The following is a 142,298-nucleotide window of genomic DNA, read 5'->3' as shown; positions in this document are numbered from 1 at the left end:
TCATTGGTGTCCAAGAAAAGTGTAAATACTTCATTTATAATGATGTGCTGCCCAAAATCTTAGCGAAGTATCTAAAATTTGCTTACTGTAAGTAATTCATGCAAATGATTGTAAAGCTGCCGCCCAGTTGGGTGGGTGTGGAGCACATGACTGTTAAGCTGCCGCCCAGTTGGGTGGGTGTTGAGCACATGACTGTAAAGCTGCCGCCCAGTTGGGTGGGTGTGGAGCACATGACTGTTAAGCTGCCGCCCAGTTGGGTGGGTGTTGAGCACATGACTGTAAAGCTGCCGCCCAGTTGGGTGGGTGTTGAGCACATGACTGTAAAGCTGCCGCCCAGTTGGGTGGGTGTGGAGCACATGACTGTTAAGCTGCCGCCCAGTTGGGTGGGTGTGGAGCACATGACTGTTAAGCTGCCGCCCAGTTGGGTGGGTGTGGAGCAAGACTAGTAATTGGACGACTCATCATAGCACTGCCAAAGGATACCTGATCAACCATGCTGTGACTCATACGTCAAGCTGCGAGCAGCGCGTCCAACAGCCTGGTTGATCAGTCCAGCAACCAGGAGGCCTGGTCGACGACCGGGCCGCGGGGACGCTAAGCCCCGGAAGCACCTCAAGGTAATCAAGGTAGATGTAAAGTGCCTAGTATAGTGACTTGTGAGCCTCTTGTTGAATCACTTGTGATACAAAGATTATTGATGTGTGTATTTGTGTGGGTGATTGAATATGTATGTGAATGTATATGTATGTATATCAATACAATACAATACAATTTTATTTAGGTAAGGTACATACATACAATAAATATTTACAAGGATTGTTTAACTTATAGGTATAGCTAGTACATACAATGCCTAAAGCCACTATTACGCAAAGCGCTTCGGGCATGATAAACTTAAATGACAAGCTTAATACTAATTGAGCATAATGAGTAGAATGAAAACAAGAAATGAAAACATAGATGAAAAAGCAGCACAAATACAATTATGTCGACAAACAGCGCTCTTTAAAGAAAAAAACAGACATTGGTTGACAATAGAAGGGTAAGGTAGGTTACAGGGAATTTATTAGGTATAGCTTCACTTTTAACTTAAACTGGTTGAGAGAGGTACAGTCTTTAACATGGTTGGGAAGGTCATTCCACATTCTGGGCCCCTTGATTTGTAGAGCATTTCTAGTTTGATTAAGTCGTACTCTAGGAATATCAAAACTGTATTTATTTCTGGTGTGATGCTCATGGGTTCTGATACAACCTTCTATGAAGCTTTTGAGATCAGGATTGACATTATAGTTTAGCGTTTTATATATGTATAATACACATGAGAGAATGTGCAGTGACTTAATGTCTAACATATTCAGAGATTTAAGTAGGGGTACCGAGTGATGTCTGGGGCCAGAATTGGATATTGTCCTAATAGCAGCTTTGTGTTGAGTAATTAGAGGATGTAAGTGATTTTGGGTAGTAGAGCCCCAAGCACAAATACCATAGTTGAGATATGGATAGATAAGGGAGTAATAGAGAGTCACCAGGGCAGGGCGTGGTACATAATATCTGATCTTAGAAAGAATGCCCACAGTTTTTGAAACTTTTTTTGATATGTTTAGAATGTGTCCCTGGAAATTAAGCTTGTGGTCAATGAGAATGCCAAGGAATTTGCCATCTAATTTGTTACAAATTTGGGTATTGTTTATTTTGAGATTTATTTGATTAGAGGATTTATTGCCAAACAGAATATAAAAGGTTTTGTCAATGTTAAGGGTGAGTTTGTTGGCAGTTAGCCACAGATATCAAATCAAATCAAATCAAATTAAATGTTTATTTAGGTAAGGTACATACATACAAGAGATTTTACAAAGAGTGATGGATTTATAGATAGGACTAGTACATACAATGCCTAAAGCCACTATTACGCAAAGCGTTTCGGGCAGGAAAAACTTAAATGACTAAAGCTTAATACTAATTGAGCATAAAGAGTAAAATGAAAACATGGAATGAAAACATAGCTGAAAAAGCAGCTCAAATACAATTCTGTCGACAAACAGCGCTCTTTAAAAAAAAACAGACATTGGTTGACAATAGAGGGGTAAGGTAGGTTACAGGGAATTTATTAGGTATAGCTTCGTTTTTATCTTAAACTGGTTGAGAGAGGTACAGTCTTTAACATGGTTGGGAAGGTCATTCCACAATCTGGGTCCCTTGATTTGTAGAGCATTTCTAGTTTGATTAAGTCGTACTCTAGGAATATCAAAACTGTATTTATTTCTGGTGTGGTGCTCATGGGTTCTGTTACAACCTTCTATGAAGCTTTTGAGGTCAGGATTGGCATTACAGTTTAGCGTTTTATATATGTATAATACACATGAGAGAATGTGCAGTGACTTAATGTCAAACATATTTAGAGATTTGAGTAGGGGAACCGAGTGATGTCTGGGGCCAGAGTGGGTTATTGTCCTAGTAGCAGCTTTGTGTTGAGTAATTAGAGGACGTAAATGATTTTGGGTAGTAGAGCCCCAAGCACAAATACCATAGTTGAGATATGGATAGATAAGGGAGTAATAGAGTCACCAGGGCAGGGCGGGGTACATAATATCTGACCTTAGAAAGAATGCCAACAGTTTTTGAAACTTTTTTTTATATATTTAGAATGTGTCCCTGGAAATTCAGCTTGTGGTCGATGAGAATGCCAAGGAATTTGCCATCTAATTTGTTACAAATTTGGGTATTGTTTATTTTGAGATTTATTTGATTAGAGGATTTATTGCCAAACAGAATATAGAAAGTTTTGTCAATGTTAAGGGTGAGTTTGTTGGCAGTTAGCCAAAGATGGACTTTATTTAGCTCAGTATTTACTGTGGCATTTAGAGCAAGGGGGTCAGGACTGGAGTAAATGAAGGTTGTGTCGTCAGCAAATAGAATTGGTTTGAATATATATATATTGCATATATGTATATATGCAATTGACGATCACGAAACAATAATCATTTGTATGCGGAAAATTCCATATTTCATTTCTCTGGATTTTCCTCATATGTGCATATATGTACATGTATGTATGATTATGTGTACATATATATATAACATTAATAATTGTGAAGATTGTTATTTGTCTAAAGATTGTTATTTGCTTAGCTAAACGAACTAGAGAGTTCAGTTCCTGAATCGATTATGTGCCTCCCTAACCCTTTACACCACCGCCCACGGGATGGGTATGGGGTGCATAATAAAGAACAAAAAATTAAAATATTAAGAATTTAATTATAAACCACAATATGTTCTATATCATCAGAAATTCTGAAACATACCATATATTTTCAAATATTTGCAATTAAAGTATTTATTTAGGAAATAAGTATTTTAGTTACCCTAGTTAGCTCTGAGAACACACATTCTTGCAGCAAGAATTTCTTCCCACTAATTTGAGATATGCTAATGAGACCAGTCGCGACCCACTGGACAGGTCATGAACAACAATCAACTACAGCACCATCTATGTCAGAAGATATTCAAAATGTTCTTGATATAATTGAAAATGTCAATACGAAAACAGAATACATAAGTTGAGTGATGTCAAAGGAATCATATTGACTGACCGAGCCCCACTGTAAATATGAAGGCCTTGGCATGCTGTGGAAAAGGAGTGGGAGTCCCTGTGCTACGAATGATATACTTGAGTACTGTAAGATCTCTTATTGATTATGCTGCACCTGTCATTTCTTGTTTTGGTAAAGGTAGGATGGGCAAGTTGGAGAAGGTACAAAATGAAGCCATGAGAATTATCTTAGGATGCCCAAGAAATGCTATGATTGAGATGATGAGGATGGAGTTGAATCTGCAGAGTATTGGGGATAGAATTGCAGAGATAAATGTAGCGTCTGCCATTAGATTAATGAGAGTTGTGGGAGCTAATGAATTAATCCTTTCGGTTCAAAAGGTGGGAAGTAATGAACAATGTATGATGAAGAAAAGAGCATATATGAATACCTTATGTTCTAATGTTATTAATTATGATGTTATTACAGAGTGTATTGCTGTGCCCAAGAGAAAATTCACACCACCATGGGAGGATTGTAATGTAGATGTAGTAATTTCTCCCTTGCAAAAGAAAAAAGTATGTATGAAATAGGAGAGCTGAGGGCAACATATGATTGTAAGACGGGATCGAGACATCTCCCGTCACGTAGGGTGCAGTCGCACCTCCACAGATCTCCAGTATCAGTTCTTGATACTGATAATGGCTTAAAAGGGCCACCACTTACGGGCTATTCATGCCCGTACCACCTTTTGAGTGGCTTAATCTCCATCAATATGATTGTATAATTAGGAAATTGCCTAGAGAAAACACTCTACATGTATATTGTGATGGATCAGTAGCTAGGGATGGGAAGGCAGGATGTGGAGTCTTGATCAGGGAGTACACTGACAACGGCACTGTAGATACTGTTATTGGACGCCCCTTAACTGACAATGTCTCTTCAACGCAGGCTGAACTCCAAGGAGTATTAGCAGGATTACAGGAAGTAGTCAAATGTGGTAAAAATGCCAGCTTCTTTATTGACAGCAGAGGAGCGTTAGAGGTGGACCTCGATATACACCTAACGAATAGACATGCACAAGCTACCTGTCCTCAGTGTATATTTTACACACACACACACACACACACACACACACACACACACACACACACACACACACACACGTGAGTGTGTGATTATGCGAGACTGGCTAACATCAGAACAGCCTTCAGGAACCTGTGTAAGAAATAGGTACAGATTTCTGTACCTTCTGTAAGGTACAGAAAAGACTGTACCTCTCTCAACCAGTTTAAGATAAAAACTAAACACTACCTAATAAATTCCCTGTAATCTACCTCACTCCTCTATTGTCAACCCATGTCTGTTATTTTTTTTTTTTTTTTTTTTTTTTTTTTTTTTTTTTTTTTTTTTTTTTTTTTTTTTTTTTTTTTTTAATCAACACTGTTTGTCAACCTATTGTATTTGTGCTGCTTTTTCAGTCATGTTCCCCTTTTTTTTATCTTTATTTGTATTTGTTCTCAACACCTTTTATTCTTTATGCTCAATTAGTATTAAGTTCTAGATATTAATGTTTTTCTTGCCCGAAACGCATTGCGTAATAGTGGCTTTAGGCATTGTATGTACTAGCTCTATCTATATATCAATCCATTAATGTAACATCACTTGTATGTATATACCTTACCTGAATAAACATCTGAATCTGAAATCATTCAGAACCTTATATACCACATATGTAAGAACAATCCTGGAGTATGTGGCCCCAGCATGGAGTCCGTACCTTGTCAAGCACAAGGCGAAGCTTGAAAAAGTTCAGAGAAATGGCACTAGGCTAGTCCCAGAACTAAGAGGCATGAGCTACGAAGAAAGGCTGCGAGAAAAGCACCTCACGACACTAGAAGGCAGAAGAGTAAGGGAGACATGATCACTACCTACAAAATTCTCAGAGGAATTGACAAGGTAGATAAAGATAAACTGTTTAACACGGGTGGTATGCAAACAAGGGGACACAGGTGGAAAGTGAGTACCCAAATGAGCCAGAGGGACGTTAGAAAGAACTTTTTCAGTGTCAAAGTAGTTAACAGATGTAATGCATTTGGCAGTAATGTGGTGGAGGCTGACTCCATACACAGGTTCAAATGTAGATATGATAGACCCCATTAGGCTCAAGAATCTGTACATCAGTTGATTGACAGTTGATAGGCAGGACCAAAGAGCCAGAGCTCAACCCCCGCAAGCAAAATTAGGTGAGTACACATACACACACACACACACGCACATTCACTCTCTCCCTCTCATAAAGGATCCCCAGCAAACACAGAACGTTTGTGGACGTTTTTAAATGGTGCCACAAAGGTAATACTGTAACTTTTGACATAAATACGTATATCTGACGTTCTTAAAATCAAAGGATATAACTAAAAACATATATTCTTGAGACACAGTTTTTTAAGATTTATGTAAAAATTTAAAAATAATAGTGAATGCTATGGTATTATAATGTTTTCATGCTTTATATTTAAGAATAAATAATTTTCAGTCAACATTTAGTTTTTTTTGTTTACTTTCTGTAAAGCTATCCAATTTACGTTCTTATAACATAAATATAACATTTATATGACGTCAGTATAACGTTATTTACACGACATCATTACGTTATTATGATGTTATATTAACGTATAATTCCTGTGTGAAAACCAGAATATATATTGAACTTTATGTTTTAATCCTTGTAAAGTTATCATAAAACTTGGAATAAGACGGTAAGCATGCTTTACTTATGAAAATATACAAACAAATCAACAAAAACATTTTAACATAAAAAACATGAACATAACATAAATTAACAGCATGCATGGGAGTTAATTGGAACTCTGTAATATTGCATACATGAACCTTGAGGTACAAACCCAGTGTATTTACCCATGCAGTTCTTTCCTAAATCTAAATTTTTCCAATTTTTACACTTTGTTTCGAGTTCTGTCTTGTGTTGCTACTTTTAATACCCCATTAATGTCCCCTTTGTTATGTCCATTCATCCCATTGTGCACCTCTACCATATGTCACTCCTAATTCTTTGCTTTTCTAGAGAATGTAATATAAGCTTTGACAGTCTTTCTTCATATGACAGGTTAACAGGTAGAACAAAGATTACCATTTATATATGGATAACTATTATAAGTCGGTTTGAATGAGTGAATTGCTGCTTGAAGATAGGTATATACACGTGTGGTACTATCAGATTGCATCGTGGTGAGCCTAAAACCCTTCAGATCCAAGCAAAGGGTAAAATGCCAGCAGATACAATTGCGAACACATTGATACCAAAATGAGACATACGACGAGAATTGAGGTAACCAAAGTGAAAAGAGTGTTCACATTACATTGCACTAGAGTGCTCCCGGGTTACTTTCTCTCACTTTCTCTGTTTTGTGCGGATGGTCCGCCGTGCTTTCATCACGTCAGCGGGTGGAGCACGCTGCTGTTTTTGACATTTCATGCATATATTCCGGTTGGAAATTCTATTGCGAACACATTGATACCAAAATGAAAGACCTAGGATGACAATTGAGGTGACCAGAATGAAAAGAGTGTATACATTTTATCGCTCTTGTGCGCTCCCTGGTAACACGCTCTCGCTTTCTCTGTTTGTTGCGGATGGTAAGCCGGGCTTTTGGAGTTTATATGCCTTTAGTCCTGTAGAGAATTCTATTGCGAACACATTGATGCTAAATTGAAAAACCTAGGATGAGAATTGAGGTAACAAAGTTGAAAAGGGTATATACTTTTCAGTATTACCACGCTCTCTAATGTAATGAGAGTTGCCTAAGGGTGGCTCAGCTTTCTTTTTCTGGTACCCTTGGCCTACATTCATCTTGTCGGCGGGTGGAGCGCGCTGCTGTCTTTGACATTATATGCACATAGTTCTGTTGGGAATTCTATTGCGAACGCATTGATACCAAAATGAAAGACATAGGACGAGAATTAAGGTGACAAAGTTGAAAAGAGTATACACTTTTCCGTATTTCCGCACACTACCAGGGAATGTCCAAAAAAAAATGAAGAGAGTGGAGGGGTAACTTGCCCAAAACGCGAAAGTGTTTGGGGAGATTAACTTTCGTTCAATACTATTATGCAAGAGGAGCGACACATCTATGGTTCATCCAATAAAATCAGCAGACTTCTAGATGTTACTACTGCTCGGCTTAGACTCGGTTACAAGTATTTCTGGGAATTCTCATTATCTGCCGATGTAGACCTGACCAAATGTTAACTGTCAACAAAATTATTTGCACACCCTCCGTCACTATGTGATAGTGAATTCAGAGACAATTCTATAACCAATGTACCAACGATGTGTCAATATTTCATTCAAAATGATCTGGTACCAGAAATTTTAGCCAAATATCCCCAGTTTGCTAACTGTAAGTAGTAACAAAGTGATTGTAACCTATCCACCGCTGCCCACTGGATGGGGGGCGGTGTGCAGGACAAACATATCAATTGTGACACTATATAGCTCTCCACATATGTCAGTTGCTTAATTTAGAAACTGTACTTGTGATCGATCTCGAACCCATTGTTGATGTGACGACTTATACTGAATTTTGTAACTAGCTCATCAAGATTGTAACTTGCTTAGCTAAATGAATTGTGGGGTTCAGTCCCTGAGCCCATTATGTGCCTCTGCAACCCTTTCCACTACCGCCCACAAGATGGGTATGGGGTGCATAATAAATGAACTAAACTAACTTTAAGGCATCCTGAAAGAAAGCTTGGAGGGCTTGAAAAATTGCAGAACGAAGCCGTGAGGATAATCCTTGGGTGCCTTCGTACCACAAAGATACTTAATATGAGAAAGGAACTTAATATTCCGAGCGTTGTTTATCGTGTTACTGAAAATAACTGTCAAATTGGTATAAAAATGCTTAGGCTAGCTCATCCTAACCCTTGCACAGAAGCCCTCCAGAATTTCTTTATTGAATGTTGAAAACAACCCTCAAGTTGACTATTTCCGTAACAGCATGCACTCCTGTATGCTAATCCCCACAATCACCAAGCCCACCCGAGTCACTCAAACATCTGCCACTACCCTGGATCACCTTTGGACTAATATAACAGCTCCCCTTACATCTGGGGTAATTTATGACAGAACAACTGACCACTATCCTACTTTCCTCATAGCAAACATTGACACATCCCCACCAGAAACCAAAAAACTTTCATTCAGGCTACATAGTGAATCAGCTTTAGGCAATCTCTCTAATGCACTTCACAATATTAACTGGGAATCTGAATTTAATAATTCACAGGATATAAACTCATCAACTAACCTCTTTCTCTCCAAAACTCTAAGCCTCTACAACACTCACTGTCCCCTCCTTACCAAACAAGTAACTGATAAAAGAAAAAATAACCCGTGGCTCACAAGTGGCATAATTAAATCAATCAACAAAAAACATGAATACGAAAAGAAATTTAGGAGTGGCCTAATTCCAATGGAAGTAGTTAAAAGGTACTCATCAGTGCTTACCAGTATCATAAGAAAAGCAAAACTTTCATACTATGAGACTAGATTCAAAGAAGCAAAAGGCAACATGAAAAGCACATGGAATACCATCTCTAACATCCTAGGAACTAAACAACACTCCCACAACCAAATAACACTCTCTAAGGATGGCCTTACACTGTCATCTGACTTAGAAATGGCGAATGAATTTAATAGCTTCTTTTCATCGATTGGTGCTAACCTTGCAAGTAAAATCCCCCAGACTCAGACACATATCAACACATATCTCTCAGGCAGCTATCCAAACTCTCTTCTCCTCTCACCAGTCAGCCCGTCAGATGTTGTGTCCATCATACACTCACTAAAAACCAAAGCTGGGAACATCAGTGAAATCCCATCCATTGTATACAAGAGCGCCTCCCATGCCCTTGCACCTCCTATAGCTCTGCTGTTCAACAAATCCCTTGAGTGTCATACCTTCCCTGATATCCTTAAAAACGCAAGAGTAACGCCAGTTCATAAAGGAGGTAATCCGTCAGACATAAACAACTACAGACCAATATCGAACCTACCCATACTATCAAAAATATTTGAAAAAATTATCTACAAACAGCTCTACTCCTATCTCGTAAAATTCGACATTCTTAGCCCCTGTCAGTTAGGCTTCCGCTCTCAAAAGGGTACCAACGATGCAATTATTAGTCTCCTTGATATAATTTACTCTGCCCTTGACAAAAATTAGTTTAGTCATATCTCAGCAGAGGAAACAAAGATACTAAACGGGTGTCCACCCAGGCAGGGAGGAGCTGTTCGCAAGATGCAACTGTATGATGGCTCCCAGCTTGACTATGTTAACAGATTCAAATACCTTGGTCTTGTATTGTCCTGTTGTATTCAGACTCTGTCGTCAGTATAATGAGAGGCTCCATAAGCCCTCTTGGAGATGTTGCAGGTTATCACTCAGGCTATGGTGCCAATGTCACAATTGTCAAAATGATGTACCTTGCATACATCAGATCTTTAGTGGATTATGTTGCATCTCTGCTTGCATTGATGACTGAAAGAAAGCTTAAAGGGCTTGAAAACTTGCAGAACGAAGCCTTGAAGATAATCCTTGGATGTCCCTAGTACCACAAAGATACTTAACATGAGGAAGGAACTTAATATTAACTTAATAATAGAATATGAGTGCATATTCTACTGCATTACTATTTGTAATGATCCTCATATTGTGCTTCAGTAATCCAATGTATAACCCTGAGATGTTTTCCTAATTGTACTTAGGATTCCTTGTTCATTATTGTGTATTGTTATTATTGTGTATTGTTCTGATCTGCTTTTGTGTCGAAAATTCTTGCATCGTACCTGTAAACAATTTTTTGACAATTTTACTGTAATTATCCTACTTAAAATCATCTGTACTTGTAAAGTAAAGCTGTAATGTACCTGTTAAACACTTTTTATCAATTTTACATTTAATTATTTCTTTAAAACTTTGTTTAAGAATTTGCTCAAAGATTAGTTTAAGGACTTGCCCGAAACGCTATATGCAAGCTAGTGGTTTTACAAGATTATAATTCTAACTTAAGCTCTATATGTTGTCTCTTAACCCCCAATGTACGTTCTTGTATATATATAAATAAATAAATAACGAGGGATCGAGGCATTAATGCGCAGTACGTGCTTCCCTCATCTGTGACGTCACAGCGCCATCTGACGACAGCATAAACAAAGGCGGCCATTTTATGTTCCACCAAGATTAAAAAAAAAAAAAATTTGCCCCGAGGGGCGAGTTTATTGGGCAGCGCCCAATGTGTTCGCAATAGAATGTTCTACAAGAACATGTATAAAATAAGTGACACAGAGATTATTGATGTGTGTATTTGTGTGGGTGATTATAAATATGTATGTGTATGTATATATGTATACATGTATATATATATATATATATATATATATATATATATATATATATATATATATATATATATATATATATATATATATATGTACATGTATGTATGAGAGTGTGTACATGTATATATAACATTAATAATTTTGTAACTAGCGTCAAAAATTGTTATTTGCTTAGCTAAACAAACTAGAGAGTTCAGTTCCTGAACCCATTATGTGCCTCTGTAATCCTTTACACCACCGCCCACGGGATGGGTATGGGGTGCATAATAAAGAAAGAAATTGAAATAATAAGGATATGAAATGTATCAACATAAAACATTAATGTTAGTGGCCATCAGGTAAAATCAGGTTATTATCTGTAAAGAATTTAAATGAGTTAAACTAAATACGAACTTAATATGTTTCGCTAACGCAAAAATATATTCCCGAGGTATTGTAATTGCAAATAAATATTTAATACAATTATTTGTATCATTTTTTTTATTTTAGATTTCCGTATTGCTTGATAATATATAATAGCGTTTAGATAATGCTAGCGCTGGACATTCTTTAGGCTCGTTGCATGTTGTGGTAGTCGCCGCCATTTTAAAACCGTGTCGAGAGGGACGGCTGCTGGCTTATCCACAAACTCCTGCTGCATCTTCAATAGTTAAGGTAACTGTTTTCTTTTATTTGCTCTTAGACATGTGTAGTATATATATAAGCTTGTGGTGGTAGGCTGGATGGTGTGTTGATGGTGGTGTTGTGTTGATGGCCCTGGCTGGAGGTGTGTTGATGGCCCTGGCTGGAGGTGTGTTGATGGTGGTGTTGTGTTGATGGCCCTGGAGGTGTGTTGGTGGCCCTGGCTGGAGGTGTGTTGATGGTGGTGTTGTGTTGATGGCCCTGGCTGGAGGTGTGTTGATGGCCCTGGCTGGAGGTGTGTTAATGGTGGTGTTGTGTTGATGGCCCTGGAGGCGTGTTGATGGCCCTGGAGGTGTGTTGATGGCCCTGGAGGTGTGTTGGTGGCCCTGGAGGTGTGTTGATGGCCCTGGAGGTGTGTTGGTGGCCCTGGAGGTGTGTTGGTGGCCCTGAAGGTGTGTTGATGGCCCTGGAGGTGTGTTGGTGGCCCTGGAGGTGTGTTGATGGCCATATATATATATATATATATATATATATATATATATATATATATATATATATATATATTATTAAATATGACCGAAAAAGTAAGATTAATAATTCTAACACGAATTTTCTCAATCTTTCGTACATTACGCTTCACTGTTGGAGGTAAATCAAAAATCACTTCTCCAAAATTCATTTTTATTTCTAGTCTGACGCGACACGGGCGCGTTTCGTAAAACTTATTACATTTTCAAAGACTTCACAAATACACAACTGATTAGAACTTGCGTTTCCCTGATTTTATATCTACATTTGAGTGAGGTGGGAAGGGTGATGTGGCATTAACACAAGACAGAACACTAGGGGATATTAATAGGGTATTAAAAGTATCAACACAAGACAGAACAGAAACAATGGGTATTGAATAGAAGTGTTTGTAGAAAGCCTATTGGTCCATATTTCTTGATGCTTCTATATTGGAGCGGAGTCTTGAGGTGGGTAGAATATAGTTGTGCAAGACTCCGCTCCAATATAGAAGCATCAAGAAATATGGACCAATAGGCTTTCTACAAACACTTCTATTCAATACCCATTGTTTCTGTTCTGTCTTGTGTTGATACTTTTAATACCCTATTAATATCCCCTAGTGTTCTGTCTTGTGTTAATGCCACATCACCCTTCCCACCTCACTCAAATGTAGATATAAAATCAGGGAAACGCAAGTTCTAATCAGTTATGTATTTGTGAAGTCTTTGAAAATGTAATAAGTTTTACGAACCGCGCCCGTGTCGCGTCAGACTAGAAATAAAAATGAATTTTAGAGAAGTGATTTTTGATTTACCTCCAACAGTGAAGCGTAATGTACGAAAGATTGAGAAAATTCGTGTTAGAATTATTAATCTTACTTTTTCGGTCATATTTAATAATATATGTCTACAGGAAAGACTGCTACCAAAATATACTAATATATATATATATATATATATATATATATATATATATATATATATATATATATATATATATATATATATATTTATATATATATATTTATATATATATATATATATATATATATATATATATATATATATATATATATATAAATATACAACTTTAGAACACTTTCCCACCAGGAGACTCGAACCCTAGCCAGCACAGAAGCCTTCCAGCAACTGGCATAACAGGTACGCCTTAACCCACTCCACCACCCACTCAGACTCTTAAAAGAGATGGTAATTTCGGAGTATTTAAATACACCAAAGATCATCACCTCCCAAGAGCACCAGAGCAAGTGAGGGGTCATTTAGACGTTAATTTCATCAAGTCCCTGTTAATATGGGAAGACACAGTGTCTATGCTTAAGGCACAACTCTTCTAAACACGAGAGTGAAGTATACAACTTTAGAACACTTTCCCACCAGGAGACTCGAACCCTAGCCAGCACAGAAGCCTTCCAGCAACTGGCATAACAGGTACGCCTTAACCCACTCCACCACCCACTCAGACTCTTAAAAGAGATGGTAATTTCGGAGTATTTAAATACACCAAAGATCATCACCTCCCAAGAGCACCAGAGCAAGTGAGGGGTCATTTAGACGTTAATTTCATCAAGTCCCTGTTAATATGGGAAGACACAGTGTCTATGCTTAAGGCACAACTCTTCTAAACACGAGAGTGAAGTATACAACTTTAGAACACTTTCCCACCAGGAGACTCGAACCCTAGCCAGCACAGAAGCCTTCCAGCAACTGGCATAACAGGTACGCCTTAACCCACTCCACCACCCACTCAGACTCTTAAAAGAGATGGTAATTTCGGAGTATTTAAATACACCAAAGATCATCACCTCCCAAGAGCACCAGAGCAAGTGAGGGGTCATTTAGACGTTAATTTCATCAAGTCCCTGTTAATATGGGAAGACACAGTGTCTATGCTTAAGGCACAACTCTTCTAAACACGAGAGTGAAGTATACAACTTTAGAACACTTTCCCACCAGGAGACTCGAACCCTAGCCAGCACAGAAGCCTTCCAGCAACTGGCATAACAGGTACGCCTTAACCCACTCCACCACCCACTCAGACTCTTAAAAGAGATGGTAATTTCGGAGTATTTAAATACACCAAAGATCATCACCTCCCAAGAGCACCAGAGCAAGTGAGGGGTCATTTAGACGTTAATTTCATCAAGTCCCTGTTAATATGGGAAGACACAGTGTCTATGCTTAAGGCACAACTCTTCTAAACACGAGAGTGAAGTATACAACTTTAGAACACTTTCCCACCAGGAGACTCGAACCCTAGCCAGCACAGAAGCCTTCCAGCAACTGGCATAACAGGTACGCCTTAACCCACTCCACCACCCACTCAGACTCTTAAAAGAGATGGTAATTTCGGAGTATTTAAATACACCAAAGATCATCACCTCCCAAGAGCACCAGAGCAAGTGAGGGGTCATTTAGACGTTAATTTCATCAAGTCCCTGTTAATATGGGAAGACACAGTGTCTATGCTTAAGGCACAACTCTTCTAAACACGAGAGTGAAGTATACAACTTTAGAACACTTTCCCACCAGGAGACTCGAACCCTAGCCAGCACAGAAGCCTTCCAGCAACTGGCATAACAGGTACGCCTTAACCCACTCCACCACCCACTCAGACTCTTAAAAGAGATGGTAATTTCGGAGTATTTAAATACACCAAAGATCATCACCTCCCAAGAGCACCAGAGCAAGTGAGGGGTCATTTAGACGTTAATTTCATCAAGTCCCTGTTAATATGGGAAGACACAGTGTCTATGCTTAAGGCACAACTCTTCTAAACACGAGAGTGAAGTATACAACTTTAGAACACTTTCCCACCAGGAGACTCGAACCCTAGCCAGCACAGAAGCCTTCCAGCAACTGGCATAACAGGTACGCCTTAACCCACTCCACCACCCACTCAGACTCTTAAAAGAGATGGTAATTTCGGAGTATTTAAATACACCAAAGATCATCACCTCCCAAGAGCACCAGAGCAAGTGAGGGGTCATTTAGACGTTAATTTCATCAAGTCCCTGTTAATATGGGAAGACACAGTGTCTATGCTTAAGGCACAACTCTTCTAAACACGAGAGTGAAGTATACAACTTTAGAACACTTTCCCACCAGGAGACTCGAACCCTAGCCAGCACAGAAGCCTTCCAGCAACTGGCATAACAGGTACGCCTTAACCCACTCCACCACCCACTCAGACTCTTAAAAGAGATGGTAATTTCGGAGTATTTAAATACACCAAAGATCATCACCTCCCAAGAGCACCAGAGCAAGTGAGGGGTCATTTAGACGTTAATTTCATCAAGTCCCTGTTAATATGGGAAGACACAGTGTCTATGCTTAAGGCACAACTCTTCTAAACACGAGAGTGAAGTATACAACTTTAGAACACTTTCCCACCAGGAGACTCGAACCCTAGCCAGCACAGAAGCCTTCCAGCAACTGGCATAACAGGTACGCCTTAACCCACTCCACCACCCACTCAGACTCTTAAAAGAGATGGTAATTTCGGAGTATTTAAATACACCAAAGATCATCACCTCCCAAGAGCACCAGAGCAAGTGAGGGGTCATTTAGACGTTAATTTCATCAAGTCCCTGTTAATATGGGAAGACACAGTGTCTATGCTTAAGGCACAACTCTTCTAAACACGAGAGTGAAGTATACAACTTTAGAACACTTTCCCACCAGGAGACTCGAACCCTAGCCAGCACAGAAGCCTTCCAGCAACTGGCATAACAGGTACGCCTTAACCCACTCCACCACCCACTCAGACTCTTAAAAGAGATGGTAATTTCGGAGTATTTAAATACACCAAAGATCATCACCTCCCAAGAGCACCAGAGCAAGTGAGGGGTCATTTAGACGTTAATTTCATCAAGTCCCTGTTAATATGGGAAGACACAGTGTCTATGCTTAAGGCACAACTCTTCTAAACACGAGAGTGAAGTATACAACTTTAGAACACTTTCCCACCAGGAGACTCGAACCCTAGCCAGCACAGAAGCCTTCCAGCAACTGGCATAACAGGTACGCCTTAACCCACTCCACCACCCACTCAGACTCTTAAAAGAGATGGTAATTTCGGAGTATTTAAATACACCAAAGATCATCACCTCCCAAGAGCACCAGAGCAAGTGAGGGGTCATTTAGACGTTAATTTCATCAAGTCCCTGTTAATATGGGAAGACACAGTGTCTATGCTTAAGGCACAACTCTTCTAAACACGAGAGTGAAGTATACAACTTTAGAACACTTTCCCACCAGGAGACTCGAACCCTAGCCAGCACAGAAGCCTTCCAGCAACTGGCATAACAGGTACGCCTTAACCCACTCCACCACCCACTCAGACTCTTAAAAGAGATGGTAATTTCGGAGTATTTAAATACACCAAAGATCATCACCTCCCAAGAGCACCAGAGCAAGTGAGGGGTCATTTAGACGTTAATTTCATCAAGTCCCTGTTAATATGGGAAGACACAGTGTCTATGCTTAAGGCACAACTCTTCTAAACACGAGAGTGAAGTATACAACTTTAGAACACTTTCCCACCAGGAGACTCGAACCCTAGCCAGCACAGAAGCCTTCCAGCAACTGGCATAACAGGTACGCCTTAACCCACTCCACCACCCACTCAGACTCTTAAAAGAGATGGTAATTTCGGAGTATTTAAATACACCAAAGATCATCACCTCCCAAGAGCACCAGAGCAAGTGAGGGGTCATTTAGACGTTAATTTCATCAAGTCCCTGTTAATATGGGAAGACACAGTGTCTATGCTTAAGGCACAACTCTTCTAAACACGAGAGTGAAGTATACAACTTTAGAACACTTTCCCACCAGGAGACTCGAACCCTAGCCAGCACAGAAGCCTTCCAGCAACTGGCATAACAGGTACGCCTTAACCCACTCCACCACCCACTCAGACTCTTAAAAGAGATGGTAATTTCGGAGTATTTAAATACACCAAAGATCATCACCTCCCAAGAGCACCAGAGCAAGTGAGGGGTCATTTAGACGTTAATTTCATCAAGTCCCTGTTAATATGGGAAGACACAGTGTCTATGCTTAAGGCACAACTCTTCTAAACACGAGAGTGAAGTATACAACTTTAGAACACTTTCCCACCAGGAGACTCGAACCCTAGCCAGCACAGAAGCCTTCCAGCAACTGGCATAACAGGTACGCCTTAACCCACTCCACCACCCACTCAGACTCTTAAAAGAGATGGTAATTTCGGAGTATTTAAATACACCAAAGATCATCACCTCCCAAGAGCACCAGAGCAAGTGAGGGGTCATTTAGACGTTAATTTCATCAAGTCCCTGTTAATATGGGAAGACACAGTGTCTATGCTTAAGGCACAACTCTTCTAAACACGAGAGTGAAGTATACAACTTTAGAACACTTTCCCACCAGGAGACTCGAACCCTAGCCAGCACAGAAGCCTTCCAGCAACTGGCATAACAGGTACGCCTTAACCCACTCCACCACCCACTCAGACTCTTAAAAGAGATGGTAATTTCGGAGTATTTAAATACACCAAAGATCATCACCTCCCAAGAGCACCAGAGCAAGTGAGGGGTCATTTAGACGTTAATTTCATCAAGTCCCTGTTAATATGGGAAGACACAGTGTCTATGCTTAAGGCACAACTCTTCTAAACACGAGAGTGAAGTATACAACTTTAGAACACTTTCCCACCAGGAGACTCGAACCCTAGCCAGCACAGAAGCCTTCCAGCAACTGGCATAACAGGTACGCCTTAACCCACTCCACCACCCACTCAGACTCTTAAAAGAGATGGTAATTTCGGAGTATTTAAATACACCAAAGATCATCACCTCCCAAGAGCACCAGAGCAAGTGAGGGGTCATTTAGACGTTAATTTCATCAAGTCCCTGTTAATATGGGAAGACACAGTGTCTATGCTTAAGGCACAACTCTTCTAAACACGAGAGTGAAGTATACAACTTTAGAACACTTTCCCACCAGGAGACTCGAACCCTAGCCAGCACAGAAGCCTTCCAGCAACTGGCATAACAGGTACGCCTTAACCCACTCCACCACCCACTCAGACTCTTAAAAGAGATGGTAATTTCGGAGTATTTAAATACACCAAAGATCATCACCTCCCAAGAGCACCAGAGCAAGTGAGGGGTCATTTAGACGTTAATTTCATCAAGTCCCTGTTAATATGGGAAGACACAGTGTCTATGCTTAAGGCACAACTCTTCTAAACACGAGAGTGAAGTATACAACTTTAGAACACTTTCCCACCAGGAGACTCGAACCCTAGCCAGCACAGAAGCCTTCCAGCAACTGGCATAACAGGTACGCCTTAACCCACTCCACCACCCACTCAGACTCTTAAAAGAGATGGTAATTTCGGAGTATTTAAATACACCAAAGATCATCACCTCCCAAGAGCACCAGAGCAAGTGAGGGGTCATTTAGACGTTAATTTCATCAAGTCCCTGTTAATATGGGAAGACACAGTGTCTATGCTTAAGGCACAACTCTTCTAAACACGAGAGTGAAGTATACAACTTTAGAACACTTTCCCACCAGGAGACTCGAACCCTAGCCAGCACAGAAGCCTTCCAGCAACTGGCATAACAGGTACGCCTTAACCCACTCCACCACCCACTCAGACTCTTAAAAGAGATGGTAATTTCGGAGTATTTAAATACACCAAAGATCATCACCTCCCAAGAGCACCAGAGCAAGTGAGGGGTCATTTAGACGTTAATTTCATCAAGTCCCTGTTAATATGGGAAGACACAGTGTCTATGCTTAAGGCACAACTCTTCTAAACACGAGAGTGAAGTATACAACTTTAGAACACTTTCCCACCAGGAGACTCGAACCCTAGCCAGCACAGAAGCCTTCCAGCAACTGGCATAACAGGTACGCCTTAACCCACTCCACCACCCACTCAGACTCTTAAAAGAGATGGTAATTTCGGAGTATTTAAATACACCAAAGATCATCACCTCCCAAGAGCACCAGAGCAAGTGAGGGGTCATTTAGACGTTAATTTCATCAAGTCCCTGTTAATATGGGAAGACACAGTGTCTATGCTTAAGGCACAACTCTTCTAAACACGAGAGTGAAGTATACAACTTTAGAACACTTTCCCACCAGGAGACTCGAACCCTAGCCAGCACAGAAGCCTTCCAGCAACTGGCATAACAGGTACGCCTTAACCCACTCCACCACCCACTCAGACTCTTAAAAGAGATGGTAATTTCGGAGTATTTAAATACACCAAAGATCATCACCTCCCAAGAGCACCAGAGCAAGTGAGGGGTCATTTAGACGTTAATTTCATCAAGTCCCTGTTAATATGGGAAGACACAGTGTCTATGCTTAAGGCACAACTCTTCTAAACACGAGAGTGAAGTATACAACTTTAGAACACTTTCCCACCAGGAGACTCGAACCCTAGCCAGCACAGAAGCCTTCCAGCAACTGGCATAACAGGTACGCCTTAACCCACTCCACCACCCACTCAGACTCTTAAAAGAGATGGTAATTTCGGAGTATTTAAATACACCAAAGATCATCACCTCCCAAGAGCACCAGAGCAAGTGAGGGGTCATTTAGACGTTAATTTCATCAAGTCCCTGTTAATATGGGAAGACACAGTGTCTATGCTTAAGGCACAACTCTTCTAAACACGAGAGTGAAGTATACAACTTTAGAACACTTTCCCACCAGGAGACTCGAACCCTAGCCAGCACAGAAGCCTTCCAGCAACTGGCATAACAGGTACGCCTTAACCCACTCCACCACCCACTCAGACTCTTAAAAGAGATGGTAATTTCGGAGTATTTAAATACACCAAAGATCATCACCTCCCAAGAGCACCAGAGCAAGTGAGGGGTCATTTAGACGTTAATTTCATCAAGTCCCTGTTAATATGGGAAGACACAGTGTCTATGCTTAAGGCACAACTCTTCTAAACACGAGAGTGAAGTATACAACTTTAGAACACTTTCCCACCAGGAGACTCGAACCCTAGCCAGCACAGAAGCCTTCCAGCAACTGGCATAACAGGTACGCCTTAACCCACTCCACCACCCACTCAGACTCTTAAAAGAGATGGTAATTTCGGAGTATTTAAATACACCAAAGATCATCACCTCCCAAGAGCACCAGAGCAAGTGAGGGGTCATTTAGACGTTAATTTCATCAAGTCCCTGTTAATATGGGAAGACACAGTGTCTATGCTTAAGGCACAACTCTTCTAAACACGAGAGTGAAGTATACAACTTTAGAACACTTTCCCACCAGGAGACTCGAACCCTAGCCAGCACAGAAGCCTTCCAGCAACTGGCATAACAGGTACGCCTTAACCCACTCCACCACCCACTCAGACTCTTAAAAGAGATGGTAATTTCGGAGTATTTAAATACACCAAAGATCATCACCTCCCAAGAGCACCAGAGCAAGTGAGGGGTCATTTAGACGTTAATTTCATCAAGTCCCTGTTAATATGGGAAGACACAGTGTCTATGCTTAAGGCACAACTCTTCTAAACACGAGAGTGAAGTATACAACTTTAGAACACTTTCCCACCAGGAGACTCGAACCCTAGCCAGCACAGAAGCCTTCCAGCAACTGGCATAACAGGTACGCCTTAACCCACTCCACCACCCACTCAGACTCTTAAAAGAGATGGTAATTTCGGAGTATTTAAATACACCAAAGATCATCACCTCCCAAGAGCACCAGAGCAAGTGAGGGGTCATTTAGACGTTAATTTCATCAAGTCCCTGTTAATATGGGAAGACACAGTGTCTATGCTTAAGGCACAACTCTTCTAAACACGAGAGTGAAGTATACAACTTTAGAACACTTTCCCACCAGGAGACTCGAACCCTAGCCAGCACAGAAGCCTTCCAGCAACTGGCATAACAGGTACGCCTTAACCCACTCCACCACCCACTCAGACTCTTAAAAGAGATGGTAATTTCGGAGTATTTAAATACACCAAAGATCATCACCTCCCAAGAGCACCAGAGCAAGTGAGGGGTCATTTAGACGTTAATTTCATCAAGTCCCTGTTAATATGGGAAGACACAGTGTCTATGCTTAAGGCACAACTCTTCTAAACACGAGAGTGAAGTATACAACTTTAGAACACTTTCCCACCAGGAGACTCGAACCCTAGCCAGCACAGAAGCCTTCCAGCAACTGGCATAACAGGTACGCCTTAACCCACTCCACCACCCACTCAGACTCTTAAAAGAGATGGTAATTTCGGAGTATTTAAATACACCAAAGATCATCACCTCCCAAGAGCACCAGAGCAAGTGAGGGGTCATTTAGACGTTAATTTCATCAAGTCCCTGTTAATATGGGAAGACACAGTGTCTATGCTTAAGGCACAACTCTTCTAAACACGAGAGTGAAGTATACAACTTTAGAACACTTTCCCACCAGGAGACTCGAACCCTAGCCAGCACAGAAGCCTTCCAGCAACTGGCATAACAGGTACGCCTTAACCCACTCCACCACCCACTCAGACTCTTAAAAGAGATGGTAATTTCGGAGTATTTAAATACACCAAAGATCATCACCTCCCAAGAGCACCAGAGCAAGTGAGGGGTCATTTAGACGTTAATTTCATCAAGTCCCTGTTAATATGGGAAGACACAGTGTCTATGCTTAAGGCACAACTCTTCTAAACACGAGAGTGAAGTATACAACTTTAGAACACTTTCCCACCAGGAGACTCGAACCCTAGCCAGCACAGAAGCCTTCCAGCAACTGGCATAACAGGTACGCCTTAACCCACTCCACCACCCACTCAGACTCTTAAAAGAGATGGTAATTTCGGAGTATTTAAATACACCAAAGATCATCACCTCCCAAGAGCACCAGAGCAAGTGAGGGGTCATTTAGACGTTAATTTCATCAAGTCCCTGTTAATATGGGAAGACACAGTGTCTATGCTTAAGGCACAACTCTTCTAAACACGAGAGTGAAGTATACAACTTTAGAACACTTTCCCACCAGGAGACTCGAACCCTAGCCAGCACAGAAGCCTTCCAGCAACTGGCATAACAGGTACGCCTTAACCCACTCCACCACCCACTCAGACTCTTAAAAGAGATGGTAATTTCGGAGTATTTAAATACACCAAAGATCATCACCTCCCAAGAGCACCAGAGCAAGTGAGGGGTCATTTAGACGTTAATTTCATCAAGTCCCTGTTAATATGGGAAGACACAGTGTCTATGCTTAAGGCACAACTCTTCTAAACACGAGAGTGAAGTATACAACTTTAGAACACTTTCCCACCAGGAGACTCGAACCCTAGCCAGCACAGAAGCCTTCCAGCAACTGGCATAACAGGTACGCCTTAACCCACTCCACCACCCACTCAGACTCTTAAAAGAGATGGTAATTTCGGAGTATTTAAATACACCAAAGATCATCACCTCCCAAGAGCACCAGAGCAAGTGAGGGGTCATTTAGACGTTAATTTCATCAAGTCCCTGTTAATATGGGAAGACACAGTGTCTATGCTTAAGGCACAACTCTTCTAAACACGAGAGTGAAGTATACAACTTTAGAACACTTTCCCACCAGGAGACTCGAACCCTAGCCAGCACAGAAGCCTTCCAGCAACTGGCATAACAGGTACGCCTTAACCCACTCCACCACCCACTCAGACTCTTAAAAGAGATGGTAATTTCGGAGTATTTAAATACACCAAAGATCATCACCTCCCAAGAGCACCAGAGCAAGTGAGGGGTCATTTAGACGTTAATTTCATCAAGTCCCTGTTAATATGGGAAGACACAGTGTCTATGCTTAAGGCACAACTCTTCTAAACACGAGAGTGAAGTATACAACTTTAGAACACTTTCCCACCAGGAGACTCGAACCCTAGCCAGCACAGAAGCCTTCCAGCAACTGGCATAACAGGTACGCCTTAACCCACTCCACCACCCACTCAGACTCTTAAAAGAGATGGTAATTTCGGAGTATTTAAATACACCAAAGATCATCACCTCCCAAGAGCACCAGAGCAAGTGAGGGGTCATTTAGACGTTAATTTCATCAAGTCCCTGTTAATATGGGAAGACACAGTGTCTATGCTTAAGGCACAACTCTTCTAAACACGAGAGTGAAGTATACAACTTTAGAACACTTTCCCACCAGGAGACTCGAACCCTAGCCAGCACAGAAGCCTTCCAGCAACTGGCATAACAGGTACGCCTTAAACAGTTGCCAGTTGCTGGAAGGCTGAAAAGGCTGGCTGTTGCTGAAACGCCTTATGCCAGTTGCTGGAAGGCTTCTGTGCTGGCTAGGGTTCGAGTCTCCTGGTGGGAAAGTGTTCTAAAGTTGTATACTTCACTCTCGTGTTTAGAAGAGTTGTGCCTTAAGCATAGACACTGTGTCTTCCCATATTAACAGGGACTTGATGAAATTAACGTCTAAATGACCCCTCACTTGCTCTGGTGCTCTTGGGAGGTGATGATCTTTGGTGTATTTAAATACTCCGAAATTACCATCTCTTTTAAGAGTCTGAGTGGGTGGTGGAGTGGGTTAAGGCGTACCTGTTATGCCAGTTGCTGGAAGGCTTCTGTGCTGGCTAGGGTTCGAGTCTCCTGGTGGGAAAGTGTTCTAAAGTTGTATACTTCACTCTCGTGTTTAGAAGAGTTGTGCCTTAAGCATAGACACTGTGTCTTCCCATATTAACAGGGACTTGATGAAATTAACGTCTAAATGACCCCTCACTTGCTCTGGTGCTCTTGGGAGGTGATGATCTTTGGTGTATTTAAATACTCCGAAATTACCATCTCTTTTAAGAGTCTGAGTGGGTGGTGGAGTGGGTTAAGGCGTACCTGTTATGCCAGTTGCTGGAAGGCTTCTGTGCTGGCTAGGGTTCGAGTCTCCTGGTGGGAAAGTGTTCTAAAGTTGTATACTTCACTCTCGTGTTTAGAAGAGTTGTGCCTTAAGCATAGACACTGTGTCTTCCCATATTAACAGGGACTTGATGAAATTAACGTCTAAATGACCCCTCACTTGCTCTGGTGCTCTTGGGAGGTGATGATCTTTGGTGTATTTAAATACTCCGAAATTACCATCTCTTTTAAGAGTCTGAGTGGGTGGTGGAGTGGGTTAAGGCGTACCTGTTATGCCAGTTGCTGGAAGGCTTCTGTGCTGGCTAGGGTTCGAGTCTCCTGGTGGGAAAGTGTTCTAAAGTTGTATACTTCACTCTCGTGTTTAGAAGAGTTGTGCCTTAAGCATAGACACTGTGTCTTCCCATATTAACAGGGACTTGATGAAATTAACGTCTAAATGACCCCTCACTTGCTCTGGTGCTCTTGGGAGGTGATGATCTTTGGTGTATTTAAATACTCCGAAATTACCATCTCTTTTAAGAGTCTGAGTGGGTGGTGGAGTGGGTTAAGGCGTACCTGTTATGCCAGTTGCTGGAAGGCTTCTGTGCTGGCTAGGGTTCGAGTCTCCTGGTGGGAAAGTGTTCTAAAGTTGTATACTTCACTCTCGTGTTTAGAAGAGTTGTGCCTTAAGCATAGACACTGTGTCTTCCCATATTAACAGGGACTTGATGAAATTAACGTCTAAATGACCCCTCACTTGCTCTGGTGCTCTTGGGAGGTGATGATCTTTGGTGTATTTAAATACTCCGAAATTACCATCTCTTTTAAGAGTCTGAGTGGGTGGTGGAGTGGGTTAAGGCGTACCTGTTATGCCAGTTGCTGGAAGGCTTCTGTGCTGGCTAGGGTTCGAGTCTCCTGGTGGGAAAGTGTTCTAAAGTTGTATACTTCACTCTCGTGTTTAGAAGAGTTGTGCCTTAAGCATAGACACTGTGTCTTCCCATATTAACAGGGACTTGATGAAATTAACGTCTAAATGACCCCTCACTTGCTCTGGTGCTCTTGGGAGGTGATGATCTTTGGTGTATTTAAATACTCCGAAATTACCATCTCTTTTAAGAGTCTGAGTGGGTGGTGGAGTGGGTTAAGGCGTACCTGTTATGCCAGTTGCTGGAAGGCTTCTGTGCTGGCTAGGGTTCGAGTCTCCTGGTGGGAAAGTGTTCTAAAGTTGTATACTTCACTCTCGTGTTTAGAAGAGTTGTGCCTTAAGCATAGACACTGTGTCTTCCCATATTAACAGGGACTTGATGAAATTAACGTCTAAATGACCCCTCACTTGCTCTGGTGCTCTTGGGAGGTGATGATCTTTGGTGTATTTAAATACTCCGAAATTACCATCTCTTTTAAGAGTCTGAGTGGGTGGTGGAGTGGGTTAAGGCGTACCTGTTATGCCAGTTGCTGGAAGGCTTCTGTGCTGGCTAGGGTTCGAGTCTCCTGGTGGGAAAGTGTTCTAAAGTTGTATACTTCACTCTCGTGTTTAGAAGAGTTGTGCCTTAAGCATAGACACTGTGTCTTCCCATATTAACAGGGACTTGATGAAATTAACGTCTAAATGACCCCTCACTTGCTCTGGTGCTCTTGGGAGGTGATGATCTTTGGTGTATTTAAATACTCCGAAATTACCATCTCTTTTAAGAGTCTGAGTGGGTGGTGGAGTGGGTTAAGGCGTACCTGTTATGCCAGTTGCTGGAAGGCTTCTGTGCTGGCTAGGGTTCGAGTCTCCTGGTGGGAAAGTGTTCTAAAGTTGTATACTTCACTCTCGTGTTTAGAAGAGTTGTGCCTTAAGCATAGACACTGTGTCTTCCCATATTAACAGGGACTTGATGAAATTAACGTCTAAATGACCCCTCACTTGCTCTGGTGCTCTTGGGAGGTGATGATCTTTGGTGTATTTAAATACTCCGAAATTACCATCTCTTTTAAGAGTCTGAGTGGGTGGTGGAGTGGGTTAAGGCGTACCTGTTATGCCAGTTGCTGGAAGGCTTCTGTGCTGGCTAGGGTTCGAGTCTCCTGGTGGGAAAGTGTTCTAAAGTTGTATACTTCACTCTCGTGTTTAGAAGAGTTGTGCCTTAAGCATAGACACTGTGTCTTCCCATATTAACAGGGACTTGATGAAATTAACGTCTAAATGACCCCTCACTTGCTCTGGTGCTCTTGGGAGGTGATGATCTTTGGTGTATTTAAATACTCCGAAATTACCATCTCTTTTAAGAGTCTGAGTGGGTGGTGGAGTGGGTTAAGGCGTACCTGTTATGCCAGTTGCTGGAAGGCTTCTGTGCTGGCTAGGGTTCGAGTCTCCTGGTGGGAAAGTGTTCTAAAGTTGTATACTTCACTCTCGTGTTTAGAAGAGTTGTGCCTTAAGCATAGACACTGTGTCTTCCCATATTAACAGGGACTTGATGAAATTAACGTCTAAATGACCCCTCACTTGCTCTGGTGCTCTTGGGAGGTGATGATCTTTGGTGTATTTAAATACTCCGAAATTACCATCTCTTTTAAGAGTCTGAGTGGGTGGTGGAGTGGGTTAAGGCGTACCTGTTATGCCAGTTGCTGGAAGGCTTCTGTGCTGGCTAGGGTTCGAGTCTCCTGGTGGGAAAGTGTTCTAAAGTTGTATACTTCACTCTCGTGTTTAGAAGAGTTGTGCCTTAAGCATAGACACTGTGTCTTCCCATATTAACAGGGACTTGATGAAATTAACGTCTAAATGACCCCTCACTTGCTCTGGTGCTCTTGGGAGGTGATGATCTTTGGTGTATTTAAATACTCCGAAATTACCATCTCTTTTAAGAGTCTGAGTGGGTGGTGGAGTGGGTTAAGGCGTACCTGTTATGCCAGTTGCTGGAAGGCTTCTGTGCTGGCTAGGGTTCGAGTCTCCTGGTGGGAAAGTGTTCTAAAGTTGTATACTTCACTCTCGTGTTTAGAAGAGTTGTGCCTTAAGCATAGACACTGTGTCTTCCCATATTAACAGGGACTTGATGAAATTAACGTCTAAATGACCCCTCACTTGCTCTGGTGCTCTTGGGAGGTGATGATCTTTGGTGTATTTAAATACTCCGAAATTACCATCTCTTTTAAGAGTCTGAGTGGGTGGTGGAGTGGGTTAAGGCGTACCTGTTATGCCAGTTGCTGGAAGGCTTCTGTGCTGGCTAGGGTTCGAGTCTCCTGGTGGGAAAGTGTTCTAAAGTTGTATACTTCACTCTCGTGTTTAGAAGAGTTGTGCCTTAAGCATAGACACTGTGTCTTCCCATATTAACAGGGACTTGATGAAATTAACGTCTAAATGACCCCTCACTTGCTCTGGTGCTCTTGGGAGGTGATGATCTTTGGTGTATTTAAATACTCCGAAATTACCATCTCTTTTAAGAGTCTGAGTGGGTGGTGGAGTGGGTTAAGGCGTACCTGTTATGCCAGTTGCTGGAAGGCTTCTGTGCTGGCTAGGGTTCGAGTCTCCTGGTGGGAAAGTGTTCTAAAGTTGTATACTTCACTCTCGTGTTTAGAAGAGTTGTGCCTTAAGCATAGACACTGTGTCTTCCCATATTAACAGGGACTTGATGAAATTAACGTCTAAATGACCCCTCACTTGCTCTGGTGCTCTTGGGAGGTGATGATCTTTGGTGTATTTAAATACTCCGAAATTACCATCTCTTTTAAGAGTCTGAGTGGGTGGTGGAGTGGGTTAAGGCGTACCTGTTATGCCAGTTGCTGGAAGGCTTCTGTGCTGGCTAGGGTTCGAGTCTCCTGGTGGGAAAGTGTTCTAAAGTTGTATACTTCACTCTCGTGTTTAGAAGAGTTGTGCCTTAAGCATAGACACTGTGTCTTCCCATATTAACAGGGACTTGATGAAATTAACGTCTAAATGACCCCTCACTTGCTCTGGTGCTCTTGGGAGGTGATGATCTTTGGTGTATTTAAATACTCCGAAATTACCATCTCTTTTAAGAGTCTGAGTGGGTGGTGGAGTGGGTTAAGGCGTACCTGTTATGCCAGTTGCTGGAAGGCTTCTGTGCTGGCTAGGGTTCGAGTCTCCTGGTGGGAAAGTGTTCTAAAGTTGTATACTTCACTCTCGTGTTTAGAAGAGTTGTGCCTTAAGCATAGACACTGTGTCTTCCCATATTAACAGGGACTTGATGAAATTAACGTCTAAATGACCCCTCACTTGCTCTGGTGCTCTTGGGAGGTGATGATCTTTGGTGTATTTAAATACTCCGAAATTACCATCTCTTTTAAGAGTCTGAGTGGGTGGTGGAGTGGGTTAAGGCGTACCTGTTATGCCAGTTGCTGGAAGGCTTCTGTGCTGGCTAGGGTTCGAGTCTCCTGGTGGGAAAGTGTTCTAAAGTTGTATACTTCACTCTCGTGTTTAGAAGAGTTGTGCCTTAAGCATAGACACTGTGTCTTCCCATATTAACAGGGACTTGATGAAATTAACGTCTAAATGACCCCTCACTTGCTCTGGTGCTCTTGGGAGGTGATGATCTTTGGTGTATTTAAATACTCCGAAATTACCATCTCTTTTAAGAGTCTGAGTGGGTGGTGGAGTGGGTTAAGGCGTACCTGTTATGCCAGTTGCTGGAAGGCTTCTGTGCTGGCTAGGGTTCGAGTCTCCTGGTGGGAAAGTGTTCTAAAGTTGTATACTTCACTCTCGTGTTTAGAAGAGTTGTGCCTTAAGCATAGACACTGTGTCTTCCCATATTAACAGGGACTTGATGAAATTAACGTCTAAATGACCCCTCACTTGCTCTGGTGCTCTTGGGAGGTGATGATCTTTGGTGTATTTAAATACTCCGAAATTACCATCTCTTTTAAGAGTCTGAGTGGGTGGTGGAGTGGGTTAAGGCGTACCTGTTATGCCAGTTGCTGGAAGGCTTCTGTGCTGGCTAGGGTTCGAGTCTCCTGGTGGGAAAGTGTTCTAAAGTTGTATACTTCACTCTCGTGTTTAGAAGAGTTGTGCCTTAAGCATAGACACTGTGTCTTCCCATATTAACAGGGACTTGATGAAATTAACGTCTAAATGACCCCTCACTTGCTCTGGTGCTCTTGGGAGGTGATGATCTTTGGTGTATTTAAATACTCCGAAATTACCATCTCTTTTAAGAGTCTGAGTGGGTGGTGGAGTGGGTTAAGGCGTACCTGTTATGCCAGTTGCTGGAAGGCTTCTGTGCTGGCTAGGGTTCGAGTCTCCTGGTGGGAAAGTGTTCTAAAGTTGTATACTTCACTCTCGTGTTTAGAAGAGTTGTGCCTTAAGCATAGACACTGTGTCTTCCCATATTAACAGGGACTTGATGAAATTAACGTCTAAATGACCCCTCACTTGCTCTGGTGCTCTTGGGAGGTGATGATCTTTGGTGTATTTAAATACTCCGAAATTACCATCTCTTTTAAGAGTCTGAGTGGGTGGTGGAGTGGGTTAAGGCGTACCTGTTATGCCAGTTGCTGGAAGGCTTCTGTGCTGGCTAGGGTTCGAGTCTCCTGGTGGGAAAGTGTTCTAAAGTTGTATACTTCACTCTCGTGTTTAGAAGAGTTGTGCCTTAAGCATAGACACTGTGTCTTCCCATATTAACAGGGACTTGATGAAATTAACGTCTAAATGACCCCTCACTTGCTCTGGTGCTCTTGGGAGGTGATGATCTTTGGTGTATTTAAATACTCCGAAATTACCATCTCTTTTAAGAGTCTGAGTGGGTGGTGGAGTGGGTTAAGGCGTACCTGTTATGCCAGTTGCTGGAAGGCTTCTGTGCTGGCTAGGGTTCGAGTCTCCTGGTGGGAAAGTGTTCTAAAGTTGTATACTTCACTCTCGTGTTTAGAAGAGTTGTGCCTTAAGCATAGACACTGTGTCTTCCCATATTAACAGGGACTTGATGAAATTAACGTCTAAATGACCCCTCACTTGCTCTGGTGCTCTTGGGAGGTGATGATCTTTGGTGTATTTAAATACTCCGAAATTACCATCTCTTTTAAGAGTCTGAGTGGGTGGTGGAGTGGGTTAAGGCGTACCTGTTATGCCAGTTGCTGGAAGGCTTCTGTGCTGGCTAGGGTTCGAGTCTCCTGGTGGGAAAGTGTTCTAAAGTTGTATACTTCACTCTCGTGTTTAGAAGAGTTGTGCCTTAAGCATAGACACTGTGTCTTCCCATATTAACAGGGACTTGATGAAATTAACGTCTAAATGACCCCTCACTTGCTCTGGTGCTCTTGGGAGGTGATGATCTTTGGTGTATTTAAATACTCCGAAATTACCATCTCTTTTAAGAGTCTGAGTGGGTGGTGGAGTGGGTTAAGGCGTACCTGTTATGCCAGTTGCTGGAAGGCTTCTGTGCTGGCTAGGGTTCGAGTCTCCTGGTGGGAAAGTGTTCTAAAGTTGTATACTTCACTCTCGTGTTTAGAAGAGTTGTGCCTTAAGCATAGACACTGTGTCTTCCCATATTAACAGGGACTTGATGAAATTAACGTCTAAATGACCCCTCACTTGCTCTGGTGCTCTTGGGAGGTGATGATCTTTGGTGTATTTAAATACTCCGAAATTACCATCTCTTTTAAGAGTCTGAGTGGGTGGTGGAGTGGGTTAAGGCGTACCTGTTATGCCAGTTGCTGGAAGGCTTCTGTGCTGGCTAGGGTTCGAGTCTCCTGGTGGGAAAGTGTTCTAAAGTTGTATACTTCACTCTCGTGTTTAGAAGAGTTGTGCCTTAAGCATAGACACTGTGTCTTCCCATATTAACAGGGACTTGATGAAATTAACGTCTAAATGACCCCTCACTTGCTCTGGTGCTCTTGGGAGGTGATGATCTTTGGTGTATTTAAATACTCCGAAATTACCATCTCTTTTAAGAGTCTGAGTGGGTGGTGGAGTGGGTTAAGGCGTACCTGTTATGCCAGTTGCTGGAAGGCTTCTGTGCTGGCTAGGGTTCGAGTCTCCTGGTGGGAAAGTGTTCTAAAGTTGTATACTTCACTCTCGTGTTTAGAAGAGTTGTGCCTTAAGCATAGACACTGTGTCTTCCCATATTAACAGGGACTTGATGAAATTAACGTCTAAATGACCCCTCACTTGCTCTGGTGCTCTTGGGAGGTGATGATCTTTGGTGTATTTAAATACTCCGAAATTACCATCTCTTTTAAGAGTCTGAGTGGGTGGTGGAGTGGGTTAAGGCGTACCTGTTATGCCAGTTGCTGGAAGGCTTCTGTGCTGGCTAGGGTTCGAGTCTCCTGGTGGGAAAGTGTTCTAAAGTTGTATACTTCACTCTCGTGTTTAGAAGAGTTGTGCCTTAAGCATAGACACTGTGTCTTCCCATATTAACAGGGACTTGATGAAATTAACGTCTAAATGACCCCTCACTTGCTCTGGTGCTCTTGGGAGGTGATGATCTTTGGTGTATTTAAATACTCCGAAATTACCATCTCTTTTAAGAGTCTGAGTGGGTGGTGGAGTGGGTTAAGGCGTACCTGTTATGCCAGTTGCTGGAAGGCTTCTGTGCTGGCTAGGGTTCGAGTCTCCTGGTGGGAAAGTGTTCTAAAGTTGTATACTTCACTCTCGTGTTTAGAAGAGTTGTGCCTTAAGCATAGACACTGTGTCTTCCCATATTAACAGGGACTTGATGAAATTAACGTCTAAATGACCCCTCACTTGCTCTGGTGCTCTTGGGAGGTGATGATCTTTGGTGTATTTAAATACTCCGAAATTACCATCTCTTTTAAGAGTCTGAGTGGGTGGTGGAGTGGGTTAAGGCGTACCTGTTATGCCAGTTGCTGGAAGGCTTCTGTGCTGGCTAGGGTTCGAGTCTCCTGGTGGGAAAGTGTTCTAAAGTTGTATACTTCACTCTCGTGTTTAGAAGAGTTGTGCCTTAAGCATAGACACTGTGTCTTCCCATATTAACAGGGACTTGATGAAATTAACGTCTAAATGACCCCTCACTTGCTCTGGTGCTCTTGGGAGGTGATGATCTTTGGTGTATTTAAATACTCCGAAATTACCATCTCTTTTAAGAGTCTGAGTGGGTGGTGGAGTGGGTTAAGGCGTACCTGTTATGCCAGTTGCTGGAAGGCTTCTGTGCTGGCTAGGGTTCGAGTCTCCTGGTGGGAAAGTGTTCTAAAGTTGTATACTTCACTCTCGTGTTTAGAAGAGTTGTGCCTTAAGCATAGACACTGTGTCTTCCCATATTAACAGGGACTTGATGAAATTAACGTCTAAATGACCCCTCACTTGCTCTGGTGCTCTTGGGAGGTGATGATCTTTGGTGTATTTAAATACTCCGAAATTACCATCTCTTTTAAGAGTCTGAGTGGGTGGTGGAGTGGGTTAAGGCGTACCTGTTATGCCAGTTGCTGGAAGGCTTCTGTGCTGGCTAGGGTTCGAGTCTCCTGGTGGGAAAGTGTTCTAAAGTTGTATACTTCACTCTCGTGTTTAGAAGAGTTGTGCCTTAAGCATAGACACTGTGTCTTCCCATATTAACAGGGACTTGATGAAATTAACGTCTAAATGACCCCTCACTTGCTCTGGTGCTCTTGGGAGGTGATGATCTTTGGTGTATTTAAATACTCCGAAATTACCATCTCTTTTAAGAGTCTGAGTGGGTGGTGGAGTGGGTTAAGGCGTACCTGTTATGCCAGTTGCTGGAAGGCTTCTGTGCTGGCTAGGGTTCGAGTCTCCTGGTGGGAAAGTGTTCTAAAGTTGTATACTTCACTCTCGTGTTTAGAAGAGTTGTGCCTTAAGCATAGACACTGTGTCTTCCCATATTAACAGGGACTTGATGAAATTAACGTCTAAATGACCCCTCACTTGCTCTGGTGCTCTTGGGAGGTGATGATCTTTGGTGTATTTAAATACTCCGAAATTACCATCTCTTTTAAGAGTCTGAGTGGGTGGTGGAGTGGGTTAAGGCGTACCTGTTATGCCAGTTGCTGGAAGGCTTCTGTGCTGGCTAGGGTTCGAGTCTCCTGGTGGGAAAGTGTTCTAAAGTTGTATACTTCACTCTCGTGTTTAGAAGAGTTGTGCCTTAAGCATAGACACTGTGTCTTCCCATATTAACAGGGACTTGATGAAATTAACGTCTAAATGACCCCTCACTTGCTCTGGTGCTCTTGGGAGGTGATGATCTTTGGTGTATTTAAATACTCCGAAATTACCATCTCTTTTAAGAGTCTGAGTGGGTGGTGGAGTGGGTTAAGGCGTACCTGTTATGCCAGTTGCTGGAAGGCTTCTGTGCTGGCTAGGGTTCGAGTCTCCTGGTGGGAAAGTGTTCTAAAGTTGTATACTTCACTCTCGTGTTTAGAAGAGTTGTGCCTTAAGCATAGACACTGTGTCTTCCCATATTAACAGGGACTTGATGAAATTAACGTCTAAATGACCCCTCACTTGCTCTGGTGCTCTTGGGAGGTGATGATCTTTGGTGTATTTAAATACTCCGAAATTACCATCTCTTTTAAGAGTCTGAGTGGGTGGTGGAGTGGGTTAAGGCGTACCTGTTATGCCAGTTGCTGGAAGGCTTCTGTGCTGGCTAGGGTTCGAGTCTCCTGGTGGGAAAGTGTTCTAAAGTTGTATACTTCACTCTCGTGTTTAGAAGAGTTGTGCCTTAAGCATAGACACTGTGTCTTCCCATATTAACAGGGACTTGATGAAATTAACGTCTAAATGACCCCTCACTTGCTCTGGTGCTCTTGGGAGGTGATGATCTTTGGTGTATTTAAATACTCCGAAATTACCATCTCTTTTAAGAGTCTGAGTGGGTGGTGGAGTGGGTTAAGGCGTACCTGTTATGCCAGTTGCTGGAAGGCTTCTGTGCTGGCTAGGGTTCGAGTCTCCTGGTGGGAAAGTGTTCTAAAGTTGTATACTTCACTCTCGTGTTTAGAAGAGTTGTGCCTTAAGCATAGACACTGTGTCTTCCCATATTAACAGGGACTTGATGAAATTAACGTCTAAATGACCCCTCACTTGCTCTGGTGCTCTTGGGAGGTGATGATCTTTGGTGTATTTAAATACTCCGAAATTACCATCTCTTTTAAGAGTCTGAGTGGGTGGTGGAGTGGGTTAAGGCGTACCTGTTATGCCAGTTGCTGGAAGGCTTCTGTGCTGGCTAGGGTTCGAGTCTCCTGGTGGGAAAGTGTTCTAAAGTTGTATACTTCACTCTCGTGTTTAGAAGAGTTGTGCCTTAAGCATAGACACTGTGTCTTCCCATATTAACAGGGACTTGATGAAATTAACGTCTAAATGACCCCTCACTTGCTCTGGTGCTCTTGGGAGGTGATGATCTTTGGTGTATTTAAATACTCCGAAATTACCATCTCTTTTAAGAGTCTGAGTGGGTGGTGGAGTGGGTTAAGGCGTACCTGTTATGCCAGTTGCTGGAAGGCTTCTGTGCTGGCTAGGGTTCGAGTCTCCTGGTGGGAAAGTGTTCTAAAGTTGTATACTTCACTCTCGTGTTTAGAAGAGTTGTGCCTTATATATAAATATATATATATATATATATATATATATATTTATATATATATATATATATATATATATATATATATATATATATATATATATATATATATTTATATATATATATATATATATATATATATATATATATATATATATATATATATATATATATTATGAATATCAGAGGTCCCAGGACATTGGACCCAGGACAATTATTGTGCATGTGTAGTATGTATATTTATGTAGTATATTTGGCATATTTAATGGCATTTAGTTAATGCCACTTAGTGGCATGTCTCTGCACCGTTTCCAGTTTGTTGATATGCTTTCTAAGATATGGGCACCATACAACTGCTGCATACTCCAACTTTGGTGTAACAAAAATTGTGAACAATTTCAAAATTTCTGTTGAAGAAATCCTGTTTCCTAGTTCTACATCTGTTTTGGTATAACACCTCCTTTTTTACTAGGCCTGCAATTATGAATGCCTTTATAACCAGCTAAGTTGTAGAGTTGGGTATAGTCTTTACTTAGCCAAGTTTCTGTTAAAATGAGGGTCCGTCTAATTACCACAAGCTACCACAAGCTACACAAGCTTCACAAAGCTTCCTGGCAATACGTTAGTAATGAATAAATATGATATGTTAGGTTAGGTTGACCTAACTTAACCTAACCGACGCTTGGATCGTCGACTTGATTTGGCGTCACCAGCTCTTTATTGTCGTCTAATTTCTTTATAAAAAGATACTTTTTCAGATTAAAATTATGTTTTTTCGTGTTGTACATTCAGCACCAACATTATAATGAGTAAATATATCATATTTATTCATTACTAACGTATTGCCAGGAAGCTGAGTGGTTAGGTCTCGATAAATTTCCTGGTATAATATTATTGTTTGCTATTCTCCATCTTAGACTAGGCAAGTTGAAGTCACCTAGGAAGATAATATGAGGTATCGAGTTCTCCATTTTGTTTATCTGTTCTGTGAATTCCTCGGCCGTTGCATCTGGCGGTTTGTATATTAGAATAATCACTAAATTTATTTTCTCTATTTTTAATCCCAATACCTCTACCACCTCATTTGTAATGTTAAGGAGCTCCGAGCATACAAGGTCTTCCATAGTATACAGACCCACTCCTCCATGTGACCTAATATTCCTATTACAGTTGTGTACTTTTCGAGACTACATTTCAAATATTCCCTAACATACATGGCTTCTCCCCCCTCTTTGTGTAAAATAGTTTAAATCCATTTATGGGACATTCAGCAAATAGTTCTCTATTTTTTACATTCATCAATGTTTCGGTACTTGCAATAGTATGTATTGTTTCATTGCAGATAACAGCATTTAAATTTTTTTTGTTTCTTAGACTTAGACTCGTACTACCAAGTTGCTGTTGGCAATTGGATAATTTTTTTATGAAGTCATTTGTTATTTTTTCCCCTACTTTAGTAATTTATGCTTTTGATCTCAATTAGTTTTATATCCTAGCTTTTTAATTTTTTCCCCTTATATATTGCCATCTTATCTGTCTGCTTTACATGGCTTAAGCAGAGTCATGTCTGCTTAAGCCTTTGTTATTTTACTAATTTACCTGTTTTAATTATTATTTGTTTTCAAAGTTTAGTTTACCCCATTTTATTTGCTTTTTGCAGTACAATACTTTACTAATAATCTTGTAATAGTAATTGGTAATGTAGCACTTGGCCTTTCTCCTTCAGAATGTATGCACACATTATAGAAAGAAGAAGAGAATACCACACAAGATGGCAGCGTATGTCACGGGCCAAAAAGCGACGCCTAAAAGAACAGGTAAACCTCGAAGTCTTTCAGAGGTTGATAGATGGAAAGCGACTGAATACAGGCAACTCCTTCTCTACACCGGTAAGATTGTACTGAAGGGAATCTTACCCAAAGAATTGTATGACCATTTCCTGACTCTTGAGTGTAGCCATTTCTATTCTTGTATCACCTAAATTGATTCAGTTAAATTACAGCCAATATGCACATGATCTTTTGCTGTACTTTGTGTTAAAGGCTCGTGAGCTGTATGGTAAGGATTTTTTAGTGTACAATGTACACTGCCTAACACACATATCCTCTGATGCCAAAGAGTTTGGTAGTTTGGACAGATGTTCAGCATTTCCATTTGAAAATTACCTGCAGCAGGTTAAGAATATGGTTCGATCAAGTAAAAACCCTCTTGTTCAAGGAGGATTTAAGGGATTTACTGGAAAACTTGGCAAAGGTATATTCACAATAGTCGTCTCTATTACTAATGACACTATTGCAGATGAAGGTATCTTTGTAAGATATTGCTATGCCACCTCCTTTTTTTATTAGGCCTGCAGTTGTGAATGGCTTTATTATCAGCCAAGTTGTAGCATACAACATAGCATATATATGTACTGTATATGGCATATATATATATATATATATATATATATATATATATATATATATATATATATATATATATATATATATATATGTATATATATATATGTGTATATATATATATATATATATATATATATATATATATATATATATATATATATATATATATATATATATATATATATATATATATTTATTTATTTATTCAAAATTCGTCAGTGTACTACATTTTTGTTGTTGCTTTTAGGTGATGCTTTTAACCAGTGTACGTGGGTCTGATTGTGCAACCATGGTTCGAAGAATAATGAAGATATGAACAAACGGCCTGTGGTCACTATACAGTCTGGAAGGGCAAAAGAAGAAATTGGCATTTCTACAAAAACAAGAACTATATAATGTTATTTTAAGTAAGTAACCAAAAAATTAAATAATTTTTTTAAAGTTTAAAATTCACTTAAAAATTTAAATTTTAAGTTAAAAAATTTTAACCAAAAAACTTAATATTTTTCATATTTGGAACCATTCCATAATATTTTCCCAAGCATAAATGATTATATTTCTATCACTTGCTCTTAAGATTGTTTCATTTAATAGAGGTTGGGCATAATTGTTCTCTGCTGCTAATAGAACTGACTGACTTAGCTATAGGAAAATGTAAACTTAATTGGTTTATCCATTACAGTATTTTGCAGTTTATTTCATGATCCTGTGCTTAATACTTGCATAAATAGTAGATTACAAAATGCATTTTTATATCATTAGTATTGAATAATAATAATGCAAATAATTGACTTATAAATGATGTACAATTAATTGGTAGGTGATATTATATTATTAATATTTTTTTCATTCTTGCAAAGCCTTAACAAAGCCATTAACATGTTAATATAAACTTGATCACCTTCCACTTATTTTCTCATGTGCTACCTACATGTACAAAACCTTATTCCTAAATGCATATTTTGTTCTGAAACTTGTCCTTTATATGTTGTGTATCACCATCTCTGGAGAGTTTTATCTGATGTATAAATTACTTTTAATTTTACAGAATATTATTGTTATACTGAATTTATTATTATATAAATAACTTAATTTTACAGAATCATCTATCAACGCACATCCACAAGTTGAGGAGGAGGATGTGACCTTCCAGATTTCTGAAGTACTGAAACGTGCACCAAACAGGCCTGGTGGATCTAGGTACAAGGTAAAATAATTTAAATTTTTTTTTTTTTTTTTTTTTTTTACTAATTGTCCGATATATATATATATATATATATATATATATATATATATATATATATATATATATATATATATATATATATATATATATATATATATATATATATATATTTGTCGTACCTAGTAGCCAGAACGCACTTCTCAGCCTACTATGCAAGGCCCGATTTGCCTAATAAGCCAAGTTTTCCTGGATTAATATATTTTCTCTAATTTTTTTCTTATGAAATGATAAAGATACCCATTTCATTATGTATGAGGTCAATTTTTTTTTATTGGAGTTAAAATTAACGTAGATATATGACCGAACCTAACCAACCCTACCTAACCTAACATAACCTATCTTTATAGGTTAGGTTAGGTTAGGTTAGGTAGCCGAAAATGTTAGGTTAGGTTAGGTAGTCGAAAAACAATTAATTCATGAAAACTTGGCTTATTAGGCAAATCGGGCCTTGCATAGTAGGCTGAGAAGTGCGTTCTGGCTACTAGGTACGACACACACACATATATATATATATATATATATATATATATATATATATATATATATATATATATATATATATATATATATATATATATATATATATATTAGTATATTTTGGTAGCAGTCTTTCCTGTAGACATATATTATTAAATATGACCGAAAAAGTAAGATTAATAATTCTAACACGAATTTTCTCAATCTTTCGTACATTACGCTTCACTGTTGGAGGTAAATCAAAAATCACTTCTCCAAAATTCATTTTTATTTCTAGTCTGACGCGACACGGGCGCGTTTCGTAAAACTTATTACATTTTCAAAGACTTCACAAATACACAACTGATTAGAACTTACGTCTCTCTGATATTATATCTACATTTGAGTGAGGTGGGAAGGATGATGTGGCATTAACACAAGACAGAACAGGGGATATTAATAGGGTATTAAAAGTATCAACACAAGACAGAACAGAAAACAATGGGTATTGAATAGAAGTGTTTGTAGAAAGCCTATTGGTCCATATTTCTTGATGCTTCTATATTGGAGCGGAGTCTTGAGGTGGGTAGAATATAGTTGTGCAATAATTGGCTGTTGATTGCTGGTGTTGACTTCTTGATGTGTAGTGCCTCGCAAACGTCAAGCCGCCTGCTATCGCTGTATCTATCGATGATTTCTTTGTTGTTTACTAGGATTTCTCTGGCGATGGTTTGGTTATGGGAAGAGATTATATGTTCCTTAATGGAGCCCTGTTGCTTATGCATCGTTAAACGCCTAGAAAGAGATGTTGTTGTCTTGCCTATATACTGGGTTTTTTGGAGCTTACAGTCCCCAAGTGGGCATTTGAAGGCATAGACGACGTTAGTCTCTTTTAAAGCGTTCTGTTTTGTGTCTGGAGAGTTTCTCATGAGTAGGCTGGCCGTTTTTCTGGTTTTATAGTAAATCGTCAGTTGTATCCTCTGATTTTTGTCTGTAGGGATAACGTTTCTATTAACAATATCTTTCAGGACCCTTTCCGCCGTTTTATGAGCTGTGGAAAAGAAGTTCCTGTAAAATAGTCTAATAGGGGGTATAGGTGTTGTGTTAGTTGTCTCTTCAGAGGTTGCATGGCTTTTCACTTTCCTTCTTATGATGTCTTCGATGAAACCATTGGAGAAGCCGTTATTGACTAGAACCTGCCTTACCCTACAGAGTTCTTCGTCGACTTGCTTCCATTCTGAGCTGTGGCTGAGAGCACGGTCGACGTATGCGTTAACAACACTCCTCTTGTACCTGTCGGGGCAGTCGCTGTTGGCATTTAGGCACATTCCTATGTTTGTTTCCTTAGTGTAGACTGCAGTGTGGAAACCTCCGCCCTTTTCCATGACTGTTACATCTAGAAAAGGCAGCTTCCCATCAGTTTAGATCAGTTTAACAAACTGATCGAAACTGTGAACGCCAAGAAATCCGGACTCCACCTGCCAAAGATCATTGGGGAATATAAACCTGGATATGCGTATGGAAATGTCAAGACGCACAAGCCTGGAAACCCACTTCGGCCAATCATTAGCCAGATACCCACACCCACGTACAGACTGGCGAAGCGACTCAACGGCCTGCTGACTCCTTATGTTCCTTGCGCCTTCAGCCTGAAGTCTCCAAAGGAATTTGTGGACTTACTGCGGGGCGCACGGGCCACAGGGATAAGAGCCTCGTTGGACGTAGAATCGCTGTTTACCAACGTACCTGTGGACGAGACAATCGGAATGAAAGCCGACAGAGTGTATCGTGATCCAGCCTGTACTCCTCTTGACATGCCAGAAAGTATTCTGAGGAAACTACTCCAAGCTTGTACTAAAGAGGCACCCTTCTTGAGCCCGGATGGGCATATGTATAAGCAAGTAGATGGGGTCGCCATGGGTTCTCCCCTAGGTGTCCTGTTTGCAAACTTCTACATGGGTACCATCGAGCAAAAAGTCTTAGTCGACATGAACTTGAAACCGGCCATATACTGCAGGTATGTTGACGACATTTTTACACAGGTACCTGATGTCAGACATCTGCAGGAGCTGAAGGAGGCATTTGAGCAGAGTTCCGTGCTGCGTTTCACTTACGAGACGGAAAAGGATGGGAAGCTGCCTTTTCTAGATGTAACAGTCTTGGAAAAGGGCGGAGGTTTCCACACTGCAGTCTACACTAAGGAAACAAACATAGGAATGTGCCTAAATGCCAACAGCGACTGCCCTGACAGGTACAAGAGGAGTGTTGTTAACGCATACGTCGACCGTGCTCTCAGCCACAGCTCAGAATGGAAGCAAGTCGACGTAGAACTCTGTAGGGTAAGGCAGGTCCTAGTCAATAACGGCTTCTCCAATGGTTTCATCGAAGACATCATAAGAAGGAAAGTGAAAAGCCATGCAACCTCCGAAGAGACAACTAACACAACACCTATACCCCCTATTAGACTATTTTACAGGAACTTCTTTTCCACAGCTCATAAAACGGAGGAAAGGGTCCTGAAAGATATTGTTAATAGAAACGTTATCCCTACAGACAAAAATCAGAGGATACAACTGACGATTTACTATAAAACCAGAAAAACGGCCAGCCTACTCATGAGAAACTCTCCAGACACAAAACAGAACGCTTTAAAAGAGACTAACGTCGTCTATGCCTTCAAATGCCCACTTGGGGACTGTAAGCTCCAAAAAACCCAGTATATAGGCAAGACAACAACATCTCTTTCTAGGCGTTTAACGATGCATAAGCAACAGGGCTCCATTAAGGAACATATAATCTCTTCCCATAACCAAACCATCGCCAGAGAAATCCTAGTAAACAACACAGAAATCATCGATAGATACAGCGATAGCAGGCGGCTTGACGTTTGCGAGGCACTACACATCAAGAAGTCAACACCAGCAATCAACAGCCAATTATTGCACAACTATATTCTACCCACCTCAAGACTCCGCTCCAATATAGAAGCATCAAGAAATATGGACCAATAGGCTTTCTACAAACACTTCTATTCAATACCCATTGTTTTCTGTTCTGTCTTGTGTTGATACTTTTAATACCCTATTAATATCCCCTGTTCTGTCTTGTGTTAATGCCACATCATCCTTCCCACCTCACTCAAATGTAGATATAATATCAGAGAGACGTAAGTTCTAATCAGTTGTGTATTTGTGAAGTCTTTGAAAATGTAATAAGTTTTACGAAACGCGCCCGTGTCGCGTCAGACTAGAAATAAAAATGAATTTTGGAGAAGTGATTTTTGATTTACCTCCAACAGTGAAGCGTAATGTACGAAAGATTGAGAAAATTCGTGTTAGAATTATTAATCTTACTTTTTCGGTCATATTTAATAATATATATATATATATATATATATATATATATATATATATATAAATATATATATATATATATGCGAACAAGCCTGAATGGTCCCCAGGACTATATGCGAATGAAAACTCACACCCCAGAAGTGACTCGAACCCATACTCCCAGAAGCAACGCAACTGGTAACTACAGGGCGCCTTAATCCGCTTGACCATCACGGCCGTCAAAAGGAAGTGATAGCCGAGGCTATTTGAGCCACTTCCCCGACGGGAACTCGGATGGTAATCTTGGGCATAGCATTTCACCAAATCACCTCATTCTTTGGGGCACACGTGAGGAACACAAATGCGAACAAGCCTGAATGGTCCCCAGGACTATATGCGAATGAAAACTCACACCCCAGAAGTGACTCGAACCCATACTCCCAGAAGCAACGCAACTGGTAACTACAGGGCGCCTTAATCCGCTTGACCATCAGGTGAAATGCTATGCCCAAGATTACCATCCGAGTTGCCGTCGGGGAAGTGGCTCAAATAGCCTCGGCTATCACTTCCTTTTGACGGCCGTGATGGTCAAGCGGATTAAGGCGCCCTGTAGTTACCAGTTGCGTTGCTTCTGGGAGTATGGGTTCGAGTCACTTCTGGGGTGTGAGTTTTCATTCGCATATAGTCCTGGGGACCATTCAGGCTTGTTCGCATTTGTGTTCCTCACGTGTGCCCCAAAGAATGAGGTGATTTGGTGAAATGCTATGCCCAAGATTACCATCCGAGTTGCCGTCGGGGAAGTGGCTCAAATAGCCTCGGCTATCACTTCCTTTTGACGGCCGTGATGGTCAAGCGGATTAAGGCGCCCTGTAGTTACCAGTTGCGTTGCTTCTGGGAGTATGGGTTCGAGTCACTTCTGGGGTGTGAGTTTTCATTCATATATATATATATATATATATAAATATATATATATATATATATATATATATATATATATATAATATATATATATAATATATATATATATATATATATATATATATATAAATAAATAAATATATATAAATATATATATAATGTGTCGTACCTAGTAGCCAGAACGCACATCTCAGCCTACTATGCAAGGCCCGATTTGCCTAATAAGCCAAGTTTTCATGAATTAATGTTTTTTCGACTACCTAACCTAACATTTTCAGCTACCTAACCTAACCTATAAAGATAGGTTAGGTTCGGTCATATATCTATATTAATTTTAACTCCAATAAAAAAAGAATTGACCTCCTACATAATGAAATGGATAGCTTTGTCATTTCATAAGAAAAAAAATAGAGAAAATATATTAATTCATGAAAACTTGGCTTATTAGGCAAATCAAATCGGGCCTTGCATAGTAGGCTGAAAAGTGCGTTCTGGCTACTAGGTACGACATACATATATATATATATATATATATATATATATATATATATATATATATATATATATATATATATATATATATATATATATATATATATATATAGTGTGTGTGTGTAATTACCTAAGTGTAGTTACAGGATGAGACAGTCTTCCCAGCACTCTTTGTCATATAACGCTTTGAAACTACTGACAGTCTTGGCCTCCACCACCTTCTCACCTAACTTGTTCCAACCGTCTACCACTCTATTTGCGAAAGTGAATTTTCTTATATTTCTTTAGCATCTGTGTTAAGCTAGTTTCAATCTATGACCTCCTGTTCTTGAAGTTCCAGGTCTCAGGAAATCTTCCCTGTCGATTTTATCAATTCCTGTTACTATTTTGTATGTAGTGATCATATCACCTCTTTCTTCTGTCTTTTAGTTTTGGCATATTTAATGCCTCTAACCTCTCCTCGTAGCTCTTGCCCTTCGGTTCTGGGAGCCACTTAGTAGCATGTCTTTGCACCTTTTCCAGTTTGTTGATGTGCTTCTTAAGATATGGGCCAACTTCTGTTGTTGGGCACCACACAACAGCTGCATATTCTAGCTTTGGCGTAACAAAAGTCATGAACAATTTCTTTAGTATATCACCATCCATGTATTTAAACGCAATTCTAAAGTTAGAAAGCGTAGCATAGGCTCCTCGCACAATATTCTTTATGTGGTCCTCAGGTGATAGTTTTCTATCTAGAACCACCCCTAGATCTCTTTCTTTATCAGAATTCTTTAAAGATTTCTCACATAATGTATAGGTTGTGTGGGGTCTATGTTCTCCTGTTCCACATTCCATAACATGGCATTTATTAACATTAAATTCCATTTGCCAAGTGGTGCTCCATATACTTATTTTATCCAGGTTTTCTTGAAGGGCATGACAATCATCTAAATTTCTTATCCTTCCTATTATCTTAGCATCATCAGCAAACATGTTCATGTAATTCTGTATACCAACTGGTAGATCATTTATGTAGACAATAAACATCACTGGTGCAAGAACTGAACCCTGTGGTACTCCACTTGTGACATTTCTCCAGTCCGATACATTGCCTCTGATTACTGCCCTCATTTTTCTATCAGTCAGAAAATTTTTCATCCATGTTAGAAACTTACCTGTCACCCCTCTAATATTTTCCAGTTTCCAGAACAACCTCTCTATGTGGAACTCTGTCGAATGCCTTTTTTAGGTCCAGATAGATGCAGTCAACCCAACCATCTCTTTCCTGTAATATATCTGTTGCTCAATCATAGAAACTGAGTAAATTCGATACACAGGATCTTCCAAATCGAAAACCATACTGTCTGTCTGAAATTATATCATTTCTCTCCAGGTGTTCTACCCATTTAGTTGTAATTATTTTTTCCAATATTCCAATTCCAATTTTTTCCAATAATGTGTGTGTGTGTGTATGTATATTTGTGTTGTTGAATATGACCGAAAGTCATAGTCTTTCTGCCCCTCTCCTTACTGCTATTGTTGTTTCTCGCATCTTTGTATTGCTTGTATGTTTGGGCAATTTTTCCCTTTTTCCTAGTTCTGCATCTCTGCTTTAGTATAAATTTTGTTGTGCCATTATCATATATTTCACAAAACTTGACATACATCTCATTTACTTCATGTCCTAACAGCAAGTGTTTGTCAAATTCCTTAAGGAAATATCTAAGTTCCCCATAATGACCTCTCCACAAGTCAGGTTTTTCAACTGCTTCAAGCTCATTTTCTTCCAGATTATAATGCATTGCATACTTTATTCCCAAAAAGACATGGTCACTTTTACCCAAGTGACAATGTCACTTGGGTAAAAGGAGGGAGGTACTGAAAGGAGGAAAAGGGAGGTACCAAAGGAGGGAGGTACCGAATGATAAATATATCTTTCTCTTTCCTGGTAAATATAATATCCAGCATGGAGGGAACATCCCCTTCCTCATCCTCGTAGCTTGTTTAACATGTAGAAACATGAATGTTTACAGGGTGAGGTTTACGAAATTATATAATATATATATATATATATATATATATATATATATATATATATATATATATATATATATATATATATATATATATATATATATATATATATATATATATATATAAAGTTTGTGTGTGTAATTTATATAAATAAATAATTAAATATTAATTTTGTTAATATCTTTTCAGGGAAAACTTGCAAGTACAATTCGTATACAAGAGGGGCAACAAGAGCCAGAGGATGTCTACTAAGAAAATATATAAGTCTTTATCCTCACACTCTTGATATATAGTCTTCTCTGGTCTCTTTATTTTCTCTCCTCACAAATGTCCCTTTTTTTTATTTCTTTTACGTTTCTCTCCTGTTTTTCTTGTCTTTTAATCTCTCCTTTCCTCCTCTCTTCCTTTACTTTTTATATTTGTGGTATTCACTTATGTCATTTTTATCTTGTATATTTTTCTTGTATCTTTTTCTTATCTTGTGTTTCTCTTCCCCTTCTCTTCAATGATTTCTCATTTCTCTCTCTCTGTTGTTTCTGTTCTGTCTTCTCTCTCCTTGCCTTAATTTTGTTCTGTCTCCTCTTTTGTTGTGTGTGTGTGTCTTTCTGTCTCTGTCTGTCTGTCTCTCTCTTTCTCTCTCTTTCTCTTTCTCCTCTGTCTGTCTGTTTCTCTCTTTCTCTCTCTTTCTCTTTCTCTTTCTCTCTCTCTCTCTCTCTCTTTCTCTTTCTCTCTTTCTCTCGCTCTCTCTCTGGCTCTCTTGCTCTCTCTCTCTCTCTCTGGCTATCTCTCTCTCTCTCTCTCTCTCTGGCTCTCTTGCTCTCTCTCTCTCTCTCTGGCTCTCTCTCTCTCTGGCTCTGGCTCTCTCTCTCTCTCTGGCTCTCTCTCTCTCTCTCTCTGGCTCTCTCTCTCTGGCTCTGGCTCTCTCTCTCTGGCTCTCTCTCTCTTTCTGGCTCTCTCTCTCTGGCTCTCTCTCTCTTTCTGGCTCTCTCTTTCTGGCTCTCTCTTTCTCTCTGGCTCTCTCTCTCTCTGGCTCTGGCTCTCTCTCTCTCTCTGGCTCTCTCTCTCTCTCTGGCTCTGGCTCTCTGGCTCTGGCTCTCTCTCTCTTTCTGGCTCTCTCTCTCTTTCTGGCTCTCTCTCTCTTTCTGGCTCTCTCTCTCTTTCTGGCTCTCTCTTTCTCTCTGGCTCTCTCTCTCTCTGGCTCTCTGGCTCTCTCTCTCTCTCTCTCTCTTTCTCTGGCTCTCGCTCTCTCTGGCTCTCGCTCTCTCTGGCTCTCTCTCTCTCTCTCTTTCTCTCTCTCTCTCTGGCTCTCTCTCTCTGGCTCTGACTCTCTCTCTGGCTCTGGCTCATGCTCTCTCTCTGGCTCTCATATTTCATTTGATTTAAAAATGTCTGAGATTTTTACTTAATCTAAGTTATATTGCATGGTGCTAATATGAATATTATACATGACTGTTTTTTCTTTTCTTTCTCTCTCTCTCTTTCTCCCTTTCTTTCTCTTTCTTTCCTTCTCTTCTCTCTCTCTCTTTCCTTCTCTCTGCATCCACTGAAGCTGGATGCAGCTTAGGGTAGTGAGACCATGTGGTACCCTAATACAAAACACAACACTTAGGGTAAACAAAACACTGGCAAATACTAACCCCAGGTCTCACCAATAGTTACTACCAGAGTAGGTACACTCACTACTGCCCCGTACTTAGCTTAAGGATACAGGAACTTCAGGTAAGGGAAATAAGTAAGAGGAGAAGGGAGGAGAGTAGGGGTGCAGCCACAGAGTAGGTCTTATCCGCACGACACAGCCAGAGAGAAGAAGCGAGCTAGCCACCAGCTGCCTCCCTCATGTCGTGGTGCCGGAAGGAGCCTAATTGATCGTGCAGCTAAGCACATTAAAGATCTTCCCCTATGCAACGTATTGTTACTTTATGAATGATTAGAAAGTATTAGTAAGCAAAGTTGGTGCCTATGTTATTATTTAATAATCAACCCCCAGCTCAGTCTTTAAATGCTCTTTGAGAAACAATAATAGTCTTACGTCTGGCAGGGAAGATACAAACAATTGCCATTCGTAATGCGCCAACTGTACTACTAGGAAGTGTAATAGCTCAATTTTGACCTCTGGTTTCCACTGGAGAACCCAGGGTCGTAACACTCCTCCCCCCTTCAGAGAAAAAAAAAATGTGACTACTAGAATAGTAGTCATATTTTTTTGTAAGAGTATACAGAGAACAAAAAGAAAAACATATGACAAAAACAAAAAATCAATCAAAAGCAATTTCTCTGCAAAAAAAAAAAATACAAAGGAGTTCTCTGAAAGAAAAAAAAAAACATACACAAAAAAAAAATAAAAGAACAGGGAAGTAAATAAATTGGACACGGAATATTTAATGTCACAGGAGAACCTAAAAAAAATTAACTAAAGCATGACGGTTGGTAAATGGCTTTCTGTGGCTCAGATGAATGTTATTCAGGCAACCGGGACAGAGCGTCGGCTATCACGTTGAGTCTGCCCGGTAGGTGGGTAATGGAAAGATTGAAGTCCTGTAGGTACAACGCCCACCTGAGGATGCGTTTATTCTTACCCTTCATCTGAGTCAGGAAGACTAGTGGGTTATGGTCCGTGTACACTTCCACTATATTACCTGTGAGGTAAACTTCGAACTTTTTACATGTTAACACTAGCGCCAACGCCTCTTTTTCTACCACTGAATAATTGCGTTGCGCCTTGTCGAATTTCACAGAGTAATAATATACTGGGTGTTCCACCTGATCATCCCCAGTTTGCAACAACACTGCACCAGCACCCGAGTCAGACGCGTCAACATGAATTTTAAACGGTCGGTCGAACCTTGGACTAGCAAGCACTGGGGCGGAAGCTAAGAACAATTTCAAATTTTTAAATGCCTCTGCACAGTCTGATGACCACTTAAATTTAACGGCTTTCCGCAACAAGTCTGTGAGAGGAGTGGCAACACTGGAAAAGTTCTGACAAAAACGTCGATAGTACGCACACATACCGATAAATCTTTGAACGTCCTTTTTAGACTTTAGTACTGGATACTCCAGAATGGCATTGATTTTATCTTGCCGAGGTAACACTTTTCCTTGGTCCACTTCATAACCGAGGTACGTCACTGTGCCTTGGCCAAAATGACACTTTAGCATTTAAGGTAAGATTTGCCCTTTTCAAGATGGCAAACAACTGGCGTAACCTAGCTATGTGGTCAGCCCAATTACTGTCAAACAGCACGATATCATCTAAATACGCCCGACAATTTGGCACCTTAGCGAGTAGAGAGTTCATGAGTCTCTGGAACGTGGCAGGGGCATTACGCAAGCCGAACGGTAACACTTGATACTCAAAAACACCCTCGGGTGTCACGAATGCAGTGAGCTGTTTAGCACGTTCAGTGAGTGGATTTGATAATACCCCCTCGAGAGGTCGAATTTCGAAACGTACTTGGCATTTCCCAACTCGTCGATGCAGTCCTCGAGGAGGGGCAGCGGATAGGCATCCACAATGGTCACCTTGTTGAGCTGTCGATAGTCGGTGCATAATCACCAGGAGCCGTCTGGTTTGGGGACCAAAAGGCAGGGCGAGCACCAAGAGCCCTGGCTCGGCCGGATGAGGCCGTGCTGGAGCAAGAAGTCGACCTCCTTCCGTACTATGGCCTTCTTTTCTGGACTCATCCGATAGGGTTGAAGGCGAATGGGAGTGTAGTCCGTCAACTCGACATCATGGCAAATGGCATCAGTCTGGGTCGGGACCTCCCCGAACAGACTGGAGAATTCATCAACCAACGACTGCACCTCTTCACGTTGGGCCATCTGCAAATGGGACAGTTCCTCCACAGCATTCACAGAACTAGAATTATTGAAAATGAGATTAGTTGGGTCCCCAGAGCAATCATCCCCTCTCTCACTGGAAATGGAAACATTGGTTAGTGCAATGGGCCTGGGGCCCTGGAACTTCTTCAGTCGATTTACATGTATGAGCATTACCTGGTTACGTTTGTCAGAGTGCCTCACTTTGTACGTGAGGTCCCCAGTCTTTTCTGTCACAATGTAGGGGCCTTCGTACTTGTGGGACATAGTGTTCCCTAGTCGAGGCTTTAATACCAGGACAGGGTCGCCAGGCTGAAATACCCGTAACTTAGATTTAGCATCGTTACGTTCTTTCATCTTTTCTTGGGCCTTGCCAAGATACTTTAATGCAGCCGCCTTGCAGTCCTTGAGTCTCTGGTGGTGTTGCGCAAAGAAAGCCGAACCTTCGGTTAACGTTACGTTCCCTAACAGATTCTCCTGTAACATTTGCAAGGGTCCACGAACTTTATGGCCAAAGACTAACTCAAAAGGAGAACAGCCCAGTGAACTTTGCAATCCCTCTCTAGCCGCAAACAAAACATACGGTAAATTCTCATCCCAGAAGGTGTGGGAACTCTCGCACGATGTCTTCAACATCTGCTTCAGAGTTAGATGGAAACGTTCAATTACCCCCTGACTCTGTGGATGGTATGGGCTGGAAACCTTATGAGTTATTCCATGTTCCTTACAAAATTGCTCGAAAACATCAGACTTAAAATTAGTACCATTGTCAGTTTGCACGACCCGAGGCAGTCCAAAAGCGGAAAAAAATTGCAACATACGAGCAACAACAGTTTTTGCTCTGATGTTCCTTACAGCAAAAGCCTCTGGGTAACGAGTAGTGATACACATCATCGTGATTAGGTAAATATTACCAGACTTAGTTCTAGGTAATGGTCCAACACAGTCCATTACCACATGAGAAAATGGTTCCTCTGGCACGACAATAGGCCTTAGAGGAGCTTTAGGTGGAGTCTGGTTTGGTTTCCCAACCAGTTGACAAACAATACACGCATTACAAAATTTTGCCACATCGTTTTTCAGCTTGGGCCAGAAAAAATACTTTAAAATTTTGTGATACGTAATATTAATACCTTGATGTCCCCCCATAGGATCATCATGAGCAGCTGCCAAAACTCTTTCTCTATAGCAGGTCGGCAACATAACCTGGTGGACTACCTCCCACTCATTTGACAAGGGAGCACTCTGTGGTCTCCATTTTCTCATCAAAATCCGATCATTGTAGTAGTACCCAGTTGCTGCGTCTACAATTTCCTCCATAGAGACGGCTGTTTCATGACAATCTGCAAGAGTGGGGTCAGCTTTCTGTAACTCACTCAAGGAGGCATCTAGGCCTTGGTCAGATGCCATTGGCCGAGGCTCAACAGTGTTCTCCTCCACCTCCCCACTACTCTCTGTAGATGGCGGTGGCAGGCTCTCCACAAGGTCCTCGGCCACGTCATCGAGTCGGGCCATGAATGTGTCCGCGAGGTCCACTTGGTTTTCACCACTCGGAAAGCTCCTCGTGACCTCGGGATTTACCACCTTGGCAAGCACAGGGCTGCCCTTACATTTAAGTCCCATAGACCTGGTCACCGCGCACGCAGGGTACACAACATTATCCTTTGCGGCGGGTGGATCCAGGCAAACCTTAGGGGTAGGCAACATAATAGGCAGTCTGGAGTCCCCTACCTTATCCCCTGCTAAATCATTACCAACTATTATATCAACATTAGGGAAAGGTAGGTATGAAGTGACTCCGACTGTACAAACACCCTTGTGGAAATCAGATTCCAGGGTAACCTTATGGAGGGGTACTGCCCGAGTATCACTAGTGACACCCTCGACCAGTACCACCTCTCCAGTGTCGAGAGTGTTGGCACCTTGCAACGCACTCTCTAAAATTAAAGTCTGGATGGCACCGGTGTCTCGGAAGATCACCACGTCCTTCCAGGAAGAACCCTCAGACAAAAGTAGTCTCCCTTTCGATAAGAATGGGGTAAGCAAGTCCAACCACTGTGGGTTGGAGGTCTTACTCCCTAACCCTTCTGAAAGCCTCAAGCCCTGTGTCACAACTAGAGCACTGGGTCTTTTTTCAGGGTGCAGTTGCCAACAACGGCTAATAGTGTGGTTTGGACGATTACAGTGACCACAAAAACGTCGGGGAGAAGAGACATTACTAACAGAATTACCCTTCGGTTCACCTTTAGGTGCCGTTGGGCTAGACACTTTAACAGGGTTAGTTATGTCTGAAACAGAAGGTGCATTAGGTAAAGGGTTAGAATGAGCTGCTCTGGACTGGCTGTGGGTATAAGGTTTGCTACTCTGTGGGGTATAATTATTTTTATTGGGCCTTTTGCCCGCCAATTGGTAGTTTTCTGCCAACTTGGCCAAATCCCCTATTTTAGAATTTAACTCTATCCTTCCTTTAATGTACTGTGATACGTTCTCTGGCATAACATCTATAAAATGCTCCATTAAAATTAAGTTCCTGAGAGCCTCATATGTTTCGGCTTTCGCCGAGCGAATCCATCTATCAAATAATCAAATTTGATCATTCACAAATTCAGTGAGCGGTTGGTTGTGAGTAGGCCTAAGGTTACGATAAACTTGGCGGTGAGCTTCAGGAGTAATTTCATATGCCCGCAAAATACATTCCCTGACTTTATCATATTCGAAACACTCGTCATCAGGCATGTTTATAAAAATATCTTGTGCTTTACCCCTAAATCTTCCCTGTAGGATTTTCACCCACTCTTCCTTTGGCCAGTTCATGGACGTGGCCACTCTCTGAAAATGGTTGAAAAACCTTTCAGGGTCAGACTCGGAAAATTCAGGCAAATTATGCTTTTTCTCATAATGCCTGGGGTTTGAATCCCCGGCAGGTGGAGTTCCAGTGGCATTCGCTCTAATTTTAGCCTCCTCGGTTTTGAGTCTTTGCTCCTCTAATTTTATTTTTGCTAACTCTAAAGCTAATTCACTTTCCCTATGAGTTGCACTTTCTGCTTTGCTAGGCTGGCATAAAGGTGTATCACTTGCCAATAGTTGTTCATCAATACAATGTTGTAATATTTCATTCACCAAAGTCCACTTTTTATCTGCGACATTTAATTCTAGGCCAAATTCCTGGCCTAACAATACTAAATTATACTTTTTAAGTTTCTTTATCTCTACAAAAGAGTACCAATGATGCAATCATTAGTCTCCTTGACATTATCTACTCAGCCCTTGACAAAAATGAGTTTCCGATTGGACTCTTCATTGACCTAAGAAAAGCCTTTGATACTGTTAATCACAACTACCTCTTATTTAAACTCCAGCATTATGGAATCCGAGGCCTTGCCCTTGACTACGTCCGATCCTATCTTAGTGACAGACACCAATATGTAACCATCAATGATACAACTTCTTCCACTCTACCAATTACCGTTGGAGTGCCATAGGGCAGCATCTTAGGACCTCTTCTATTTCTTATATATATAAACGATCTGCCTAATGTCTCTAATATTCTCAAACCTATATTGTTTGCTGACGATACTACCCTTATCTACTCAAACCTCAACCCACATACACTAAATAATGTTGTGAATAATGAATTAAAAAAAGTCCACTTATGGATGTCAACGAACAAACTAACATTAAACATCGAAAAGACTTACTACATCTTATTTGGAAGCAAATCATCAAATGCAATTCAGCTACAGATAGACAACATTAACATCAGTAATAAAAATGATGGCAAGTTTCTTGGCCTATTCCTAGACAAGAGACTCAACTTCAGCACCCACATTCAACACATAACTAAGAAAGTCTCTAAGACAGTTGGTATACTCTCCAAAATCAGATATTATGTTCCTAACTCTGCTCTCCTCTCACTATATTATGCACTAATCTACCCCTATCTTAATTATGGTATCTGTGCATGGGGGTCTACCACTGCAAACCACCTTAAGCCCATCATCACACAGCAAAAATCTGCTATCAGAATAATAACTAACTCTGCTTTCAGACAACACTCAGCTCCCTTGTTTAAATCTCTAAACTTGCTAAATATTAACTCCCTCCACACATTCTCTTGTGTCAACTACATTTACAAAACCCTGTTCTTAAATGCAAACCATGCTCTGAAACTCTCCCTGGACAGATGTAATAGGACCCATTATCACCACACCAGAAATAAATATCTCTTTGATATCCCCAGGGTCAAACTTAATCTGTGTAAACACTCTATGCAAATTAAGGGACCTAGTCTATGGAACTCACTCCCTAGTGAATTGAAAAACTGTAAAACTTTTGCCTTATTTAAAAGCAAAACCAAAAAGTACCTAACTTCATCTATTTAGTTTCCTACACTGAGCTTTAAATTTGCTCTGTACCTAGTGGTACCCAATCTCCTAATTTTTATGTAATATCAAACAACCTTATCATTGTGTTCATTGCTGTCTTCTTTTATGTGCTAGCCATATGCTGTATTGTGACTACCAATTTTTGTCAACTACCATTCAAGCTGTCATTGCAATCAATCTTATATTGTTTCTGCTGTATTGTGCCTACCAATTTGTTGTCAACTACCATTTTAAGCTGCCATTGCAATCAATTATAGCTACCTATGTGCTTTATTATACTGTACCTATAATTTTCTCTCATCTTTTTTTTTTCATTCCATGTAATCTGTTATCATTTTTTTGTCTATAAATTTTGCAAGTATTTACCTCCTTAAAATTTTCTTAGATTAAGGACCTGCCCGAAACGCTGCGCGTGCTAGTGGCTTTACAAGACTGTAATTACCATAATTGTATCCTCACATTCCTTATGTACATTCTTGTATATGCATAAATAAATAAATAAATAAATAAATAAATACCACTGAAGGCTCCCTTCCCAGGTTCTGCATTTCAGAAGACATCACTAATAATTTTAGCTCCCAGCCAAAGAAAAAATTAAAAAATAAAAATTGGAAAAAAAACAAAAATTTGCACGGCCCCTAACACAAGGCCACACTAACCTTAATCGTGAAGGGATCCAGCTGGGTGTCCAGTCAGTGCAAGAATGTCCTTTGCTAGATGAGCTGGACCCTAGGCTAGCACACAACCGTTCTGCGGAAATAAAAAATTTTAATTTTGGCACTCAAGAATCTAATTTTTTACACTTATAATGTTCCTCCCGGACTGGCCAACCACTTGTTACAACTGATATGAGTGGGGCTTCTATGGGGTACTGGTACTATTAAGGGGTATAGGTAGTTAGAAGACAAGAGTATCAAATATGGGAGAGCTAAAAGGCCCGGCCCCCAAAATAAACTATCCACAGTAGTAATAACTTGCTACAAGACCATATATGTTAGTCTAAGGGTTGATCACTGCGCTCCCACCTTGGAAGAAGAGATACTCTGTAATTCATGTACTTATTTATTAACCCCTTAACAACCCCCCATATACACTCACACCAATAACAATAATAATAATAACTTTACCACACTATCTTACGTTAAAAGCCTTGGTCCACATAGACAGGATACAAGGTTTACACTAATAACAAGCTAGGGTAAAGTACTACTGGATAAGCACTGAAGCTGGATGCAGCTTAGGGTAGTGAGACCATGTGGTACCCTAATACAAAACACAACACTTAGGGTAAACAAAACACTGGCAAATACTAACCCCAGGTCTCACCAATAGTTACTACCAGAGTAGGTACACTCACTACTGCCCCGTACTTAGCTTAAGGATACAGGAACTTCAGGTAAGGGAAATAAGTAAGAGGAGAAGGGAGGAGAGTAGGGGTGCAGCCACAGAGTAGGTCTTATCCGCACGACACAGCCAGAGAGAAGAAGCGAGCTAGCCACCAGCTGCCTCCCTCATGTCGTGGTGCCGGAAGGAGCCTAATTGATCGTGCAGCTAAGCACATTAAAGATCTTCCCCTATGCAACGTATTGTTACTTTATGAATGATTAGAAAGTATTAGTAAGCAAAGTTGGTGCCTATGTTATTATTTAATAATCAACCCCCAGCTCAGTCTTTAAATGCTCTCTGAGAAACAATAATAGTCTTACGTCTGGCAGGGAAGATACAAACAATTGCCATTCGCAATGCGCCAACTGTACTACTAGGAAGTGTAATAGCTCAATTTTGACCTCTGGTTTCCACTGGAGAACCCAGGGTCGTAACACAGACCTATATCAATCCTGCCAAACTTGTCAAAAATTTTTGAAAAACTAATCTATAAGCAGCTTTACTCATATCTAGCCAAACTCAATATACTTAGCCCTTGCCAATATGGCTTCAGGCCCAAAAAAAGCACTAACGATGCACTTATTAGTATGCTTAACTCGATTCATACAGCTCTTGATAAAAATGAGTTCCCTGTTGGGTTATTTGTGGACCTGCATAAAGCTTTCGATACTGTCAACCACCAAAACCTTCTTCTTAAATTACATCATTATGGTGTCAGAGGACACTCCCTACAATACCTCAAATCCTACCTTACTGACAGGCTCCAATGTGTTTCTGTGAATAATACAATTTCGCCCACCCTACCCATCAACATTGGTGTTCCCCAGGGCAGCATACTTGGCCCTCTCCTCTTTCTCATCTACATTAATGACCTTCCAAATGCCTCCCAACACCTCAAACCAATCCTATTTGCTGACGACACAACCTTCATTTACTCCAGTCCTGATCCCCTTGCTCTAAATGCCACAGTAAATACTGAGCTAAATAAAGTCCATCTGTGGCTAATTGCCAACAAACTCACCCTTAACATTGACAAAACTTTCTATATTCTGTTTGGCAATAAATCCTCTAATCAAATAAATCTCAAAATAAACAATACCCAAATTTGTAACAAATTAGATGGCAAATTCCTTGGCATTCTCATTGACCACAAGCTGAATTTCCAGGGACACATTCTAAACATATCAAAAAAAGTTTCAAAAACTGTGGGCATTCTTTCTAAGATCAGATATTATGTACCACGCCCTGCCCTGGTGACTCTCTATTTCTCCCTTATCTATCCATATCTCAACTATGGTATTTGTGCTTGGGGCTCTACTACCCAAAATCACTTACGTCCTCTAATTACTCAACACAAAGCTGCTATTAGGACAATATCCAATTCTGGCCCCAGACATCACTCGGTACCCCTATTCAAATCCCTGAATATGTTAGACATTAAGTCACTGCACATTCTCTCATGTGTACTGTACATATACAAAACGCTAAATTGTAATGCCAATCCTGATCTCAAAAGCTTCATAGAAGGTTGTAACAGAACCCATGAGCACCACACCAGAAATAAATACAGTTTTGATATTCCTAGAGTACGACTTAATCAAACCAGAAATGCTCTACAAATCAAGGGGCCCAGGATGTGGAATGACCTTCCCAACCATGTTAAAGACAGTACCTCTCTCAACCAGTTTAAGTTAAAAACGAAGCTATACCTAATAAATTCCCTGTAACCTACCTTACCTCTCTATTGTCAACCCATGTATGTTTTTTGTTTTTTTTTTTGTTTTGCAAATCAACGCTGTTTTAATGTAATTTTCTGTAATAATTTGTAATTGTATTTGTGCTGTTTTTTCAACAATGTTCCCCCCTCTTTTACCTCTATTTTTATTTGTACTCAACGCATTTTTTTCTTTTTACCCATTAGTTTTAAGCTTTAGTCAGTAGTGTTTTTTCCTGCCCGAAACGCTTTGCGTAATAGTGGCTTTAGGCATTGTATGTACTAGCTCTTATCTATAAAGCCAACAAACATTGTAAAATCTCTTTATGTATGTACCTTTGCCTAAATAAAAATTATTATTATTATTATTATTATTATTATTATTATTATATATATATATATATATATATATATATATATATATATATATATATATATATATATATATATATATATATATGTCGTACCTAATAGCCAGAACGCACTTGTCAGCCTAATATGCAAGGCCCGATTTGCCTAATAAGCCAAGTTTTCCTGAATTAATAAATTTTCTCTAATTTTTTTCTTATGAAATGATAAAGCTACCCATTTCATTATGTATGAGGTCAATTTTTTTTATTGGAGTTAAAATTAACGTAGATATATGACCGAACCTAACCATCCCTACCTAACCTAACCTAACCTATCTTTATAGGTTAGGTTACGTTAGGTAGCCGAAAAAGCTAGGTTAGGTTAGGTTAGGTAGGTTAGGTAGTCGAAAAAACATTAATTCATAAAAACTTGGCTTATTAGGCAAATCGGGCCTTGCATAGTAGGCTGAGAAGTGCATTCTGGCTACTAGGTACGACATATATATATATATATATATATATATATATATGTCGTACCTAGTAGCCAGAACGCACTTCTCAGCCTACTATACAAGGCCCGATTTGCCTAATAAGCCAAGTTTTCATGAATTAATTGTTTTTCGACTACCTAACCTACCTAACCTAACCTAACATAACTTTTTTGGCTACCTAACCTAACCTAACCTATAAAGATAGGTTAGGTTAGGTTAGGTAGGGTTGGTTAGGTTCGGTCATATATCTACGTTAATTTTAACTCCAATAAAAAAAATTGACCTCATACATAATGAAATGGGTAGCTTTATCATTTGATAAGAAAAAAATTAGAGAAAATATATTAATTCAGGAAAATTTGGCTTATTAGGCAAATCGGGCCTTGCATAGTAGGCTGAGAAGTGCGTTCTGGCTACTAGGTACGACATATATATATATATATATATATATATATATATATATATATATATATATATATATATATATATATATATATATATGTTATATATATATATATATATTGTTATATATATATATTGTTCGCATTTGTGTTCCTCACAGTGTGCCCCAAAGAATGAGGTGATTTGGTAAAATGCTATGCCCAAGATTACTATCCGAGTGCCGGCGGTGGGGTGGTTCAAATAGCCTCGGCTATCACCTCATTATGTCCGGTCGTGATGGTCAAGTGGATTAAGGCGTCTTGTACATACCAGTTGCGTTGCTCCTGGGAGTATGGGTTCGAGTCACTTCTGGGGTGTGAGTTTTCAGTTGCATATTGTCCTGGGGACCATTCAGGCTTGTTCGCATATATATATATATATATATATATATATATATATATATATATATATATATATATATATATATATATTGTCGGGGGTCTACAGCTTGTGAGGGGGGCGAGTAACAGTATATAAGATATCCTAGTACATTATCCTGGAGCGAACTGCGGCCCGGACGGCAATCCTCAGGTCGCTAACCTCCCTTTCTGGAGGACCCAATCTGCAAATCCTTCGCACATACTATGTATAGGCAGTCAGATCAGTGATCGATTGTGCCGCACCTGCACTCACAAATCTATCACACCAACAGTGGAAAAAGCTTGAAGTTGCCCAAAACAATGCTATGAGAGCCGCACTGGGAGCCCCCATGTGGACCAGGCTTAAAACTCTTAGACTGGAGACGGGTTTGCCCTCTCTACAAGAAAGAATATCACAAAGGACAGCTACAATTGTCAGTAAGATAATTATTTCTTCTGATCCAATCCCAGTACGGCAGGCCTTGGTGGTTGGACTAGGCCAAAACAATGGAAACTCTTGGGTTGCAAGAGCAGGAAAAGTCGTAAACAGACTATATTAAAAAACATGATTCTTGATAGAGAGGGTGATCATCCACACCCAAATTACACTCCTTCCGCACCGTGGGAAGAGCCTACTTTCAAAATAGTAATAGAAAGTCTCCCAATGAAAAAGGCTGCCTATGATCCGACAATCCTAAGGCGCATAATAGAAGAGCAAATGTATAGCATAGCAGTAGCAGGAGCCACTCACATCTTCACAGACGGATCGGTGGACACAGAATATGAGAGTGCTGGCGCTGCTCTTTGCACGACCAGCGTACAGGCATATTGGAGACTGGGAGGACTAGTATCATCAACCCAAGCTGAGCTGTTTGCCATACAACAGGCATTCGCATATGTGATTGCACAAAACACTCAAAATGCAATCATACACAAAGACTCAAAACCTGCACTTCAAATACTAGGACAAAAACAGTGGAAAGATAATGTGGAAATAATTACCACCATTTTGTATCTTAGAGCAGTCGCTAAAGGCAATTAAAGGACTCAACATAACCTTAAACTGGATCCCATCCCATATTGGAATCTTATTAAATGAAAAAGCTGATGAAATTGCTAAATTGGCAACTTATCATCCAATGATACATAAAACAATTCAACCCAGCCTAGAGAACATAAAAAACATCATCACCAAAAAACTCACATCTCAACAAAGCCTACCTACCCAAATGAATTTTTTCATGGATATGATACCAACATCAAATCATATATCAGACGTCACCGGTACCCTACCCCCACTGGATTTTGAAAAATCCATAAACAGTATGCCTATGCACTCTGCACCAGGCCTGGATTCTTGGAACTCCATATTCATAAAGAATTGTAAAAAAACACTATCGCAGGCCCTCCACATTCTGTGGAGACAAAGCCTAGATACTGGCATTATTCCTGATATACTAAAAACAGCAGAAATAGCACCACTTCATAAAGGAGGAAATAAGGCAGAGGCAAAAAATTACAGACCGATAGCACTAACATCGCACGTCATAAAAATTTTTGAGAGAGTGCTAAGAAGTAAGATCACAAAATACATGGAATCACAGCATCTCCATAACCCCGGACAACATGGTTTCAGAACAGGGCGCTCTTGCCTGTCGCAGTTGCTGGACCACTATGATATGGCATTAGATGCTATGGAAGACAAACAAAACGCTGATGTAATTTACACAGCTTTCGCAAAAGCTTTTGATAAATGTGACCATGGTGTTATTGCACATAAAATGCGTTCAAAAGGAATTACCGGAAAAATAGGCAGATGGATCTACAATTTCCTGACCAACAGAACCCAATGTGTAATAGTCAACAAAATAAAATCCAGCCCATCAACCGTGAAGAGCTCAGTCCCCCAGGGTACTGTGCTTGCTCCAGTACTTTTTCTCATCCTCATATCGGACATAGACAAGAACACAACCTATAGCACTGTATCATCCTTTGCGGATGACACTAGGATCTTCATGAGAGTAGGCAACATAGAGGACACGGCGAACCTCCAGTCAGATGTAGATCAGGTCTTTCTATGGGCTACAGAAAATAATATGGTGTTTAACGAAGATAAGTTCCAGCTCATGCGCTATGGAAAAAATGAAAATATAAAAACGGAAACCACGTACAAAACTCAGGCAAATCATAACATAGAACGAAAAGGCAATGTAAAGGATCTGGGTGTACTCATGTCGGAAGACCTTACCTTTAAAGAACACAATAAAGTAGCCGTCACAACTGCAAGAAAAATGACAGGTTGGATAACAAGAACTTTTCATACTAGAGATGCTATACCGATGATGATACTTTTCAAAACACTTGTGCTCTCTAGAGTGGAGTACTGCTGCACAATGACAGCACCTTTCAAAGCTGGAGAAATTGCTGACCTGGAGAGCGTGCAGAGATCCTTTACTGCTAGAATCCACTCAGTAAAACATCTAAACTATTGGGACCGACTAAAGAGCCTAAATCTGTACTCCCTTGAGCGCAGGCGGGAGAGGTACATAATAATTTACACGTGGAAAATATTAGAGGGGCTGGTCCCAAACCTGCACACAGAAATAACATCACATGAGACCAGAAGACATGGCAGGATGTGCAGAATACCCCCGTTGAAAAACAGAGGTGCAACAGGTACTCGGAGAGGGAACTCCATCAACATCAGAGGTCCGAGACTGTTCAACACGCTTCCACTACACATATGGGGCATAACTGGCCGACCCCTCACAGTGTTCAAGAGAGAACTGGATAAGCACCTCCAAAGGATACCTGATCAACCAGGCTGTGACTCATACGTCAGGCTGCGAGCAGCTGCGTCCAACAGCCTGATTGATCAGTCCGGCAACCAGGAGGCCTGGTCGACGACCGGGCCGCGGGGACGCTAAGCCCCGGAAGCACCTCAAGGTAACCTCAAGGTAAGGTAGGTAACCTACACCAGAGAATAGCTGAAGGTTCGCCATCTGCAACATGGTATCTTCAGGCAACCAAATTAGAAAGGTTAAATATCCCAAAAGGAATCCACAGCGAAATAGCAGTTAGGTTATATAGACTATGTCTAGATTACAGATGCAACTGGGAGATTGGTGAACCCCGACAGAGAGAGTGCATCTTCTGCCAAACTGTCACAGAAAACCATTACTTCACTATCTTCTGGAATGTGAAGCAACCAATGACCTTAGAAGAGCTTTAAGAGTTCCTGAATCATGCAGTGGCCACCCTGAAGCCATCAACACAGCCATATACTCTCCTGGTCAACAAAGGTGTCCAGCAGCTGGACACCCTCATAAAGACTGTGAAGCAGTATTCTCCCCCGCGATAACAGCTTGATGGTTAAATGCAACCTCAGAATACTGAGAAAAAAAAATTGTACCACTTATGGGCTATTCATGCCCGTGCCATCTCTTGGGTGGCTTAATCTTCATCAATCAATCAATTAATCATTATCCTGGCAACAGTCGCCAACGTCGGGGTGTCTCTCTCTCTACATGGACACCACCCAGGAGTATTAGCGATAACTGTTACTCAGCGTAGCCCTGCGGGTCTTCACTCAATCCTCGCGGCGCCACTTTTCGCTAGGAGAGTATCCCAGTCAATCTCCAACCGGCCTTCGTAGTCAAAGATGAGTGGGAACACAGTTTGCTCTCTCCCAACCGTGTTCCCGCCCCGACAAGGGCTCTACTATTAACTGCAAGGTCGCCAACTGGTGTTTCCCGTGTCCAGTAACACGTCAGTGGTATTGTGGAATTGTGGTACTAGTGGCAAAGCTCGATCATTACATCTGGTCACAGGCAGGTATATATCTCTAATATTCTCACTCTTTGGAACTGTTCTATAGCAACAAGATATATGGAGGGATAATATAAACGCAAAGGTATTTTGTATTTTACTTAAAACATTTGAAGGTATGATATCCTTATCAACAACGAGGCATCAAGTACATGCAGAAAGTCACTCTCTCTTCATAAAACTGGAACTCAACAAGAGGGCAACATTCCCCCTCGCGTCAATGTCAAAATCAGCTGAGCGGCTCCCCCTCACCGTGCGAATGTTGCTGTACTTGATTCTTTGGGCGTGAAGCGCCTGTTTCTTTAAATTCGTAGGGATCACTATGTTTATCACCAACACACTATTTACTATAATGGCGTAAACGCTGCTAATCACTGCACTAGCCTTAATGCCCACTAATTCATTCCAGTAGAAGTTAACACTGTAGCTCAAAGTAAGGCATTGAACACCATATATCACAGTAATGACAATAAACGTAATAAGACACTGCACAGTCCTTCAACACCGTAATTCACTTAAATGGCAATGACAGAAAAACTGTACACATGAAAAATTATTCAACACACAAGCATATATATATATATATATATATATATATATATATATATATATATATATATATATATATATATATATATATATATATATATATATATGTCGTACCTAGTAGCCAGAACGCACTTCTCAGCCTACTATGCAAGGCCCGATTTGCCAAATAAGCCAAGTTTTCATGAATTAATTGTTTTTCGACTACCTAACCTACCTAACCTAAATTAAACTAACTTTTTCGGCTACCTAACCTAACCTAACCTATAAAGATAGGTTAGGTTAGGTTAGGTAGGGTTGGTTAGGTTCGGTCATATATCTACGTTAATTTTAACTCCAATAAAAAAAAATTGACCTCATACATAATGAAATGGGTAGCTTTATCATTTCATAAGAAAACAATTAGAGAAAATATATTAATTCAGGAAAACTTGGCTTATTAGGCAAATCGGGCCTTGCATAGTAGGCTGAGAAGTGCGTTCTTGCTACTAGGTACGACATATATATATATATATATATATATATATATATATATATATATATATATATATATATATATATATATATATATATTTTGTCAATTTTTTTTTTTTTTTTATGTATTCATCTTGACAGTCTCTACTGATTTTTTTGTTCTCTCCACCAAACTTGTGTATCCTCCATGGCTATCTAGTGACTTTTATTCTATCTCTAATTGTTTCAATTCATTTGTTTACTTGCATTTATTGTTGTGTTTTGCCATAATTATTCTCTAATTTTAGCAGACTCAATACTTTGTAAGTTCTTATTGTATTGTTATATTATTATATTGTTGTGTTTTGCTATAATTACTTTCTATTTTACAGCAGATTTAGTTTTCATCTGTTCCTGTATCTGCTTATCTTATTGTATCGTGACATTATTTTATCTATATGCTTACTGATATTGATCCTGATCGAAATCTTCTGCCCCATATCCACACAAATCAGCACATTGATCATCATTATTGCAGGTATTACACAGCAAATCTTGCAAAAAACAAACTCCTAAATAGCACCTGCTTATCAGTTTACAACCAAAATGTTAGGTCACTTGGTAAACATTTTGATGATATAAATGCACTTCTTACAGCTCTAGGTACTAAATTATCTTTCATCATTTTAACAGAAACTTGGCTAAGTAATGACTATACCCAACTCTACAATTTAGCTGGTTATAAAGCCATTCATAACTGCAGGCCTAATAAAAAAGGTGGCGGTACAGCAATATATTACAAAGATACCTTCACTTGCAATAGTGTCATTAGTGATAGAGACGACTATTGTGAATATACCTTTGCCAAGTTCTCCAGTAAATCCCTTAAATCCTCCCTGATAATCGGTGCCATCTATAGATTTCCTAATACCAACATAGCTTTATTCTCTGACAATGTAAGGAATCTTATCATAAATAACAATCTCAACAAAAATCACATCATTCTGGGAGGTGATTTCAATATTGACCTGGGTCTTCAAAACAACCCTCAAGTTGACTATTTCCGTAACAGCATGCACTCCTGTATGTTAATCCCCACAATCACCAAGCCCACCCGAGTCACTCAAACATCGGCCACTACCCTGGATCACCTATGGACTAATATAACAGCTCCCCTTACATCTGGGGTAATTTATGACAGAACAACTGACCACTATCCTACTTTCCTCATAGCAAACATTGACACATCACCACCAGAAACCAAAAAACTTTCATTCAGGCTACATAGTGAATCAGCTTTAGGCAATCTCTCTAATGCTCTCCACAATATTAACTGGGAATCTGAATTTAATAATTCACAGGATATAAACTCATCAACTAACCTCTTTCTCTCCAAAACTCTAAGCCTCTACAACACTCACTGTCCCCTCCTTACCAAACAAGTAACTGATAAAAGAAAAAATAACCTGTGGCTCACAAGTGGCATAATTAAATCAATCAACAAAAAACATGAATACGAAAAGAAATTTAGGAGTGGCCTAGTTTCAGTGGAAGTAGTTAAAAGGTACTCGTCAGTGCTTACCAGTATCATAAGAAAAGCAAAACTTTCATATTATGAGACTAGATTCAAAGAAGCAAAAGGCAACATGAAAAGCACATGGAATACCATCTCTAACATCCTGGGAACTAAACAACACTGCCACAACCAGATAACACTCTCTAAGGATGGCCTTACACTGTCATCTGACTTAGAAATGGCGAATAAATTTAATAGCTTCTTTTCATCGATTGGTGCTAACCTTGCAAGTAAAATCCCCCAGACTCAGACACATATCAACACATATCTCTCAGGCAGCTATCCAAACTCTCTTCTCCTCTCACCAGTCAGCCCGTCAGATGTTGTGTCCATCATACACTCACTAAAAACCAAAGCTGGGAACATCTGTGAAATCCCATCCATTGTATACAAGAGCGCCTCCCATGCCCTTGCGCCACCTATAGCTCTGCTGTTCAACAAATCCCTTGAGTGTCATACCTTCCCTGATATCCTTAAAAAAGCAAGAGTAACGCCAGTTCATAAAGGAGGTAATCCGTCAGACATAAACAACTATAGACCAATATCGAACCTACCCATACTATCAAAAATATTTGAAAAAATTATCTATAAACAGCTTTATTTATTTATTTATTTATTTATGCATATACAAGAATGTACATAAGGAATGTGAGGATACAAATATGGTAATTACAGTCTTGTAAAGCCACTAGCACGCGCAGCGTTTCGGGCAGCTCTACTCCTATCTCGTAAAATTCGACATTCTTAGCCCCTGTCAGTTTGGCTTCCGCTCTCAAAAGAGTACCAACGATGCAATTATCAGTCTCCTTGATATAATTTACTCAGCTCTTGACAAAAATCAGTTTCCAATTGGACTCTTCATTGACCTGAGAAAGGCCTTTGATACTGTTAATCATGATTACCTCTTAAGTAAACTCCATCATTATGGAATCGGAGGCCATGCACTGGACTATATCCAATCCTATCTTAGTGATAGACACCAATGTGTAGCCATCAATAATATAACCTCTCCCATTCTACCAATAACTGTTGGAGTGCCACAGGGCAGCATCTTGGGACCTCTTCTTTTTCTTATATACATTAATGATCTGCCTAATGTCTCTAACATTCTGAAACCTATTTTGTTTGCTGATGATACTACCCTCATCTACTCCAACCACAACCCACATACACTAAATGGTGTTGTTAATAATGATCTAAAAAAAGTCCACTTATGGATGTCAACCAACAAACTAACACTTAACATAGAAAAGACCTACTACATCCTATTCGGAAGCAAATCTACAAATGCAATTCAACTTCAGATTGACAATGTAAACATTAGCAATAAAAATGTTGGAAAGTTTCTTGGCATATTCCTAGACAAGAGACTCAACTTCAGTACCCACATACAACACATAACTAAGAAAGTCTCTAAAACAGTTAGTATATTCTCCAAAATCAGATATTATGTTCCTAACTCTGCTCTCATCTCTCTATATTATGCACTTATCTATCCCTATCTCAACTATGGTATCTGTGCATGGGGTTCAACCACTGCAAACCACCTCAAGTCCATCATCACCCAGCAAAAATCTGCTATCAGAATAATATCAAATTCTGCTTTCAGACAACACACAGCCCCCTTGTTTAACTCCCTAAACATGCTAAACGTAATCTCACTCCACAAATTCTCTTGTGTCAACTACATTTATAAAACCCTGTTCTTAAATGCAAATCCTTGTCTGAAACTCTTCTTGGACAGATGTAATAGGACCCATTATCACCACACCAGAAATAAATATCTCTTTGATATCCCCAGAGTTAACTTAATCTGTGTAAACACTCTATGCAAATAAAGGGACCCAGTTTATGGAACTCACTCCCTACTGAATTGAAAAGCTGTCCAACTTTTACATCATTCAAAATCAATACTAAAAAGTACCTAATTTCATCTTCATAGTTTTTCACTTTTTGCCTTAAAATTGCACTGTATCAATTGCTACCCAATCTCCCAACCTTTATGTTCCCAATTTGTACATCTTTACCACTGTGATCATTGCTGTTTTCTTATATGTGCTGCCAATCTGTTGTATGGTGTTTATAAATCTTGTTTATCTGTATCTTTTGCTACCCAGTCTCCCAATCTTTATGTACCCAATCTGAACATCTTTACCATTGTGATCATTGCTGTCTTATATGTGCTGTCAATCTGCTGTATGGTGTCTATTAACCTTGTTTAAATTACTAATCAAGCTGTCAATGTAATCAATCAGAGCTTTAATATAACAATATGCTTTAATATACCTACTTATCTCTCTCATCTCATTTTTCTCTTGTTTTTTTTTTTTTTTTAGTTTAGTTCATTTATTATGCACCCCATACCCATCTTGTGGGCGGTAGTGGAAAGGGTTACAGAGGCACATAATGGGCTCAGGGACTGAACCCCACAATTCATTTAGCTAAGCAAGTTACAATCTTGATGAGCTAGTTACAAAATTCAATATAAGTCATCACATCAACAATGGGTTCGAGATCGACCTCAAGTACAGGTTCTAAATTAAGCAACTGACATATGTGGAGAGCTAGTGTCAAAATTTATATGTTTGTCCTGCACACCGCCCCCCATCCAGTGGGCAGTGGTGGATAGGTTACAATCACTTAGTTACTACCTACAGTTAGCAAACTGGGGATATTTGGCTAAAATTTCTGGTAGCAGATCATTTTGAATGAAATATTGACACATCGCTGGAACATTGGTTATAGAATTGTCTCTAAATTCACGTATCTTTTCGCACTCCATGTAATGCATCTTTATCATTTATCAATTCTGATTGAAATTACCTACTTAAAATTATCTGCTAGATTAAGGACCTGCCCGAAACGCTGCGCGTACTAGTGGCTTTACAAGAATGTAAATACTGTACTATCCAATGTATTCTCACAAACCCAATGTACCTTCTTGTATATATATAAATATATAAATAAATAAATAAATAAATAAATAAATAAATAAATAAATAAATAAATATATATATATATATATCCAAATCAAAATGTTTATTTAGGTAAGGTACATACATAAAAGAGATTTTACAAAGAGTGATGGATTTATAGTTAGGGCTAGTACATACAATGCCTAAAGCCACTATTACGCAAAGCGTTTCGGGCATAAAAAACTTAAATGACTAAAGCTTAATACTAATTGAGCATAAAGAGTAAAATAAAAACATGGAAAGAAAACATAGCTGAAAAAGCAGCACAAATACAATTCTGTCGACAAACAGCGCTCTTTAAAAAAAAAACAGACATTGGATGACATTAGAGGGGTAAGGTAGGTTACAGGGAATTTATTAGGTATAGCTTCGTTTTAATCTTAAACTGGTTGAGAGAGGTACAGTCTTTAACATGGTTGGGAAGGTCATTCCACAATCTGGGTCCCTTGATTTGTAGAGCATTTCTAGTTTGATTAAGTCGTACTCTAGGAGTATCAAAACTGTATTTATTTCTGGTGTGGTGCTCATGGGTTCTGTTACAACCTTCTATGAAGCTTTTGAGGTCAGGATTGGCATTTCAGTTTAGCGTTTTATATATGTATAATACACATGAGAGAATGTGCAGTGACTTAATGTCTAACATATTCAGAGATTTGAGTAGGGGTACCGAGTGATGTCTGGGGCCAGAGTTGGATATTGTCCTAATAGCAGCTTTGTGTTGAGTAATTAGAGGACGTAAATGATTTTGGGTAGTAGAACCCCAAGCACAAATACCATAGTTGAGATATGAATAGACGAGGGAGTAATAGAGAGTCACCAGGGCAGGGCGGGGTACATAATATCTGATCTTAGAAAGAATGCCAACAGTTTTTGAAACTTTTTTTTATATATTTAGTATGTGGCCCTGGAAATTCAGTTTGTGGTCAATGAGAATGACAAGGAATTTGCCATCTAATTTGTGACAAATTTGGATATTGTTTATTTTGAGATTTATTTGATTAGAGGATTTATTGCCAAACAGAATATAGAAAGTTTTGTCAATGTTAAGGGTGAGTTTGTTGGCAGTTAGCCAAAGATGGACTTTATTTAGCTCAGTATTTACTGTGGCATTTAGAGCAAGGGGGTCAGGACTGGAGTAAATGAAGGTTGTGTCGTCAGCAAATAGAATTGATTTGAGGTGTTGGGAGGCATTTGGAAGGTCATTAATGTAGATGAGAAAGAGGAGAGGGCCAAGTATGCTGCCCTGAGGAACACCAATGTTGATGGGTAGGGTGGGAGAAATTGTATTATTCACAGAAACATACTGGAGCCTGTCAGTAAGGTAGGATTTGAGGTATTGCAGGGAGTGTCCTCTGACTCCATAATGATGTAGTTTAAGAAGAAGGTTTTGGTGGTTGACAGTGTCAAAAGCTTTACGCAGGTCCACAAATAACCCAACAGGGAACTCATTTTTATCAAGAGCTGTATGAATCGAGTTAAGCATACTAATAAGTGCTTCGTTAGTGCTTTTTTGGAGTCTGAAGCCATATTGGCAAGGGCTAAGTATATTGTGTTTGGCTAGATAAGAGTAAAGCTGCTTATAGATTAGTTTTTCAAAATTTTTTGACAAGTTTGGCAGGATTGATATAGGTCTGTAGTTGTTAACATCTGTGAGATCACCACATTTGTGGACAGGCGCCACTCTCGCTTTTTTTAGAATATCTGGAAAGGTTTGGAGTTCAAGTGACTTGTTGAAGAGCAAAGCAATAGCAGGGGCTAAAGATCTGGAGGCTTTTTTGTATATTAAAGTTGGTATCTCCTCAAGGGCACTAGACTTGGTTTTAAGGGAAAGGATTATCATATTGACGTCAGTGGAATTAATAGGCTTTAGGTACAGAGACTGTGGATAGTTACCTGTAAAATAGTCCTTAATGTCAGTACTGGAAGATGGAATATCATTTGCAAGGGATGACCCAATGGAAGAGAAGTTCTAATTACTTTTAAGCATGTTAGTTCTTGGTGGTAGTAAAGAGCAGTACCACCACCTCTCTGAAATTGACGACAGTTGTGAATTGCCGAGTAGTTAGGCATGTTAAAGAGTTGAGTAGTATCCTCTTTCAACCACGTTTCAGTAAGTATAATAAAAGAGAATTTGTTGTCAATAGTTTCAATCAAGGTACTAACATCATCGAAGTGTTTACATATGGATCTAACGTTCAAGTTAATTACAGAGATATTGTGATTATGTGTTAATACATTGTTTACATCATGTGCTGTAAAATATCTGCAATTTTGATCATTAAAGTGATGATTGCCATAGATAGTGGATAAGAGGTTTAGTTTTGGGTCTATACTTGTCTGCATAAGAAGGCTGGTTGTAGGAAAACAAAGTAAGAATGGCAATTACAAAACAATTTTTTTTTATAAAAGGGGGAAAATTAAAATATAAACAAGACCTATACAAGACAAACACAAAATGAACAAAAAAAAGAAAAATGAGGTAGATTGCTTACAAGTACTCTCAGGTACACTGTAAGTAATAATTTGCATTTTGAGACACAGGCAAAGCCAGGGGTACAATGGCATAAACATAGGCAAGTTTAATCTAATGATTATTAACTATAAATAGTTTAGTTATGATTCTATAATTAATAAGAACTAAAGAAAATATTAATGCACTCAATTAATTAAGTCCAATATATGACTAATATACAGTAAATTAAAATTTACTTTAAAAAAGTGTAACAAAGAGACTTAGGATACGTAGCCCGCACTAGGTGACAAGGGGGTTAATTATGTTGACTCAATGAGAGGGATAATAAGGTGAGACAAACCACATTGGGAGAAGAAAGTGTTGAGGTTATCCTCATTAGCAATTGTAAACATTTTACCTTCTGAGGTCTTTCTCACTTTAATCACGCCATCTCTAACGAAGCACTGATGAATCGCAGCTGGGTTTTGATTACGGATTTGCCGCAGGCGGTGGAGGAGTTGCTGTCTTTTTCTAGTCAAGCACTCGTTGATGTAGATTCCCTTTCGTTGGGATGCAGCTGTCCAGACAAGGTGCGATTTTATGGACTGGGAAGCTAGCTTGAGGCGAATTTTTCGCTGGTTTAGACGTGATAGATTCTTTTTGCCTACTCTGTAGGCAGCAATAATGTCGGTTTTATTTAGAGTGACACGCAATTCGTCTTTTATGAGAGCCTGAACTATTTCAATACACTTTTCACCTTCACGTTCCACAGGAATATTTTGGGACGACACAATAACAGAGTCAAGCAGCTTTTGCTGGTCCTGTTCATCCTGGGAGATGGAATGTTGGGCAGATGACACATTTGCAGATGACACTAAGATCTATGATAAAGAAGGAAGTGAAAGTGATATTGAGACCTTACAAAGAGATCTACATGAACTCCACCAATGGTCAGATGACTGGCAAATGCTCTTTAATGTCGATAAATGCAAGACCTTGCCTGTAGGGCATAACATTCCACGTCACAACTACCAAATTGCCCACACTACCTTACAACAGATAGATGAAGAATGCGACATTGGAATCAGAATCCATCATTCACTAAAAGTTGCACAACAAGTGGGAGCGGCAGTAAAAAAAGCGAACCAAACCTTGGGAATAATCAAGCGTGCCTTTACCTTCAAGGAAACTAAAGTAGTCCTTCAATTGTATAAGTCTCTGGTGCGCCCCCACCTGGATTATTGCATACAGGCATTGAGACCTTATCTTCAGAAAGACATAGCTGCTCTGGAGAAGATGCAACACCGGGCAACAAAAATCATACCAGAGCTTAGTCATCTTTCGTATCAGGAAGGGTTGAGGGCCACTGGCCAAACAACACTGCAAACCAGGCATGACAGGGCGGAGCTCATCGAAACACTTAAAATACTCAACAATTTGGACGATGTCGATCCGGACACTTTCTTCAAAAGGTCAAATGTAACACGAACGAGGAACAACGGGTTCAAGCTCAACAAGCCACAATGTAGGACAGAAAACAGGAGATGCTTTTTCACCCGTATAGTTGTAAACCCGTGGAACAGCCTACCCGCCAAAGAGTAGGTAAGGTAAACGCTAAAATTCTACTGGGTTTTAAAATACAGATAGAAAAGATCATCCAGGCAAATGGGTAGGACCTTTGACAAGCCGCCAACTTCCTGTCCTCGTTGAAGCCACCAATATTAGTGTCTCTCAAGTAAAGTGTCTCAAGTATTAGTGTCTCTCTTCTGAAAACTGATGAAGCCATTAAAAAACAGGAGGAAGCCCTCAACAAAATGACTGCATGTATCAGTACATTTTCAGCCCAGCGTTCTGTCTCCCAGGATGAACAAGACCAGCAAAAGCTGCTAGACTCTGTTATAGTGTCGTCCCAAGATTTACCTGTGGAACATGATGGTGAAAACTGTGTCGAAATAGCTCTGGATCTCATAAAAGACAAATTGCAGCTCATTCTAAACAAATCTGACGTTATTGCTGCCTACAGAGTAGGCAAAAAGAATCCATCAAGTCAAAACCAACGGAAAATTCGCCTGAAGCTGTCTTCCCAGTTCACGAAATCCAATCTAGTCCGGACAGCTGTAGCCCAACGGACGGGATTATACATCAACGAGTGCTTGACTAGGAACAGACAGCACCTCCTCTACCGCCTGCGTCAAATCCGTCAAAAAAACCCAGATGCGATTCATCAGTGCTTCGTTAGAGATGGACTGATAAAGGTGAGAAAAACCGCAGAGGGCAAAATGTTCACTATTACTAAAGAAGAGAACCTCAACGCTTTCCTCTCCCAATGTGGTCTGTCTCAGCTCATTATCACTCCCAGTGAATTAACTTAATTAACCCCCTGTCAACTAGTGGGGCTAGGTTTCCTAAGTCTCATTGTTTCATTTTCTGACTTAATTTTTAACTTACTCTTAACTAGTCATTTACTGAAATTTTTTAATTGAGTGCATAAATAGTTCTTCAGGTCTTATTAATTATACAGTCATAACTGAACTATTTATAGTTAATAATCATTAGCTTAAATTTGCCTATGCTTATTATTCAACTTTTCTTTGATTCCATTTATTACCTAGGTTGCCTAGCTTCGCCATGCTCCCTTACTCCATTGTACCCCTGGCTTTGCCTGTATCTCAAATTGCAAATTGTTACTTACAGTGTACCTGAGAGTACTTGTAAGCAATCTACCTCATTTTTCATTTTTGCTCAATTTGTTTTTGTATTGCTTAGTCTTGTTTATATTTTTGTTTTGTATTTCTTTATCTTGTGTTTTGTATAGTCCATGTTTATATGTTTTTTCGTTAATCTCATTTATTACCTAGGTTGCCTAGCCTAGCCATACTCCCTTACTCCATTGTACCCCTGTAAGCCCCTTTTGAGTTTGCTTTGTTCTGTATTGTGTACATCTTTTTCCCTATTTTATAGCTTATTTCTACCTTGTTATTTGCCTTTCTTCCCTTTTTTCCTGCAATCAGCTTTTTTTATGCAGACAAGTATAGACCCTGAACTTAACCTCTTATCCACTATCTATGACAATTATCACTTTAATGATCTAAATTGCAGATATTTTGCAGCACATGATGTAAACAATGTATTAACTCATAATCACAATATCTCTGTAATCAATTTGAACGTTAGATCCCTAGGTAAACACTTCGATGATGTTAGTGCCTTGATTGAAGCTATTGACAACAAATTCTCTTTTATTATACTTACTGAAACATGGTTGAAAGAGGATACTACTCAGCTCTTTAACATGCCTAACTACTCAGCAATTCACAACTGTCGTCAAATTCAGAGAGGTGGTGGCACTGCTCTTTACTACCACCAAGAACTAACATGCTTAAAAGAAATTAGAACCAGAGACTGCTATGGGGAGTATATCTTCGCCAGCTTCAGAGTCAAGGGTGCCGAGTCTGTCCTGACTGTGGGTGCAGTTTATAGAATTCCTAACACTGATGTGTCCGAATTCAACTCAAACCTTAGAAATCTAATACTTGATAACAGACTGAACAAAAACCACCTAATTATCGCACGGGACTTTAATATTGACCTCTGCGAGCCTGAACACCCCACTGCTGTTAGCTTCCTCAACTGTATGAATTCCTGCTTCCTCATACCCTTAATCACTAGACCTACTAGAATCACTGATAGCACTGCCACGACGCTCGATCACCTCTGGACAAACATAACCTCTCCGCTTACTTCAGGTATAATCACCGATAGCACTACAGATCATTACCCCACATTTCTCTTAACTAACATTAGCAAACCACCTCTTGAGTCAAGAGTGATACGTTTTAGACTACACAATGAAACTGCTATAGACAATTTTATAACTGCTGCTGATAATGTCAACTGGGAGTCCGAGTTAGGTAACATAGTGGACATCAACCTTGCAGTACAATCTTTTCTTCAAAAAACTCTTAGCCTTTATAATACCCACTGTCCTATGCTTACAAAACAAGTCACAACCAAAAGGCTTAACAATCCCTGGCTTACAAAGGGAATACTTAAATCTATTAATAAAAAACATGACCTTGAGAAGAAGTATAGGTTAGGAATTGTCTCCAAAGAATTCTCAAAGAATTACTCATTATTGCTGTCTAAGATAATTAGACGAGCCAAAACTAAATACTACGAAGATAAATTTACCCAAATAAAGAGCAACATTAAACAAACTTGGAGAACAATTTCTCAAATATTGGGATCAAAGAAGTCTTTAAATAACAAACCGACTCTCCTGTCTAATAACGATGGTCAGCTTTCAGCCTCTGATTCTGCTACTGAGTTCAATAGGTTCTTCTCTTCCATTGGTTCATCCCTTGCAAATGATATTCCATCTTCCAGTACAGACATTAATGACTATCTTTCAGGTAACTATCCACAGTCTCTGTACCTAAAGCCTATTAATTCCACTGACGTCAATGAGATAATCCTTTCCCTTAAAACCAAGTCTGGTGCCCTTGAGGAGATACCAACTTTAATTTACAAAAAAGCCTCCAGATCTTTAGCCCCTGCTATTGCTTTGCTCTTCAACAAGTCACTTGAACTCCAAACCTTCCCAGATATTCTAAAAAAAGCGAGAGTAACGCCTGTCCACAAATGTGGTAATCTCACAGATGTTAACAACTACAGACCTATATCTATCCTGCCAAACTTGTCAAAAATTTTTGAAAAACTAATCTATAAGCAGCTTTACTCATATCTAGCCAAACTCAATATACTTAGCCCTTGCCAATATGGCTTCAGACCCAAAAAAAGCACTAACGATGCACTTATTAGTATGCTTAACTCGATTCGTACAGCTCTTGATAAAAATGAGTTCTCTGTTGGGTTGTTTGTGGACCTGCGTAAAGCTTTTGACACTGTCAACCACCAAAACCTTCTTCTTAAATTACATCATTATGGAGTCAGAGGACACTCCCTACAATACCTCAAATCCTACCTTACTGACAGGCTCCAATATGTTTCTGTGAATAACACAATTTCTCCCACCCTACCCATCAACAATGGTGTTCCCCAGGGCAGCATACTTGGCCCTCTCCTCTTTCTCATCTACATTAATGACCTTCCAAATGCCTCCCAACACCTCAAACCAATTCTATTTGCTGACGACACAACCTTCATTTACTCCAGTCCTGATCCCCTTGCTCTAAATGCCACAGTAAATACTGAGCTAAATAAAGTCCATCTGTGGCTAACTGCCAACAAACTCACCCTTAACATTGACAAAACCTTTTATATTCTGTTTGGCAATAAATCCTCTAATCAAATAAATCTCAAAATAAACAATACCCAAATTTGTAACAAATTAGATGGCAAATTCCTTGGCATTCTCATTGATCACAAGCTTAATTTCCAGGGACACATTCTAAACATATCAAAAAAAGTTTCAAAAACTGTGGGCATTCTTTCTAAGATCAGATATTATGTACCACGCCCTGCCCTGGTGACTCTCTATTACTCCCTTATCTATCCATATCTAAACTATGGTATTTGTGCTTGGGGCTCTACTACCCAAAATCACTTACGTCCTCTAATTACTCAACACAAAGCTGCTATTAGGACAATATCCAATTCTGGCCCCAGACATCACTCGGTACCCCTACTTAAATCTCTGAATATGTTAGACATTAAGTCACTGCACATTCTCTCATGTGTATTATACATATATAAAACGCTAAACTATAATGCCAATCCTGATCTCAAAAGCTTCATAGAAGGTTGTATCAGAACCCATGAGCATCACACCAGAAATAAATACAGTTTTGATATTCCTAGAGTACGACTTAATCAAACTAGAAATGCTCTACAAATCAAGGGGCCCAGAATGTGGAATGACCTTCCCAACCATGTTAAAGACTGTACCTCTCTCAACCAGTTTAAGTTAAAATCGAAGCTATACCTAATAAATTCCCTGTAACCTACCTTACCCTTCTATTGTCAACCAATGTCTGTTTTTTTTCTTTAAAGAGCGCTGTTTGTCGACATAATTGTATTTGTGCTGCTTTTTCATCTATGTTTTCATTTCTTGTTTTCATTCTACTCATTATGCTCAATTAGTATTAAGCTTGTCATTTAAGTTTATCATGCCCGAAACGCTTTGCGTAATAGTGGCTTTAGGCATTGTATGTACTAGCTATACCTATAAGTTAAACAATCCTTGTAAATATTTATTGTATGTATGTACCTTACCTAAATAAAATTGTATTGTATTGTATTGTATTGTTGTATAAATTAAACGTCGGCAAAGATCAGTAACCAAAGAAAATGGGAAGAGCACCGTGGCGGGTAAGCGAGCGAGCGAGTGACGTCATCACAACAAAGGTTGCTATAGACGTCTCCACGACTCGTGAAGTTCGCCTGTCTTAAAGACCTGTGTCCACAATACCCGCCAAATTGTCCCTCCCACAGTACTCTCAGGACACTTATGGCAGTGTAAGTGTGTGGTGAGGCCACACCACTGAAGACATTGAGGATATACCACGAGGGAGAGACAAAACTGTTGAAGGAAGGAGTCACTGGCTCCACCTGACCACCTTGTTCCTCGCACTCTCATCATCCTCCGTAAGTACTTGAGTGCATTACCTGCTTGATACCTGGTTGATGGGGTTCTGGGAGTTCTTCTACTTCCCAAGCCCGGCCCGAGTCTAGGCTCGAATTGTGAGAGTTTGGTCCACCAGGCTGTTGCTTTGAGCGGCCCGCAGGGCCACATACCCACCACAGCCTGGCTGATCCGGAACTTCTCTTAGAAAACAGTCCAATTTTCTCTTGAAGATGTCCACGGTTGTTCCGGCAATATTTCTTATAGTCACTGGGAGAACGTTGAACAACCGTGGACCTCTGATGTTTATACAGCGAAGAGTTAGGGGTGACATGATAGAGGTTTACAAGTGGATGAATGGACACAACAAAGGGGATATTAATAGGGTATTGAAGATGTCCACGGTTGTTCCGGCAATATTTCTTATAGTCACTGGGAGAACGTTGAACAACCGTGGACCTCTGATGTTTATACAGCGAAGAGTTAGGGGTGACATGATAGAGGTTTACAAGTGGATGAATGGACACAACAAAGGGGATATTAATAGGGTATTAAACATGATACTGATAGTATCATGATAATGATAGTATAGATACTGATAGTTACTGATAGTCGTGTATCAGCACAAGACAGAACACAAAACAATGGGCATAAATTGGATAAATTTAGATTTAGGAAAGACTTGGGTAAATACTGGTTCGGTAACAGGGGTGTTGATTGTTGATTTGTGGAACCAATTACCACGTAACGTGGTGGAGGTGGGGTCCCTCGATTGTTTCAAGCGTGGGTTGGACATGTAAATGAGTGGGATTGGGTGGTTATAGATAGGAGTTGCCTCGTATGGGCCAATAGGCCGTCTGCAGTTGCCTTTGTTCTTATGTTCTTATGTTCTCTGATTGTGCGTATGGCACCTCTGCTCTTCACTGGTTCAATCCTGCATTTTCTTCCATATCATTCACTCCAGTACGTTGTTATTTTACTGTGTAGATTTGGGACCTGGCCCTCCAGTATTTTCCATGTGTATATTATTTGGTATCTCTCTCGTCTCCTTTCTAGAGGGTACATTCGGAGAGCTTTGAGACGATCCGAATAATTTAGGTGTTTTATTTCAACGATGTGTGCCGTATATGTTCTCTGTATTCCCTCTATTTCAGCAATCTCTCCTGCTCTGAAGGGAGGAAGTGAGTACTGAGCTTTCTGCTCCACCATTGTCTGCTCCAACATTGTCTTACACCCCCAACATACAATTGTTAATAATAAAAATAATAAAAATTTATTTAGGAAAAGTACATACATAGTTGCAGAGTTACAGTACAAACATTCTGTTTGATTTAAAGATAGAGGTAGTACATACAATACCTAAAGCCACTAGTACGCATAGCGTTTTGGGCAAGGTGAGGTGGGGAAAAAAAAACACTTAGACTAAAACTTAATAGTAATTAAGCTTAAAGTATAATTGCATTGAAAGAAAAAAAGAAAAATAATAAAAGATGAAAAAAGGGGGGGAACATGGTAGAAAATAGCCAATATACAAGTTGGTCAACAAACAGCATTTTTTTTTCTTCAACAAAAATGTTGGGGTATGGAAATAGGACTATGGAATTGTCAGAGGTGTGGACGTTGGCCAGTGGAATTGTTGGGGTAAATTATATGCCTGGCATTGTTGGGGTGTGGACATTGGCCTATCGAATAATGATAACTTTTATAATAATAATAAGAAATTTCACTGGGACTGTGTAGTGTTGCAAACCCATGACCAAGGCATTGCCAGCTGCATACTCTACTACTGTACCACCACTGACTTTCTTACAATCGGATTTCTACTGATATCACAGGAAGTCTGTGATATCCTGATACTGTATCACAGTCCTGAAGCCAGTCCAAGTTTTATGTAAGACCCCAAGCACTCAGGTGAAGGATAAAGTACTGTAGTTCAATATTGTATGCACAACTTCAGATACACAGAAAATCACACTAAGGTGATATACATCAATGAACAATCCACTGAGGCTGTGAGGTGATGCAAACATTGCAGGTTTGCATCATCTCACAGCCCGAGTGAATTTTCTCATTGATGTATATCACTTTAGTGTGATTTTCTGTGTAAATAATAATAATAATAATATTATTTATTCAAAAGATTGTGTGTACAAAGAACATAAGAATATTGTTCAATTGAAGGAACAGAAGTTACACATACTAATGAAGCCACTATTACGCAAAGCATTTCGGGCAAAATTAATAATAATATAGAATTTTTCTAATTAAAGTTGTGACAGGATAAAGCACTTAATACTATTAGAGAAGTAAGCTAACAAAATGAGAATGTTCAAGGAAAATAAAAAATTAATATAAAGAAGGTGATACTTAAGGATGACAAGCATAGACTATTACATTATGGAGTCAGTAGTTCTAGCAACAGTACAGTAGTTTATTTACATTAATTATAGAATGGAAATACAAGGTGTAATTTAGAAAAGCAAGTGAACTATTCCTCATAACATTTTCTTGGAACATATCAGAACATAGAGTAACATACTATAATTTAAGGTTAATTTGGCCAACAGTTTCAAATAACCAAGATCATAAAGGACACGAGTAAACACTTTATCAAAGAAATGCATGAAATTAGGTGACATTAAATGTAGAAATTAAATGTGTGTAGTCACTTAAATGAACTATATGGGGCATAGCCGATTCATTCCAGTGTGGAATTCATTCCATCCGTTCGGCCCCAGCAACTCCCTCCCCCCTCCCCCCCCAAAAAAAAATACAATCACATTAATGCATATGCCAATCCACATTTGCCTTATGAAAAATTAAAATAACAAAGAATTTGTATTGCAATGAAATAAATTGATATTGTACATTACAGTACTGTACTTACCCTACCAGTTGAGTTTTGTAGTGCAAACTTTGTTAGTCTTAATATCCTGAGAGTGCCACACATATGAATATAAATTGTTTAAAGAACAGTAACTTTTCTAACAAATGTACATTATACACTACAGTCTGTACATAAAGTACAGACCACTAGAATCACACTACTGCAGTACACTTATATTATATAAACTACACTTTGTACATTTAATGTCATTAGAACTGTGCTGTACAGCTCAATTGGTACTCCCAGGTAAGTTATGGCTAGTGCTGAGTGCTGGTCCAGTTGCCTGGGCATCCTCAGAAGGTGTGTCCTTGCTAGTGCTGGGTGCTGGTCCAGTTGCCTGGGTATCCTCAGAAGGTGTGTCCTTGCTAGTGCTGGGTGCTGGTCCAGTTGCCTGGGCATCCTCGGAAGGTGAGTCCTTGCTAGTGCTGGGTGCTGGTCCAGTTGCCTGGACATCCTTGGAAGGTGAGTCCTTGCTAGTGCTGGGTGCTGGTCCTGTTGCCTGGGCATCCTTGGAAGGTGAGTCCTTGCTAGTGCTGGTCCTGTAGGCCTACTGTGAAACCGTACCAAAAACTTTTGAATCTTAGTTTGTTTCTTTGTTGTGAGCTTCATTATAATATCTTTCATGTCCTTTAGGTGCTGGTAATAATCTGTCAGTTCTTCATTATCAGTTACAGCATCCAAATCAAGCAGATCATTAACCTTTTGCAATGATGCAGTATATGGAATAGATAACACACTGTCATCTTCCTCTTCCACATCCTCATCATTATTACCAATAACACACTGGATAATCTCATTATCAGTTAATTCACCATAACCTGGATCATCACCATCATTATTTAACCACGCATTCACATCAGAAAGTTGCAAATCTTCCTCACCTGCATCTCTGAATGTCTCAAAAATCGCATTAACAAAGCACTCAAAATCATAGTCATCTTCGTTTTCATTCTAACCAGGTACCAGACTCAGAATTTTATTCCATGCATTCTTTAATGTGGTGACCTTCAACTCGCTCCATTCTTTGGCCTAGTTGTAAATTGCGTATTTAATTGAATATTTCTTGAAGTTTTCTAGTGTTCTACTAGCCTTCGTATCCTTAGTAGGCATCTCGTCTTCCTCAGAGAGCAGAACTTCCATAATATCTGAATTCGTAGCTCTTTTATAAAGCCTTTGAGAGCATAGATAACCCCTAATCCATGAGTTGTATTACAGATGTAGTGTTTGGTGGTAAAGCCATACATGTTATTTTGCCATCAGGCGATGTTAATTTAGCAATGGGGTGAGCTGGGGCATTATCAGTCAACAACATTGCCTTTACCTCAGCAGGATGAATTCTACACATATTGATCTGCTGCTTTTTTACTTCTTTACTAAAGTGATTCTGGAACCAATCCTCAAATATAATCTGTGTGAACCAGGCATTTTTTGTGTTGTAGTAGATGACAGGTAATCTGTTCATGCAGTTTTTCAATGCTCTGAGGTTGGCAGATTTCCCAACAATTGCGCACTTTGTTCGGTGACTGCCATCTGCGTTACAGCACAATAATGCTGAAATTCTTTCCTTCTTTACCTTGCAACCAGGAATACTCTTCTCAAGCCTGAAGGATAGTGTTTCTTTGAAGGCATTTCCAGTTAAAGCCTGTTTTATCTGCATTGTACACTTAAAACCAGCTTAGATTATTAGATATCATGTGCTGAGAAAGTTTATGCTTATATGCATTAGCCACTTCCAACATCTGCACTTAATGCCTCGTCACAAATTTTCTTGTTAATGATGTCATACCTCTTTAAATCGACATACCCATTCAATGCTAGCCTTGAAATTGTCTATGTTTAACTTTACAGCAAGTCTTTCAGCTGCATTTCTAATAGAATCAACTGAAACAGCAATTCCTTTCGCATCATGCTGTGTAAACCATTTAAATACAGACGAGTCCAGACCCGTATACTTAGCAGGCCTCAATTTTTCCTGTTGCCTATTACATCAGTTTGAGCAAAGAATTTCTTAATATTATCCTTCTGCTTTTTTTTTATCACAAACTGTAGCTTTACCAATGTTGAATTCTTGGGTGAGTTGAGTGACAGAGTATCCACGCTCTACTTTCTCTATCAAGTCAACTTTCTAATCAATTGACAAATATTTTCTCTTTTGTTTTATACCTTCAATACCATGAATGCTGGTCTGAGACATCTTGACAGATTAAATGAGTTCAAACAGTAAAAATTGTTAAATTTATCACAAAATCCTTCGCGCGCGAGTCCGATGTTTTTACCCCAGGAAGAGGAGAAGCACATGGTGCCAGCCATCTCATCCAGGCCCAACGCGTTGACATGACCTGTGCTTATTTTATAGGCATATTCAAAATTTAATGTACATATTGACTGTTACAAGTTATTTTATTTAAAGTATTATTATTGTTATATTGTTAGTTTGAAGTTTTATGCATTTTATACAGTACAGTTCTGTATTAACCCTTAAGCTGTGCATGGCATACATATACGACAGGACCCGATGGCAAAGTTCAATTTCTCAAATTTGCTCTAATGCTTTCCAATTTTTTGTGCATACTAGCAAATCCTGCAACTTTGTCGAAATGATCACAAACGTAACTTGTAAAGTAAGAAAACAAAAAATAATTATAAAATTGAATATGAATACTTCAGATTTTGAGATTAGCTGCAAAAATATAAACTATCACCAATTGTTCATTTGATGTTATTATGCTCTCAGAATAATATATGATCTTCATTTTCATAGATTTAGAATATATGTTTTCAGTTTAGTTTACTGTAAAAAAAATTGTCAGTGTGGCATCTGAATTATGCCCGAAATTTAGAAAAAAAAAAATTGATATCTCCAAACGTTTAGGGTTTGTGAAAAATCCATTCTAATAGGATTGTATAACAGACAGCTGTGCACATTATTTGTAAAAATGATGAGAATAGGTGAGAAACTGGATTTATTGAAGCTGACTCAAAGTTGAAACTCTAGTTTTAGAGATAATTGAAGTTGAAGTTATCGTCAATGAATAAGGTAGTTCTAATTCATTAATTTACTTATACAGTATGTTTTAATAAATATTGTTTGCATTCGCACTCAAATATGTGAAAGTTGTAGGTCAGTATGTGTTGGAATGATGTCAAGAAAAAATAACCCCCCAAAAAACAAAATATAGGGGTAATTATAATGATTTAGGGGATAAAAATGTATACTTTATAAAAGTGATAAAGCTCTAATCTGGTCCCTAATCATCAAAACCGCCTAAAGAGACAAAGAAAATAGAATTTGAAATCTCTGAAAAACTCAGTAAAAAAAATTCAAAGTCCTAAGTTCTGCCAGTTGTGACTGATTTATTTGGTGACCAATTTCATTCTATCTTGACATTGTTAGGGATGGGTATGCACTCTCCAGGATGTAGAGGTTACAACAAAATGAGATAATAAACAAAGGAGACAAAACCCTCAGTTCCAGTTAATAGGAGTTGTTCTCCTTATCAATAAAATGTTCTTTTTAAAAAAAAAATTGTCTAAAGTACATTTCTGAAAACATTGGGGTGAAACTTTCTTGATGCTTAAGCCGATAAGTTGGAGATTTGTTCAACATTTAGTATTAATTTTCACATAATTCAAATATTTTTTTGCCCAGCCCCAGCTTTTACAGCCCAGGCTGTAGCAGCTTAAGGGTTAATGCACGTGGTTTGTATTACGTAGGCTGTTAGAGAGGGAGGGGAGGCAGCCGAGAACCCGCCCATACCCCCTTCCCCATTCCTGCCCACCCTCCTTACGCCTGCTCATCCTCCTTACTCCTGCCCACCCTCTTTATTCCTGCCCATCCTCCTTACTCCTGGCTACCCTCTTTACTCCTGCCCACCCTCCTTTCTCCTGCCCACCCTCCTTACTCCTGCCCCACCCTCCTTACTCCTGCCCACCCTCCTTACTCCTGCCCCACCCTCCTTACTCCTGCCCACCCTCCTTATTCCTGCCCACCCTCCTTTCTCCTGCCCACCCTCCTTACTCCTGCCCCACCCTCCTTACTCCTGCCCACCCTCCTTACTCCTGCCCCACCCTCCTTACTCCTGCCCCACCCTCCTTACTCCTGCCCCACCCTCCTTACTCCTGCCCCACCCTCCTTACTCCTGCCCCACCCTCCTTACTCCTGCCCACCCTCCTTACTCCTGCCCCACCCTCCTTACTCCTGCCCCACCCTCCTTACTCCTGCCCCACCCTCCTTACTCCTGCCCCACCCTCCTTACTCCTGCCCCACCCTCCTTACTCCTGCCCCACCCTCCTTACTCCTGCCCCACCCTCCTTACTCCTGCCCCACCCTCCTTACTCCTGCCCACCCTCCTTACTCCTGCCCACCCTCCTTCTGCTCTAAGCACAATACCTAAAAAATAAAAAAAAATTTGGGTAAATATGTTCTATGTTTTGCTGGGAAAATTTTAGTCATACTTTATATTAGTCAATGTCATTATTGTCAATGTCAATATCAATGAATTAGTCAACCTTAAATTTGTTTTATTTTCCCCTAACAGGTAATACTGCTTCCATCTGTGCTCAGCTTCCCAGGACGATAGCAAACACAACTTCTGCCCATTAATGATGGTAAGGACAATTTTATTCTTACTGTACTACCAGTGTGTGTGTTTATCATGTTGATGTCAATAACTAGAGATGGTGAGTGCATTAATCATGATATTGTCATTAACCAGTGACGGTGAGCGTATTAAGGGGCCTGGTGCATGGGCACTGAAACTTCCTCATACACACTCAGTTTTTGTGCAGAATCCTCATGGCAAATGCTCCAACTTTTCCTTATAAATCAACTTCACAACATGAACGGAAAAAAGTAAAAAAAAAAAAAAAATATATATAAATTCACAATTTCAAATTGCTATAAATATCTTACAATATCACCAATTGTTATTTTATTCATTATGGTCTCAGAATGGCATATAACATTCAATTGCTAGTGAGAAAATCACTGTTTTAGAGTATAGTTTACTGTAAAACATTTTTTAAATGTGGCCATCCAAATATGTGCCAAATTTATACGAAAAAATATTTAAAATTCCAAATGTTATGGATTTTTGACAAATCGATTCACTAGGAACCTTAGCACTAAGAACTTTGCACATAATATGTAGAAATGGTGAGAATCGGTCAGAAACTGAATTTTTTATTAAGTCTCAAAGTTGAAAATGTTTTTCATAGAGCAATTATGCATTTAAAGTTCTCGACATTGAATATAGTACTTTTAATTTATGACATATCTTGTAGGTTATAATTAAGATTGCTTGGCATTCATACTCGAATATGTGAAAGTTGTAGGTCAATATACAGTATGTTGAAATGAAGTCACGTAAAAATAACCCCCCCAAATAACAAAATATATGGATAAGTTAGGGATAACTGAAAAACATACACTGGGTCCCTTAACTGTCTAACAGTAGGTTAGACATATATATATATGAATGAGATTGGGTGGATATAAATAGGAGCTGCCACGTATGGGCTAATAGGCCTTCTGCAGTTACCGTCATTCTTATGTTCTTATGTTATTATAACAAACACTTATATTGCAATAACTTTATTGCCCATTTATTAGAGATAAGGCCCTCATCTGGTCCTCATTCATGAATACCAGCTAAATAGACAAAGAGAATAGTGTTTGAACTCTGCAAATAATTGGCTAAAAAAAAATGTCACAACTTCGGCCACGTGTGGCTGATTAACATGTTAACCAATTTCGTTCAAACTTCACATGCTTAGTGCCTGATATGTATTCTCTAAGATGTAGAAGTCACAACAAAATCCACATAGAAATAAACGAGAGAAAAAAAACGATAAACAAAAAAGTGGTTGTCGGCTTTTTGTATAAAGGGACATAAGAAATACTGAACAGTATTGCCATTGGGCAATGTATTTATATGATATATAATAGAATACAGCATAATAACTTACTAACTCATTATTATGTGTGAAATCTGGCCTTCCAGGTGACAGCAGCAGCATATCCACTTTGTGGACCCTCTATGTACTACCATTCATCTTTGTGTGTTGAACAGGTGCTTGCATCTCTTTAACCCTGATGTCCAGAAAATAGGTGTTATCAGAACAGGTTGCTGCCAGATGCTCACACATTTATTTAAAAAAAATTGTAAAAAGTTCATTTTTTAACACATTGGGATGAAATTTTCATGACTCTGATGCCAAATAACGGAATATTTTTATTTAATTTTTGACTATTTTTTATATATGGAAAAGTTTCCACATGCACCGGGCCCCTTAACCCTCAAACCGCGCATATCATATATAAATGATATCAGTGACAAAACCGAAACCGCGCACATCATTTATATATGATTTCATGTTTAGCGCTATAATTTAAACGCCCCGCCTGGGATAGGGGCAGCTATAGTACAGCCACGACCGATAGTTGCCAGATGCCACCTAGAAAAAAAATCCAGGCCAACATTCTTGGGTGTTACAGCGTCAGTATTGAGCAAGCCACCAAGGCTGGTGCACACAGCACGAGCTCACAGCACCGCTGTTCAGCTTGTGACCACAGCATCGCCTACAAATACCATAATATAAATGATACTGCTATTATTTAGCAGTGATAGTATTACTGAAGCCCCCTGTCTGTGATAAAACTGACCAGGATTCTGATAATAGGAGGATTGTGGTGATATTTAGTGCTGTGCTCCATGGAGGGAGGAGTAAGGCTGTGGGAGGGAGGGTTGTGGCGTCGTCTTCTGACTGTGTGTGGCCACCATTTATTGACTGCACTCACCATACCAGCTTAGTAGTTCGCTATGGTGAACACAAATGTAGATACTTATATATAACGTGTGTATAGTGTGAGATAACAGCGAGAGGAGTAGGTTGGGAGCCGCCATTTTGGTTAGGGAGGAGCGTCGTCTGCATGACTTGGCATGGTGTTTACTGATGGCCACTATGATCTTTGGGCACCATATCAGCTTATTTGTTCAGGTATGGTGAATAAAACAGGTAGATACTTATATATAATGTGTGTATATAGCGTAATAACACCACAAACAATATTGTTGGAGGACAAATATTAGTGCGTCTGGCCTTGAGGGCGGCCGCCGATCAGCTGACTGTGTGAGTAGCTACGTCTTATGGCCTTTACTCACCATACAAGCATGGATGTACAGTTATGATGAACAAAACATGTAAATACGTATATATAACGTCTGTGTATAGTGAATAAATACAGAAAGAGTATTGTGGGAGATGAATGAGGGTGAGTGAGGTGGTGTTGAGGGAGGGAGTGGCAGTGAGTGGCTCGCTGGTGTTTGGTGATCACTCCTCGTTGCTTTTTGACTCACAAGACCAACTTAGTAGTTCGTTATGGTGTACAAAACATGCAGATACTTATATATAACCTGTGTATATAGTGTAACAACAGCAAAACTAAATGTTTATTGTTTTATGAACATAATAATTGAATCACTAATATGCACACCATAATTTTGAGTACAGCGATGGTTCACACATTTTATAATATAAATATACCACAATTCACTGTAGGGAATAATATTACTGCAAAAAAACTAAGAAAAAATCAGAGACATTGAAATAATTAGGTAATAATATATTTGTGGCAACTGACGTCTGACAGCTCGGGCGGAGTAGACCTCGTCTGGCGAAGGCTCTGCCAACGCCCCTTTTCTGGGGGGAGCCCCGTCGGCTCCCCGGAGCTATCCCAGGCTGATATGCTAATGTCAGACTTTGGCATCAGTCATGTGTATGGAGTTCTTAGGCCTACCGGGGACCACGGCCAAAACCGGGCCCCCTCAGAGAGGCAAGGGGAGCAATGGCCTATAGAAGCCCCCGTGTAGTTGGAAGCATTCTATGTCTGCCATCGACCGGAACAGGCACCCAGAAAGGTAAGCGCCCCAAAACAAACCCCTATTCTGGTTAAAATTGCTACCTAAAACCGAACTAGTGGATAGAACTCCCCAACCGAAAACAAGCAAACTAGTGTGACGTCACACACTGCCGCGCCGCTGTCTGCGCAGCTCCCCCCTCCCCGGGAGGGGGAAGGGGGAGCCCCAGACCCCCCCGCCGGCTTCCCACACCTCAGTTCTTGAGGCTGATGCTATAGGCGATGGTCGTGTGCTCTGGCTCCGGTGTCGCTACTGCACTGTGCTTTGTGTGTGGTGATAGTTTTGTTCGTTTGCAGCCGTCTCCTTCTTTTCTGGCGAAGAATGAGACTGCTGCGTTCCGGAGGGGTCCATGGGTGGTTGATGCTTGGTTGGTCAGGCCGGGGGTGCATCATGTTTTGTGTCCGGTTGCGGCGCTTCGCCGTTATTTGCGCGCCACAGCTTCTGTGTCCGGGGACGCGCTGTGGGTTGATCCGGTTTCCCTTCTTCCCTGTTCGCGGGTTCGGGTCTCTCAGGTCGTCCGCAGGGTTATTAGGTCCAGCCAGCCTGCGGTCTATCCCCGTGCCCATGACGTTCGTAAGTTCGCGGCTCTTGCTGCCGTCTTTGGGAATATGTCTTGGTCTGATATTCGGGCGCGGGGATTTTGGCGGTCGAACAGGGTCCTGGCTGCTCATTACCTTGTGAATGTCCCTGGGCCTCGTCGGGCCTGTGTTGCTTTGGGTCGGTGGTTGCAGCCAGTTGTCTTGGCTTCGAGTTGAGGGGTGAGCGACGACCGCCTCCCTGGTAAGTCCCTCTTTTTCTGTCTGTGGGTAGTTAGCTCCGGGGAGCCGACGGGGCTCCCCCCAGAAAACCAGCGTTGAATGTAATGAAACGCCATTTTCTGGGTGAGTCCCGGAGGCTCCCCGGCATCCCTCCCTCCCTCCGGTCGGCGGTTTTTCGCGTTTTTGACATCCAGCCTCAAGAACTGAGGTGTGGGTAGCCGGCGCGGGGGGTCTGGGGCTCCCCCTTCCCCCTCCCGGGGAGGGGGGAGCTGCGCAGACAGCGGCGCGGCAGTGTGTGACGTCACACTAGTTTGCTTGTTTTCGGTTGGGGAGTTCTATCCACTAGTTCGGTTTTAGGTAGCAATTTTAACCAGAATAGGGGTTTGTTTTGGGGCGCTTACCTTTCTGGGTGCCTGTTCCGGTCGATGGCAGACATAGAATGCTTCCAACTACACCGGGGCTTCTATAGGCCATTGCTCCCCTTGCCTCTCTGAGGGGGCCCGGTTCTGGCCGTGGTCCCCGGTAGGCCTAAGAACTCCATACACATGACTGATGCCAAAGTCTGACATTAGCATATCAGCCTGGGATAGCTCCGGGGAGCCTCCGGGACTCACCCAGAAAATGGCGTTTCATTACATTCAACGCTGGTTTTTTGCCACACTTCCCTACCCTATTGCGGCTAAAATATGCCACCTACGATTTTTTTTGTTATTTTTTTCGTGATCAGGGAACAAAAATGAACACTTCTATAAGACGAAAGAATTTTTTGGATTTTTTTTTTTGTTGCGCCTGTGGGTGTGAATTCCATTTGGGCCCCTAGCGGTTTGAGGGTTAATTATGATGTTTTCATTAACTAGTGGTGGTAAGTATATTAACCCTTAAACTGCACAACATGTCATATGATGTGTTGAGTAACTTATGCAAAAGTGCGCAACACATCATATGACGTGATGGAGTACCGCGCAAGATTTGAATGGCCAGCGGGGTAGGGGGGCCCCCTATATGCTGCCCAAAGACTATAGTAAACAGCCGGCATTTTCTAAAAAAAATCCAGTTCTCGCCACTAATGTATGGGAGGCCTCGGTTACCCAGCAGACACTATGGCGAGCGCATGGCCAAATGCCTCCCGGGCACGCACCACGCAGTCACTTACTCAAGAGCAAATAACTAGTAAATTATTTTCTGATGGTGAGGAAAGTGATTTTAATGACTCTGACATTGATAAAGACTACAGACAAATGACCGAAGGTAGTAGCACAGACAGTGAATTTGAGATTACAGCCTGCTCCCATGGCGAGGCTTACACACTCACCAGTGCCTCCTCTCCCAGTGTCTACTCCAATTCACCCACGACCACACAGTTCTTGTGCTTATTTAGAGTATGAGGATATTTTAGGCGATGAGTCAGAGGAAGGTGACTCTTTTTCTGTTTTTAGTGAAGTGGATTCAGAGCATAGTATTACCATGCCTGTCGCTAGTGCCAGTAGTGTTACCAAGCGAGATTTTGTCGTGTCAGCAGCATCTCGCCCAGCCAAGTGCCGCCGCATGGCACCTCATGAGAAATCAAGACCCTCATATTCACCTGATTTTGCCTCAGGTTCACGTAGCACCCATATTTTGCATAGACGGGCTTCAGCTCCTGGTCCACGGTGTGCAATGATTCCTCGCTGTGGTACCACTGTTTCGTCTCGCAAGACAGAGGGGTACTGTCTCCACTCGTTAATCCGGACTATATGGGAAGGACTCCCAGCCGGATTATCATGTTTTCCGGATTAACGAACTTTTTCACCTTTGAGTCCAAAAGGGACCATTTCCAAAATTTGTTATACCCCCAATCATGATTTGAATTGACACACACTAATTAGTGTGTGGGGCTGGATGGGTGGTTAGCTGCTTAGCTGGTAGGTGGGCAGGAAAAGTGGGTGGGCAGGCAGGGATAGGTGGGTTCAGGCAGGTAGGTTTTGGATGTGTGGATGGCAGGTGGGTGGGTTCAGGCAGCTAAGTTTTGGATGGGTGGATGGCAGGTGAGCAGGCAGATGGCCTTGGTGGGTGCACAGGTTCGAGCAGACAAGTGGGTGGGTGGCTGAGCAGCCAGGTGGGTGGGCTATCAGGTAGGTGGGTGAACAAGTGGGTGGGCAAGCCGGCAGGTTGGTGGGTAAGCAGGCAGGTGGGTGGGTGGGCAAGCAGGCAGGTGGGTGGGCTATCAGGCAGGTGGTGGGTGAGCAGGTAGTTGGGTGAAGAAGGTGGGTGGGTTGGCTATGCAGGCAGGTGGGTAGGTGGGCGTGCAGGTAGGTGGGTGGGCGTGCAGGTAGGTGGGTGGGTGGGCATGCAGGCAGGTGGGTAGGTGGGTGAGACTGGAAAGAGACATCACACGTCTATGATCTCCTTCCTGGTCACCCCCCCCCCTTCCTCACGCCAGCCTTCCCAACTCCCCTCCATGTGTGTCAACACGCTGTATTTCCCACTTCTCTACTTCCCTTCACCTATGCCTCTCCTTCCTCTTTACTCAAAAAAACAAAAACAAAAAAAAATGGGGGTTGACACGCTGTGCGATGACTAACGTATGCACCTTAAGTTCTGTTAAATCCCATTTTATTTTCTTGTAAATATTTAAATGAATAAATAGCAAACCAAATACTGTACTATACTGTTAAAATATTATAGTGTGTTATTTAATACTGTATTTGTAACTAGCTCTCCATTGCAATAAGAAAACAATATAATTCTTGCAACACCTCCAATGCCACCTTCCTTCGATAGGCTTAAACGAGTCACATCTGGTACTCCACACACTCAACACTTCTCCCTCCCTCCCTCCCTCCCTCTCTGACCGACTCCCTCCCTCCCTCTCTGACCGACTCCCTCCCTCCCTCTCTGACCGACTCCCTCCCTCTCTCCTTCTCTGACCAACTCCCTCCCTCCTTCCCTTCCTGACCGACTCCCTCCCTTCCTCTCTGACCGACTCCCTCCCTCCCTCCCTTCCTCTCTGACCGACTCCCTCCCATACTGACCGACTCCCTCCCTCCCTTCCTTTTTGCCTCCCTCCTTCCCTTCCAGACTGCCTCTCTCCCTCCCTTCCTCTCTGACCGACTCCCTCCCTCCCTCCCTTCCTGACCGACTCCCTCCCTTCCTCTCTGACCGAATCCCTCCCTTCCTCTTAGTAATAGTTAGTTCTTAGTAATAAGTTAGTTAGATAGTAGTGAGTAAGTAAGTAAGTGGACTGTATGTACTGATTCAGCTGCTGGAACTTCTCACACAATGGGAGGGACAATTTGTAGCTTAAACCACTTTGAGATGGCTCCTTTATAAACCACAAATTGTTTACCTAATCTTTGATATATAAATTATAAATCATACCACATATGGTGGTCTAATCTACTATTATACCACAATAATGAAATTTATAACTACTAATACTATGTCTACAGTATTGAACAAAAAGGGGCCTTAGCTGTTCCTGTTGATGGGGCCTGCTAAGGCTGTGTAATTGTAGCATCAGAATTAGGTGTGGCTCTGTGCCTCTGAGTGCCACGTAATGGCGGCTGTCTGGAGGCCTACAAAGCTTGATGTACAGCTAGTGGAAGCAATTTCTATAATTATATTGGGAGCCAGCTTCCTGCTTCACTAACTTTCCTCACAATTACCTGTGTTGGTGACTGGTAATTGTTGCTGTGGTTCTTGAGAGGATGTTGTGCTGGTTACTTGCTTGTTGACACGTAGTCTGGGTGTCTAATGAATTATACCAGCTCATATGGAGAGCCCTCTACAGCGTGTTGGTTTGTTGACATTCTGTACGTGACGACGCTCCCGGGGTAGGAGACCTCAAATGTTTGGTGGTTCTATTTATGCTTAAGGAATAGAGTGTTAAGCTATATTCCTGGTGTTGGAAATTATATTCAGTCCTAGTGAACACTTTTTTATTAAGTTTAACCCTTAAAGTGCGCATCACGTCATATGACATGCTGGACGTTGTACCAGTAAACTGCGCATCACGTCATATGATGTGTTGGAGTACTACGCAAGATTTAAACAGCCCGCGGATACACGGGGTTCACCACACCTTCATCAGGGCTCTTGTAAACAGACGCCATTTTTTAAAAAAATCGTGGGCCAAACTCCCGGGTGTTATTGGCCTCAGTATTGAGTGAGTAACCAAGCCTGATGCACGCAGCATGAGCTAACAGCACTGCTGTTCAGCTTGTGACCACAGCATCGCCTAAAAATGCCAAATTATACTTGTTCATGCTATTATGTAGCGATGATATTATTACAGAAGACCCCTGACTGTGATAAAACTGACCAGGGTTCTGATAATAGCAGGATTGTGGTGATATTTAGCGCTGTGCGCCATGGAAGGAGGTGTAATGCTGTGGGAGGGAGGGTGGTAGCGATGTCTTTTGACTGTGTGTGGCCACCTTTTATTGACTGCACTCACCATACCAGCTTAGTGGTTTGCTATGGTGAACACAAATGCAGATACTTATATATAACGTGCGTATAGAGGGTATAAACAGCAAGAGAAGGTTTGGAGCCGCCATTTTGGTGAGAGCGGTGGCGTCGTCTGCACGACACCACCGTGCAGACGACGGTGTTGTTTACTGGTTACCACGATGGTCTTTGGGCACCATACCAGTTTATTTGTACAAGTATGATGAATAAAACAGGTAGATATTTATATATAATGTGTGTATATAGCGTAATAACACCACACAGTGTTGTTGGAGGAGAAATATTAGTGCGTCTGGCCTTGAGCGCGGCCGCCGATCAGCTGACTGTGTGAGTAGCCACATCTCTGTGCCTTTACTCACCATACAAGCTTAGATGTACAGTTATGGTGAACAAAACATGTAGATACTTATATATAACGTCTGTATATAGTGAATTATAGCAAAAACATTATTGTGGGAGGAGAATGAGGGTGAGTCAGATGACTTGAGGGAGGGCATGAGTGGCTGGCTGGTACACGGCGGTCACTCCTCATTACTTTTTGACTCATAATAGCTACTTAGTGGTTCGTTATTGTGAACAAAACATGCAAATACTTATATATAACCTGTGCTTATAGTGTAATAACCGACAAAGTATTTGTTCACTGATTGATGAACATAATTGAATCAACAATATGCACACCATATTTTTGAGTACACCAACGATTCACTCATTTTATTATATAAATATATCAAACTACACATTATTGAATAATATTACAGCAAAAAAAGTATGAAAAATCAATCAGAGACATTGAAATAATTCGGTAATTATCTCTTTGTGGCAACTCTGGCCTGACAGCTTGCGAGCAACAGACCGCCTGGGACGCACGCTGAGTCAGCGCCTATAATTTGCCAGACTTCCCCGCCCTATAGCGGGCAATATATGCCACTTACGATTTTTTTTATTATTTTTCCCGTGATCAGTGAACACAAATTAACAGGTTAGAAAGAAAATTTTTTTTTTTTTTTTTTCAAAATGACATGCGCCTGTGGGGATGGCAGGATATTAGACCCCGAGCATGTTAAGGGTTAACCCCTAAAGTGCGCATCACTTCATATGAAGTGTAAATCGTTTTACCAGTCAACTGCGCTTCACTTCGTATGAAGTGTATGGGTACCGCGCACGATTTGAATGGCCCGCGGTGTAGCTGGGGGTCCCATACGCTGCCCAGGGGCTCTAGTAAACAGCGGCCATTTTGAAAAAAAATCCAGCTCACGATCCGATGGCATGGGAGGCCTCAGTTTAGCGAGAGTCACCATGGCGAGCGCACGGTCAAACGCCTCACGGGCACGCACCACTCAGTCCCTCACCCCAGAGCAAATAGCCCACGAATTATTCTCTGAAGGTGAAGAAAGTGTGTTTGACGATTCAGACAACGATGAGGATTATACACAGTTGTCGGGTGATAGTAGCAGCAGCAGTGAAAGTGAGAATGACCGCCATGCCATGGCGAGGCCTATACGCTCTCCCATGCCTCCTCGCCCATTTTCTACCCCAATTCTACCACGACCTCACAGTTCCTGTGGATATTTTCTGTTTGAGGGTGACGAGTCAGAGGGAGGTGACTCCTTTTCTGGGTTTAGTGACTCAGATCAAAGTTTTATTGAGCCTGTGGCTGGTACCAGTGGTGTAACTGGGCGAGAAATTGTCGCGTCAGCAGCATCTCGCCCGGCCAAGCGCCACCGCATGGCACCACATGAGGGACCAAGACCCTCGTGTTCACGTGCACCCACCTCACGTGCACGTAGCCGCCGTGCTTCTCGCAGACGGTATTCAGCTCCTGGTCGCCGGTATGCATCGCTTCCTCGCCGTCTTTCCTCTGCATCTCGCAGGACGCCTGGTGTACTTGAGTGGAGTGATGGTGACGATTTTATTCCTAATATTCCTCACTTTGACGATAAAGATGTAGGGATTACAAACCTTTTCCCTAATCAAGGTGAGGACATGGCTGAGATGGAATATTTTACAGCATTCTATGATGAACCACTCATGGAATACATTGTACACCAAACGAACCTGCATGCTGCTTACCTGATTGAGAGGGAAATCACAGAATTTTCACGACTGCAGCGTTGGAAAAATACCACAGTGGCGGAAATGTATGTGTTTTTGGCACTCTGTTTGTTGATGAAGCACTGTCACAAACATGCAATAAATGACTATTGGAGCAAGGACAAGACAATACCAACACCTTTATTCGGGAAATATATGTCACGAGACAGGTTTCAGATACTCAGGTGTCTACATTTTGGAAGTGTTCAGGACCGAACACCTGATGATAGACTGTGGCGAGTGAGGCACTACATGAACAATGTTATTGGAAAATTCAGAGATTTTTACGTACCAGCACAGAAGCTGGTGGTTGATGAATCTCTCATACTTTTCAAGGGACGTGTTCCATTCAAACAGTACATTCCCTCAAAACGAAACCGATTTGGCCTGAAATTTTTTGTTCTTTGTGATTGTGAGACAGGATACGTGTTACACATGATTCTGTACTCGGCTAGTGATGTAGACATTCCCGGTAACGACGAACATGGATTCTCGGGGAGTGTAGTGAAGACCATCATGGCTCCGTGGATGAACAAGGGACACATTTTATACACAGATAATTACTATACAAGTCCCTTGCTAGCTCGGTTCTTGCTAGAAAATAGAACCGGATTGGTTGGTACAGTAAAGCCACAACGAAGGGAAATGCCTGTGTTTGACAACGACATTGCAGTTGGTGAGTGTCAGAGAAGGAAAAGTGATAACATTCTGTCAGTTCGGTGGAAAGACAAAAGAGAGGTGAACTTGTTGACAACAATTCATGATGGAACAATGGTGAACAGTGGGAAAGTGAGCCATAAAACAAACGCACCACTATATAAGCCAGACTGTGTTTTAGACTATAATATCAACATGCGGTTGATTGATAAATCAGACATGATGATTGGCACTGCAGAGTGTGTCCGGAAGACATGTAGGTGGACGAAAAAAGTGTTCTTCCATCTTGTGGACATGAGCATGCTGAACTGTTTCAACATGTACCTTGTGAGAACTGGACGTAAGCCCACTTTCCGAGACTTTGTATTTGATGCTGCAATACAGTTATTAGGAAAGTTTGCAAAAGATGTCCCAGGTATTCAGCGGCCCATCATAAACCCACTGTTGCAGCATGCTGGTACTCCACGCCTCGCTCACACTGAAGGCTTCCTAGCACACAAACTTAAGTATTTGCCACCTGGTGTGAAGCGTGCAATAGCCCAACGTGATTGCTTGGTGTGTAAAACAACGACACGTAGAGACAAGAAACGGAAGCTTGTGCAAACATGGTGTGAAACGTGTGGTATCCCATTATGTGCTGTCGACTGCTTCAATGACTACCACAGTCTAGAAATCTTCTAAGTGTGCTTCAAAGTGTGTATAGCGTGTGCGAGTGTGTAAATATGTAAACATATAAGCAGATAGCGTGTGCGTGTGTGTAAATATATACAAATATAAGCAGAACATACAATATAATAGACTGTAATGACATATTATATTGCCGTAATTGAAAACATTTGTGTGCGCCTGTGTATACTCAAATATGCAACAATTATTGATACAAAATATGTTCAAACAGTATTTGAAACACAATTAGTGAAAAAAAATTAGATAAAATGCGCTTAGACATTGTAAATAAATAGCGCGAAAATATATTTGTGGCAACTCTGGCTGTTTGAGGACCGCGCGCAACACCTCCTGGGCGTGTACTGCATGAGCGAACATGCAGATTGTGACGTCATCACCGAGCTTCTCGGCTCTATTGCAACAAAAGTAAGTACAATAGAATTTTTTTTATATTTTTCCCGTGATCAGTGAACAGAACTTAACAGATTAGCAAAAAAAAAAAATTTTTTTTTTTTTCAAAATGACATGCGCCTGTGTGGATAGCAGGATATTAGACCCCGAGCATGTTAAGGGTTAAGCTCTTGTACGCTTCAGTAATCATATCCGCCCTATCTGCGGCATCTTTCACCTCCATTATCCCTACTTCTTGGATCTTGAACTTTGTTTCGGGATGCATCATCTCCAAGAATTTCTCCATGACCATCAGTTGCTTCAGGTCAGCGTAAGATCCAACTCCAGCAGCCTCAATCCACTTCTGGAATCGTCTTTCCAGATCTCTTGCTGTCTCAGCAAACGTACACACTCCAACTTTGATCATCTCTCTGAAGCGCTTCCTATAAGCTTCTGGGGTTAACATAAACGAGCGCAATATGCTGCTCTTTACTGTGGCATAATCCTGGCACTCTTCCAGTGACAATTGGGTGCATGCCTCCCTGGCTGCACCGGTCAATCTTAACTGGACCAGCTGGGCCCATTCCTCCTGTGGCCACTCCTTGATGCTGGCTACTTTTTCAAAATGCTCGAAGAAGCTCTCCGCCTCTTCGGGAACAAACAAGGGAATGTCCTTCTCCCTAACCCTAACATCTGGTGGGTATGATACCTGGGTGGTGCTCTCTGGCAACCCATGTTCAATCCTTTGCTCAGCCAAGGTTCTATTCGCTTCTATCTGCATTTGTTTTGTTTTCTCTTTTTCTTTTTCGGCCTGGGCTTTTTCTTTTTCGACCTGGGCTTTTTCTTTTTCTATTTCCAGTCTGGTTTTCTCTTTTTCTGCTTCCAGTCTGGTTTTCTCTTTTTCCTTCTCGGCTTCATTTTTCATCTGGAGTTCTAATTTCATCTTTTCCAGCTGGAACTGTCTCTCCTTGTCCTCTCGTTGTTGCTGCATCTGGAGCTCTAACTGGAATCTCTCCAAGCTCCTATTTCGGCTACTCCTGCTACTGCGGCTACTCTTGCTGCTCCTACTCGATCCCTGGGATCTCACGTCATCCTGCCCATCATCCTCCTTTCCACTTTCAGCTCCTTTCTGGGCTCCTTGCCCTGCCGCTTCACTTTTGGCTCTTAACTGCCTCAGGATCTCATCCTTCATCCCAGCTACTTTAGATGCTTTCAACCTAATGCCACATTTTTCTGCTATTTGTTTCAATTGATCCCTCGTGCAACCTTCTAAGTCCTCAGGCTTGCCTGACTCCACAAACGCTTGCACCTTATCCATCTTTGTCCTGTGAGTCTTCCCAAGAAAGAGAGTATACACCTGCGGTCACGCAGTTTATTTCAGCAAGGGTGTACAAATCCACTCTTGGACAGGGTGTGGGTGTGTCAGTTCACTCTCCCGGACACAGGCCCCCAATTTATTATAGACTGTGGGTTGGTTGTGTTGTCGTCGTTGATCCTTCTCTACGGACAACCCAACCCACAACTCGGTAGAGTGCTTATACTAAGAGATCACCCTTGGCGCTTCTGGCTCTTGGAGAGGGGCTCAACGTCACACGTTTAGGGGATGCGGCTCCGACACTTAGCCTCGTTGTCACGTGCACACACCCACTCGAGCCGCTGTGACTCCCCACTCTCTCCTTATGAGATATGATCTCCTCAATTCCCTATGACTTACTAGTATTACCTCCTACCCTGTCCAGAGCAGTGGTTCTTGGTTCTTTCTCTCTTTCTCTCTCCTTCTTTACTACCTCCTGGGAAGCCTCACTAGGACAAGGGCAAACACCAGCAAATTGTGATACATTTACTGGACAAAGCACATACACAATACATACACACATATAATAATAATGAATCCTATACTCTATAATATTACAATCGGGTTGCACTCCAACACCATCAGAACTCTATCATCAGCTTATCAAGTGGTATCCTATCTCCTGGTTCACCACCTGATACTATCAACCTCCTCAAGTTGATCAAGTCTACATACACTGTTGCACCATCAGCAAGAGAATATATATATGTATCTATAAATGTGTACCAAGAAAATCAGCATTTGAATGCAATAACATATCAGTATAAATGTTCATTGATACACAACAATGATCAATCGATCACTCTATCAGTCCTAGAACGCATACGTCTGTAGGTAATCCAGCCTACGACTGTAACTCTAAACTTCAGTGTAAAACACTCCTTGACATCAGAATACCAACAATCACTCACCTCTCACTGCGTCTTGCACGTTACTGACAACCAAACACTATCAACTCCCTACAAGTAATCCACCAGAACTTCCCTTCCACCTCTGGAAGTTCACTACCCTAATATCTTTAGGTTCTTCCGGGCTTCACTACCAGGATCCTCTGCAGCTTCTCCAGGCTGCTATCATGAAGTTTCCTTGAGTAACTACGGCGCTTCACCCTTCTGCTAGGTTCCTCCACAGCTCTCTTGGCTGCTACACCACCTCTACAGAAGCACGTGACACTCCTCTTCACTGCTTCTCCTCACAGCTCGAGGTCCTCTGCTTCACTACCTTGGAGTCTCATCAATTACTTCATCTAGGCTGGCTTCGAAGTTCTCAGCAACTTCTTCCCCAAAGACAAACCTGCAACCCATCGACACTCCAATAAAATGTTCCCCTTTAACACATAAACAAAAAATAACCACACAATATGCTTGCCTCAAACCTCTATCTGTTCTCTACATACAGTGAGAGTGGACTCCCCCGTTTTGGGCGGGTCCATACTCCACCTCGCCTGGCGGCGGTCCTCACTCGCTGGGAGGGTCTTCCTCCGTCAGGAGCCAGGCTCCCTCAGTCGCCCGCCAGCGCTCAGAGGGGATGGACGTCGCTCCGTGTTCCTCCCTCTCCACTCTCTTATTCCAGGCCTTCTGCCTTATTAAAACATGTCTAACTTATAAATAAACATCGCTACTGTCGCTGGGCACACGACCAACTACAAGCAATCACTATGAACTGGCGTATATCGTGCTTACCACAGATCGTCTGGTCGATGGCGCTTCTTCCTCTGACGAGGCTTGGTCAGGGCGCTCCACGGCCCACAATAATGCCTCCGGGCGGCTTAATATTCACTAATTATCGCCCACGACTTGAGACCACACGTCCCCAGCTCGATTCCACAGCTGGTACGTCTACACACTTCTCTTCTCTTCGAGATATATCACTAGGGGATCCCTTCTGACGGGAGCTCAACGGAGCGCGGCTTTCTCCCTGCGATGTCTGGCACTCAAGTGAGGTCAAAGCCCCTTCAGAAGCGAGCCTCACGCCTCCAGCAAAATGTCCACATCTCCTAGCCAGTCATTTATCTGTTTTCTTCTTCATTGCCCATAATCTCAAATTGTTATACATATCCAAGCAACTATTTTACATATGCGTTATCACCTCAATATTTGCTAGACCTTCTAATCAGGTCAGGCTTGACGAATAACTCTCAAGGAGGGAGACTCGTTTCTCCTGCAGGCTGAGATCATAACATGTGTCACTACAGTAAAACTGAACGCACGGAAATTTCGTTTACCACCTGTTTTGACAAGATACATATTGTAACTGTTCAGCATTATTACATCAACAAGGTGGAAAAACATCATCTTGGTCCACTTCCCTGTTTTACGTACACATTCCACTGCCCCCCCCCTACCATCATATCACATTTATCCACCAAACACATGTTGATGTTATAATCCAAAACAGTCTGGTTTGTATAATGGTTGTTTTGTGGTTTTGTTCACCTTGCCACTGTCCACCATTGTACCATCGTGAACGGTGGTCAACATGTTCACTTCATGCCCGTCCTCCCACCACACTGAAAGCATTGCACCAGTTTTTCTTAGCTGGCAATCACCAACCTGCATAGCAGTGTCAAACACTGGCATTTCCCTTCGTTTTGTCTTCACTGTGCCACACACAACAGTTCTATTATCAAGCAAGAACCTAGCTAGCAAGGAACAGGTATAATAGTTATCTGTGTATAATATGTGGCCCCTTGTTCAGTTATGGTGCAAGCAGTACCTTTACAACACTACCCAAGAAGCCATGTTGGTCAATAGCAGGAATATCTACATTTGTACCCATATACATATACATATATCCGTATACACTGGGGGTCTGGTAGCTGAGCAGACTGCGTGCAGGACTCATAATTCTGTGGCCTGGATTCGATTCCCAGTCCAGGCAGAAACAAATGGGCAAAGTTTCTTTCACCCTGAATGCCCTGTGGGGTGTGTGTGGGGAAAAAAAATAGTACTGTAGTTAGTAATAGTTGATTGACAGTTGAGAGGCGGGCCAAAGAGCATAGCTCAGCCCCCACAAGCAGAACTAGGTGAATACATTATCATGTGTAACACAATTCCTGTTTCACAGTCACAGAGTACAAAAAATTTCAATCCAAATCTGTGGCGTTTGGAGGGAATATACTGCTTGAAGACAAGACGTCCTTTAACCTTTAAACAGCGCAAATCATACATATATGATTTGAGTAACTGTCACAAAATGGTGCAAATCATATATATATGATTTGCATATTTAAAATAGTCCTACACACACATAGAGCTCACATCTGCTTCTTCAGACCTCCAGTAATCATCCCCCATCTTGAAAAAAGAATCCAGAGTCCCTCACTTTCCTTCTAGGGCCTTTGTAAGAAAATGATGACCATTGCTTGGCAACATCACCATCCAGTATCTGAATGTTTAGGGCAGCCATAGAGGAGACACTAAACTTTTAGCAACAGCAAATGAGTGATTACCATATCTTGAGGTTATCTTGAGATGATTTCGGGGCTTTAGTGTCCCCGCGGCCCGGTCCTCGACCAGGCCTCTACCCCCAGGAAGCAGCCCATGACAGCTGACTAACTCCCAGGTACCTATTTACTGCTAAGTAACAGGGGCATTCAGGGTGAAAGAAACTTTGCCCATTTGTTTCTACCTCGTGCGGGAATCGAACCCGCGCCACAGAATTACGAGTTCTGCGCGCTATCCACCAGGCTACGAGGCCGCTCCACCAGGCTACGAGGCCTCAAATACATACCATGTATGTATTTGAGGCAAAATGTGTGCTATATGCAATTTTAAGATTTAGGCTTAAAATATATTTATACATATATTTTATGTATAACAGTTAGCGGTTTAAGGGTTATTCTCCAAGCTGCTACGAACTATTTGGCCTTTGAAACCCACAGGTGGGTAAAAAAAATCCAATTTTTTTTTTTGTTCTTATAAACCGATTTAGTATCGCCCACCCAGGCAGGGAGGAGCTGTTCACAAGATGCAACTGTCTGATAGCTCCCAGCTTGACTATGTAAACAGATTCAAATACCTTGGCCTTGAGGTACCACTGTATGGTCCTGTTGTATTCAGACTCTGTCGTCAGTATAAAGAAAGGCTCCGAGCTCTCAAGGCTGTTGCAGGTTATCACTCAGGCTATGGTGCCAATGTCAGAATTGTCAAAATGATGTACCTTGAATACATCAGATCTTTAGTGGATTATGCTGCACCTCTGCTTGCTTTGATGCCTGAAAGTAAGCTTGGAGGGCTTGAAAAATTGCAGAACGAAGCCTTGAGGATAATCCTTGGCTGCCCTCGTACCACAAAGATACTTAACATGAGAAAGAAACTTAATATTCCGAGTGTTGGTGATCATTTTACTGGAATTAACTGTCAAATTTGTATAAAAGTGCTTAGGCTAACTCATCCTAACCCTTGCACAGAAGCCCTCCAGAATTTCTTTATTGAAGGTCAGCATTGTTCCAAATGGATAACTAAAACTGGAACTGAACTCAGAATGTACCAGATTTATCATTTGTACCAAGAGAGACAACAACGGCACTTTCCAGCACTGTGGGAGATTAGACCCTTTCCACTCCAGAAGCAAATTTGAGATCAGCCCAATCTTTGTCTTGAGGCAAAGCTCAACGCCTTAAGCCATATTGATGCTCTGTCCACAGAGCATTCTCTCTCTCAAATCATATACACTGATGGTTTCCTACACCGCACCATGGGTACAGCTGGAAGTGCAGTTGTCCAGACAATGGGCGATGGCTTATATTTTGTGTGGGGAGTCTGTATAAACAACTAGGCCTCTACCCTTCAGACCGAATTATTTGCCATGCTCCTTGCACTGAAATGTGTACAAGTTTCCAAACTTGGTATATTAATTGTTAGTGACTCCTTATCCTTAATTGCTCTCAACTCTTTAAGATGTAATTGTAACATGCTCGTGTCTGAAGCTAGAGACAAATACAAGAAAATTATTAATGATGGTAACAGTCAGTTTCATGTGGTCTTTATCTCATGTTGGCCTCCGAATGCATGATAGAGCTGATGAGTTACCCAATGAATTTGCCTTTAAAGGAGACGTTGAGTGTAACCTTGGATTGTCACTGAGCAATATGAGAGCAGTAGTGCACCAAAAACTTCAACAATATCTTGTAGATCTGAGGCAAAGTGAAATCGACACCAATAATTCCATCTATCATCATACTATCATGCAAAAGGAGCCACACATCTACGGTTCATCCAATAAAATCAGTAGACTTCTAGATGTTACTACTGCTCAGCTTAGACTCGATTACAAGTATCTCTCGGAATTCTCATTATCTGCTGATGTAGACCTGACCAAATGTAAACAGTGACAACAAAATTATTTGCACACACCCTGTCACTATGCGATGGAGTGCGAAAAGATACGTGGATTCAGAGATAATTCAATAACAAATATTCCAACGATGTGTAAATATTTCATTCAAAATGATCTGCTACCAGAAATTTTAGCTAAATATCCCCAGTTTGCTAAATGTAGGTAGTAACTAAGTGATTGTAACCTATCCACCGCTGCCCACTGGATGGGGGCGGTGTGCAGGACAAACATATCAATTGTAACACTAGCTCTCCACATGTGCCAGTTGCTTAATTTACAAACTGTACTTGTGGTTGATCTCAAACCCATTGATAATGTGATGACTTATACTGAATTTTGTAACTAGCTCATCAATATTGTAACTTGCTTAGCTAAATTAAATGTGGGGTTCAATCCTTGAGCCCATTATGTACCTCTGTAATCCTTTCCACTACCACGCATAAGATAGGTATGGGGTGCATAATAAATTAATTAAACTTAACTCTTATAGACCTGTTAATTTGTGTTACATGATCATGGGAAAAATATTAAAAAATCGTAAGTGGCATATTTTGGCTGCAATAGGGCGGGGAAGTCTGGCAAAAAAGAGGCGTTGACAGAACAGGCGCCAGACGAGGTCTGCTTCGCCCCAGCTGTTTGGCGGGAGTTTCCACATAGATATAATTACCTAATTATTTCAATGTATCTGATTTTTTCTTAGTTTTTTGCAGAAATATTATTCAGTAATGTGTAGTGTGATATATTTATATAACAAAATGTGTGAATCACCGCTGTACTCAAAATTATGGTGTCCATATTATGGATTCAATTATTATGTTCATAAAACAATAAAAAATACTTTTGTGGTTATTACACTATATATTCACAGATTATATATAAGTATCTGCATGTTTTGATATTGTGATGTGAAAATGGTTGTTAGCGCAGTCTCTATAGGGCAAATGGAATGCTGGTCACATAAAGCAAAAAACGTAAAAATAAAATAGACTGCTTATTGACTTCACACAGGTAACTGCAGGATAAAACATAGAGAGAAAAAAATTAAATACTTTACTATGAAAAACTACTTTAATCAATTTACATAAATAAAAATACAGTAGTTTAAAAATTTGGCTTATTTACAGTGAGCAAAATACAAAAAACAAACAGACAAATTAATGTTACGTTAAAGTACAATCAATAAAATGGTGCAGGAATACTATAGGCCAGGCTGCGTAAATCTACTACCACACAGAGATTTATGTTAGCAGATCCAGGCAGTTGAGCATGGAGGAGTATTCTGAATCTTGGTAGTTGCTGGTTCTATTTATATGGGAGGTGGACCAAAGTAGGTGGCGCTGATGTCTTCGATAATTGGAGGCCGGCTCACACAAACTACCATTGCGTTTCTTCCCGGCCGATGGAGGGAACTCCCAGCCAGCATGTGCGATGGGGTGATGGGCATTGGAGTGTAGGGAGGAGTAGACTACTGTCTAGTTGTCTGAAAAGTAGTAGTTGTTGCTCTTTCTGTAAATTCTTGATAATGCAGGAGTGATGTGGTAGAATAGGTGATGATGGAACAGGCCTAAATCTCCTTTTATGAGAGATTCTCATGACAATATTGAGTCAAAAAGCAGCACGGAGGGGCCATCTAGTCACTTGCTACCACTCCCTCCCTCAAAAATTCCTCACTCGTCAACATCCTCCTCCCACCATACTGTTTTTGCTTTTATTCACTACATATAGACATTATATATAATTATCTACATGTTTTGTTCACCATAACTGCTCATCTAAGCTGGTATAGTGCACAAAGAGCATAGTGGCCACCCTTACACAGCATGACAAGTCAGGAAGATGACGCCACCTCCCTCACCAAATTGGCTTCTCCCAACACTTCTTTTGCTGTTATTTCAATATACTGTACTGTATATGCACATTATATATTAGTATCTATATTTGTGTTCACCAGAGTGAACCACTAATCTTGTATGGTGACTGCAGACAGTAACAGGTGGCCACACACAACTGATGTTCCCTCCCTCCCTCCCTCCCTCAATGGTTCAAGGCCAGATGCACTAACATTCCTCCTTTAAGTATACTGTTTGTGGTATTATTACATTATATACACACACATTACATATAAGTATCTACATGTTTTGTTCATCATAACTGTTCATGTAAGCTGGTATAATGCCCAAAGAGCATAGTGGCTACCCTTACACAGCATGACAACTCATGCAGATGTCACCACCTCCCTCACCAAAATGGCATCTCCTAACACTCCTTTTTGGTGTTATTACACTATATATACACATTATATATAAGTACAGTGGTACCTCGAATAACGATCGCCTCATTTTGCGTAACGAACAGCCCAATTGCTGACAATTCGCCTCGGATGGCGACCGCTCGTTTGAATAACGACGACACCACGTGGTGGGGCCGCGCTGCTTCTTGCACATTCTCGGATGCCTCCGATGATGCAAATAAATTATGTTATTTTTGTTTAAAGATGCTACTGATGCTGGGATATAAAGGGGTGACTGCTGAGATGTTGCAAAGCAATGACTTTTTTGTAGAACAAAAGAAATTAATTTTTTTGAAAAACAACTAATGTCAAAAAGGTTCTTTCGGTGGTCGCCAGGTAGGCTGCTCCATGTTTCCTAAATAAAAAAAAAATACATTGAAAAAAATTGAAAAACGGACAAATGCCATAAAGGTTCGTTCAGTGTTTGTCGGGTAGGCTGTTCCATTATTGAGACAAATGAAAAATACAAAACAAATGGAACAAATTTGAAAAAAGAAAGATTGCTATAATGGAGCAGCCTACCCGACAAACACTGAACGAATCTTTATGGCATTTGTCCGTTTTTCAATTTTTTTTTATTTTTTTTTATTAAAGAAACATGGAGCAGCCTACCTGGCAACCACAGCACGAACCTTTGTGACATATGTTTTGTTTTTCAAAAAATTTAATTTTTTTTTTTTCCTTTTATGTAACCCTTAAACTGGGCATGGCTATACAGTATATACACCATGAGTAACATGTCCCACGGTGCGCATGGTGTATATAAACGCCATAGGGTGCCTGGTACGATTCAAATGGCCCGCGGCTACACAGGGTTCACATTAGCTTCCTCAGGGCTCTTGTAAACAGACACCATGTTTAAAAAAAATCATGGGCAATATTCTCCGGTGTGAGAGCCACAGTACTGTTGGAGCAACCAAGTCTGGCGCACGCAGCATGAGCTAACAGCATTGCTGTTCAGCTTGTGACCACAGCATCGCCTAAAAATGTCAAAATAAATATGTAACTGCTATTATTTAGCGATGACAGTATTACAGATGACCCCTGGCTGTGATAAAAATGACCAGGATTGTGATAATAGCAGGATTGTTGTGATAATTAGCACTGTGAGAGGAGTAATGCTGAGGGACAGAGGGAGATACAGTAGCATCGTTTTCTGATTGTGTGGCCACCTGTTATTGTCTGCATTCACCATACCAGCTCAGTGGTTCTCTATGGTGAACACAAATGTAGATACTTATATATAATGTGTGTATATAGTGTAATAACACTGCAAACAGTATTGTTGTGAGAGAAATTTTAGTGCCCCTGACCTTGAATGAGTGAGGGAGGTAGCCGCCAGCTGACTGTGTGTAGCAACGTCTCTTAGTGCCTGAACTAACTATACCAGCTTAGTTGTACAGTTGTGTTGAACAAAACTTGTAGATACTTATATATAACGTCTGTATATAGTGTAATAACACCACAAACGGTATTGTTGGGAGAGAAATTTTAGTGCGTCTGACCTTGAATGAGTGAGGGATGCAGCCTCCAGCTGACTTTGTGTAGCGACGTCTCTTAGTGCCTGAACTACATATATCAGCTTAGTTGTACAGATGTGTTGAACAAAACATGTGATACTTATATATATAACGTCTGTATATAGTGAATAAAATAAAAAGCAGGATGGTGGGAGGAGAAAGTGGGTGAGTGAGGCTTTGTTGAGGGAATGGCAATGAGTAACTGGCTGGTGTGTGGCGGTCACTCCTCGTTGCTTTTCGACTCATAATACCAACTTAGTGGTTTGTTATGGTGAACAAAACATGCAGATACCTATATATAACCTATGTCTAAAGTATAATAACAGTAAAACTTTTTGTTTATTGTTTTATGAACATAATAATTGAATCACTAATACTTTGCAGTACCATACTTTTGAGTATAGCGATGATTCACCCCTTTTATTATATAAATCTATCACACTATACATTATTGAATAATATTACTGCAAAAAAAAAAAAAAAAAAATCAATCAGAAACATTGAAATAATTAGGTAATAATATCTTTGGCAACTCTTGCCTGACAGCTCAGGTGACGCTGACCGCCACTCACGACCGCTCTGTCAACGCCCACATTTTGCCAGACTTTCTCGGCCAACTGTGGCCAAAATATGTCACCTACGATTTATTTTTTATTTTTCCTGTGCTCAGGGAACACAAATTAACATTTTTAGAAGACGAAATTATTTTTTTTATTTTTTTTTTGTGTAAATCTCCTGAGGACCTCTTAGCAGCTTAAGAAACATGGAGCAGCCTACCTGCCGAACACCGAACGAACCTTTTGCTATAAGAGAAATGAAAAAGACATATTGAACACATTTGAAAAAAGAAAAATGTCATGAAGGTTTGTTCAGTGAATGTAAGGTAGGCTGCTCCATTATTTAAAACATCGAATATCATATTGATGTTTTTCGGTGGTAGAACGGATTAATTTGATTTCCATTATTGTCAAAAGGGACATTCGTTTTGTATGACGTCCGTTTCACATGACGATCACGGTGCCGGAACGGATTAAATTCGTTATTCGAGGTACCACTGTATCTACATTTTTGTTCAGCATAACGAACCACTAAGTTGGTATGCCGAGTCAAAAGGCAGCAAGGACTGGCCGGCACATCAGGCAGCCACTCCCTCCCTCACCTCACCTGACTCGCCCACAGCCTCCTCCCACCATATTGTTTGTGCTTTAATTCACTAAATACAGACATTATATATAAGTATCACATGATTTGTTCACCATAGCAAACCACTAAGAGGGTATATAGTAAGTGCAAAGAGCAATAGGTGGCCGCATAGATTCGGCAGACTACGCTACAGCCCTCCTACCCTCAACATTACTCCTCACACAGTATAGCGCAAATTATCACAACAATCCTGCTGTTATCAGAATCCTAGTCATTTATATCACAGTCAGGGATCTTCTGTAATACTATCATCTCTAAATAATACCAGTTACATATATTTTTAGCATTTTTATGTGATACTGTGGTCACAAGCTGAACAGCAATGCTGTGAGCTCATGCTGCGTGCACCAGCCTTGGTGGCTCACTCAGTACTGTGGCTCTCACACCCGGGAATGTTGCCCACGATTTTTTTAAATGGCATCTGTTTACAAGAGCCCTGAGGAAGGTGATGTGAACCCTGTGTATCCGCTGCCATTTAAATCTTGCGAAGTACACCAAAACTGCACTTGCAGTTCATATGTTGCAGTGTTGCGCACTTTTGTGTCAGTTACTCAAAACTTTATATGCAGTTTTGGGCAGTTTAAGGGTTAAAAAGCACAAGGGATTCGTCAGTCACCATCTTGTGAGCTGGTACATAGAAATCACTGTACTCTCCAACAAGTTCATTCAGGATGTGCCTCACCTTCCAAAGTCTATCATTTTCAGTTTAGTTTTCATTACTTGCAAAATGAAGACACATGAGGAGTATCGCAAATCTGTCTCGAGACATATTTCCCGAACAATAGGTGTTGGAACAGTCTGGTCTTTGCACCAATAATGGTCGAGTACATGTTTGACACAATGCTTCATCAACATACACAGTGCCAAAAGCACATACATTTCACCTAAAGTTGTATCTTTCCATCGTTGTAATCGTGAAAAATCGGATAACTCCTCACGAATGAGATCAGCTGCATATTTGTTCATTTCCTGAACAATATGTTGCATGAGCGGCTCATCAAAATATGCAGTAAAGTTGTCCATTTCAAACATATCGTCACCTGTATCAGGGAAAAGGTCTGTAACCCCAACATCTGAATTGTCAAAGGCAGTAATTTCTGGAACAAAATCTGTCACATCACTCTACACATATACACCTGGTGTCTTTCGAGAGGCAACAGCGGCACCACGGCGAGGAATCCATGGACCAGGAATTAAAGCCCGTCTAGAAACAGTACGGGTGGGAAGGGACGTTGATGGGAAATTAGTTGATGTTGAGGGGCTTTGTTCGTCAGTGTCCCCATCTGGTGCCATGCGGTGCCGCATGGTTGGACTAGATGCTGCTGACACAACAAAATGTTGCTTGGCAACACCACACACTCCACTGGCACCAGCGGCAGCAAAACTATTTTCTGATTCTAAATCACTAAAACCAGAAAATGATTCACCTCTCTCCGAATTGTCGACCAAAACATAAAAATCTGACAAAGTAACACATGAACTATGTGGATTGGCATGAAGTGGTGTCAATTGCGGGCGGGGAGGCATGGGTGAGGAGCTAGGCCTAGCCCTCGTGGCACCAGCGTGTTCACTCAGAGTAGTCAATATCAGGTTCATCACCATCCAGGAAAAAATTCTGATTAATTTCATCCTCACTCAAAGGCCGCTATGTACACTTTACTGAGCGGGGTCGGTTGGTGGAACGTGATGTGCTCGCCATGGTCTCTGTCGGGCAACTGAGGCCTGTAGTCAATGGCGGCCTACGCTGGATTTTTTCCCCAGGTGGTATCTGTTTACATTCGGGGTCGGCTTGACTATAGCTGCTCCTATCCCTCATGGGGCATTTCAAATTGTTCGCTAGACCCTCAATCATATATGTATGAATTGAGCAGTTTTGGGAAAGTTACTACCATCGGGATGGTCTGGCACATGGCTGGTTTGGTCTACTCCTTTGCTCTTCGTGTCTGGTCTTTTTGGCGTGGGTGTATCACCACTTGTATGGTGATCAGGTGGGTTCATTGAAGGTGTCTCACCTGCGAGCTTCGTCTCGGCGACAATATGAAGTTTCCTGGTGTTCTTTTCGCCATTTCCTCTCTCTTTGTAGGCTGTCTTCTATTTCTGTTCGGGTTGTTTTGTCCTTTCTTTCTTGGCTTTTTCATGACCATCATTTGATGCTTATTACTGTCGCCTCTTATCTTGCAGCGCTGGCGGAGCCGCTCCAGCTTGTGCTTAGGGTGGATGTCATTTCCGCCCCATTCTGCAAGCTTTCTCATGTATAGTTTCACCTCTGGCCAGCTCATGCACTGCCGGAACCGTCTTGGTCCTTGGACTGGGTGCTCTCTTTTGCCCTCTTTTCCTCGGTTTGTGGTGGCCCCTTCAGTTCAAGATTGTTTTCCAAGGTTCTGTTTCTGTTGGCATTGACCTCTGGGGGTCGGGTTGGTGGGCTTCATGCTCTCCTGCGCAGGGGTTTTGCTCTTTCAGTCTTGGTGGTCGGTTTGTTCAGTTGCAGCCGTCTATTTCTTTTCTGGTGGAGATTGAGACAGCGGCTTTCTGGAGGGGGTCCTTGGAACATTGATGCTTGGTTGATCAGGCTGGGAGTACATCATGTGTTGGGTCTGGTTGCGGCTCTCCGCCGTTATCTGCACACCTCGGCCTCAGTGGCCAGTTAGCAGTGCGAATTGAGAGTAGTGCAAATACCGAGGTTCCTCTGTACAAAGAAATTATGAAAATATTATGTAATTTTTATCAGGAAATATTGTGCAGTACTGTAATATTTTTTGTTGTTGTAAATACATATAGATTTACCAAATATTTTATCCACAGGATAACAAACCAGAGGAATGTTCAGTGTGTTTTAACGATTATGATGACAATCAGCTACGCCCTCGCACACTGCTATGCGGCCACACATTCTGCTCCCAGTGTATTGACAATGCTATCAAGAATGGTCAGCTGACCTGCCCCAGCTGCCGTGCCGAGCACGTTGCCACAGCTGCTACTCAGTTCCCAATTAACTATGCTGTGGAGGCTTTTGTTAGGAAACTCAAAAATATCCAGCTAACAACTGAGGAAGCAGTGCCAGCAAAACCTTATGAAGGTCCCGCCAGAGGCATTAGTAAGAAGTTACGTTCCCTGGTGCAGGAGCAGAAGAGCATCATCAGCAGCCTCATTACTAGCTGTGAAGAGGTACTGTCCCAGCTGGGGGAGTACCAGGGGCAGCTGGGGGACTGGAAGACTCAGCACCTCCAGCTCCAGGACAGACTCTATGCTCTGGTAGAGCAGAACAAGTCAGCAATGAAGCTCTTGGAACTGGAGGATACCAGTGTGGTGGATATGACAACACAAGGAGAGGAAGGGAAGACTCAGCTGCAGGCCATGTTGGGGAACCTCGACACAGTCAACACCCCACAGGAGGTTGGCACAACCATAGACACAGCTGGTGAGTGCAGCATGAAGATTGAAGATTGGCTCCAGAAATGCCAGGAACTCTTCCCAGATGTCAAGACTGTCCACACCTCAGTGAAGGTACGCTGCTGAAGGTCACATTGTTCTCACCCAACTGAGTGTAGTATTGCCTCTATATAAACACTTTTGACATGGAGACACATCAAGATCAGAGTTGACTTTATGTATAGGAAACGTTTTGCTCTAACACCTGAAACATTTTTATTAATAAAGTCAACTGTCATCTTGGTGTTTCTCTACACTGTGGTCAGTGTAGAGAAACATTACTTATAATGTCAAATTACTTTACTCAATCTGATGCTTCATTATAGTCCAGTTACTTTACTCAGAGCCTGATGCTTCATTATAGTCCAGTTACTTTACTCAGAGCCTGATGCTTCATTATAGTCCAAGTTCCACATTAATGTTTGTGTTGGTAATGACAGGTGCAGGAGACCATCAGGGAGGCCCTGGAGATGACGACCACAGAGACAGGTGCCACAGCTGACCCCGTACACCTGGGAGACTCAGCTTTCAGCATCATGAATAAAGTTCAGGAAATCACTGGAGAGATCCCCCAGAAGCAATTAACAGTAAGTTTTTTATTTTCTCTCATAGGTCATATCACAAGATATTGAGTTGCATTTTGAGGAGAAGAAGCCTGTTCTTAGGTTTATTGGGGTTCCCCAAGGTCAACTACTGACTTTCCTTAACATACAATCTAAAATAGTTGTCTAACTCCTGGATAAATATATTCTGGTAGGTGAACAGGCCCATCAGGTGAAAGGAAACATGGGATCCATTTTTGGCCTGCATGGTGATTGAACCCGTGATCCTCTATTGAACCCAGGATCCTGGCCCCCCTCACAGAGGCACAGAGAGCGGGTGACACTCCACCAACCAACCGGGAAAGCATCCAGGAAGACAGTGAACCAAAACAGACCACTGATGGGTTCGAAGAGACTGAAGCCTTGAAACTGCCAACAAACTCCCAAACAATGACAGCACCAACCCCCCTGCCAGTAGAGGGGGCTGGAGCTACAGGTCCAGCACCAATCCCCTACCAGTACAGGGGGGGGGGGCTTGAGCTACAGGTCTAGCACCAACCCCCTGCCAGTAGAGTGGGGCTGGAGCTACAGATCCAGCACCAACCCCCTGCCAGTAGAGGGGGGCTGGAGCTACAGGTCCCGGACCAACCCCCTGCCAGTAGAGGGGGGCTGGAGCTACAGGTTCAGCACCAACCCCCTGCCAGTAGAGGGGGGCTGGAGCTACAGGTCCAGGACCAACCCCCTGCCAGTAGAGGGGGGTGCTGGAGCTACAGGTCCAGGACCAACCCCCTGCCAGTACAGGTGCTGGAGCTACAGGTTCAGCACCAACCCCCTGCCAGTAGAGGGGGGGGGCTGGAGCTACTGGTCCAGCACCAACCCCCCCTGCCAGTAGAGGGGAGGCTGGAGCTACAGGTCCAGCACATAACCCCCCCCTGCCAGTAGAGGGGGGAGGCTGTAGCTATAGGTCCAGCACCAACCCCCTGCCAGCAGAGGGGGGGCTGGAGCTACAGGTCCAGAACCAACCCCCTGCCAGTAGAGGGGGGGCTGGAGCTACTGGTCCAGCACCAACCCCCTGAGAGTAGAGGGAAGGCTGGAGCTACAAGTCCAGGACCAACCACCTGCCAGTAAAGGGAGGCTAGAGCTACAAGGCCAGCACCAAACCCCTGCCAGTAGAGGGGGGCTGGAGCTTTAGGTCCAGCACCAGCCCCCTGCCAGTAGAGGGGGGGGGCTGGAGCTACAGATCCAGCACCAACCCCCCCTGCCAGTAGAGGGGGGGGGGCTGGAGCTACAGGTCCAGCACCAACCCCCCTGCCAGTAGAGGGGGGGCTGGAGCTACAGGTCCAACATCAACCCCCTGCCAGTAGAGGAGGGCTGGCGCTACAAGTCCAGCACCGGCCCCCTGCCAGTAGAGGGGGGCTGGAGCTACAGGTCCAGTACCAACACCCCCTGCCAGTAGAGGGGGGTTGGAGCTACAGGTCAAGTACCAACCCCCTGCCAGTAGAGGTGAGCTGGAGCTACATGTCCAGCACCAGCCCCGTGCCAGTAGAAGGGGGCTGGAGCTTCAGGTCCAGCACCAGCCCCCTGCTAGTAGAGGGGGCCTTAAGCTACAGGTCTGGCATCAACCTCCTGCCAGTAGAGGGAAGCTGGAGCTACAAGTCCACCACCAACCCCCTGCCAGTAGAGGGGAGGGGCTAGAGCTATAGGTCCAGCACCAAATCCCCTGCCAGTCGAGGGGAGCTGGAGCTACAGGTCCAGCACCAACCCCCTGCCATTAGAATGGGGCAGGAGCTACAGGTCATTTGCTAACCCCCTGTCAGTACATGGGGGAGCTAGAGCTACAGGTCTAGCACCCACCCCCTGCCAGTAGAGGGGATCTGGAGCTACAGGTCCAGCACCAACCCCCTGACAGTAGAGGGGGCTGGAGGTATTGGTCCAGCACCAACCCCTTGCCAGTAGAGGGGGATTGGAGCTACAGGTCCAGCACCAACCCCCTGCCCGTAGAGGGGGGGAGCTGGAGCTACAGGTCCAGCACCAACCCCCTGCCCGTAGAGGGGGGGAGCTGGAGCTACAGGTCCAGCACCAACCCCCTGCCCGTAGAGGGGGGGATCTGGAGCTTCAGGTCAAGCACCAACCCCCTGCTAGTAGAGGGGGCCTTAAGCTACAGGTCTGGCATCAACCCCCTGCCAGTAGAGGGAAGCTGGAGTTACAGGTCCACCACCAGCCCCCTGCTATTAGAGGGGAGAGGCTAGAGCTACAGGTCCAGCACCAACCCCCTGCTAGTAGAGGGGGCCTTAAGCTACAGGTCTGACATCATCCCCCTGCCAGTAGAGGGAAGCTGGAGCTTCAGGTCCACCACCAACCCACTGCCAGTAGATGAGGGCTGGAGCTACAGGTCCAGCACCAGCCTCCTGCCAGTAGAGGGGGGCTGGAGCTACAAGTCCAGTACCAACACCCCCTGCCAGTAGAGGGGGGTTGGAGCTACAAGTCAAGTACTAACCCCCTGCTAGTAGAGGGGGCCTTAAGCTACAGGTCTGGCATCAACCCACTGCTAGTAGAGGGAAGCTGGAGCTACAGATCCATCACCAACCCCCTGCCAGTAGAGGGGAGGGGCTAGAGCTACAGGTCCAGCACCAACCCCCTGCCAGTAGAGTGGGGGTGGCAGCTATAGGTCCAGCATCAACCCCCCGGCCATTAGATGGGGGGCTGGAGCTACATGTCCCGCACCAACCCCCTGCCAGTAGATGGGGGGGGGGGCTAGAGCTACATGTCCAGCACCAACCCCCTGCCAGTAAACGAGGCTGGAGCTACAGGTCCAGCACCAACACCCCTGGCTGTAGAAGGGGGCTGGAGTTACCTTGGAGTTTTTTCCGGGGCTTAGCGTCCCCGCGGCCCGGTCGTCGACCAGGCCTCCTCGTTGCTGGACTGGTCAATCAGACTGACGCGGCTGCTCGCAGCCTGACATATGAATCACAGCCTGGTTGATCAGGTATCCTATGGAGGTGCTTATCCAGTTCTCTCTTGAACACTGTAAGGGGTCAGCCAGTTATGCCCCTTATGTGTAGCTGAAGCGTGTTGAACAGTCTTGGGCCTCTGATGTTGATAGAATTCTCTCTCAGAGTACCTGTTGCACCTCTGCTTTTCAATGGGGGTATTCTGCACATCCTGCCATGTCTTCTGGTCTCATGTGAAGATATTTCTATACACAGGTTTGGGTCCAGCTCCTCTAATATTTTCCACGTATAAATTATTATGCGAACAAGCCTGAATGGTCCCCAGGACTATATGCAACTGAAAATAGATAATTATGTATCTCTCCTGCCTGCGCTCAAGAGAATACAGATTTAGCCTCTTTAGTCGGTCCCAGTAGTTTAGATGTTTTATTGAGTGGATTCTAGCAGTAAAGGATTTCTTCACACTCTCCAGGTCAGCTATTTCTCCAGCTTTGAAAGGGGCTGTCATTGTGCAGCAGTACTCCACTCTAGAGAGCACATGCGTCTTAAAAAGTATCATCATCGGTATAGCATCTCTAGTGTGAAAGGTTCTTATTACCCAACCTGTCATTTTTCTTGCAGTTGTGACGGCTACTTTATTGTGTTCTTTAAAGGTAAGGTCTTCCGAAGTGAGTACATCCAAATACTTTACATTGCCTTTTCGTTCTATGTTATGATTTGACTGCATTTTGTACGTGGTTTCTGTTTTTATATTTTTCATTTTTTCCATAGCGCATGAGCTGGAACTTATCTTCGTTAAACACCGTATTATTTTCTGTAGCCCATAGAAAGACCTAATTTACATCTGATTGGAAGTTTGCCGTGTTCTCTATGTTATCTGCTCTCATGAAAATCCTAGTGTCATCTGCAAAGGATGATACAGTACTATAGATTGTGTCCTTGTCTATATCCGATATGAGGATGAGAAAAAGTACTGGAGCAAGCACAGTACCCTGGGGGACTGAACTCTTTACAGTTGATGGATGGTATTTTATTTTGTTGACTATTACACATTGGGTTCTGTTAGTCAGGAAATTACAGTAGATCCATCTGCCTATTTTTCCAGTTTTTCCTTTTGAAAGCATTTCATGTGCAATAACACCATGGTCACATTTGTCAAAGGCTTTTACGAAATCTGTGTAAATTACATCAGCATTTTGTTTATCTTCCATGGCATCTAATGCCATATCATAGTGGTCCAGCAACTGCGACAGGCAAGAGCACCCTGTTCTGAAACCATGTTGTCCGGGGTTATGGAGATGCTGTGATTCCATGTATTTTGTGATCTTACTTCTTAGCACTCTCTCAAAGATTTTTATGATGTGCGATGTTAGTGCTATCGGTCTGTAATTTTTTGCCTCTGCCTTATTTCCTCCTTTATGAAGTGACCTTATTTCCTCCTTTATGAAGTGGCCTTATTTCCTCCTTTATGAAGTGGTGCTATCTCTGCTGTTTTTTAGTATGTCAGGGATAACGCCAGTATCTAGGCTTTGTCTCCAAAGAACGTGAAGGGCCTGTGATAGTGGTTTTTTACAGTTCTTGATGAATATGGAGTTCCAAGAATCCGGGCCTGGTGCAGAGTGCATAGGCATACTGCTTATGGCTTCTTCAAAATCCAGTGGGGATAGGGTGACGTCTGATATATGATTTGATGTTGGTATCGTATCCATGAAAAATTCATTTGGGTTATCAATCTTTAGTGTGTTTAATGGCTCACTGAAAACAGTCGTACTGCTTCCTCAGTAGCTCGCTCATTTCTTTGTTGTCATCGGTGAAAGTTCCATCTCCCTTTCACAGGGTCCCGATACTAGATGTAGTTTTTTATCTTGATTTTGCATAGGAGAAAAAATATTTCGGATTTCTCTCTATTTCACTGTTGGCCTTTTCCTCTCTTTGCCTCTCCTGGGTTTTGTATAATTCATGTAGCTTTAGTTCAATTGTTTGTATTTCACTACCTAACCTTCTTCACCGTTCTTGAGATAGGGTGCGACTCTCAAGTTGTTCTGCGGTTCGTTTTCTTCGCCTATAGAGGGAACGACGTTCCTGTTTCAATCTGCATCTCTTCCTCTTTTTTTTCTTAGGGGTATGTGGTTTGACCATATTTCTAGTGCTACTGAGCTTATTTTTTCCAGGCACTGGTTCAGGTTTGCATTTTCTAGATGTTCTTCCCAGCTTATTTCTGTGAAGTCTTGGTTTATTTGTTCCCAGTTTATCTGTTTATTATTGAAGTTGAATTTGCTGAAATCTCCTCCACTGGGAATCTGGACTGGTTTTGAAGGTTTATTCCCTATGGTTGTCAGCACTTCAATGAATTGTTGTGATCTGAGTAACAGGTATTTGTAATCATTATATCCCTGATCAATTCATAATTATTAGTGAAAATAACGTCCAGCATGTTCTCCTTCCTAGCTGGTTCTACAATTTGCTGGTTTAAGGCAAACCTGTCGCACATCCGTAGAAGGTCATTTGCATTTGCCTGTTCATTTAGGCTACTTCTTGGTATTCTTTCTGATATTACTGTATTAGCTAGGTGCTTCCATTTCAGGTGACGTAGGTTGAAGTCCCCAAGCAAAATGATGTTCGGGGCTGGATTTGTGAGGTTTTCCAAGCAGTGTTCTATTTTCATTAGCTGGTCTTTAAAATCCTGATGACTGCTGATGATCTGGAGCTACAGGTCCAGCACCAACCCCCTGCCAGTAGAGGAGGCTGGAGTTACCAGTCCAGCACCAACCCCCTGCCAGTAGAGGGGGGCTGGAGCTACAGGTCCAGCACCAACCCCCTGCCAGTAGAGGGGGGCTGGAGCTACAGGTTCAGCACCAACCCCCTGCCAGTAGAGGGGGACTGGAGCTACAGGTCCAGCACCAACCCCCTGCCAGTAGAGGGGGGCTGGAGTTACCAGTCCAGCACCAACCCCCTGCCAGTAGAGGAGGCTGGAGCTACAGGTCCAGCACCAACCCCCTGCCAGTAGAGGGGGGCTAGAGCTACAGGTCCAGCACCAACCCCCTGCCAGTAGAGGAGGGCTGGAGCTACAGGTCCAGCACCAACCCCCTGCCAGTAGAGGGGGGCTGGAGCTACAGGTTCAGCACCAACCCCCTGCCAGTAGAGGGGGACTGGAGCTACAGGTTCAGCACCAACCCCCTGCCAGTAGAGGGGGACTGGAGCTACAGGTCTAGCACCAACCTCCTGCCAGTAGAGCGGGGCTGGAGCTACAGGTCCGTCACTAACCCCCTGCCAGTAGAGGACGCCTAGAGCTAGAGGTCTGGCATCAACCCCCTGCCAGTTGAGGGGAGCTGGAGCTACAAGTCCACCACCAACCCCCTGCCAGTAGAGGAGGGCAGGAGATACAGTTCCAGCACCAACCCCCTGCCATTAGAAGGTGGCAGGAGCTACAGGTCAATTGCTAACCCCCTGTCAGTATAGGTGGGGGGCTAGAGCAATAGGTCCAGCACCAACCCTCTGCCATTAGAGGGGGCTGGAGCTACATGTCCAGCACCAACCCCCTGCCAATAGAGGGGGGGGGCTAGAGCTACAGGTCCAGCACCAACCCCCTGCCAGTAGAGGAGGCTGGAGCTACAGGTCCAGAACCAACCCCCTGCCAGTAGTTGGGGGCTGGAGCTACAGGTCTAGCACCAACCTCCTGCCAGTAGAGCGGGGCTGGAGCTACAGGTCCAGCACTAACCCCCCTTTCAGTAGAGGGGGGCTGGAGCTACAGGTCCAGTACCAACCCCCTGCCAGTAGAGTGGGCTGGAACTACAGGTTCAGCACCAACCCCCGGCCAGTAGACGGGGCTGGAACTACAGGTCCAGCACCAACCCTGTTCCAGTAGAGTGGGCTGGAACTACAGGTCCAGCACCAACCCCCGGCCAGTAGAGGGGGGCTGGAACTACAGGTCCATCACCAACCCCACTGCCAGCAGAGGGGGCTGGAGCTACAGGTCCAGCACCAAACCCCTGCCAATAGAGGGGGCTTAAGCAACAGGTCCAGCACCAATCCCCTGCCAGTAGAGGGGAGGCTGAAGCTACAGGTCCAGCATCAACCTCCTGCCATAAGAGGGGGGCAGGAGCTACAGGTCCAACATCAACCCCCTGCCAGTAGAGGAGGGTTGGAGCTACAGGTCCAGCACAAACCCCCAGCCAGTAGAGGGGGCTGGAGCTACAAGTCCAGCACCAACCCCCTGCCAGTAGAGCGGGGCTGGAGCTACAGGTCCAGCACAAACCCCCTACCAGTAGAGTGGGGGCTGGAGCTACAGGTCCAGCACCAACACCCCAGCCAGTAGAGGGGGGGCTGGAGCTACAGGTCCAGCACCAAGCCCTGCCAGTAGAGGGGGGGCTGGAGCTACAGGTAGAGCACCAACCCCCTGCCAGTAGAGGGGGGGCATGAGCTACAGGTCCAGCATCAACCTCCTGCCATAAGAGGGGGCAGGAGCTACAGGTCCAACATCAACCCCCTGCCAGTAGAGATGGACTGGAGCTACAGGTCCAGCACCAACCCCCTGCCAGTAGAGGGGGGCTGGAGCTACAGGTCAATCGCCAACCCCCTGTCAGTAGAGGGGGGCTGGAGCTACAGGTCCAGCACCAACCCCTGCTAGTAGAGGGGGGCTGGAGCTACAGGTCCAACACCAACCTCCTGTCAGTAGACGGGGACTGGAGCTACAGGTTCATCACCAACCCCCCTGCCAGTAGAGGGGGGTGAAAGCTACAGGTCCAGCACAACCCCCTGCTAGTAGAGGGGGGGCCGGAGCTTCAGATCCAGCACCAACCTCCCTGCCAGTAGAGGGGGACTGAAGCTACAGGTCCAGCACAACCCCCTGCCAGTAGAGGGGGGGCTGGAGCTACAGGTCCAGCACAACCCCCTGCCAGTAGAGGGGGGCTGGAGCTACAGGTTCAGCACCAACCCCCTGCCAGTAGAGGGGGGGGGGCATGAGCTACAAGTCTATCACCAACACCCTGCCAGTAGAGGGGGGCTGGAGCTACAGGTCCAGAACCAACCCCCAGCCAGTAGAGGGGGGCTGGAGCTACAGGTCCAGCACCAACCCCCCTGCCAGTAGAGGGGGGCTGGAGCTACAGGTCCAGCATAATGGGGCTGTCACTGACCACAGGTGATAATGGAGCTGAAACTGACCACATTTGATAACGGGGCTGACACTGTCCTCAGGTGATAATGGGGCTGACACTGTCCACAGGTGATAATGGGGCTGACACTGACCACAGGTGATAATGGGGCAGACACTATCCACTGGTGATAATGGGGCAGACACTGTCCACTGGTGATAATGGGGCTGACACTGACCACAGGTGATAATGGGGTTGACACTGACCACAGGTCATAATGGGGCTGGCACTGACTACAGGTGATAATGGGGCTGACACTGTCCACAGGTTGAGGACCTCCGCAGGATGAGGGAGCCCGTCAAGAGGCTGGTGGAGGCTGGCCGGGTGTTGGCCGTCCAGGAAGACCAAGATGGCCGCCGCTCCGCCAGGATAACTCTACAAGACGGACAGCTGTACCTCCACCCACTCCTGCGTCAGCCCACGCCTGCCGACGCTCACACCCTCCAGGTTACTTTATTACACCCACTAGTCTTACTGACATTACTGATTTACTGAGTTATCATAACTAATATGATAACATTTTGTTGTACAGTTATCAGCATGATTTATTTAATTTTCTGCAGGAGAGTGAGGTTGTGGGCGTGCTGGAGCCCTCCTGCACCCTGGCGTTCCTTGACCTCGGGTGGGCGGGGTCAACAAGAGGGCGGGTGACCATCCGGTTGACCCCTGACACTCCGCTGGCCAGACAGTTTGTGTTGTTGTGTACGGGCCAGCGGGGCCACACCTACCGCAACACTAAACTGTTGCAGGTGTGGTACAAGGGTCAGTCGGATGAGAGGGTGGTGGGCGGAGACTACGAGAGTAATGATGGTAAGGGAGGAGCCCCACTGCTGCCTGACCTCCAGGGGCACTACCGGAGGTCAGGCTGGGCAGGAGCTGTGCGCGCCAGGTGGGGGCCGGGGGATCCCAGGAGTGCCCAGTTCGTCATCACCACCAGGGACCTCCAGGATGGTTACCAGTTGCGAAATGTCTTCGGTGATGTGGTGAGCGGCCTGGATGTGGTGAGGGCAGCAGTCAACCACAGTGACATTACGGAGGTGACTGTGGTGGACTGTGGTGTTGTGCTGCCACTCTAGTTCACTGTACCATCACCATCACTACTGTGGTGTTGTGCTGCCACTCTAGTTCACTGTACCATCACTACTGTGGTGTTGTGCTGCCACTCAAGTTCACTGTACCATCACTACTATGGTGTTGTGCTGCCACTCTAATTCACTGTACCACCACCTATCACTATTGTGGTGTTGTGCTGCCACTCTAGTTCACTGTACTATCACTACTGTGGTGTTGTGCTACCACTCTAGTTCACTGTACCACCACCATCTCTACTGTGGTGTTGTGCTGCCACTCTAGTTCACTGTACCACCACCATCACCACTGTGGTGTTGTGCTGCCACTCTAGTTCACTGTACCACCACCATCACTACTGTGGTGTTGTGCTGCTACTCTAGTTCACTGTACCATCACCATCACTACTGTGGTGTTGTGCTGCCACTCTAGTTCACTGTACCACCACCATCACCACTGTGGTGTTGTGCTGCCACTCTAGTTCACTGTACCATCACTACTGTGGTGTTGTACTGCCACTCTAATTCACTGTACCATCACTACTGTGGTGTTGTGCTGCCACTCTAGTTCACTGTACCACCACCATCACTACTGTGGTGTTGTGCTGCTACTCTAGTTCACTGTACCATCACCATCACTACTGTGGTGTTGTGCTGCCACTCTAGTTCACTGTACCACCACCATCACCACTGTGGTGTTGTGCTGCCACTCTAGTTCACTGTACCATCACTACTGTGGTGTTGTACTGCCACTCTAATTCACTGTACCATCACTACTGTGGTGTTGTGCTGCCACTCTAGTTCACTGTACCACCACCATCACTACTGTGGTGTTGTGCTGCTACTCTAGTTCACTGTACCATCACCATCACTACTGTGGTGTTGTGCTGCCACTCTAGTTCACTGTACCACCACCATCACTACTGTGGTGTTGTGCTGCTACTCTAGTTCACTGTACCATCACCATCACTACTGTGGTGTTGTGCTGCCACTCTAGTTCACTGTACCACCACCACCACTGTGGTGTTGTGCTGCCACTCTAGGTCACTGTACCATCACTACTGTGGTGTTGTACTGCCACTCTAATTCACTGTACCATAATTACTGTGGTGTTGTGCTGCCACTCTAGTTCACTGTACCACCACCATCACTACTGTGGTGTTGTGCTGCTACTCTAGTTCACTGTACCACCACCATCACCACTGTGGTGTTGTGCTGCCACTCTAGTTCACTGTACCATCACTACTGTGGTGTTGTACTGCCACTCTAATTCACTGTACCATCACTACTGTGGTGTTGTGCTGCCACTCTAGTTCACTGTACCACCACCATCACTACTGTGGTGTTGTGCTGCTACTCTAGTTCACTGTACCATCACCATCACTACTGTGGTGTTGTGCTGCCACTCTAGTTCACTGTACCACCACCATCACTACTGTGGTGTTGTGCTGCTACTCTAGTTCACTGTACCATCACCATCACTACTGTGGTGTTGTGCTGCCACTCTAGTTCACTGTACCACCACCACCACTGTGGTGTTGTGCTGCCACTCTAGTTCACTGTACCAATCACTATTGTGGTGTTGTACTGCCACTCTAATTCACTGTACCATCACTACTGTGGTGTTGTGCTGCCACTCTAGTTCACTGTACCATCACCATCACTACTGTGGTGTTGTGCTGCCACTCTAGTTCACTGTACCACCACCATCACCACTGTGGTGTTGTGCTGCCACTCTAGTTCACTGTTCCATCACTACTGTGGTGTTGTACTGACACTCTAATTCACTGTACCATCACTACTTTGGTGTTGTGCTGCCACTCTAGTTCACTGTACCACCACCATCACTACTGTGGTGTTGGGCTGCCGCTCTAGGTCACTGTACCATCACTACTGTGGTGTCGTGCTGCCACTCTAGTTCACTGTACCACCATCATAACTACTGTGGTGTTGTGCTGCCACTCTAGTTCACTGTACCAACACCATAACTACTGTGGTGTTGTGGTGCCACTCTAGTTCACTGTACCACCACCATCACTACTGTGGTATTGTGCTGCCGCTCTAGTTCACTGTACCATCACTATTGTGGTGTCGTGCTGCCACTCTAGTTCACTGTACCACCACCATCACTACTGTTGTGTTGTGCTGCCACTCAAGTTCACTGAACCACCATCACCATAACTACTGTGGTGTTGTGCTGCCACTCTAGTTCACTGTACCATCACCATCACTACTGTGGTGTTGGGCTGCCACTCTAGTTCACTGTACCACTACCATCACTACTGTCGTGTTGTGCTGCCACTCTAGTTCACTGTACCACCATCACCATCACTACTGTGGTGTTGTGCTGCCACTCTAGTTCACTGTACCACCACAATCACTACTGTGGTGTTGTGCTGCCACTCTAGTTCACTGTACCATCACTACTGTGGTGTTGTGCCGCCACTCTAGTTCACTGTACCATCACTACTGGGGTGTTGTGTTGCCACTCTAGTTCACTGTACCACCACCATCACTACTGGGGTGTTGTGCTGCCACTCTAGTTCAGTGTACCACCACCATCACTGCTGTGGTGTTGTGCTGCCACTCTAGTTCACTGTACCACCACCATCACCACTGTGGTGTTGTGCTGCCACTCTAGTTCACTGTTCCATCACTACTGTGGTGTTGTACTGACACTCCAATTCACTGTACCATCACTACTTTGGTGTTGTGCTGCCACTCTAGTTCACTGTACCACCACCATCACTACTGTGGTGTTGGGCTGCCGCTCTAGTTCACTGTACCATCACTACTGTGGTGTCGTGTTGCCACTCTAGTTCACTGTACCACCATCATAACTACTGTGGTGTTGTGCTGCCACTCTAGTTCACTGTACCAACACCATAACTACTGTGGTGTTGTGCTGCCACTCTAGTTCACTGTACCACCACCATCACTACTGTGGTATTGTGCTGCCGCTCTAGTTCACTGTACCATCACTATTGTGGTGTCGTGCTGCCACTCTAGTTCACTGTACCACCACCATCACTACTGTTGTGTTGTGCTGCCACTCAAGTTCACTGAACCACCATCACCATAACTACTGTGGTGTTGTGCTGCCACTCTAGTTCACTGTACCATCACCATCACTACTGTGGTGTTGGGCTGCCACTCTAGTTCACTGTACCACTACCATCACTACTGTCGTGTTGTGCTGCCACTCTAGTTCACTGTACCACCATCACCATCACTACTGTGGTGTTGTGCTGCCACTCTAGTTCACTGTACCACCACAATCACTACTGTGGTGTTGTGCTGCCACTCTAGTTCACTGTACCATCACTACTGTGGTGTTGTGCCGCCACTCTAGTTCACTGTACCATCACTACTGGGGTGTTGTGTTGCCACTCTAGTTCACTGTACCACCACCATCACTACTGGGGTGTTGTGCTGCCACTCTAGTTCAGTGTACCACCACCATCACTGCTGTGGTGTTGTGCTGCCACTCTAGTTCACTGTACCATCACTACTGTGGTGTTGTGCTGCCACTCTAGTTCACTGTACCACCACCATCACCACTGTGGTGTTGTGCTGCCACTCTAGTTCACTGTTCCATCACTACTGTGATGTTGTACTGACACTCTAATTCACTGTACCATCACTACTTTGGTGTTGTGCTGCCACTCTAGTTCACTGTACCACCACCATCACTACTGTGGTGTTGGGCTGCCGCTCTAGTTCACTGTACCATCACTACTGTGGTGTCGTGTTGCCACTCTAGTTCACTGTACCACCATCATAACTACTGTGGTGTTGTGCTGCCACTCTAGTTCACTGTACCAACACCATAACTACTGTGGTGTTGTGGTGCCACTCTAGTTCACTGTACCACCACCATCACTACTGTGGTATTGTGCTGCCGCTCTAGTTCACTGTACCATCACTATTGTGGTGTCGTGCTGCCACTCTAGTTCACTGTACCACCACCATCACTACTGTTGTGTTGTGCTGCCACTCAAGTTCACTGAACCACCATCACCATAACTACTGTGGTGTTGTGCTGCCACTCTAGTTCACTGTACCATCACCATCACTACTGTGGTGTTGGGCTGCCACTCTAGTTCACTGTACCACTACCATCACTTCTGTCGTGTTGTGCTGCCACTCTAGTTCACTGTACCACCATCACCATCACTACTGTGGTGTTGTGCTGCCACTCTAGTTCACTGTACCACCACAATCACTACTGTGGTGTTGTGCTGCCACTCTAGTTCACTGTACCATCACTACTGTGGTGTTGTGCCGCCACTCTAGTTCACTGTACCATCACTACTGGGGTGTTGTGTTGCCACTCTAGTTCACTGTACCACCACCATCACTACTGGGGTGTTGTGCTGCCACTCTAGTTCAGTGTACCACCACCATCACTGCTGTGGTGTTGTGCTGCCACTCTAGTTCACTGTACCATCACTACTGTGGTATTGTGCTACCACTCTAGTTCACTGTACCACCATCATCACTACTGGGGTGTTGTGCTACCACTCTAGTTCACTGTACCACCACCATCACTACTGTGGTGTTGTGCTGACACTCTAGTTCACTGTACCATCACCATCACTACTGTGGTGTTGTCCTGCCACTCTAGTTCACTGTACCACCACCATCACCACTGTGGTGTTGTGCTGCCGCTCTAGTTCACTGTACTATCAATACTGTGGTGTCGTGCTGCCACTCTAGTTCACTGTACCACCACCATCACTACTGTGGTGTTGTGCTGCCACTCTAGTTCACTGTACCATCACCATCACTACTGTGGTGTTGTCCTGCCACTCTAGTTCACTGTACCACCACCATCACTAACTGTGGTGTTGTGCTGCCACTCTAGTTCACTGTACCATCACCATCACTACTGTGGTGTTGTGCTGCCACTCTAGTTCACTGTACCACCACCATCACTACTGTTGTGTTGTGCTGCCACTCAAGTTCACTGTACCACCATCACCATAACTTCTGTGGTGTTGTGCTGCCACTCTAGTTCACTGTACCACTATCAGCATCACTACTGTGGTGTTGGGCTGCCACTCTAGTTCACTGTACCATCACCATCACTACTGTGGTGTTGTGCTGCCACTCTAGTTCACTGTACCACTACCATCACTACTGTGGTGTTGTACTGCCACTCTAGTTCACTGTACCACCACCATCACTACTGTGGTGTTGTGCTGCCACTCTAGTTCACTGTACCACCATCACCATCACTACTGTGGTGTTGTGCTGCCACTATAGTTCACTGTACCACCATCATCACTACTGTGGTGTTGGGCTGCCACTCTAGTTCACTGTACCATCACTACTGTGGTGTTGTGCTGCCACTCTAGTTCACTGTACCATCACTACTGGGGTGTTGTGCTGCCACTCTAGTTCACTGTACCATCACCATCACTACTGTGGTGTTGTGCTGCCACTCTAGTTCACTGTACCACCACCATCACTGCTGTGGTGTTGTGCTGTCACTCTAGTTCACTGTACTCACCTAGTTGTGTTTGCGGGGGTTGAGCTCTGGCTCTTTGGTCCCGCCTCTCAACCGTCAATCAACAGGTGTACAGATTCCTGAACCTATTGGGCTCTATCATATCTACGCTTGAAAGCAGTGTATGGAGTCAGCCTCCACCACATCACTTCCTAATGCATTCCATTTGTCAACCACTCTGACACTAAAAAAGTTCTTTCTAATATCTCTGTGGCTCATTTGGGCACTCAGTTTCCACCTGTGTCCCCTTGTGCGTGTTCCCCTTGTGTTAAATAGACTGTCTTTATCTACCCTATCAATCCCCTTCAGAATCTTGAATGTGGTGATCATGTCCCCCCTAACTCTTCTGTCTTCCAGCGAAGTGAGGTTTAATTCCCGTAGTCTCTCCTCGTAGCTCATACCTCTCAGCTCGGGTACTAGTCTCGGGTACTGTACCATCACTACTGTGGTGTTGTGCTGCCACTCTAGTTCACTGTACCACCACCATCACTACTGGGGTGTTGTGCTTCCACTCTAGTTCACTGTACCACCATCATCACTACTGTGGTGTTGTGCTGCCACTCTAGTTCTCTGTACCACCACCATCACTACTGTGGTGTTGTGCTGCCACTCTAGTTCACTGTACCATCACTACTGTGGTGTTTTGTTGCCACTCTAGTTCACTCTACCACCACCATCACTACTGTGGTGTTGTGCTGCCACTCTAGTTCACTGTACCATCATCATCACTACTGTGGTGTTGTGCTGCCTTTCTAGTTCACTGTACCATCACTACTGTGGTGTTGTGCTGCCACTCTAGTTCACTGTACCATCACTACTGGGGTGTTGTGCTGCCACTCTAGTTCACTGTACCATCACCATCACTACTGTGGTGTTGTGCTGCTACTCTAGTTCACTGCACCATCACCATCACTACTGTGGTGTTGTGTTGCCACTCTAGTTCACTGTACCACCACCATCACTACTGTGGTGTTATGCTACCACTCTAGTTCACTGTACCACCACCATCACTGCTGTGGTGTTGTCCTGCCACTCTAGTTCACTGTACCATCACCATCACTACTGTGGTGTTGTGCTGCCACTCTAGTTCACTGTACCATTACTACTGTGGTGTTGTGCTGCCACTCTAGTTGACTGTACCATCACTACTGGGGTGTTGTGCTGCCACTCTAGTTCACTGTACCATCACCATCACTACTGTGGTGTTGTGCTGCCACTCTAGTTCACTGTACCACCACCATCACTACTGTGGTGTTGTGCTGCCACTCTAGTTCACTGTACCATCCCTACTGTGGTGTTCCGCTGCCACTCTAGTTCACTGTACCATCACCATCACTACTGTGGTGTAGTGCTGCCACTCTAGTTCACTGTACCACTATCACCATCACTACTGTGGTGTTGTGCTGCCACTCTAGTTCACTGTACCATCACCATCACTACTGTGGTGTTGTGCTGCCACTCTAGTTCACTGTACCACCACCATCACTACTGTGGTGTTGTGCTACCACTCTAGTTCACTGTACCACCACCATCACTACTATGGTGTTGTGCTGCCACTCTAGTTCACTGTACCATCACCATCACTACTGTGGTGTTGTGCTGCCACTCTAGTTCACTTTACCATCACTACTGTGGTGTTGTGCTGCCACTCTAGTTCACTGTACCATCACTACTGGGGTGTTGTGCTGCCACTCTAGTTCACTGTACCATCATTATCACTACTGTGGTGTTGTGCTGCCACTCTAGTTCACTGTACCACCACCATCACTACTGTTGTGTTGTGCTGCCACTCAAGTTCACTGTACCACCATCACCATAACTACTGTGGTGTTGTGCTGCCACTCTAGTTCACTGTACCACTATCAGCATCACTACTATGGTGTTGGGCTGCCACTCTAGTTCACTGTACCATCACCATCACTACTGTGGTGTTGTGCTGCCACTCTAGTTCACTGTACCACTACCATCACTACTGTGGTGTTGTACTGCCACTCTAGTTCACTGTATCACCATCACCATCACTACTGTGGTGTTGTGCTGCCACTATAGTTCACTGTACCACCACCATCACTACTGTGGTGTTGGGCTGCCACTCTAGTTCACTGTACTATCACTACTGTGGTGTCGTGCTGCCACTCTAGTTCACTGTACCACCACCATCACTACTGTGGTGTTGTGCTGCCACTCTAGTTCACTGTACCATCACCATCACTACTGTGGTGTTGTGCTGCCACTCTAGTTCACTGTACCACCACCATCACTACTGTTGTGTTGTGCTGCCACTCAAGTTCACTGTACCACCATCACCATAACTACTGTGGTGTTGTGCTGCCACTCTAGTTCACTGTACCATCACCATCACTACTGTTGTGTTGTGCTGCCACTCTAGTTCACTGTACCACCACCATCACTACTGTTGTGTTGTGCTGCCACTCAAGTTCACTGTACCACCATCACCATAACTACTGTGGTGTTGTGCTGCCACTCTAGTTCACTGTACCACTATCAGCATCACTACTGTGGTGTTGGGCTGCCACTCTAGTTCATTGTACCATCACCATCACTACTGTGGTGTTGTGCTGCCACTCTAGTTCACGGTACCACTACCATCACTACTGTGGTGTTGTACTGCCACTCTAGTTCACTGTACCACCACCATCACTACTGTGGTGTTGTGCTGCCACTCTAGTTCACTGTACCATCACCATCACTACTGTGGTGTTGTGCTGCCACTCTAGTTCACTGTACCATTACTACTGTGGTGTTGTGCTGCCACTCTAGTTCACTGTACCATCACTACTGGGGTTTTGTGCTGCCACTCTAGTTCACTGTACCATCACCATCACTACTGTGGTGTTGTGCTGCCACTCTAGTTCACTGTACCACCACCATCACTACTGTGGTGTTGTGCTGCCACTCTAGTTCACTGTACCATCCCTACTGTGGTGTTCTGCTGCCACTCTAGTTCACTGTACCATCACCATCTCTACTGTGGTGTAGTGCTGCCACTCTAGTTCACTGTACCACTATCACCATCACTACTGTGGTGTTGTGCTGCCACTCTAGTTCACTGTACCATCACCATCACTACTGTGGTGTTGTGCTGCCACTCTAGTTCACTGTACCACCACCATCACTACTATGGTGTTGTGCTACCACTCTAGTTCACTGTACCACCACCATCACTACTATGGTGTTGTGCTGCCACTCTAGTTCACTGTACCATCACTACTGTGGTGTTGTGCTGCCACTCTAGTTCACTGTACCATCACTACTGGGGTGTTGTGTTGCCACTCTAGTTCACTGTACCACCACCATCACTACTGGGGTGTTGTGCTGCCACTCTAGTTCAGTGTACCATCACCATCACTACTGTGGTGTTGTGCTGCCACTCTAGTTCACTGTACCACTATCAGCATCACTACTGTGGTGTTGGGCTGCCACTCTAGTTCACTGTACCATCACCATCACTACTGTGGTGTTGTGCTGCCACTCTAGTTCACTGTACCACTACCATCACTACTGTGGTGTTGTACTGCCACTCTAGTTCACTGTACCACCACCATCACTACTGTGGTGTTGTGCTGCCACTCTAGTTCACTGTACCACCATCACCATCACTACTGTGGTGTTGTGCTGCCACTATAGTTCACTGTACTACCACCATCACTACTGTGGTGTTGGGCTGCCACTCTAGTTCACTGTACCATCACTATTGTGGTGTTGTGCTGCCACTCTAGTTCACTGTACCATCACTACTGTGGTGTTGTGCTGCCACTCTAGTTCACTGTACCACCACCATCACTACTGTTGTGTTGTGCTGCCACTCAAGTTCACTGTACCACCATCACCATTACTACTGTGGTGTTGTGCTGCCACTCTAGTTCACTGTACCATCACCATCACTACTGTGGTGTTGTGCTCCCACTCTAGTTCACTGTACCACTATCAGCATCACTACTGTGGTGTTGGGCTGCCACTCTAGTTCACTGTACCATCACCATTACTACTGTGGTGTTGTGCTGCCACTCTAGTTCACTGTACCACTACCATCACTACTGTGGTGTTGTACTGCCACTCTAGTTCACTGTACCACCATCACCATCACTACTGTGGTGTTGTGCTGCCACTATAGTTCACTGTACCACCACCATCACTACTGTGGTGTTGGGCTGCCACTCTAGTTCACTGTACCATCACTACTGTCATGTTGTGCTGCCACTCTAGTTCACTGTACCATCACTACTGGGGTGTTGTGCTGCCACTCTAGTTCACTGTACCATCACCATCACTACTGTCGTGTTGTGCTGCCACTCTAGTTCACTGTACCACCACCATTACCACTGTGGTGTTGTGCTGCCGCTCTAGTTCACTGTACTATCACTACTGTGGTGTCGTGCTGCCACTCTAGTTCACTGTACCACCACCATCACTACTGTGGTGTTGTGCTGCCACTCTAGTTCACTGTACCACCACCATCACTACTGTTGTGTTGTGCTGCCACTCAAGTTCACTGTACCACCATCACCATAACTACTGTGGTGTTGTGCTGCCACTCTAGTTCACTGTACCATCACCATCACTACTGTGGTGTTGTGCTGCCACTCTAGTTCACTGTACCACTATCAGCATCACTTCTGTGGTGTTGGGCTGCCACTCTAGTTCACTGTACCATCACCATCACTACTGTGGTGTTGTGCTGCCACTCTAGTTCACTGTACCACTACCATCACTACTGTGGTGTTGTGCTGCCAGTCTAGTTCACTGTACCATCACCATCACTACTGTGGTGTTGTGCTGCCACTCTAGTTCACTGTACCATTACTACTGTGGTGTTGTGCTGCCACTCTAGTTCACTGTACCATCACTACTGAGGTGTTGTGCTGTCACTCTAGTTCACTGTACCATCACCATCACTACTGTGGTGTTGTGCTGCCACTCTAGTTCACTGTACCACCACCATCACTACTGTGGTGTTGTGCTGCCACTCTAGTTCACTGTACCATCCCTACTGTGGTGTTCTGCTGCCACTCTAGTTCACTGTACCATCACCATCACTACTGTGGTGTAGTGCTGCCACTCTAGTTCACTGTACCACTGTCACCATCACTACTGTGGTGTTGTGCTGCCACTCTAGTTCACTGTACCATCACCATCACTACTGTGGTGTTGTGCTGCCACTCTAGTTCACTGTACCACCACCATCACTACTGTGGTGTTGTGCTACCACTCTAGTTCACTGTACCACCACCATCACTACTATGGTGTTGTGTTGCCACTCTAGTTCACTGTACCATCACCATCACTACTGTGGTGTTGTGCTGCCACTCTAGTTCACTTTACCATCACTACTGTGGTGTTGTGCTGCCACTCTAGTTCACTGTACCATCACTACTGGGGTGTTGTGCTGCCACTCTAGTTCACTGTACCATCACCATCACTACTGTGGTGTTGTGCTGCCACTCTAGCTCACTGTACCACCACCATCACTACTGTTGTGTTGTGCTGCCAATCAAGTTCACTGTATCACCATCACCATAACTACTGTGGTGTTGTGCTGCCACTCTAGTTCACTGTACCATCACCATCACTACTGTGGTGTTGTGCTGCCACTCTAGTTCACTGTACCACTATCAGCATCACTACTGTGGTGTTGGGCTGCCACTCTAGTTCACTGTACCATCACCATCACTACTGTGGTGTTGTGCTGCCACTCTAGTTCACTGTACCACTACCATCGCTACTGTGGTGTTGTACTGCCACTCTAGTTCACTGTACCACTATCACCATCACTACTGTGGTGTTGTGCTGCCACTATAGTTCACTGTACCACCACCATCACTTCTGTGGTGTTGGGCTGCCACTCTAGTTCACTGTACCATCACTACTGTGGTGTTGTGCTGCCACTCTAGTTCACTGTACCATCACTACTGGGGTGTTGTGCTGCCACTCTAGTTCACTGTACCATCACTACTGTGGTGTTGTGCTGCCACTCTAGTTCACTGTACCACCACCATCACCACTGTGGTGTTGTGCTGCCGCTCTAATTAACTGTACTATCACTACTGTGGTGTCGTGCTGCCACTCTAGTTCACTGTACCATCACCATCACTACTGTGGTGTTGTGCTGCCACTCTAGTTCACTGTGCCACCACCATCACTACTGTTGTGTTGTGCTGCCACTCAAGTTCACTGTACCACCATCACCATAACTACTGTGGTGTTGTGCTGCCACTCTAGTTCCACTGTAGTTCCACTCTAGTTCACTGTTCCATCACCATCACTACTGTGGTGTAGTGCTGCCACTCTAGTTCACTGTAACACTATCACCATCACTACTGTGGTGTTGTGCTGCCACTCTTGTTCACTGTACCATCACCATCACTACTGTGGTGTTGTGCTGCCACTCCAGTTCATTGTACCACCACCATCACTACTGTGGTGTTGTGCTGCCACTCTAGTTCACTGTACCACTATCACCATCACTACTGTGGTGTTGTGCTGCCACTCTAGTTCACTGTACCATCACTACTGTGGTGTTGTGCTGCCACTCTAGTTCACTGTACCATCACCATCACTACTGTGGTGTTGTGCTGCCTCTCTAGTTCACTGTACCATCACCATCACTACTGTGGTGTTGTACTGCCACTCTAGTTCACTGTACCCCCACCATCACTACTGTGGTGTCGTGCTGCCACTCTAGTTCACTGTACCATCACTACTGTGGTGTTGTGCTGCCACTCTAGTTCACTGTACCATCACCATCACTACTGTGGTGTTGTGCTGCCACTCTAGTTCACTGTACCACCGCCATCACTACTGTGGTGTTGTGCTGCCACTCTAGTTCACTGTACCATCACTACTGTGGTGTTGTGCTGCCACTCTAGTTCTCTGTACCACCACCATCACCATCACTTCAGCATCACCATGGACTGCGTGTTTTGATGACAATGTAACTTAAGGACAGACCTTTATCACTATATCATCATAACTTCACTATCTTTGGTATTTAACACTTTGGTATTTATAGTTTGGTATCATATACCTGACAATCATGGCTGTATCACCATCAATGCTATATCTTCTCAGTACTGTAACCTATCATTGCTGTATCACTATAGCTTCACTATCAGCTCTATCACCATCACCTAAGGTCCCACACTTGGGGTCATATACTGACCCTGTACCCATGTTAAGTAACAAATTGTTGGTGTCACCATATGACAGCTGTTGTCACTGTTATATCACCAACAGTTCACTATCACATAACACTATCACTGCTACACCAACATCATTTCTCTTTCACCATTGTATCACCATCATTGCTACAGTACCACTACCGCACCATCACTGTTATATTACTACCACTACTATACTACCATCACTTCACTATCACTGCTATTTCACTATTACTCGGGTGTGTTGTGATATTACCATACTGGACCATGGTGTGTTGTGGTATTACCATACTGGTCCATGGTGTGTTGTGATATTACCATACTGACCCATGGTGTGTTGTGGTATTACCATACTGGACCATGGTGTGTTGTGATATTAACATACTGGACCATGGTGTGTTGTGGTATTACCATACTGGACCATGGTGTGTTGTGATATTAACATACTGGACCATGGTGTGTTGTGATATTACCATACTGGTCCATGGTGTGTTGTGATATTACCATACTGGACCATGGTGTGTTGTGATATTACCATACTGGACCATGGTGTGTTGTAATATTACCATACTGGTCCATGGTGTGTTGTGATATTACCATACTGGACCATGGTGTGTTGTGATATTACCATACTGGTCCATTGTGATATTACCATACTGGTCCATGGTGTGTTGTGATATTACCATACTGGACCATGGTGTGTTGTGGTATTACCATACTGGACCATGGTGTGTTGTGATATTACCATACTGGTCCATGGTGTGTTGTGATATTACCATACTGGACCATGGTGTGTTGTGATATTAACATACTGGACCATGGTGTGTTGTGATATTACCATACTGGTCCATGGTGTGTTGTGATATTACCATACTGGACCATGGTGTGTTGTGATATTACCATACTGGACCATGGTGTGTTGTGATATTACCATACTGGTCCATGGTGTGTTGTGATATTACCATACTGGACCATGGTGTGTTGTGGTATTACCATACTGGTCCATGGTGTGTTGTGATATTACCATACTGGACCATGGTGTGTTGTGATATTATCATACTGGTCCATGGTGTGTTGTGATATTACCATACTGGACCATGGTGTGTTGTGATATTACCATACTGGTCCATTGTGATATTACCATACTGGTCCATGATGTGTTGTGATATTACCATACTGGTCCATGGTGTGTTGTGATATTACCATACTGGTCCATTGTGATATTACCATACTGGTCCATGGTGTGTTGTGTTATCACAATATGGGTGTGAGGTGGTGTTATAACCACACATACACCAGTATGATCATACTATAGCTGGTGTATGATGTGCTCAAACTGTATAGTGATGTCTTGGCTGATTAGCCTAGTATCACGAATATTAATTTATGTAGTTATTATTTTTTCGACAACACACTAGTATTAAATGTGTATTGCCAATGTATTCCCCATATATCTATGTATATTATATATAGCTGTACCATAAGTCCTTGCCATGTATTTGTGGATATATATTAGAAGTCTAGTGAATAGCAGTAGCCTAATGTCATGTAGCTTGAAAAACATCCGTATATGCTTTTATTATGGAATGCTACATAATGCTGTATTGGAAATATAATGTGAACAATGATAATGAATGTATAAATTTAGGTCTCGGATGTATTACTGTCATGTATACTGTATAATTTCCCTTTCATTATTGTCCATTACATTGTCCTCTAAAATTAAATTAGATTTTGGCACTGTGAGATGTATACCACATAGACATGGTTTTGATACACAGGTTGTATATATATATAGCGTAATAGTGGCTTTAGGCATTGTATGTACTAGCCCTATCTATAAATCCATCACTCTTTGTAAAATCTCTTGTATGTATGTACCTTACCTAAATAAACATTTGATTTGATTTGATATACTTTATATTGTATTCATGTATACTTATGTATAATGGCTGGTGGGCAGACGTCTTGAAATCCTCCCTTAACCCCTCCTCCCCTCTCCCGCCAGTGTTACCATGTCTTGCCAATATGAATTCTTTGTTCACATATTTTTATATCATGATATAATCTTTAATGTACTGAATTATTGATATGTATTATTATGTAAGGTTGTGTATTATAGTCTTTATTTTGTTGATATATTAATTAGAAGTTCTTGATCGAGATATGTCTGTATATGAGCTTGAGATATTTGAAAGAGAGGAGTCAGCTGACTCATAGAGGTGGATACAGTGTCGCTCCCGGCCAGCATGGCTCTGGGCGGTCACTCTTTGATTTTCTCAGTCGAGCGCATGTGTTGCCGCTACGGTCCGGGTTTTGTGACCTTATTTGTGTCATTTGACTGCTAGGATATTTGTCATGTTGCAGTAATGTATACCATGGATCAGTTCTACCATTGTGCATCCTTTATACCAGGTGATAGGTGCTGTTATATATCTTAGTGAGGTGGGTACCTGAGGATCTTAAGTGATGCCATTGTGCTGTGTATGATATTGATTCCTCATGCCTCATTTGTTAATGGTTGTGACACCACCACCACCACCCTGTATTGGTATTAGCAGCATAATAGACGCCAGTGTCCCACTGCGCCACGATAGAGCCTGGCGTCAGCTAGTGCTGATTGTATGCAGTTTTGAGACCTGTTGATGATCATGCCCAGCTTTGAGAAGCTGGATAAATTATTGAGTGTGAGTTTATAGATTGTATTATTTTTTTTTATGTTATGTTCATCTATGTTAATGCCCAGTAAACTGGAATATTTTTGTTAGCCTTTCACTCCCTTAGACACTTATTGATATTTGGCCAGGCTATGTTTTCCATTGATGCTGTAGGTTACTCCCCCTTAATAAATATATATATATATATATATATATATATATATATATATATATATATATATATATATATATATATATATATATATATATATATTTATTTATTTATTTATTTATTTATTGGAAGTTCATAACCTCATATCATAACAGGTGGGGATTATTTCTTAGTTCTTTCTCACCCAACTTGGGAGTGTCAACAAGAATCACTGCTGTCGTTGCTGAGCAGCAATATGAGCCCAGAGGTCCACTTTGGATAGTCGTTGTCTCTGTGAGGCTTTGGGCACCCCCAGCTCCACTGGTTCCTCCCCTCAACTGTGAAGGAAAGAAAGCTCTGCTTCTGGCACTTCACTGATGCCAGTAACACCCAGAGAGTCACCTGGTGACGCCTCACATCAACCATACGTGCACCAACCATACCAGATTGAAGAAATGCCATTTATTTATATACAAGAAGGTACATTGGGTTTATAAGAATACATAGCAATGATGTTTTTACATAATTGTAAAGCCTTGTAAATTAGAACAGAAAGTCACTCAAGAGAAAAGAACACTCCAAAATATTTCTTCAAATATGTGAAATCGTAATAAAAATCTCCTCCAGTATTGGACCTATTATTATAAACAAAGGTTCACACACAATGGACGACAAAGAAATTAGTGTAAGCCTAAAAAATCAGTACGAGGGCATGTTTAGCAATCCTCACCAATACTAATTTGATTCACAGCGAGTAATCACACTAACAACCTATGTGTTTGGTAGTCCAACACACACACCTCAGACAATCAGGCCACAACATGGAAAAGGATTGCAACCTGGAGTTCTGCTGAACACACGAGGGTTTCCTGAGGCTTCCACTGAAGCCTGACCAGGATTTTCACACAATCCCCTGCATGCACTCTGGGGGATTTTCACACAATTCCCCCCATGCACTCTAGGGAGATTTTCACACAATCCTCCCCATGCACTCTCGCTGTCATCTAGGAATGTTCTACCTCTGATGATTCTCTTTTAATACACAGAGTAATGACACTAACATGTGATTACCCCCCCCATGCACTTTGTCAGAGTGCATGGGGGGGGGGGGATTGTGTGATAATCCTGGTCCGGCTTCAATAGAAGCATTGAGAAACCCTCGTGTGTTCAGCAGAACTCCAGATTGCAGTCCTTTTCCCATGTCGTGGCCTGATTGTCTAGGGTGTGTGCGTGGGAATACCCACCACATAGGTTCGCATCCTCATCACGGCTCCTAAGGATTTTCTCACTAATTTGATTATTCCCATCCTGATTTGTATCTATATGTATTCGAGAAATAGTGATGGGCTTTAATTACTCTCGGTTCACTTTCACACCTGCAGAGGTAGGAAATAAACTAAGTAAAAAAAAAAAACATATAATACAAATAAATGACGATGGCAAATATTGCTATTAACTGAGGCTGGACCCACAACCCCTCAGTGTACTCTTCTTGAACTCTCCTCAACACTCCCGTTACACCATGTTACAAACATCATGTTAATTATCTTATATCACATGTGACTGTCTCCTCTGTAACCGAGATGAACCTTTGGTCAAAACTGTACATATATCTAATGTGCTCATGTGTTCAATATCTTCAGCATATGACATTCACTTCCTGGCCAAAACTGTACATACAACTAATGTACATGCCCCAGGAAGCAGCCCGTAGCAGCTGTCTAACTCCCAGGTACCTATTTACTGCTAGGTAACAGGGGCATTAGGGTGAAAGAAACAATTTTGCCCATTTGTCTCCGCCTCCACCTGTGGATCAAACCCGGAACCTCAGGACTACGAATCTGAAGTGCTGTCCACCCAGCTGTCAGGCGTCAGGTACTGGAACATTGGGCATTTTTTTTTAACTTTGAACTTTGGGGGCCTGACAGCTGTGAGGAGAGCGCTCAGCATTCATAGTCGTGAGGTTCTGGGTTTGATTCCAGGTGGAGGTGGAAACAAAGGGGCAGAGTTTCTTTCACCCTGATGCACCTGTTCACCTAACAGTAAATAGGTACCGGGGAGTTAGACAGCTGCTACGGGCTGCTTCCTGGGGGTGTGTAACAAAAAGGAGGCCTGGTCGAGGGTATGCTAAGCCCCGAAATCATCTCAAGATAACCTCGAGGAACCTCAAGATTAGATGGTGCCCTTAAATTCACATGTGCAGTGTCAAAAGGCTCAGATGACATTCATTGTGAGATGCTGCATCATCTCCCTCCAAGCGCGTTTCAGTATTTACTGAATCTGTATAACCGTATCTGGGAGTCGTCGTCAGTCCCTGAGGACTGGCTCAAGGCAGTTGTTCTTCCTTTTCGGAAACCAAGGTCTCTAAGGACATCACTTAAGGACTTCTGCCCCATTGCTCTCACAAGTTGCATCTGCAAACTCTTTGAATGTGTGGTCAATGTTTGTCTGATGTGGTTCTTGGAACACTATCACCAGCTCTCCACTTCTCAATTTGGCTTTTGCAAGTACTGCAGCTTGACTGATGTCTTGGTGAACTTGGTGGTCCATATTCGTACTGTTTTTGTTGCAAAGACCTCCGTTGTTGTTGTCCTTTTTTACCTGGAAAAGGCATATGACACCACCAGGAGATACCATAGTCTGTCCCAACTTCGTTCTTTTAGCCTTCGTGGTAATCTCCTTCTCTTCCTCCGAAGCTGTTGGAAATTTCCAACACTAATACAATACTATTGTATTATAATAAATCAGTATTAAAATATACTAATTACAGTAGTTACTAAAACTTACTAATAGTAATGTTCACATAAACTAACTATTATATCTGCATATGGATACTGGAATTCTTACGAAACCAAGCACCAGTATTGCGTCAGATTATATCTAGTTAAACACATTTATAGCCAGTGTGTTAGAGAATTGAATGTGATTCTCTAAAATCATTAGTATTCCGTGTGATAATTATTTATGGATAACATAACTTCCAGATAATTCTAAATCGAGAGTTTTTAGTTACAATTGTTATCAAGTAAGAAATTTACTGTCACGCGTGAATGCCATGGAGAAAACTAAAATCTTCTCCATTTCTTGTTTACCACCATGAGATGAGAAAGTAATAATATTTAAATCCCTAGAATTACAACCCAGTCTTTATTAAAGTCTTTCAGCCACAATTGCGCGAAATAATATTATTCGTGATAAATAATTTCTGTGGTGAATGCGGGGACGCGGGTTGAAGAGGGAAGAGACGCCATTGTGTCCAGGAGTGGTGAACTCGTGTTGCGGAATTGAGCAACAAAGGTCGTGGCGTCAGAGTCTGAGACACGTGACGTTGGGATTATCAGCAAGAATTACACTGATACTCAACCCAGAATGAATAATTATTCTTCTACGTGATCTGCAGTGCTCTATCAACTAATAACGCGTCGATATTCAAGCCAAGCTATTAACCACGTGTACGACATTGTGGAAGTTTGAGACTGAGACGCGATACCGGCAAGCTTCAGCATAATTTGCACCTTTCGATAAGTATATAGTTCTTTTTTGATGCATCATTAGAGATTGTATATGTCGTGGGCAGCCTGTCGTTATATCGAACGACTACAAAAAATCCAACGTTAGTACCGCACTAATTTTTATTTTATATTTCATGAATATTGAGATTTAAGTAGCCTAGTTCAATGCTACGTAATATCCCTTAAATTACAGTATAATATCCCTCCTCGTATGTGAGGAGTCAACGAGCTGTTACCTACATTCGTGTTATTCACCTCTAAGGGCTTCTACGTGGAAATCCTGAGATCACGAGGACGAGGCGTGAATGATGTCATAGAAATCGTCTTAAAGCTAAGACTTTTTGTACACATTTAATTACTCTAATTTTTGCTATTTGTTCATGATTCTATCAAATTGAATACTCATCATGTACACTGGAGATAATATGTGTTTATTTAGATGATTGCTTTCTAATGCTAATAATCTTTATAATTTCTGTTGGTAATCGCCTATTGATTCTCTAATATTTTGGTCACAATATTATTTATCAAACAATGAACTGGTGCACGAACCACACTAGTTCCTAGACGTATATGAAGTTCTAGCAATACCCCCCCCCCCCAATGTAGGTGTTTGAGGCTTTGACTTTAGTTAATTAACTATACAGCCCATTAATTATTTAAGTGATTATACTTTATAATATTTATCCATAGACACTGGTTCTTCCTTGTGTTTCTAATGATCACTTTTTATTAGTTTCCCTCTTTTCTTAAAAGTGGGTGGTCCTTCGTAATTGATTTCATTAATTTAATAATTAAATAAATTGAGTCAAGCCCAGATATCCCACAGAAGCTTTCTCTCTGGTCGTTCCTTTAGAGTGAGGTTTGGTACCACTCTCTGTGCCTCTTTTCGGCTGTACGATGGTGTGCCCCAAGGTAATGTTCTGAGGACTACTCTTTTTCTGGTTGCCCTCAATGGTCTTCTTTCCTCCCTTCCCTCTGGCATCTTCTCAGCATTCAGTAAGATCATGTTGATGATCTTACCCTCTGCTGTCGAGGTGATGACTCGCCTTTCCTTCAACGACGGCTTTAACTTATGATTGATGCCGTGTCGTCTTGGGCCACCAATCATGGCTTCAAGTTCTTTGCAACTAAAACTTGTGCTATGACTTTTACTTTGAAGCAGGTCGTTCTTCATCCCCCTTTGTCGCTTTATTGTCATCCCCTTGTGTACAAAGATTCTGCTAATCTTTTGAGGTTAATCTTTGACACTTGTTTGTCTTGGTCACCCTATATCTCTTACCTCCGAGTTGAACGCTGTAAGGCCCATAACTGATGTAAGGTCTTGTCTCATACTTCTTGGGGAGTGGATAGGCGCATGCTCCTCTTTCTACATTCCTCTCTATTACTGTCTAAACTCGATTATGGTTGCCCTGCTTACTCGTCTACTTCTTCTACTCTTTGCCGTTTGGATGCTCTGCACCATACTGGGGTGCTCCTCAGATCTGGTGCCTTTCTTTCGACTCCTACCCCTAAGCCTGTGATCGCTAACGCCGAAACTGGCGTCCTGTCTCTACAGGATCAACATGATCGCTACTGTCTTCCCTACCTTGCACGGTCCCTTACTCTCGTTAATGTCGTACTTTGACCTTTACTTCTCCTGTGGTCCCCTGTTCCATTTCACCACTTACCTCTTTCTGTACGATTGTCTCGCATACAAGACTTTCGGTTCGTGTTTCCAATATTTCTCTTCATGTCGTTCCGTCCTTGCCCCTTTGAAGGGTCCCCTTTCCTCAGTTTTGTAAAACTTTGACTCACGTGACTAAAGCTTTACCCCTCCTACAGGGGGGGGGGGGGTAAGAGGAGTAAAGTCTGGGTCTAAATCTAAGTACAGAAGGGTCTAAGTCTGCCGACGGTGTAGGCTACTCTGTTGTTTTTCCTGACAACACCTATATGTGTCGCCTGCCTCCGGAGACTAGCATCTTCATGGCA

General features: G+C 42.5%; 1 protein-coding gene across 1 annotated transcript; it reads left to right on the top strand.

The window, feature by feature from the left end:
* The first annotated feature begins 70,639 nt into the window (after positions 1-70,639).
* LOC138373252 (uncharacterized) lies at positions 70,640-121,466 on the top strand. The gene is made up of 6 exons (XM_069339293.1): positions 70,640-70,658; positions 76,562-76,674; positions 110,981-111,682; positions 112,048-112,194; positions 120,518-120,697; positions 120,814-121,466. The coding sequence occupies exons 1-6, from the start codon at positions 70,640-70,642 to the stop codon at positions 121,324-121,326; spliced, it is 1,674 nt and encodes a 557-aa protein (XP_069195394.1). The 3' UTR covers positions 121,327-121,466.
* The last annotated feature ends 20,832 nt before the right edge of the window (positions 121,467-142,298 follow it).

The sequence above is a fragment of the Procambarus clarkii genome, chromosome 41, assembly GCF_040958095.1.
Source record: "Procambarus clarkii isolate CNS0578487 chromosome 41, FALCON_Pclarkii_2.0, whole genome shotgun sequence".
Classification (NCBI taxonomy): domain Eukaryota; kingdom Metazoa; phylum Arthropoda; class Malacostraca; order Decapoda; family Cambaridae; genus Procambarus; species Procambarus clarkii.
Note: the sequence above shows the minus strand (reverse complement) of the source record. Positions and strands in the feature narration are given on the sequence as shown.

Coding starts and splice junctions, on each gene's coding strand:
- LOC138373252 (XM_069339293.1), top strand. Junction 111,683..112,047: donor CTGTCCACACCTCAGTGAAG/GTACGCTGCTGA, acceptor TGGTAATGACAG/GTGCAGGAGACCATCAGGGA. Junction 112,195..120,517: donor TCCCCCAGAAGCAATTAACA/GTAAGTTTTTTA, acceptor CACTGTCCACAG/GTTGAGGACCTCCGCAGGAT.